The sequence below is a fragment of the Pinus tabuliformis genome, chromosome 8, assembly GCF_031772625.1.
Source record: "Pinus tabuliformis cultivar Carrire ecotype Pingquan chromosome 8, CPIR1, whole genome shotgun sequence".
Lineage (NCBI taxonomy): Eukaryota > Viridiplantae > Streptophyta > Pinopsida > Pinales > Pinaceae > Pinus > Pinus tabuliformis.
The window spans coordinates 1,008,473,763-1,008,617,941 of NC_142294.1; the positions used below are offsets into that span (position 1 = coordinate 1,008,473,763).

The window sequence follows — 144,179 nt, forward strand, 5'->3', positions numbered from 1 at the left end:
ATATATAATAATTATTAAATAATTTAAATAAATTATCCTTTTAATCTAACCATTAACCCTAACCTTCACCTTAATAACCGAATATTTTAACCTTAATCATAGAATATATATATTTATATATTTGTTAATAAATAAGATAAATATATAAGTACATCTTTAACCTTAAAATTATCTTAACTAACTCCCATAAAAATAAACTAACCATTGAATTATTATTGAATAAAAATACTAGTCATCTTATGAATTTAATCAAAATATATATATGTAGAATACCTATAATAATTATTTAATAAATTGAATAAAATAAATAAATAAATAAATTATCAAACCAACCATTAAAATTACTAATCCTACCTTTATAACCTATTATATATATATATATATATATATATATATATATATATATATAGATATTTTAATTTATATTAAATAAATAGATTCCCTTTTTATAACCAACCTTTTTACCTAATTCTACTTATTTCCTTTAGAAAAATAATAATAATAATAATAATATCATTAAAATAGTAAATAAGAATTTGACCTGGGTCCTAAGGTCAAATTTAGCCGTTGGAGTCTCTGCTAAAACTATTTATCATGCTAAGCTGGATCTGTTTCTTCAACTTGTCCTGACGATGAACCACACTAGTTGGTTCGAAACACGTCGACAAATGTTATTCTATGTGATTTTCGCCGAAGAATCTTTCTTAACTTGATATGGATCACAGAAGCCTGAACTCTATTAATGAATTTCTTTCTTAACCTTCTTCTTCCAACATGTATTTAACAAAAAAATTATATTCCCACAATGAAGACAATGATGGAAACCAAAACATTAATTCTCCATGTGTTAACATTGGCAACTAGGGACAAACTCCATGTGGATCAGCTCATTTATGGCAGCTGATATTTTTATTGGATCCCTCTCATCGAGAGGTGTAGGATTGATCTAAACATCATCTGATTCCGATAAGTATCTATGGAGATATGAATTTATTTTGATTATGGAATTATTATCAAGCCGGCTAGCAACTTGAGCAGGCTCAGAAGCCCAATAGATGTGTCTATTCATCATCCATGTTTTAGTATAAATTGGTGAGGACTTGAAGTCATTTTACACATACATTCTTGAAGTGATCTCCTCTCCACGTCTTGGGTTTTTGGAGAAGGAGAGAACAAAAAGAATACATTGGGCCAAGTATTACGCACTAGCTTGCCCTAGCCTATATGCAGATGATGCCCTGGACTACACGCTATTCAAGAAGCCCTAACACATCTGAACGCAGCCGTTGTAATATAGATACCTAGCTATAGTTACGCACAGCATTTCATATGTTGTAATGGGACAGCAATATATACGCATCATATGCTGTAATGGGATAGCAATATATACGCATCATACACTCTAATGGGATAGCAATATATACGCACAGCATGGAGAATATGTTGTCATGAATACAGACAACGTGATGCCTGGAACGGCCATGGTCATAAATTCATAACACGCAGATCATTCAACGTGATGCCCTAATTTGGATCCGTTGTCATATAGAATCATTACACGCAGTTCATAAGTGATGCTTGGAACAGCCGCAGTCATACAGTCATAACACGTAGTTAATAAAGGGTCTATATGCAGTTATGAAGATACCCTTACACGCAGTTCATATATATATATATACGTTGTTCAATACGTTTTGTATGAGTTCATATATACACTGGCAATGACTATGTATACGCACAATAAAGATACATATACGTAGCAAATGGAAATATATATATATATACATAGAAATATACATGTTATAGTACCGCAGTAAGGGAAGACAGTCATGATATACGCATAGCATGGAGATACATTATCATGTCATCTAAACGCAGACCTGTAATAGATTCATATGCATGGAGAGCACCACATACGTTGTCAATATATGCAGCTAGAACTCTCCTATGTTCTGGGCCAAAGCATATTTTGGCATACGTATAGATCAGTATATATATGTGTATTGATATGAGCTCCTGCTAGCTCGTATATCCTCAGCAATGATTCTTGGTTATAACATCAGAACTCAAAGATGAAATCCTAATCTCGTTAAGGATGAGCCTTTCAAACGTTTTCACAAGCCTATTGATAGCATGAGGTAGTCTAGATGGACAGCATGTAAACCTTTGAGTATTGTAGGTGACAGCGCGACACATAAGACAGCCTTAAGGCTTGAAGGGTTGTTAGCAAGGCTAGAAGTTGCAGTCATAAAGGGCAGCATGATAATGAATGAGATCATGGACATGGGCAGTGTCATGATGGATGCGATCATGAGCATGAGCATCATAATGATGCATGAGCATGGGCAGCATCATGACAGATCAGATCATGGGAAACATGATGCATGGGCAGCATGATGTATGAGATCATAGGACATCATGATGATGCATGATGCAACATGATGGTGCTACACGGTAAGGTGCAGCAAATGGACGAGATGTAGCACTATGATAGGTGAAGAAGTCACCTTAGAGAATCAGTTGAAGCAACATGTCTTCAACTGATCTCATATAGATATAGAAAGTCAAAGTGTTGACTTCTGTTGTAAATTTACTATCTCTCTCTCTTTCTCTGTTGAACTTTGAAGAACATAAAATAAGAATTGATCAAGGGTTTCCCCACATTGTGGGGTTTGTCCCTGGCTAGCACCACATCTTGTATCCTCTTGCCTTGGCTTGTCTTCTGTGATTTATATTTATGTTTTATCTGCAGTTTAATTTAATGTGATGTGATTGCTAACTGTGAAAATTTAAATAAATTTCTCTAGCATAGAACATAACTAAAATTAACATGGAATCAGAGCAAAGGTGAAGACAATGCCCAAGCAAGAGTGAAAGAGCAATCATCGAAGACATCTGGGACAGGACAAAAGGATCAATGGGTTCCACATCTCTCTTCTAAGTTCACAAAGGGTGAAGTCGAAGCAGAGCATATTATCAAAATGGCGTAGTGGAAGTTTCTGATGGCCCATCTAAAGATCACTTCATTGGGAAGTTCAGATCTAAGGGTGGAATGAAAGGCAGATGCCTTGGTTGCAATAAGTTCGGCCATTATGCAAAGGAGTGTCTGAATGGCAGAGACACATCTCTTGATGAAGATAACAATCATTTCAGGGATAGATCAAAGGAATGACTAGTAATGCAGGTCATCAAGGAAATGGACGACTCTTCAAAGAAAGCAAGGAAACCAAGGATCACTTTTATGTACCTAATCGCAAGAAGAACCTGGTGTCCATCTCGGAAATGGAAGTTTAAGGTCACGCGGTGGCACTCATCTATGGAAAGGTACGTGTTTGAAAATATATTTTTCAAAGATGTTTTAGAGTTTAGGGTTGTATCAAGTCCACTGGGGACCATGACCATTGACTCAGCACCAGAGGTCTGTGAGTCAGATGGTGACCGAGATGCCTGAATTCAAAAAGAGCATGAAGGTACATGTCTAAGATGTACCGAAGGAAAATCTTACAAGGGGACCATTCCACTCATATAGTAGGTCCACGGATTTGGAACAACCCGTGGAGTTTGATATTCATGAACAGGGAATCTCATGTATACATGTGGAAGAAAGCCCTCTATGGCTTGAAGCAAAACACCCTTGGCGTAGTAAGAGAGGACTAATAGTTGTTTGATGAAGTTGAGATTAACGAGGAGTGAAACCAATCCAAACCATTACCCAAAGGTTGCGGATGATAGACCTCTCATATGGCACCTTATGCAAACGAACTATTTTTGACAAGTGCAGACCGTCTCATTTGCAGAAGTAAGAGGGAGTTGGATTCCAGACATATGTTTTTTAGTTAGCATGGTGAGCTCATAATTGGTTGAGCCTCACTGGATTAATGCCAAGAATCTTCTGAGATATCTTTGGGGCACAATCTCTCATGGATTGAGATACACTTCCGAAAATATGACAACTGCGTGATTATTCGAATGTTGACTAGGCAGGCAGTGTGGAGGATCACTGGAGCACTTTTCAGTGCTAGTTCTCTTTGGATTATGCTTCGATATCATGGATGAGCAGGAAACAGAAGTCGGTTGTTATAAGTACCGCCGAGACCGGATACATAACTACGAGTATAACCTCGTATGAAGTTGACTGGTTGTGGAAACTCTTCAGTGAGTAAACATGATGAATACCACTGCGATTCTCTGTGACAACCAGAGGTGGGATTCGATTATTGAGGAATCCCGTATTCAATGATTACTCCAGTGGATAGACATCAGATACTGCCTTATCTGGGATATGGTAAGTCGATGAGCAAGGAGTCTCCATCGCACTGAAATGATGTACAAGTCGCTACACTTTGTCAGAGCCCTGGGGAAAGATCAAATTTGCAATTTTCCCGAACGACTTGGAGTTGTCGAGAGACCCTTGTAAAAGGGTCCTGCATGTTGCATACATTGAGCTCTGGGAGCTCTGGGGGCTTACGGTTCTTATTGGAGTAACATACGACAACAGGGTGACTCACCCTCCCCTGGTGGTGCGCATTGGAACAAGATGATTCGCTCTCCTATGAATAAGATGATTCACTCTCTTGTGGGGTAAGATGATTCGCTCTCTTGTGGGATAGGTTGATTCAGTCTCCTGTGTAGCAGGATGATTAGTTCTCCTGTGAGGTATGGATGATGTGTTCTCCATGACGATATTGTAGTAAGATGATTAGTTCTCTTGTGAGGTCTGGATGATGTGTTCTCCATGACGATTATGTAGAAGGATGATTAGCTCTCCTTTGAGGCCTGGATGATGTGCTCTCCATGGCGATTGTGTGGTAGGATGATTAGTTCTCCTGTGAGGATAGGATTGATTAAGTTCTCCTGTCAAGGCATCCTACCCATGCAGTCTGGGACTCATGGGAAGTACCTCTCATCTAAGAAATGAGCAGGGAAATGAGGATAGGGACCATAGTAGTATTGATGGATGCATCGTTGTATCTACCATACTCCCTATGATAGGATGACCTTCATTGATCTGGGATCAATGCTACTGGTCTGAGACCAGTGGTAGGAGTTGTATCTACTATGATGCTAACTTCAGGTCGATTGAGATTGGTCTAGGACCAGTGATACATACTCTGAGACTGACTTCGGGTCAGTGGAGGAATGGTCTGGGACCAGTGGTAAGAGTGGTGCCCACTATGACGTTGACTTTGGGTCGATTGAGACTGGTCTAGGACCAGTGGTACGCACTCTGAGATTGACTTTGGGTCAGTGGAGAATGGTATGAGACATTCTTGATCAATTCTTCTTCTTCATAGTTCAGCAAAGCTAAGTTGAGCAGAGCAGAGCCAACAGAGCTGAGCATAGCAAAGTAGAATCCAGCAAAGCCAGTAGAGCTGAGAAGAGCAGAGCCAGCAAAGTTGATCTGAGCAGAGCAGAGCTAGCAGAGCAGATCAGAGCCAGCAGAGCTAGCAAAGCTGAGAAAAGTAGAACAGAGCCAGCAGAGTGAGCAAAGCTGAGCAGAGCAGAGCCAGTAGAGTTGAGCAAAGTTGAGCAGAGCTGGGCAGAGTAGTGCAGGGCACTCATGGCAGAGGTAGTACAGCCGGACATATGGATCAGCAGATGGAGTTCTCCCTAGTTGAGAGGGAGTGTTAAAATTGGCAACTAGGGCCAAACTCCATGTGGGTCAGCTTATTTATGGCAGCTTACTATCTCTCTCTCTTTCTTTGCTGAACTTTGAAGAACATAAAAGAAAAATTGATCAAGGGTTTCCCCACATTGTGGGGTTTGTCCCTGGCTAGCGCCACATCTTGTGTCCTCTTGTCTTGGCTTGTCTTCTACTGTTTATATTTATGTTCTATCTGCAGTTTACTTGAATGCTGATGTGATTGCTAACTGTGAAAATTTAAATAAATTGCTCTAGCATAGAACATACCTAAAATTAACACCATGTGACCAACCCTATCAAATATTGGCCCTTAACATTTTGATGTTAAACTAAAACAAGTGAGATCTCTTTGAAAAAGAATGTAATGTATTGTAGAAATGGATTGATCTAGAATAGGGAGTATATGAAAGGTAATTTCCATATCATATTTGAGCTATGTTTTATATTTGTTATCCAAATTTCTTCCATAATTCTAATGATAGGCTTCAAAATATAATTTTGTAATTGATATTCTTCCACACACACAACAATTTTCCTTTATAATTTTAAACAATAATTCAAAGATGTTTTTTATTATACTTCTTTGATATCATTCTCTGCTTCTTGTAACTCATCTTCAACAAGATTTATCTTCATCAATTCGTGGTATGATTATCTCTCATGACCAGCTAAGGAATCATCAACCATATCATGTATTGCTTATGTACCAACCATTTTCTCAATGTGCTTCTCCTTTCCTATTTGTTTTAGTTTGAATGCTTCAAGGCAATCTATCCTTCAGATCATTTTGTTAATGAAGATCGATAACCCTTTGTAGCATAAAAATTTATGTTGAAGCACAAAGACTGATAGCTTGTAGATTTAATTGTTAAAAATACACGAGGTATTTTAATAATAATTTATTAATATATATATAATGTATAAGATGATATAAGATGATTTAAATGTTATAATGAGGCCCTATTTTTATTCCCCAACAAGTGACTTTTCGTGAATGGGCGTGTCTTTTAGACATGCATGTTCACTTAATTAATGACTTATTTAACCTAAACAATATTTAATTATTTGATATTTACTTTTATTTTATTTATTTAATTGTTATGAATATTCATAACATAGCCCCTTCCTTCGGAAGCTTTGTCCTCAAAGCTTTAACGTTGGGGTTTTCTTCACTTAGTGTATGTCATCTTGATGTATGTAACCTCACCTTCCTCTAATCAGTGATATTCCTTTGGAAATTTTTTTTTTTCAAGTCTAATTTTTTTTTCTCTATATTTTTTATTTTTATTTTTTATAAATCTATAATACTTTTTTTATAACTTCAATATTTTTAATATAATAATATATATATATATATATATATATATATATATATTATAACTTCTATTTTTTTAATATAATAATTAAATATATATATATAATATAATAATTAAATATATATATAGATAGATATATTTCTGATTTTTTTGAAGTACTGATTTTTTTTATTTTTTAATATGATTTAATTATATAGTTGTAAACTATATATATTACAATTATATAATTATATAATGTAAAATATAATTATATAATTAAAATTTATATAATTTAATGTTTTCATAATTAACTTTATTATATTAAAAGTTATCGATGAATTTGCACTGCTTCAGACCCATTTCGGAGCAGTGAGGGTTTCGTGTTTTGTTCCCTGGGACTGGATTTCGTTCCACATTCTTCTGATACTTATAATACTTTCATTCTGCGGATAAACACAAGGGATAAACACAAGGGATAGATTCGGTCGTTATTCTTTTTTTGTGAACTTGAAGCTCACGAGGGTTGATTGCGAACAGAAAGTTTGTGATTCTGATAAAGTCGGCGTCAGGCTGTTGCAACTTGAGGAGTGGGAGCGTAAGTAAGTATGGTGGAAGGGCGTGACGGAAAGAATTGACAGAGAAAAGCTTTTCCCACTAAACAGAGCAATTTGGGCAGCAGTGAGAGCAGCGAGCAGCGAACAGTGAGCAGTATGAGCAGTGAACAGTGAGCAGAGAAATTTGGGCAGCAGTAAGAGCAGCGAGTAGCAAACAGTGAGCAGTGTGAAAGCAGGGAGTTTTACGCAACGGAAGCATTGAGCAGCAAGCAAGGGTAATTTTAGGGGCAAATGTTCGCCCTTTGGCGAAATTAAGGGGTTTTAAATTTTTAGTGGGCGAATATTTTGTATCATAGTACATTTTTACAAATCACCTCAAATAGCCCACCTTATTTTAAGGGAGAGGGTAAAAAAGGTAAATTTAGCCCTTGAAATTAAGACTTACAACCTTCCATTCGCCCATTTTCAAGAATAGGTTTTATTTAAGCGAATCCTATGGGCCAAATACCATATTTATAAAAGAGGTATGGTAAATTAATAAAAATATAAATAAATGAGAGGTATGGTAAATAAATAAAACATTTTTTATATTTACTCCATAAGTCACCTTATATACATGTAAGGGTGTAAACAAATAAAAATATAAGTAAAGTGGAGGTATGGTAAATAAATAAAACGTCTTTTTATACTTACTCAAAAGGTATGGTAAATAAATAAAAATATAAATAAACTATACGTATCGTAAATAAATAAAACCTCTTTTTATATTTAGTCCATAACCCTTGTTCTATTTATGAACACTCAAGAAAGAGGTTTTATTTAAGTGAATCCTATGGGCCAAATACCATATTTGTAGAAGAGGTATGGTAAATTAATAAAAATATAAATAAATGAGAGGTATGGTAAACAAATAAAACATTTTTTTATATTTACTCCATAAGTCATATCATATTTACGAACACTCAAAAAATGGGTTATATTTAGGTGAAACCTATGGCCAAAATACTATGGGACAAATACCATGGACTAGATTGTTATTAATACCATGCAAAAAACCATTATTAACCCTAATATTAGAATTAATAAAAATAAAAATGGCACATGGTATTGACCCATGGTATTCACCAAAATGGCACATGGTATTGACCCATGGTATTTACCTGGAATGTAGCCTATTTAAATGGGGGAATTAAACCAGCATGTAGCCTATGCTAAGATTCACTACGACTTTACAAAGTTTTATTATTTAGTGAAAGACTCGCCAAGATCTTACAAGATTTTATAATTGAGTAAAATATTCGCCATGCCTGGTGAGAGATTCGCCAAAAAACTATATATACATATTATATTATTGATAAAATCGCCTTCCATTTTTCCTGTATACCATGTAGATTCGCCCATTTATTATATTTATAAATTTAGGGGGGGTTCTTAAAATTTTCCCTGGCAGCAAGCAAGCAACAACAAATGCATTCAAACATGACAAAGGAACCAGAAATTTCAGAACATGTGGAGACAAATGATTTAGGACAAGTGAAAATTGCATCATCCGCCAAAGCTGGGAAGTGGGTTTGGGTCAATGCCAAACAATATCGAGGCATTTTAAAATGAAGAATAGCTCGTCTAAAATGGGAGCAAACAAGGAAGAAACTCCCTCGCAAAAAGCACCCAAACAAGTCCCCTCCACAAGCACGTGGCAACAAGAAGCCCAAAGGAAAAACCATTGATGATTTTGCCTTATATAGTCCCACATCCACACCTCTCACCTGGTCATCTGATCTTTATGTGAAAGAATTGTTAAATGCAAAACAAAGGTTGGAGGTTTTAGAAGCTAAAGGGCAGGAAAGAGATCATAAAATTCATATAATAACGGTTGAGAACAAGGCAATAGCAGAAAGCAATAAAATTTTAGAAGAACAAGTGGCATTGCTACAGGAAGCTCTCCTGATAGGGAAGACAGAATGGCAACGCATGAAGGCGGATGTGCAAAATGTAAAGAAATCTGTAGTGGAAAGTACAGAGGTGGTGAATGTGAAATCATCCCAGGATAAAGGGAAAATGATTGTCCAAATAAACAACCATGAAGAGAACGCAAGAGAAGAAATGAAAGAAGATTCCACCAAAGTTTCCAAAACTTGGGCTCAAGTTATTAGTAATTATGCTAATAAGGTTGACAACATGCAAGATAGTGAAGGCAAGGAAAGACAAAATAGGGCAGTAAACATAATTATTAAAGGGGTGAAAGATTATGGAAAAAATGAATGTACTCTTGACCTTGCAAGAGACTTCTTGAAAGACAAGTTGCTATGGCAAGGACAAATATACCAAGCATGGAGGGTGGGTAAGTTTAACAGGGAGAGAGCCAGGCCCATAAAAGTCATTATGCCTAGCTCACGTGATAAATATATTATTCTAAGCAAGAAGCATCTCTTGAGGGGTTCTCGTTTTTTCCTAGAAGAAGATTTAACTGTAAAACAACAGGAGGAAAGAAGAGAGGAAATTTTAAAGGTTAGGGCAGCAAGAGATGAAGGAAAGAGAGCATGGATTTATAAAGGCAAAGCTTTGATAACGCAATTTGGACCTCCTTCCAAAACAGAGCAGCAAGATGGTAATAAAGAAGAGGCAACAAACTCTTCAACGGGAAATCAGAAAGCAAGGTCAGTACGGGAAAACAGGGACAAAGACTCAAATGTGAGTCTTGCACGTCAAAATAAATAGCAATCAAGTCATACCCAGGTTTCCTTGAGATTAGTTTGTTGGAACTGCAGAGGTTACCCATGGAGACGAGGACCTGGGTTAGGGCCTATTGCGGAAAATAGAGACATAATTTGCCTCATAGAAACACATGAGCATGAAGGGTGCAAGACACCTTTGTTTGAAGGATACTGGAAGATGGCAGTGTGGAACAAGGCAGCAGAGAATGGCAAAGGGCACGGGGGTATCATGGTTTTAGTAAGGGAGAAAGAAGGTCGTCTCATTCAGTTAGAAAAAGAAGACTCAAATAAGCAATTCATTTGGTTCAAAATATCAGAAAATGGAAACCACATCAGAATTGCAGCATGCTATTTTGTGCCACAGGTTTCAAAAATCTACAAAGGTAGAGGGCTTGACCACAAAGATCCATTTGCAGCTTTAAAAGCGGATATTGCAACATATTCTCAGCTAGGTGAAGTCCTTATAGTGGGTGATTTCAATGCTAGGACTGCAAGTGAGCAAGCTAGCATTCTTTGTTGTAAAGATGATTGTGACCCTATTTGGCTTACAGAAGAAAGTAATCATCAGTGGGAAATAATTTCAGAGGACAAGGGCTGCAATCTCTTTGGTGAACAATTGCTTACTCTATGTGGGGCCTTTGATTTAGTCATTTGTAATGGCTTGACTAGATGGGCAAAGTCCGGTAATTTCACTTGCAATACCTACAATGGAGCAAGTGTGGTAGATTATGTAATTTGCTCGCATGGTTTGTGTGAGAAAATGGACGAAGTTCTGGTTGGAGATCAACTGTGGGATTTGAAATCAGATCACAAGCCAATTTATTTATGTTTCTCTTGGATTGGAAAGAAACAATTAGAGTCAAAAATTCAGCATGTCCAACAAAATCTCCCACAAGGCAGAATTCTTTGACCCCAGAAAATTGTAATACCTTCAAAATGACGTTAGAGAGGCTCTTTGAGAAGGAGAAAATTACAATTCACAGCCTTCATAGTCATGAATTAACACATTTAATTCAATGCGCACTTGCAAAGTGCAAAAGAACAAAAATTAAGAAGTCTGAAACAAATTTCTTTCCGGTTAATGCTTGGTTTGACGAGGAATGCAAAAAGGCAAGGAGAATCTGGAAAGAGTCAAACAAGGACAACATAAAGTTCAAATCTTACAAACATTTATTAAGCAAGAAAAAGGCTGATTTCATGGTTTCAAGGAGGGAAGAACTAATCTTCCTTAGGAAAAATAATCCCAAATTATTTTGGAAGGAGCTCCAACCGAAAAAGATACAAATTGGAAATAATATTACAGCTTCTAAATGGTTTGACTATGCAAGACAACTCTATGAGCAGGTTCCCAAGGTTGACCCTCCCCCCTTGGTCAACACGGATACTAAACTCTTCACGGTACAAGAGGTAGAGATGGGTATCAAAAAGTTGGGTGTTGGAAAAGCAAAAGACTTAGCTGAACTCCAAGCAGAATATCTAAAGTGGGGCTCAAAGATCCTTGCACCTCACATTACAAAAATCTTCAACAACATCATACAACAAGGGCTCCCCACAGATTGGACAACTAGTCTGGCAATACCTCTTTTCAAGAGCGGTGACATCAATAATCCCTCCAATTATAGGACCATCATGATAAACCCTTTGTTTGCAAAGCTATTTGGAAGCATGCTAGAAAACAAAATTAGCAAGTGGGCAGAAGAAAGAAATAAGCGTGCTAAAGGGCAAGCAGGTTTTAGACCTAAGCATTCAACAGTTGATCATTGCATAACTTTAAGGCACATCATTGAAAAATTTTGGGAGAATAAGGAAGAAGTCTTTTGTTGCTTTGTTGATTTCAGAAAAGCATTTGACTCGGTTCCTAGGGATAAACTTTGGCAAAGAATGGAGAAACTTGGGGTTCATAAACATTTGAGAGCAACTGTGCATAGGCTGTATGAAGAGGTGAAAGTCAAAATTAGAACTTCGGCAGGCATTTCTGAAAGTTTTAGAAGCGATATCGGGGTCAAGCAAGGTTGCCCACTGTCTCCTACCCTTTTTGGTTTATATATCAACAAGCTTGAGGAGTGGTTAAATTCGCAAGGGGGTGATGGTATCTATTTGTGCAAGTTTGTTATTCTTTTGTATGCAGATGACCTTATTCTGATTGCTAAATCGGCGCTTGGTTTGCAAGAGCACTTACTATCCCTTGAGCATTTTTGTAGAAGTGTGGGGATGCAAGTCAATATCAGCAAAATGAAAGTAGTGGTCTTCTCTAAGAAAAGAAAACATAACCAACATAAGTTCTACTTTGAAGGCAACATTCTGGAAGAAGTTGCGGAATACAAATACCTCGGAGTTGACTTCAACAAAAATCTAAGCTGGAATGGTTGTAGAAAGAAAAGAACTTTGGGGGGTTGGAAAGCATTTTATGCTTTTCAAAATAGGTGTAGAGAGGCAGAGTTATGGGACTGGAAGACCACTCAAACTCTTTTTCGGCTTCTAGTGATTCCAGTGATTCTATATGGTTGTGAACTGTGGGCTAGCAGTACTTCCGACATGCAGTGGAGACAAATTGAGAAAATTCAGAAGCGTTTGATTACAAACAAATTTAAGATTAAAAGTGCAGTGCCTTATGATATCTTGTTAAGTGAAACAGGGGCTGCTCCTATTGAAGCAATTGCTATGGTGCGAGTCATAAGTTATTTAAAAAAAATTGAGCAAATGGAAGAGGGTAGATGGCCTAAGGTTGTCTTTAATGATAGATTGTGCAAGAGCAAAAAAACTTGGATGCAACAAAATAACAAATGGTTTAGTAAATGGGATATTTGCTTGAACGCGTGCCCCATAAACAGCAAAGAGATAAAAGCTTTTGTTATGGAAAAGTTCCACAAACGTACTTGGGAGAAGGAGCTAGGAAGAAAGAAAAATTACTATATTGAAGTGTTTAATCCCACTCATAATCATCAACCAAAAGCATACATAGAGGCCAATATCTCTTGGAGAGCTAAAATTCTTATTGCTCAGTTAAGGACTAATTCTCATCAACTCCGTTGTGAAATAGGGCGCTGGAAAAGGCCAAAGGAAGTGTGGGAGGAAAGGGTATGCATTTTTTGTTCTTCCGGAAAAGTGGAAATAGAAAACATTTCATTTTAGAATGTGAGGCCTTCAAAGACAACAGGGAAAGTTATGCAGATACGCTGGCAGCTAGCTCTTGGTATAATCTATTTAACGAGGGGTTTGTCGAGAAGACGGGAGCATTTATTGTGAAGCTTCACAAAAAAAGGGCCGAATACATCAAGCAGATGAAAAAGCAATCTGTCCCATAGGCTATCTTTAGCCTCGTGGACATTAAAATAATTTCTTTCTTTCTTCTTTCTTCTATAGTTTTCTGGCCGAACACGACTGTACAAAACTTTTGAACTAGGTTGACCAGGCACTAATACAATGACGGATTGGACAGTGGCTAGCACGACGAGCGATTAAAGGCAGTTGTCTTATTCAGCCCTTGCTGACAGGGATAACTCGGACAGGTAGTCGCGGCAGGAGGCGGGAGGCGGCCACGAATTCGCTGGAATGCCAACGTCGCTGCAGTGTGTTTATTCCGACATCGGGCATGTAATGTGAACAGGTGATGGAATAATAATAGCCCACGGGCATGGACGTCCTACTTGTATATACCAAAGTTCCGTCCAGATCTAACACCAGTGTTTTCTTGTTTGGATTTCTACCTCCCATCGCAGGTAAAATGCACCGCCATTCGTCCGATGTAGAGTTTGCAAGTTGCAAACAGAAGGACAGGATTTTGAAGATTGTTGTGTCCTTAAAGTCCTCTCCTTCCCACGTATTTACTGGAATGGCGTTTTGTTGTTGCAGATGATATGATGATGATCGGTCGTCAATAAATATAACATTTTTGAGATCCCTTCCCAGCACTGACAGGTCTTTCACCTCGTCAGGGACTCCATCAACATGGTTGCAATGCTTACTTGACAGGCGGTGGGTTGGCGGAATTATATTCAACTCTGTATCAATGTGAATGTTGTTTGTGGCAGGCAATGTGTCCAACAGCCTCTCCACCACAGCGTTTGCATATTCTTTGGATGCAGCGGTGAACAATACAATTTCGTACAATCCTGTGCCGCCCAAATGCTGCAACAATTGGTCGACCCCTGGCCTCTTCAACACGTAATATGAAGGTCTGTCACGTCCCTCAAAGGTGTTGGAGTAATGATAGCCGACGGGCATCTGGTAGCGGAAAATGGGGCAAGAGTTGTGCCATGCCAGCCACCGGACGATACAGTCAAAATGGCAGAAGTGCTGACATGGCTTCTCACTTGCTAGCTCTCCTACCTAAAATTCCTCCAGGCATACCTTGCAATTGGCAGATAAGTGCTCTCGTGAAACGATAAAGGTGGGCATCGCTTCTATTGTAGTTGCAGAATTTGGTCGTGCGTTGCAACTGTTTCTTTGGATTTCATTCGTAACAAGAGTTTGAAAAATGTCTGCTTTATCATAGCCAAGGCTGGTCCTTGATAAATATTCATCATTATCTATTCTGTGACTTGTCAAATGTGCTTTTTCCTTGGTAAATTTGGCAAGGTGTGTATCACTAAGATATGCATTATCCATAATACTCACTAAACCAACATCTTGACTTACGCTGGCAACTTCATTAACTTAATTTACCTCTTGTTTAATTTCAGAGCCAGAGATTGGTTGACCTCAAGTAATTACAACTTCTAAAGGTGAATCATCCTTTTGAACATCTCCCTAGAATTCATTTTTGTCAATCCTTTCAGCGATTTTGGCTCCTTCTTCAAGCTGACTTTTGATATCTATATCAACTTCTTTTTCTTCTTCCACATTTTCCTCTTCATCATCATCAATGTCTACTTTAGCATCTTCCTCATTGTTATGATATTGTTCCTCTTCTTGTTCATCAAGATAATCTTCTTCTTCTGCTTCACTTTGTTTTGTTTCTTCACTATCACTATTCTCTTCCTTATTATCGATTTCCTTTTGACATGCTTTAATTTCTGCAAATGATTGTTCTAATCGCTGAAATGCTTTTTGAATATTAAACTGTTCAATGTAATCAGAATGTGAACGTAATGGCACATTGTGCGACGAACTACGTTCAAAGGCTCGCATGATTATATCGTATGCCATGGCTCTAATTGCTCTAATACCATTGTAGCATAAAAACTATGGCTGAAGCAAGAAAAATTGATAGCTTGTAAATTTAATTGTTAAAAATACACAAGAGGTATTTTAATAATAATTTATTAATATATATAAAATGTATAAGATGATATAAGATGATTTGAATGTTACAATGAGGCCCTGCTTTTATACTTCAGCAAGTGACTTTTCATGAATGGGCATATCTTTTAGACATCCCTGTTCACTTAATTAATGATTTATTTAACCTAACTAATATTTAATTATGTAATATTTATTTTTATTTTATTTATTTAGTTGTTATGAATTATATTCATATGGTTAAGAAAGAGATAAGAAGGAATCAGATCTTTGTCACAGTTCGGATGTTTCTATAGTTTCGGTGGGCAGTCTCAATAAATCATAGTGCACACTTCGAATCACAGTGTAGACTTCAGATGGGTAAGAACAGTGAAGGATAGAACTTTGTATATCCCTGTAGTCTTCAGATAAGTAGGAGCAGAATTAAGTCCTGAAACATATCACTGAGATTTCGGTATTAAGGCTACAAGGTTATATCCAATTATTTGATTTCTATATTGGTGTTTTGCAAACACTTTCCTTCTTTACCCTTTTTTATATTTTCACATCACATGTATTCACTTATTTGCTCGTGTTTTCTATCACACTCGCCTGTTCTTGTCTCAAACTTTAGATGTCGGGGACTATTCATCATGCATCTCAATGTGTGATTTTTACATTAATTTTGATTTGGATTGAAAATGACCTTATTCAATTTCAAGGTGGTCCTTTCTGCAATTTAATAACTAGTTGTTATCCTTTAATGACTCAAGCAACTTTTTATGACTTAAACAAGTTATTGCATCAAATAAATGTTGTTATTGATTGATTTAAGATTTGTAATCATGCAATTCTTAATGTATTTACATTGTTACTCCATGTGTGTTGCGTTAAACAACAAATTGCAAGTATGATTTCAACATATCAAAACTAGACACAAAATATCATCAACATCCAAAAAAATAACCACCATCCACAAGCGCAATTGCCTTTATACCCCTTATTCTAATTTCAAGCTAGACCCCCTTATTTTGATTTCAAGCTAGGTCTAGAACTAAGACGTAGAAAATTTGATTTTACCATAAGCATCCTTCGTATCCTAATAATACCCAATACATTTACAAGCGATCAATGATATTCATTGTTGAAAAGTGTAACTAGGTTCGGTCTTCATAATGACATGTAATTGTGATGATGTAATAAAAGGAAATAAAATTATTTCTGTAAGCCTTGCTTCATAGGTTCCATGAGCAAGTGATTTTATTTTAGATTGCTCCCATTGAGAGCCTTAGGATTTGTCATTAAAAATTAATGTCATGTATGAAGAGATCTTCTTGAGCATATGTAAATAAATATGAATCAACAAAATGTCTAAGAAAGCCCTCAAATAACAAGCACAAACTCTCTTCTTCAAGCCAGTCTTGAATCAAAGAAAATAACTCATGTTGACTCACTCCAGGAGGCACATCCATTCGGATGGTAAGGTCGGCTTAATATATGGTCGAACAATTATATATAGGAGGTTAGGCTCCTCGTAAAATAATAGTGAATAGAATTCGGATCACTCTAATATTTTCACATAAAAATTACAGTGAGAAGTTCAGTAATTCGGATGGGTAACAAAAGTTTGGAGTTCAAACTTCCTTCTGAAGTTTCAGTGATAATGAAGAGAAGAAAATTTGGTGATATCTTTGTCTTCATATGGTTAAGAAAGAGCTAAGAAGGAATCAGATCTTTGTCACAGTTTGGATGTTTCTATAGTTTCGGTGGGCAGTCTCAATCACAGTGTAGACTTCAAATGGGTAAGAACAGTGAAGGACATAACTTCGTATATCCTTGTAGTCTTCAGATAAGTAGGAGCAGAATTAAGTCCTAAAACATATCACTGAGATTTATGTATTAAGGCTACAAGGTCATACCTATCTGAAGTGAAGAGATCAGTTTGGATTGATAGTAAAGAAGGAAGAGTTTTGGTCTCACAACAAAGAAGATCATCAACAAGTGGCAAGGTCTCTGTACTATCACAGAGAAGATCAAATCTAGAAGAAGAACAAAGAATAAGGCTAACTGTCAAGATGGTTTGTGTCTTGTCTTGGAAGGGCCATTAGGTCAAGGGTCTTGGTCTTGGTATTCGTCAATTGGAATCTTTATAAGAAGAATTTGTGTGGGCTTTCCTCTCAAAGAGAGAGAGGTTTTGGCCCTAGCTCATGCCTACATGTTGTGTCTCTTGTCTATTTATGTTCATGCATTGGTTACTGTTTTTTGAAGATGAACACTAATAATCTAACATGACGAAGATACTAATCTAAAGAAGTAAAAATCATTCACAGGCAGTCACTAATGAAAGAGAAATCCCCTAATGCTAATGCCCTAGATTTCTCAACATGGTATCGGAGCTAAGGTGTTGAAGTCAAAGGAATGGCATCTAATCAAAGAGACATTCAAGGATCAAGTTTCAAGAAAGGCATCAAAGCAAGTTGAAGGTTATCAAATCAAAAGATCAATATCTACATTGAAGAATCAAACCCTAGATCGAAAAAGAAGTCTACAACAACAAGAGCTTTTGTTTCTATAGTTATCATCAAAAGGCCACAAAGACCCTCATCAAGTTGTCTACAAGGCAAGATAGCTCGAAGGACTTTAAATATGAAGATCACATCATCTTGGAGAAAGTCAAAACCCTATAAGCATCTCTGATCTACAATACAGGAGAAGTGGAATTATATTAAAGGCAAGAAGGCATTGTCACCATTTTCAAGGTTATAAAGCAAGTAATGATCCTCCCCTTGCCCTAGAAGAAGTTCATCCGAGGAAGCAGTAAATCATACTCATCAAAAGGAGCAACCTTTTCTATTTAAGAAAGGATTTTTCATTTGGAAGAAGATCATCCAAGAGGGAGCACAAATATATCTTCTTCAACCATCACCAAAGCGACCAAGTAGAAGAGTTCATCTTCACTTGTCAAGTATCTTTCGCTCTTTAATTAAATTTAGTAAAATGACTTCAAGGAGATTTATAAGTTGGTTGGGTCATCAAAATTCCTTGCATGAAATAGGAGGATAGACATAGTCCTTTGAGAAGCTAAAGTCATTGAAAATATCAAAAGGTCTCCTCTGAATTCATGGAAAGGGATACTTATGAAGGATCCCCTCACATAGCAATATTGGAGACAGCAAAGAGATGCAAATGATAAACTCATTCTCTGAAGATACGATAAAGGCGGTCACATGACTTAGATCTAATCTACACAGGATTAAAGGTATCAAAGGATGAAGGATATCTTCATAACATCTCAACTACGAGATATGGGAGAAATAAGAAGATAATCATCATTGATCTACAATGCACTAGTTGATGAACAAGGTAACATATATCCATTAGGATAAGAAAGTTACCTCATTCAACAACTTGTGATTTCTATAGAAGAAGACAAGTTGAGGGCAAAAGTGTTGAAGGATCAAATGAAAGGATTCAGACACTTTGTCGAAAGGAAAGAAGAACATAGCTAAGTTTCTTTGCTATGAACATTACAAGAAAGATTGTCCTTAGCTTAAGAAGGGCAATAACAATAAGGATAGAGAAGAAGTCTATTTTACCGAAAAAGTGATGGAAGTTAAAAGAAGGAAGTCCACGGAAGAAAAACATTAGAAGCAAGAGCTCGTGACATCACCATAGGGAAACATGAAGGACCGTTGGAACAAAATCTATAATAGTCAACTTTGAAGAATATAGGTCATAGTGACCTCATTGGAAGAAGTCATCCAAGACAAGTCTCATCATACATCAGTTTAAAAGGGAAACATCTGCTGAATAAGGATATGCGAGATGGAATCATCATTGGAGGATTCACCGATCTAGAGAGGAAGCAAGTGTTCCATCAGGGACTTCAACTTGTGGAGTTCATGGGATGATGGTATGATGACATGAGAGATGAAGCAGATCAAGGGGTTGAAGATCTTTTCAATCAAGGAAGCTTTTGAAAAGAAGCCTAGATGACCTAAAGATAAAATGAGGTATATATGCTTGTATTTAATATTATAAAGTCATGTCATATGGTTGCAGGTATCAAGGATCACTACTTCTATTTTGAAGAAGCATGATCAAAGGAAAGGAATCTCATCCTATGAAAGAATGTCGGAAGGCATGAGTCACACTAGATGATATCAACATAATATGTCCTCATATGAAGTATGAGGTGGTTGACTATGATTGAGGAACTTTGATTGGAAGCCCCTGGGAATGAAGTGTGTGAAAAAATAGGAAAAGATCGTGATAATATGCAACGAATGTAGAAGGCATTCAACATCTGAAGTCCAATAAGATTTGACTAGAAAATCTCCCTGAAGAATGTAAAGACTCTAATGGAAGTCGGGAAAAGATAGAGACCCTTCACATTGAATATATGTGGGAGATGTGTCAATCTGTATGCAATATGTTGATACTTAGAGGAATATGTCATGGTGAAAGATCATCACAAAGGTAAATCTGAATTGAGTGTTCAATGATTATTTTTGAACTAACATCTGGTTGGGTTTATGTAGGACTGTCAAAGGGAATATCTGTGAATGAATTCCAAGTAGACCATATAGAAGGATGTAATGTCCTTCCGGAAATATGGCATGAAAGCATAATGACATGAAGCAAAGCCAGATCAAAATCTGATGGATCACTTTCTGATAAGTTAAGGACATGACTAACTCATGGATAAAAGTGATGGATGATATGTGCCATATATATATAGAAGTTCCCAAAAGTTGAAGACTCCTTAAAGAAAGTCATGACATCTAAGAAAGGATCTCTTCATGCAGTTGATTGGTTTAGGATCTCAACATGAAGAGTTGTTATAGGTCCCTGGTTAAGAGGGAGCCTGAGAAGAAGTTTATTCCTTGGAAGAAACTCGGAAATTCTTAAGTCGGAATCTTAGGTACATTACTCTTTGATAGGAATGAGTACATTACTTTAATGGAATAAGACCTCCTGGTATAATAAGGAGCGATATGCATGTTGTTATGTGCTTCACCTGAGAAGACAGAATGGAGGATTGTGTAATGAGATAGGGAATCCCATGAAAGAGTAGTCATGGAGGATCGATGTTCTTTTGGGGACTGGGGATTCCAAGAAAAGAACAGTCCTTATGGAGCATATCCTTAGAGAATCCGGGTGGGGTATGTTCTAAGAGAGACAATAATGAGTATGTCTATAAATCATTGGTCTCGCCAGCATTGGGCTCAATATCTTGTGGAGAGATGGAGTTGTTAGTCAAGGCCTTGCTATATAACAATGTTGGTTGATATGATGCTATACAAATGAGTTACAAATCTGAATTCTTCTTATGAGAAATTCTTCAATTTGAGAATGACCAAGTACCATTACAAATACCTCCCTAGTTAAGAGGGAGTGTTGAAAATTGTAACTAGGTTCAGTCTTCATAATGACATGTAATTGTGATGATGTAATAAAGGAAATAAAATTATTTTTGTAAGCCTTGCTTCATGGGTTTCATGAGAAAGTGATTTTATTTTAGATGGCTCCCATTGAGAACCTTAGGATTTGTCATTAACAGTTAATGTCATGTTTGAAGAGCTCTTCTTGAGCATAAGTAAATAAGTCAATAAAATGTCTAAGAAGCCCTCCAACAACAAGCACAAACTCTCCTCTTCAAGTCGGCCTTGAATCAGAGAAAATAACTCATGTCAGCTCACTCAAGGAGACACATCCATTCAGATGGGAAGGTCAGCTTAATATATGGTCGAACAACTATATATAGGGGCTAGGCTTCTAGCAGAAAAACAGTGAATAGACTTAATCGATTTGAGATTTTCTCATAATAATTATAGTGAGAAGTTCAGTAATTCGGATGGGTAACAAAAATTTGGAGTTCGGACTTCCTTCTGAAATTTCAATGATAAAGGAGAGAAGACAATTTGGTGATATATCTATTTGTGTATGGTTAAGAAAGAGATAAGAAGGAATCATATCTTTGTCACAGTTCAGACAGTTCGGATGTTTCTACAGTTTTGGTGGGCAGTCTCAATAAATCACAGTGCACACTTCGGGTCACCGTGTAGACTTTGGATGGGTAAGACCACTAAAGGACAGAAATTTGTATATCCATGTAGTCTTTAAATATGTAGGAGTAGAACTAAGTCATGAAACATTTCACTGAGATTTTGGTATTAAGGCTACAAGGTCATACCTATTTGAAGTGTAGAGATCAATTCGGATTGACAGTAAAGAAGGAAGAGTCTCGGTCTCACAACGAAGAAGATCATCAGCATGTGGCAAGGTCTCGGTACTATCACAAAGAAGATCACAGCTAGAAGAATATCAAAGAAGAAGGTTGAATGTCAAGAGAGTTTGTGTCTTGTCTTAGAAGGGCTATTAGGTCAAGGGTCTTGGTATTCGTCAATTAGAATCTCTATAAGAAGAATTTGTGCAAGTTTTCCTCTCAAAGAGAGAGGTTTTTCCCCTCGCTCATGCCTACATATTTTGTCTCTTGTCTATTTATGTTCATGCATTGATTATTGTTTGATGAAGAAGAGCACTGATAATCTGACATGAAGAAGATACTAATCTAAAGAAGTAAAAAGCATTCACAAGCAGTCAGTGATGAAAGAGAAATCCCCTAATGCTAATGCCCTAGATTTCTCAACATTCATAACATAGTAAATATTATCCCTTTCGCAAAACAATCTATCACCAATTACAATCCTTAGTATTTCATCAAAATGATTTGGCAAACCCAAAAGCCATTTTACCAACTTTGAAAAAAACGTGACTACTCAATTTTGTTTCTTGGTACAGAATTGCCCACTCTAATACTAATATCGATTGCAATCAATACTCAAAACCTCCTTTATTTTGTGGGGAGATAAACTTGTACTATAAACAAATATTGTTGTTTTCACCTTAAAGCATTTCCTATAAAAATACCAAAACAAAAAACAAACTAATTAAAAAATCCATTTCACAAACATGTAGATCTGAAGACTCGGCAATACCTTTTCTCTTTTTACAATGGATACATAGACATGGGCAATTTCTATTTATTTCTCCTTTGCATATACTTCACAAGAACATTTGAATGGACTTTGGACAATTTTTTACACTCAAATCAGTGGTAGGTCATTTGTGGAGCAAAGTTATGGAAAGTAGGGATTGATTGTGCGGAATCATTCAACAATGAGAATGGGCCAAAAAGCAAAATTAGCCCTTCCAAAGCCGTACAAATCAAAAAAATATTGGGCATGATCAGTGAATAGATCATTGTTGCAATTTTGTGCCTTTGGTTGCCTTTCACATTGGACGTTGACTATTGGTGGATGAAAACTCCTTCAGATGGCATCCGGCAAGTGGGTTCCCTTGCTAACAACATAACTGAAAAGAATGGAATTTTTGTTGCAAAGCCAAAATTGAATCATTTGATTGTGCAAATTGGATCACTAATTTTGATCGGATTGTCGTGCAAATCTCATTGACCAACTTCTCATACATTATTTCCCGCACCATGGGTTGTATTTTTTGGTGTTTTTCTACATATGGGGGATCATGTTTGAGCGCCCAAAGATCTGGGATGGTTTTGGTTGTCCTAGTGTCTATGATATAAAATATGGCCTTCTTGTACGTCCATTGAAATATCTAGGTAAATGATCCCAAAAATATTTTATATCTTAGACATCCTGCAACCCTAATTACACACATGGGATTTTAGTCCACTCCACCATCACAAGAGCTCAACCTATTTTAAGCAAATTTCTTGATCTAGATCATTGAATGAATGAATTCAGCTTGTTGACCAAAGATCTTGATTTCATTTTTTCCAGGGTCATAGTTCATATAGGTAGGTAATTCACATCAGGTTGGTTGTCGTAGGGGCAATGTGGGTATATCCTTGTGGAACAAGATTTAATGGGCAATAAAGGATCAAGAGATTCACATTTCAAAAGATAGGATACCATTCTTGACATTAGATCAATCAACCAAAGAGGGAGAGAGCACTTCCCAGCTTCATGTACTGGCCATGGATGATAGCAGGTCATAGAAAGCTATTGTAAGAACTTCTACTACAAAGTGACCACGATGAATAGTGAGAGAAGGGATCTTGACTCTCTAGGATTAGTAGACACTCAAACATCATAAATGACCTTCAAATGAATATGATAATCACATACTAATTTATTCCAAGCATCTCCAATGCATAAATAAAAAACAAGATATTCTCTTTCTTTTTTGCTATATATATCCCACATACAATTAAATATTATCCAAAGATATATAATAAAACAATCTTACTTCAATTTAAAAAAGAAAAAATGAAATAACTATGACCTCCCTATTGCCATTCTACATCCAAAAGGTTGTGGATCTACATTTTGTTGGTATAGGTGATGTGGCTTTTCACTCATGGCACTACAATATCAAACCTCCCATGGAGCATTACCATGGTGTTGTCATGCCCTTGATTCCATGAATCACTTCCATGTATAAGATACCAAGCCCTTAAGACTAAAGAGTTCTAACTCAGCGTTAAAAAATAGAACACAAAACAACAAGAGACGAATTTGGCGAAAAACTAAATGGGATTCATGAGCAAGTGATTTTATTTTAGATGGCTACCATTGAGAGCCTTAGGATTTGTCATTAAGAATTAATATCATGTAAGAAGAGCTCTTCCTGAGCATATGTAAACATATATGAGTCAATAAAATGTGTAAGAAAGCCCTCCAACGACAAGCACAAACTCTCATCTTCAAGTCGGCCTTGAATCAGAGAAAATAACTCATGTCATCTCACTCAAGGAGACATCCATTTGGATGGTAAGGTCAGTTTAATATATGGTTGAACAACTATATATAGGAGGCTAGGCTCCTCGCAGAAAAATAGTGAATAGACTTCAAATTGCTCTGAGATTTTCTCATAATAATTATAGTGAGAAGTCCAGTAATTCGAATGGGTAACGTAAGTTTGGAGCTCAAACTTCCTTCTGAAATTTCAGCGATAAAGGAGAGAAGACAATTCGGTGACATCTCTGTCTTTGTATGGTTAAGAAAGAGATAAGAAGGAACCAGAGCTTTGTCACAGTTCAGATGTTTCTACAGTTTCACTGGGCAGTCTCAATAAATCACAATGCACACTTCGGATCATAGTGTAGACTTTGGATAGGTAAGAACAATGAAGGACAAAACTTTATATATCCATGTATTCTTTAGATAAGTAGGAGCAGAATTAAGTGTTGAAACATATCACTGAGGTTTCAATATTAAGGCTACAAGGTCATACCTATCTGAAGTGCAGAGATCAGTTCGGATTGATAGTAAAGAAGGAAGAGTCTCGGTCTCACTGCGAAAAATATCATCAGCTTGTGGCAAGGTCTCGGTGCTATCACAGAGAAGATCAAAGCTAGAAGAAGATCAAAGAAGAATGATGATTGTCAAGAGAGTTGGCTATTAGGTCAAGGGTCTTGGTCTTGGTATTCGTCAATTGGAATCTCTATAAGAAGAATTTGTGCAGGTTTTCCTCTCAAAGAGTGAGATGTTTTTCCCATAACTCATGCCTACATATTGTGTCCCTTATTTATTTATGTTCATAAATTGGTTATTGTTTGACGAAGAAGAACACTAATAATCTGGCATGAAGAAGATACTAATCTAAAGTAAAAAGCCTTCCCAAGCAATCACTAATGAAAGAGAAATCCCCTAATGCTAATGCCTTGGATTTCTCAACATTCATAACATAGTAAATATGATCCCTTTCGCAAAACAATATATCAACAAGTACAATCCTTAGTGTTTCATCAAAATGATTTGGCAAACCCAAAAACCATTTTACCAACTTTGAAAAAAAATGTGGCCTCTCAATTTTGTTTCTTGGTACAGAATTGCCCACTATAAGACTAATATCAATTGCAATCAATCCTCAAAACCACCTTTATTTTGTGGGGAGATCAACTTGTACTATAAACAAATATTGTTGTTTGTGCCTCAAATCATTTCCTATAAAAATACCAAAACAAAAAACAACTAGGTTAAAAATCCATTTCACAAACATGTAGATACCTTTTCTTTTTTTTACAATGGACAAAAGAAAAGCAAAAAACAAACTAATTAAAAAATCCATTTCACAAACATGTAGATCTGAAGACTTGGAAATACCTCTTCTTTTTTTACAATGGATACATGGACATGGGCAATTTTTATTTGTTTCTACTTCTTGCATATACTTCACAAGAAGATTTGAATGGACTTTGGACATTTTTTTACACTCAAATCAGTGGTAGCTCGTTTGGGGAGCAAAGCTATGTAAAGTGAGGAGTTGATAGTGCGGAATCATTCGACAATGAGAATGGGCCAAAAAGCAAAGTTGGCCCTTCCAAAGCCTTACAGATCAAAAAAATAATGGGCATGATCAGTGAATAGATCATTGTTGCAGATTTGTGCCTTTGGTTGCCTCGCACATTGGACGTTGGCTATTGGTGGATGAAAACTCCTTCAGATGACACTTGGCAAGTGGGTTCCCTCGCTGACAACATAACTGAAAAGCATGGAATTTTTGTTGCACAGCCAAAATTGAATCATTTGATTGTGCAAATTGGATCACTAATTTTGATCGGATTGCCGTGCAAATCTCATTGACCAACTTCTCATACCTTATTTCCAGCACCATGGGTTGTATTTTTTGGTGTTTTTCTACATATGGGGGATCATGTTTGAGCACCCAAAGATCTGGGATGGATTTGGTTGTCCTGGTGTCTATGATATAAAATATGGCCTTGCTGTAAGTCCATTGAAATATCTAGGTAAATGATCCCAAAAATATTTTATATCTTAGACATCATGCAACCCTAATTACACACACGCGATTTTAGTCCACTCCACCATCACAAGAGCTCAACCTATTTTAATCAAATTTCTTGATCTAGATCACTCTATGAATGAATTCAGCTTGTTGGCCAAAGATCTTGAATTTATTTTTTCCAGGGTCATAGTTCATATAGGTAGGTAGTTCATATCAGGTTGTTTGTCGTAGGGGCAGTGTGGGTATATCCTCGTGGAACAAGATTTAATGGGCAATAAAGGATCAGGAGATTCACATTTCAAAAGATAGGTTACCATTCTTGACATTAGATCAATCAACCAAAGAGGGAGAGAGCACTTCCCCGCTTCATGTACTGGCCATGGATGATAGCAAGTCATAGAAAGCTATTGTAAGAACTTCTATTACAAAGTAACCACGGTGGATAACGGGAGAAGGGCTCTTGAGTCTCTAGGATTAGTAGACAATCAAACACCGTAAATGACCTTCAAATGAATATGATAAATCACATACTACTTTATTCCAAGAATCTCCAATGCATAAATAAAAAACAAGATATTCTCTTTCTTTTTTGCTATATATCCTACATACAACGAAATATTATCCAAAGATATATAGTAAAACAATCTTACTTCAATTTAAAAAAGAAAAAATGAAATAACTGTGACCGCCTTATTGCCATTCTGCATCCAAAAGGTTGTGGAGCTACATTTTGTTGGTATAGGTGGTGTGACTTCTCACTCATGGGGCTACAATATCAAACCTCTCATGGAGCATTACCATGGTGTGTCATGCCCTTGATTCCATGAATCACTACCATGGATGAGCTACCAAGCCCTTAAGACTAAAGAGTTCTAACACCACGTTAAAAAATATAACACAAAACAACAGAGATGAATTTGGCGAAAAACTAAATGTATTCCTCATGATATCAATTTATAGTGCATGTATCTGACCAGCTCTAGATATAGATCTGAATGGCAACTCATCAATGGATAATGACAAGACCTCATTAGCAGAAACAGAAAAAGCACAACTCATCAGGTGATCTCGGACTTTCTCATTGTCTAGGGACTCACAATCCTAACACTTAGCAGAAACAGAAAAAACATGACTCCTCAAAATCATAATGAATTTACATGGAGACAGGCCATCTTTATAGAACTCAATATTGCTGTTAACGGAGAAAATTCTATGACATCATACTCTGGTTGTAAAAATACAAGCCATTTGTGAGAACCTAGAAAACCAATATCATCATCAAATAAACTAATAGCTATTGCTCCAAATATTCAGAAATTAATTCCTTACATATTATTTGGGATATCTGTTACACTAATTTTAAATATTTACAAAGTAGTTTATCCATTATGATACCTATAATACCAACATAAAAGATATTATCTACACCTTGCAAAATTTGCATATGCATGTACATGATACTGGCTCCCAGCTATTCTTTCTAGCAAATCTTGTTGCCATTGAATATTTACAGGAGACAGTTTATGGGAAACTATTTAGCTACTGGGCAACGAAGCTAGTCTTGTACAAATAAGATTGCAAAAGCTAAACGGCTGTGATTCTTGAACTCCTATATATTGTGATACAAAGATGCAGTAAATGTCACACCCATGGATGCTGCAAAAAGTGTCACTATACCAGCTGGATTACTTTCTCTCTTTACAAAGCATCTTTCCCCTGCTGAGATAAGTTAAAGTCGTCAACTGCTATTGAAGCATTAGATGTATTTCTAAGACAATGAATAATGAAACTGATAGTTCTTTAGCATTTTTATACATGCAAACAATGCTAGGCACAAAAATAATGATGATGAAGTCTCACCTGCCCAAACCATGACTCCTACAGAAGTTCCAAGGCCTAGAATATAAGCATCAATACCTGTCCGACTGTTGATGCACAATAGCAGTTATCTTATTTGTGAAGGTAATCAGAAGTCATGAGCCAACCAAAAGATAGTAGTTTAATCAATAAAAGTTTCATGGGGAAAAATTTCCTTACATACATCATGTTTGTTGGAAATGTATCTTTTAAAAACAATATGGGTTTACCTAGTAAATTCAAAGTTGTAACAACTATAATATAAAGAATATGCAGGAAGGTCATGACTCATAAAACAATACAGAAAATGAATAATGATCAAGATTCCTATTGACTTGTGCAGTTAAAGCCTTTAAAATAACAAAAGATCATTATAAATAAATTTTGTAGCTTCAAAACATAAGTTTCCAGAATTTGTGAGTTCATGGTGTATGAATATATGGATCCTGAAATTCCAAATGGAAACACATTTGGCATGCATAGAAACCACATATTATGAATCCTTGTACCATGTCTAACACTTTTCCTTGTGGAAAACTCTATACAATGTTTAACCATAGACATCAGCCAATTCGCCTTAATGTTTAGACAATCTTAATCATCTGCATCAGATAAGATAAACATATTGGCTGTTCATACCAAAGTATCCTGTTACGTTAATCTGAGAATATATCTGAAATATTGAGAAATCATTCAACACTGAAATGCAGAATTTCCCAGACAGATATCTGCATTGGATGTAACCCACTTCCAAAGCTACTTCAAAATCACATTCATATAATATATTTTGTCCCTCTTTTGTTTTCACATTATTGATGGATGGGTTGATAATTTTTTTGAGGGCATTCTGGTTACAAGAATGACCCAGTTGGTTGATACATATTACATACACTCCTGGATAAACTTAATCTTCACTCTTCAGTTAATCTAGTTTAACTGTTGCTTCATTTTATGTTTCGATATTCTTGGGATCGTATTAAATGATTGGATTTTATTATATGATATGAACTTTAATAATAAATGATGCAATGAAATACTATATTTTATGTGTTCACATGATGAAATTGATTATATTATATAAAACTACTGATGGTTTGTCAAGTACAACAGAAAGAGCCACAGGTGCATATGGACTCCAAATTGAGTCAAGATATGTAGACTGTTAACCTCATAATCCTGAAGTTTATTTAGTAATTTAGTTAACCACTTTTCCTAGAGTAATAAAGTTATTCTAGATGTATTATTTCTAGAATAATAAAGTTAATTTTATAACTCTTGTATTCCCTAAAAGATAGATAGGCCTTGTCACAGCCTTGTCATAGTGATTATTCTCGAGTTGTTGATCAAGGACACTATTCTCGAGTTGTTGATCAAGGACACTATCACATTGAGATGAAGCTAGAAAGGTTACATATGTGCTAATGCCTCTCACCCCATTGTGTAAGGTTAATAAAAATATCTGTCTGAGGACACTTTGCTAAATTTATCCTGGACCCAAGAAGGGGTCAGGTTGTTTATAAGTAACATGTGTATGTCATAAGACCCCTTTCAAAATAACTTTATTATCTTAAAATAATAATAGTTTCACTTTTTTTTTATAATAATAAATTGGTCCCTTTTTTTATATACCTAATTACTCCCTTGATAACTTTTAATGTCACCCCACTTAATATAAAAGTCACACTTAATATAAACTTTTATGATGTCACCACACTTAATAAATATGTCAAATGACACTTAATAAATATAAAGGTCAAATGACACGGTTCACAATACTTTTTAAGTGAAAAGTAATATTATCTTTCACGTAAGAGCTTTTGTATTCCTGTTTTTTCTTTAACTTTTAAAATACCATGGGCTATTACCATGGGTTGTTTTTAAAACCTCCACGTAAGAGCTTTTGTATCCTTGTTTTTTCTTTAACTTATTTTGTATTCCTGTTTTTTCTTTAACTTTTAAAATACCATGGGCTATTACCATGGGTTGTTTTTAAAACCTCCACGTAAGAGCTTTTGTATCCTTGTTTTTTCTTTAACTTATAAAATACCATGGGCTATTACCATGGGTTGTTTTTAAAACCACGGGCTTCTCCACGTAAAAAGTTTTAAATATACTTGGTATGAGATTTTGTATCCGTTTTGTTTTTTCTTTTACTTTTTTTTGTCTTCTTTTTTTTATTTTATTTACTTATATTTTTTTTGGTTAATTTTTTTTTATGGCCAAAGGCCTAGAAAAACAGAGAAAATGAGAACTCCCAAATTCTGAGCAAAATGCTTCAATTGTATAGCAACAAGGTTGACGAATTTCAATAGCCAAGAACCTGGATAGGAGAACGAGCTCTGTGCACCGGTTAAGCAACCCAGAGGACCGAACTACTCGAATTTCTACAGCCAAGGACCTGGATAGGAGAACGAGCTCTATGCACAGATTAAGCAACCTAGAGGACACCTAGAGGACCGAACTACTCTGATACCAAATGAATCGAACAAAGTTCCTTCTACAAATTAATTACTCCAAAAGACTTAGAATATCAAGATATCCATTTAGGATATAAATATTATATTAAATAAAATGAATAAGAATGAATAATTTACAAATGAGAACGAGAGGCTTGCTTATATACCAAGAAAGTGAAAGTGTCTCTTCACGAAGAGTCATGTCTCATTTAGACATGCCTCTTCAACATAATTACTAGTTTAACTAATCATTGTTTATGATTATTATTGTTTACAATCATTTTACATTATTTATATATATTTTATTCGTTACAAATATCCAATTAGATATTTTTGAAATTGTTAATTGTGCATGGAGGGGATGTGTCCGGTCTGAGTATTACACATTTAGTAATTAAAAAATTGGCATTTTTGCATGACATTGACAAGTGGCATGACCCTCAAAGGCTATATAAGAGAGAATTGTACTTGAGAGCTCATATCTTGATCCCTAATGCTGGATGGTTGTCTTAATGCTGACATTTTTCATGGTAAACTACTTGAAAGTTTGGTGTCAAGAATTGTGCCTTAATCATGGAGGTGTGGTACCTCATATGCTTTAGAGGAGGTAGACATTCCTTTTTGCTAGTATTATACTCTCTTCATGCAACCCATTCCAAATTCAGGGGTTCCCCGGAAAGAAAAGTAGTGTGGTTGACCAATAAGTTTCTTGCAGCTAGCAACTTTTTGAGCTTGAGGCAAGTTATCATGGTTATCATGGTGAAATTTCGAGTTCAATTACTAGAGGGAAGCAACCTTCATGTTAAAATAAGGCATACAAAAAAATTTTCATACTTATTTGGGCCTCCTAAATTTCTGTAGCTTTTCATTCATCTCCACTGTTAGATATTAATACCCAACTACTAATTTAATAAATATTCTGAAATGAAAGAACTGAAAATTGAACTTCCAAATACATCTATTAAATATGCTGAGTATTCTAACTGAACAATAGCAGCAGAAATAAACTCTGAAGACACGAACATTAACACATCACAGAAATTTACCCTGGAAACCTCAACTGGAGCAAACCTGCAATCTGCCAATGGTTTTATTAGCTTCAGCAAATTAGATTTCTTCAGAAAATGACTACAAGGGATGACCTCCCTTTTCGACAGAAAACTGCCTAAAATAGCTCTCCAACAAGTTACAAACTCCTCACTCAACCTCAGCCTGCCTGAAGCAGTGCTGTACGGATTCCTGGCTGAGTCATACAGCCATGTTGTATGGCCTGGTTACACTAGCTCTGCATGCTGGTGAGGTCGCGATGCTGGCTGAATATGAACCAGGCCATCTAGCCCTCCTTTCTCCATAGTTTTAAAAACCGGAACCGGGTTTCAAACCAGTTGCCTATCTAACTGTGATTCTAATCGGAACCGGATTGAACTGGATTCAATAAACCAGAATTGGAAAAAATACATAACTTAATCAATTTTAATGAAAAAAAAAATATTTTTAAGATTACAAACCATGATTCCAAACTATTAGAGACAAAATATGAAAAGTTTTCTCATCTATATACCATGTAAAGGTGCATATATCAAAATGGCACCGAGTGCAATACATATCAATGATATCATTGACAAAATACATAACCAATGAGGCTCTAAATGGCCTCCTATGTCCAAAAACAATGTTACAACTTGAGCTACTAGGCCACTAACCTACTACAAATCACTGATCAACATGATCACTCATCAAACTCATCACCGCTACTACACATGGGATCATCACCAGGAGCTACATAAACACCATCTAGCTCAGAGTTTGAGGACCCCTCAAACTCCTCTCCAGCCTCAATAGCAGTACTAGTAGTAGTATGAGCAATAACACTAGGCCTAGCAGAACTAAAAGCACGAGTTCGCCAAGTTGCACGGCTATTCCCTCACAAGTCACCATGTGCCATGCTTGGTCTTGTTGGTTCACTTCCTTCAGCTATTCGTTCAACTCCCAGTTTTGTATTGGGATCTACACCCCCAACTCCACTAAACAACTCCAAACTAGCTCCAAGATGACAAAGAACCTCCAAACTTCTTGTTTTTGCTCCAAAACTCAATGTTGGTACAAAACTATCCAAGCTCTCATATGCACGCAAACACTAAAAATCAAATGTGTGAGGCAAGTAGGAGCTTAGGCGTTTTTTTATAAGGTTAGGGGAGCATATTTAGAAGGGAAGCTACCATGGTTTGCTAAAAACCACCTGGGAATCCCATCAACATGTCCCACCATGTGGCTTCCTAACCAGCCAGTTTTTTACAAAAATCGGTCAGTCAGGTACCAAATCAGTCGAACCAGCCGATTTGGTACCTAGTCAATCTTAATCAACCAACCAATCAGATTTGTTAGGCCAGTTTGACCAATTTTCAGTTCGACCGGACCATTTTTTAAAACTAGGCCTTTCTCTTCCTCAATGTGTTGAATTGAACTCTCAATAGCTGAAAACCCTAGTTGCTCTAATGTTGAGCTAAAACCACCAAGTCATCTAGTGCATAATGAACCAAATATGCGCCCTTTTGCTCCTCTAAAGTTGATTTGGGCCCCTCATCTCCATGAATGGATGAGATTAGATCTCAATGGATGATTGAGATCACTTCAATTTTTGACAATAGGAAAATTAAAATTTTCCTACGTCAAAATAATGAGATAAAGCGTAAACTATGCCATTGCCCCACTTGTGGGTCACCCTACTAAATTTAGAGCACATCTAAATCTAGTCGAACCCTTCCTCCTCTAACTCCATTCAACACTTCCTCTTACAGAGGAAGGTGTTATGTACTACACCTAGTTTATCTCTGAAGTAGACAAATCTAACCCTTACTAATGCCTTGGCCATAATATATATTGTCTGCTCCTCTAGAAGCACGTACTAGACTCTGAATTTAACCCTCTGTAAACAATCACTAATATGGTGGTACCAGATCTCGATGTGGTTGGAGCGATCATGAAACACCGAATCCTCAGAGAGTTTAATGCAACTATGATTGTCATAGTGTATGATTGTGGACTCCAACTTCTAACTGGAGAAACCAACAAGTAGTTTCCACAATCAAATGGCTCCGCAAGCTGCCAAGCTGGCAGCCATATACTCAACCTCGACTGAGCTCGATGCCAATGATCTTTGCTTCTTGTTGAACCAAGAAACAGCTATTGACCCAACATTGAAGGTACAACTTGAAGTGCTCTCCCTGCCTGTTGTACCCCTTGCCCAGTCTACATATGTGATGCCCTAAAGCCTAACACCATCAACCTGCCTGTACAACAACCCATAATTTGTTGTGCCCCTGAGATACCTCAACACGTGCTTGGCAGCAACACAATGCACTTTGGTCAGCTCAACCATGAACTGTCTCAACTAGTTAACTGCGAAGCAAATGTCGAGTCGTGTTCACCAAATACATCAATGACCCAATAAGTTGCCTGTAAAGTGTGGCATCAACTCGCTTAGTTGTAGTAGCATCCACCTTCCTCTCGTTTGTGGCTATAGGTGTGGTCATGGCCCATGGGCCTACAATACAAAATGTGGAACCTTTTGAGAATCTTCAGCGTGTACTTGCCTTGTTCCACGAAAATCTCCCTATCACCCTACCATACCTATAGCCCAAGGAAATAGTGCATTAGCCCTAAGTCCTTCATCTCAAACTCCCTTGCAAGATCCTTCTTGCAATCCTGGATCACGCTATCTGCTCCTATCAATATCAAGTCATCCACGTACAACACTAGGATGGGCAGAAGACCTCCTACCATAATGTAGTATGGGTTGGGATCTGCCTCACTCTTAGTGAAGCCCAATCCTAGAAGGTAGTTGTCTATCTGAGCATGCCATGCCCTCAATCCCTGCTTGAGCCCATAAAGAGCTCTCTTCAGCATGCAAACATGTGTGTCTCTACTGAAGCTCTCAAACCCCTCAGGTTGCTCAACATATATCTCTTCCTCGACGACTTTATTAAGGAAGGCAGTCTTTACGTCCATTTGGTGGATCTTCCACCTCATTTGCGCTACAATTGCTAATATGGTCCTAATGGACAAGTATCGGGCCACCGGTGCAAACGTCTCATTATAGTCTATCCCCTCCACCTTAGAGAACCCTTTGGCCATGAAAATCTAGCCTTGCACTTCTCCACACCCCCATCAGTTGCATGCTTGATCTTATACACCCAATGTGAACCAACCACTGATTTGCCAACCAGTCTTGGCACTATCTCCCAGACATTGTTTATCATGATGGAGGAATTCTCCTCCACCACGGAATCTTGCCATACTCTTGTTGAGAGGTTTTCTCTTTGTAACAAGGACGCTCTGAGTCTATCAACTCAACCATCAGTGTTATGTACCCTATATATCTTTGTGTTTATTTACTTTGTCTGAATGTGGAGTTGGGGTCTCCAACTCTCTTTTGAGCCTCCCTAATCAACTAATCTGCCCACTTGGCTTGTCCTCTCCCTGCACTAGGAGTCACTAGCTCAGTGGGCCACACTTGCTCTACTCCTCTTGTTCATGCACTTTATCCGCATTTGTGTGTTGCTTGGCCTACCCAATAACTGGTTGTGATTGTTGAGAAATCAATGCATGTAGATATTAGGGTTTGATTCCTCTTTTCTTGATAATTACTTGCGATGTGTGTTGGCTTCTTTTACTTCTTTATCATGTTGTCTTTCATCAAGCAAATTACTAAATCAAAAGTGCACAAAGATCACCAGAACAAGAAACATAAGACGTAGGCACTCAGCCAGGGCAAAACCCCTATGACGGGGAAAACACAGTCAAGTTCTTCCTCTAGTAGATTCAAATCAAGATGAGACAATCCAAGACCCTTTTGACCTAGATAAATATCTCCTCCAATCACCAAGCCAGCCCTTCCTTCAAGTAGACAAACTCTACCAAAATCACCAAGTGTCAACGCCTCAAATATTGCTTCAATCCCCCAACAACAGAATTTCGGACCTGCAATTACTGCAAATGCCCATAAACCCTAAAAATCTCACACGTGAGAGAGAGAGAGAGATGCTCCAAACTTCAATTTTGCTTTCTCCTTGGATTAGGTCTTCTTATCTTTGAATTCACTCTTCTTCTTGTCTCTTTCTCTTGCAGATCGAACTTTGTGTGAATGCTCCTCCAAATGAGTCGAACTATCTCTATTTATATTGCTTCCACAGGGTCGAATTCCCTTCAACTGGGGCGACTTCTCCAGAACAAGACCGACTTGGTTAGGAGGGGTAAAATGACTATTTTTTACTCAAAATAAATTTCTTTACATGATACAAAAGCCCAAGAAGGATCTAATAAATGTGACAGTGACTCTTATGACTCAAGACAAAACCTAGAAGCTTTTAGTGGAGGCTATTACCTCGAAAATAAATAAAAGAGCATGAAACCCATGCTTCAAAAATAATTTTTCTTTTACAATAAAATTAATTTTTCTTTCTTTTGACAAATACATTACATCATGACTTAAATACAATTATGAAGACCAACACTAGTTACATTCTTCAACACTCCCTCTTAACCAGGGAGGTACTCATAATAATACACACATAGGTACAAGGATGTACTCAAAAAGATATGTTCTAGGAAGAGTCATAGCATACGCAATGCTAAAGATTAGATACTTGACCAAGGTATCTAACCGATTGGGACTAAGGTGTTATCCAAGCTTCAAATCTAACACCAACCCACAGGGATTTGGGTATCGTATCCAAGGTCGGAGCTCCACAAGACCAACAATACCCTCCCTCTTCAAGATCTGGACATCATAACAAGCCATTCAGATGTCCTCCCAAGCATCATACAAGCACGCAGCCCAAGATGCTTCATCTCTCCCTATCTACTAAATCAGAGACATTTATCAATGTGCCAACTTCTCAAGAAGAGATCAACACATCCACCAATCTGAGCATGCTCCTAAAACTAACTTCTTGTTGGTAAGAGATTTTGTCAACACATCAACTACTTGTTCATCTGTTGGCACATATTATAGCTTCACAACCCCACCCATTATTCAAACTTCTACAATATATGTTCTTGTATGCTAGCAAAAATTCAGAGGTCTTCAATTATTCTGATGCTTCTTAGGTCATCACAATTTCCAAACATATTTTCACGAAAGCATTCTTCTTCAATTTCTCTAGCAACACCAAACACAACCTTAGCACTTCTTCAAAAACATCCAAGTCTCGTTTTGCAACTTCATTAATCACGAATAACCATCTGTAGTGCTTTAGCCTGTTTCCGATTTTCATTCTTTCTTCATAGTCTTCATTATAGTTGTCCCAACATGTCCTCCCTCTCAACTGGGGAGATACACACCTTCTTTATCAAAGTTTCTTCTTGCACAGAGATAAATCTATTAATAACTCAGCCATACAAGCTCTATCATATCATCAAAGAACTTCAATTTTCCAGAACATCATTCCTTCTATCCTCACTTCGCAACAATGTCATCAACAATGTATACTTCAAGATTCTCACGGCACCCTCTTTCCATCATGCTCAATCATCATTATCAAGTTATCAACAAGTGTGAGGTAGGTAAGCATTTTCAACACCTTAAAGACTGTATTTGCAAATCTTCAACAACAAGTTCAACCAAGCACAAATATAGATCATGAAGATATAATGGAAGCATAATAAATCAAGATATCGAACATAAACCTAGTTAGGTTTTCAATCAACAACGGTTACACTTTTCAAGCTAGACTTTCACAGCAATCTATGTTAGGGTTTTGTCACAAACCCTAGATTCTTTTACCAAAAATTAAACTTTAGATATTAGTTATTAAATTCAATCTCAGCGAAAACATTTCACATCTAGGGTTTCATTATCATGCCCTAGAACCTCATATAAAATGTCTACTAGGGTTTTTGTCGTAAACTTTAGATACAAACATCAAAACTTCAAGGTTAGATATTCAGCAATTTTGGCTAGGGTTTCAATCATACGAAAGTACATACACCTAGGATTTCATCCTTAGGAATTTACATTGACTATTGCAAGGGTTTTGTCATAAACCCTAATTCACCGAACCCTAAAAATCTAGGGTTTCATCATATAACTTAGATATTAACAACAAACCCTAAAAAGTTAGGGTTTTATGTCAACAAACAATAAACATCAAGAGATTAGGATTTCATTATATGTTCTAGACTTTATCAACAAACCCTAAGTAAGCTAGGGTTTCATCAAAACATCACCAAACCCTAAACATCAAAAGGCTAGGGTTTTCATAGTGAACCCTAAAGATTGGGGTTTTAATAAAAGTGAACAAAAAATAGATAGAATTGTTCAAAAATAGATAGAATGATTTCTCTTATACTTGATAACTGCTATTGATGTCTTTTTACATTTTCTTACTTATTAGTCTTCTCTTATTATTATGTTGTTCTTATCATCAAATAGCTACCAAAACAAAAGATCAATAGTACACCAGAACACAAGATATAGGCTACAAGCCAGGGCCAAAGCCTCTCCACTTGAGAGGAAAACCCACAAATCTCTTCTCTTCTTATAGATTCTTCAATTGATGAATTCCAAGACCTTTAGACCAAGATGAATACGCTTCCAAAACCAAGTCTAACCTTCTTGATGATGTGCTTCCTTTGTCCAAGTCAAACCCAGTCAAATATTTTCCAGCAGTACAACTTCGACCCCCAGCTACAGAATTTTGGCCTCTACTGTAGGTCTTAAATTTTCAACCCCTCCAGCAACTACTGCCTTCACACGTGTGAGTTGATTTAGAGCTTCTAGGGCTTCTTTTGACCTTAGCTTGAGATTCTCCTTCCTCTAGGGCTTGAGGATGACCTAATGAGCCTTCCTTCGAACTTCTTCAAATTCGATCTTGCAACAGCAAGACCCTAGCCTCCTTTCCTTCACATGTGTGAAAAGAGAGAAATACCCAAACACTTGTCTTCATCTTCCTTCCTTCTTCGCTAGTCTTCTTCTTCACCTTCTTCGCTTGAGAGATGAGAGGATGAATGATGATGTTAGGAGGGTCAAGTTCCCTCCTATATATAAGCCTCCAAGGTGGATGAAATACAATAGATTAGGTCGACTTCTTAGTTGCCAGGTTGACTTGGTCTTAAAGAGTTTCTTGACACATTAAAATACATAAACTATTCCTTGTACAAGTTACAATGTGCCCAATGGGGTCTTCCTCATATGACAACGACTCTTTTGACTTCTTGACCCTAGGACAATCCATAGAAGCACTCAATGGGTGCTTGACCTCTAAAATAAGACTTTTGAGCATGAAACCCATGCTTCCAAAAATAACAATAATAATAATAATATGCATGTATATATATGTATTGTAACATTGAAAGGAATATAATGAAAAATCAATCTAGTAGTCCCGTTTTTGGGATCCAGGGGAAAATCTCTGTGTATATCCATTTTATGTTTTATGTTGTCACCATTGTTTATTTTATGTTTTTAGAATTTGTATGTAGGTCAATTCTATACAGGGTTAAAGCCTACATATTTCACCAACCTGAAGGAGAAAGAAACAAAGTTCTACATAGAATTTGGGGACAATGGCAACTACAAGGCAACTAGAGTTTCCACTGTCAAGTTACAGAGGCAGTTTGTTAAACCTTTGATAGTGGAAGATGTGTTGTATGTTCCAAGAATGACAAAAAATATGATTTCTATAGCAACCTTGAAAGATAAGGGTTATATTGTGACCTTTAAGGATGGTAAGGTATACATTCGGCCCAAAGATTCTAGGACAACCAAGGTGGTAGGAGTTGGAAAAGGTAACCTATTCATACTTTAGTTCGAGTCTGCACAAGCATTGGTAAGTTCCAGCCAGGAGTTGGGCGAGTTGCTACACAGGAAGATGGCTCATTTGCGCCATGGAGCACTCAATGTGCTCAAGGAGATTGTGACAGGACTGCAATAGTTCAAGGTCAAGCAACATGATGTGTGTAAGGGTTACGCATTGGGCAAGTATGCCAAGACCACCTTTCCGAGAAGTGATACTAGGGCCAAGGATATTTTGGACCTAATTCACTCAAATGTGTGTGGACCCATGTCAACGGTGTCCTTAAGCGGATCCCACTATTATATGACCTTCATAGATGACTTCTCGGGGAAAACCTTGATATACTTCATGAAGAAGAAGGACGAGATATTCTATCAGTCTAAATATTTTAAAGCCCTTGTAGAAAACCAAACCGAGAGAAAGATGATAACACTCAGATCTGACAATGGAGGCAAGTAAACCTCAAATGCCTTCATGGACTTCTATGTGCATGAGGGTATCAGAAAAGAGATGACAGTTACATACAATCCTTGATAGAATGGGGTTGCAAAGTAAAAGAATATGGCTATTATTGGAGCAACCAAGGCTATGCTACATGACTAGGAGTTGCCTATGTTTTCATGGGCATAGGCTTGCAACATTGTTGTTCATTTGCAAAACTAAAGTCCATATAAAGCGTTGGGCAAGTTGACACCTGAAGATGCTTTCACAAGAAAGAAACTAGATTTGTCACACATTTGCATCTTTGGTTGTTTAATACACAACCATATTCCTTCATAAAAGAGGACCAAGTTATAACCTACTGTGGAGAAGAGAATTCTTGTGGAGTACGGTGAGACCTCAAAAGCCTATAGGATTTACATTCTGGCACTTAGGAAATAGTGTTACGCAGGGATGTGAATTTTGAGCAATAGAGGGCTCTCAAGATGTTTTTCAGCACAGATTTACTCTACAATGGAGGTTCAAGAGCATGAGACATTGAAGACATAAATAGTACAAACAACTCGAGGTACCATGACACAGTCGTGAGTAGAATGAGCAAGTCGTGCAGGAGAAGAACGAGGAGCAGAGGGTTCCTCTCTCTCAGGCTCAAACTTCCAACATAGGGAGGAAGAAGGCCAAGTGGGCAGAGCCAATGCTGAGAGATGCTCAGGAGTACTTGGGTACTCCTAAATATTCAACAAACTGAGCAGGGCACCACAGGATATTCAGGCTATATGGCATTGATGAGTGAGCTCATTAAGGTCGGGCCTTCTAACTTCTAGGAAGCATCCGAGCATCAAGTGTGGATGGATGCTATGGCAGAAGAGTACTCTTCCATCATGAAGAACAATGTCTAGGATGTTGTGCCACAACTAGAGGGAAAATCTATGGTTGACTCTAGATGGGTCTACACGATTAAGCACACTGCAGATGGTATTATGGAAATGTTCAAGGCCCAATTTGTGGCTAAGAGGTTTTCACAAAAGAAGGGATTGACTATGATGAGACCTTCGCCCCGGTGGCTAGATACTCATCCATTAGGGCAATGATTTCTATTGTAGCACAGTTGGGTTGGAGGATTCACCAAAAGGATGTAAAGGCAACCTTCCTCAATGGTGTGGTTTGAAGTGCATGGCAGGGATTCCCATGTATGCAGATTGAAGAGAGCATATGGACTCAAGCAGGTTCCCGAGGCATAGTATGCCAAGATTGACAGCTACTTGTAGGGCATGGGCTTCACCAAGAGTGAGGCAGACCCAAACCTATATTACATTCAGGTCAAGGGTAAGCCTCTCATTTTGGTGTTCTATGTGGATGACTTATTTCTCACAGGTTGCGAGAAGCTCATAGCAGAATGCAAGAGGGAACTAGCAACAGAGTTCAACATGAAGGATTTGGGGTTGATGCAATATTTTTTGGATTTGAGATATCGCGGAGAGATGGAGAGATCTTCCCTAGAAAAGGAATTCCACAATTGACACTTGGAATTCCACTTACAAATTAATTACAAAAGAATATTACAATACACTTGTACCCATATAAAAGCCAAAATTGGGTAGAGCCAACTAGACGGCCTAATAAGACAAAGTCAAGCTTGAGTTTGGGGAAACTCCAACTTAGCGACTCTGACTCGTAGATTCTTAGTCACATGTTGGTGCCAAGCTTTGTACTGTGCGATGGCTTCCCCAAACTGTGCGATGGGATCAGGGTAATAGCGGACTCTAGCCTCCATGGCATCTGGGTACACTGATTTGGAACTAGTCTAAATTTTCTTCTTTAGCAGGAGCATCATAATATTGATTTGGACAGGGCCACCAATGTACTTCTGCATGTTCTTGTTTACTTCAAGATCTTCCTTGGTAGTGATCTGTCTAAACCAGTCCAAGTATTCTTCAACCTCCTGCCTGACTTGATTCCTGTGTTTGGCTTCAGTGAGTGAGCCAACTGATGGGATCTTGTGCAATTTCACCAAGAAATCCACATTGTTGTACAATCGTGCATATGAGGCTTGAATATTGGCAATGAACGAGGCAAGTTGTTTGTTTCTCTGAATGATCATCCACACTTGCGCTTTCTCCAACTCTGCTTATTGCCTTGTTTTCTTCGCCAATTCGGGCGGTGCCCCTTTGTATTGCATTGACCATTCATGCATGGCAGTGATGGTTGTATGGACAGCCTTAAGAGTTTTGGCATTATCCTTACACTTTTGTTGGATGGCGTGCAAGTGGACAACTGCCTTATGCATAACGACAACTTCTTCATACAAGCTCCGCATAGATTCTCCCAATGTCGATACTTCACCAAGTATGGTTGCCTTAAGTTCTTCCACATAAGCTTGCATTGGAGCTGCGTTCTAAACCTATGCTCGGAGTTGTTCAACTTCTTGCCTTGCACCCTGCAAGTTCCTTGCCAACTGTTTGTTCTCGACCACCAGATAATTTGTGTTTGACTTTGGAACACCTACACAAACCAAGTTGGTTGCAGCACCTGGATTTCTTTTGGTGTTTGTCACAATCACCCTTTCTCTAATGAATGCAGGAGATGCGAGGTCATCCGGAAAATGTTTCTTCCTCGCTTGTACAATCTTTTTTTTGAAGCTTGTCATAAGTCAAATTGTACGTGTCCATGACCAGACCATCATCAAGAGGAACAATTTCCTCTTCCTCGCTTGGACTTTTCTCTACTGGAGGATGGGGAGACTGAATGGTGACCTGTTGTGTACTTGGCATCAAATCAACATCTTGGTTCTACGGCTCCAGTTCCACCTCCATGTCTTGGATCTCGATCAACTCCTCAATCTCTTGAGCGAGCTCCTTGTCCTACATCTGTTTTCTCTCCTCCTCTAGCTGTTAGTTTTGTTCTTGTTCTTCGACTTGTCCTTGTGCAGCTTCTTCCTCTTCTACTCTTCGTATTTCTTCTTCTTCCTGCTTCTGTCTTTCTTCCTCCAATCTCTTCTACTCTTGTTCTTCCCTTTACTTTTGTTCTGCTTCATGCATCCTCTGTTTCCTCTTCTTCTCTATTGTTATGGCTGCTTTAAGTATGAATGCATATGCTTTCATCTTGCGGCTTCACTCTCCCCCTAGACTGTGCACAACTTTCCTCTTACACTTCCCGTGCACTAGGTTGCGCCTTACCACTGGTGCTGTCTCTAGAGTGACTTCTTTCTGCAGAGTAACCTGTGATGTTCCAACGACGCTGACTAGTTCGCGGGACTTGGAGGCATTATAACAATTCTTTAATGCTTCCTCCTCAAGTTTGTGAAAGGTCCCACTTAGCCACTGATAATGAATCCTCACACAATGGTCTTTGCAAACATTCCTTGGATCATATGGGTTGAAGTCCAAACAACCAAATGCGAATTTCTCTATTGCCTTGCCTTCAGTGTCTGCAACTTTGAAATTCTTGATTTCGTACAATCTGATCTACATAGCAAGAGCGGGCCAAGGTGCTTTCGTACAATCTGTTCTACAACCCTGTGGAGAGATGGTACGCAACTTCTTGCCCGACTAATTTATCAGTGGCATAACTTGGTAAGAGATGCGGAGACTTTTATCTGTCGAACACTCTGAGGAAAGTGCCATCTAGCGATGCAAACCAATCTGCTATCTCCAACTCTACTTCCATTGCCGCACATGACATGAAAGGTGGCTCTTCCTCAAAGATCAACTTGTACAATGGGATGAAGAAGTGATCAATCAGCTTTTCCATTACTCCTCTATGGTTGCACTCCAAAAGCAGCTTGCAGTAAATATGCACGGCAGACTCTCTTGGTGTCCAAGTCCAATTCATGCCAGGGAATGCATTGTGAGCGCAAATTACATCCAGTAGATAGGAAGACATGTAAAATCTAGCTTGCTTGCCCTTGGGAGGACTAAGGGCATTAGCTACATGGATCCTCAGCTGTTGAGCCAACAAGTATGACCAATTGAATGGTCTTCCTTCGTTCACAACCTGGTTCAATAAGAATGCCCACCCTTTAGGGAAGGTCTCAGTGCTCTGCTGACCATAGATTTTGCAACATAGAATTATCAAGAGCTGATAGGCCCTCCTGAGAGATTTTGTCTTGTAGGTGTTGGTGGGTGTCTAATGGAACTTTGTTGGCTCTTTCACCAGCTTTTGACAATGTCCTTTGTGCTCAAGTAGTTGGTGGCAGCATAGAAGTAAGAATCCATGAGCGATTTTGGCTCCAGCAAATGATACATGAGATGATAATCTGGTGCCAGAAAAGAAGCAAGCCTTTGTCCACTGCATTGTTCAGAGTCATAGTCTTGGAATCTATGTGAGAAATTATCCAGCTGAAACATCTGTACATGGGAAAGTCGATACCTACGTGCAACCTTGTGTAACCCTGACTTTTGGACATTGATATACACCTGTTGGTCCTCAAGATCCGCTTTGAAGCTTCTTGCTGAGAAAGCTTCATTTACTTTGTGCCATGTGATGTCTGATTCTTTTTCTATGAACAGTTGAGTATCTGCGAAAACTGGTAAGTTCATTGGAGTACTCTCAACTGCCTCCCTAGTGCTGCTTTCAGTGGTGTCCTTTGAAGCAGATCTATTTGGTGCCATGATGACAGTGACTAATGAAGAGAAGTGCTCAACAATTGCAATACCTGTAGGAGGAAAATGCACTCATGGAAAAGATAAATTAGCTTTAGCAAATTGACTCACAAAGCAAGATCACAGCAGCAATCACTAAACTAACAAGGAAAATTGCGCAATTCTTGAGGTGAAGGAGGGAGATTGGTTGCCTAAACTGTGCATTGTGCAGTCTTAGCAGCCAATGGAGCAACTTGAGGCTAGAGATTGTGCAATGCGCAGTCTCAGCCTGGGCAAACTGAGGTGGAAATTGCGCATTACGCAGTCTCAATTGCCAAGGGGCAGGCTTGAGCCCTGGAACTACACATTGTGGAGTTGGGCTAGCCACGTAATGAGCATTGCGTAGTTTCAGAGGTCAAACAACAACTTGAGCCTTTGACTTGCGCAATGCTCAGCTAGACAAGGCAACTATTGGCCAAGGGAAGGGTAGATATGTCTAGAAAGAGTGGGAAACAGGCAAATCTGAGTGATGGTGCAAGTTTGAGTGCAGATCTAACTAAGGATAGATGGATCAGTGCAAATCAAGTACAGAAGATCAACCTACAAAATGAAAAACAAACATGCATGGAGAGTCGCCGAAATGGCGACCACTAATGGGCAAAAACAAGAAAACTAATGCAACACTTGTAAAAGGCAAACAATGGACCGAACCAACACTTGTACAAGCTAATATAGGTTAAAACACCAACAACAATGAAAAGAAACAAGTAAAACAACACTCACAGAAGCGAAACGGCGAAGGCAACAGAAAAAAGCAACAAAAGCAAAACTCACCTGGAAAAGTACCACAAACTCCACCGAAAGCTCCTTGATCTCCTTGGGAAGGCTAGAGCTCCAAGATCAAATGTACAAATAAGCTCTAGGGGCGTCCATTATATAGATTTAGATTGATTAGAGTTTATGACGTGCATGCCTAAAAACAAGGAAAAAATAACACTTGGCAGACTTCCAAAAATAGCAAATTGTGTCATCCTTCGGGAAACTAATTATGACTCACTATTTTCTAGGAATGCTTTTTGCTTTTTCAGGAAAACCAACCATTGACACTACCAAGGAAGATTGTGTAGTTCACAAGGACTGGTCAACTTCTTGGCTCAGTGCATTGTGCATTTTTTAAGTTGAAGAGATGCTTTGCGCAGTTTCTAGGCTCAAGGTTATGCTGCCATCTAAGATTGCACAGTTTCTGAGCTCAAGGCAGACATTCCTATCTAGATTGTGCAATTCCAATCATCAAGGTTGGCCTGCCTTCTAGGATTGCACAGTGTCTAGAGGCAAGCCCAACAATGTTGCAAAGGTCAAGTCAAGAGTTGGCTTGTGTCTGAAAGATATCAAACCAGGATCAATGCATCACAAGCAAAGCAAGACAAGTCTTGATCACAACACGAATACTTGATGACAGTGAAAGATAAAGCTCCTGTGGACAGAAGGGAGGCTCCAAAATCAAAGCATGGGAAACATTTTGGAGGGTGGTTGTAGTAGCTACAACGTATCTATAAACCAAGCACCCTCACGAATGGTGCTCCCAGAAAAATGAGAGATAAGAGAAAACTCTTTGTCGAATTTCCTTGTGAAATCATCCTCGTCGATTGTAGCTAGAGCAAGCATCTCTATTAGAAAATCAGAAAGATTTTCTTTATGTTGATAATTACCTGTGATATTCTTATGTTTTCTTATGTTCCCCTTGTAACTTTAGTTCATCAAGCAATTACCAAAATAATAGTACAAAGATCACAGACACCAGATGTAGGCGGAAAGCCAAGGAAAAACCCCTATCTAAGAGAAAACCCAATCAACAACTCTTCCTTAATAATTTCACAAGATGATCCAAGACTTCTTCACTTAGAGACAGAGTTCCTCCACACCAAGTCATCCCTTTCTTCCTTCTATAGATGATAACCTTTTCAACAACAACTTCAACCTAGCAGCAACAACTCACAACAACAACAGAACTTCGACCTAGCAATAGCCCAGCAAAATCTTTGACCCAGCAATTAGCCCAGCAAAATATTCGACCTAGCAGTTAGCCCAACAAAACTTCGACCCAGTAGAATATTTGACCTTCCAGAAGTAACCCAACAAATCCACATGTGTGAGAGAGATGTTACAAAAATTAGACTTTCCAGCAATTCTTCTCCTTCTTCTGCAACTTCACACTTTTCCTGCTCTTTCTCTTGGACATCGAACTTGTGAGTGAGTGTCCCCCAATTGAATCGAACTGTTCCAATATATAAGCTTCTGGTGAGGTCGAATTACCTTGTTTGAGGCCGACTCGATCACCTTGAGGCTAACTTGGTGTGAAGGTGGCAAATAACTTGACTCAATAATAATTATTTTTATAGGATTCAAAAGCCCAAGAAGGGTCTCTTTAAATGGGCAATGACTCTAATGACTCAGTATATATCCTAGAAGTCCACAATGGGGACTTTGACCTATAAAATGATGACCCAAGCATGAAACCCATGCTTTAATAAGTCATTGTAATAATAATAATACATTATTTTTCATTATTTCACTCAAATATAAATATGAACACCGAACCTAGTTACATTCTTCAACACTCCCTCTTAACTAGGTAGGTATCCATAATTTGCACATGTATATACAAGTACAAGGAAGATCTCAAAACACATGGACCATGAAGAGTTTAGGCACTTATGGTGCCACAGACAAGATTCTCGACCAAGGAAATCTATCCAAGTGGGACTAAGATGGACTAAAGCTTTCAGCCTCTCTAGGTACAATTAGGCTTACTTGCTAACCATCAACCCAAGGAAATAGGTGTGTAATGCTATGTCAGAGCTCTATCACCAACGCCACCCTCCCTACTACTTCGGGAACTAGACATCAACACATATGTCGGCCAAATGTCCTCCCAGGAATTTTACACACACAATGCCTCAACACATCAAATCTCTCTCCTGATCAAACGGATCAGTGACAACGAGCATGCTTCCAAAACTTCGAGAGATTTACCTGAACAACCCCAATCAGCAACAAACTTTCAAATACATAAGTAAACACAAACCTTCGGGGTCTTCAAACATCTTGATGCTACCTCACAATCCATCACAATTGGACATCGAGGCTTCCCAAACAAATCTTGACAAAGGTTTCCTCAATCATTCAGCGTCCTTTCCTCCTTCATATGCAGCAACCAAATCCATCTTTCCGTCTTTCAGCAGCACCTCAATATGCATTCTCCAATTTCTTCAAGGTATCCATCATGACTATAATATGCCCTCCCTCTCAACTGGGGAGATGTCCTTCTTTCTTTTATTTAGGGTCCCTCTTAACATAGGGAGATCAACTTTTTCTACAATATCAAAATCTTTCATGGCTTCCATCCTTCTTGATCATCATCATTCATATAACTTCCTTCATCATGCTTATCAAATCAACTTTACTTACGAATATCTTCAGCATCTTGAAGATTATGTACCTACACAACTTAGACAGTGAGTACAACCAAATACATATATAGAAGCATGATGTTAACTATATCAGAATCATATAATAATGGAAGCATTAGCCTTTAGACATCAAATACCTTAACTTAGTTAGGTTTATAATCAACGAAGGCACATACTCTTATACTTCAACTACTTGCTAGGGTTTTGTCGTAAACCCTAGATTTCATCATCAAGACTTCGAGCAACTCAATCAAGACAACAATCTTTATTATATCTAGGGTCTCAATATTTCTTCCTCAGATATGACATACTCTACCATAATATATTGCAAACCCTAGAAGCAATTCAAACAAGTATAGTTCTACAATGCATCCAACAAATTTAGAGTTCATATGTGAGGCTTCTACTAAGATTTAATGCAAACCCTAGATTTCATTTTCGAGACATTTAGATGTCAACAATCAAAATCAATCACAACACAATCTAAGGTTTCAACTAAATGACCAACTTCTACTAGGGTTTGTAGTGAACCCTAGATTTTATTATCATAATGGAAGCACTATCACCATATCCTAAAATATTCAAACTTCTACTAGGACTTAGTTACAAACCCTAGAACTTATCAACAAGCAGGTTGGCACATATATCTAGAATTTCATAATCATGCACAAGCATATCACAACAATATCCATTAGGTAAAACCCAAGACACAAATATTAATACATTTAAAGTCAGGCATATAACAATCTTTGATTGGACTAGGGTTTTGATCAAACGGACAAACATATACCTAGGGTTTTATTCTCAATACATAAGAGTTTTACTTATAGACCCTAATTTACCAAAACCTCAAGGTCTAGGAGCACATTACCGTGCAACCCTAAAGGACTAGGGTTTCCATACCAATACTAAGACTCCAAACATGACATTACCATCAAAACCCAAACATCAAACGAATAGCATTTTCTAGATTTCATCAGTAACCCTAAGTAAACTAGAGTTTTTCACATTAGCATTGACATACCCTTAGGTTAGGGTTTTACAAACAACAACCTATTAGGGTTCCACAAACATAATGATTTTTAAATGGGTAGATTCAATCTAATGATTAATCTCCCAAACAAGAATCTTTATGATTCAAAGGTCCTAGACATAACACTAACACTAGTTAGTAATGTAAAGCAAATTTCTTAGAATGAATGAATATACATTTATCATGAAGAGAAACAGAACTTATAGTCTAAGACATACCTTTGAGTTAGACAAACCTTATAGGACATCAATAGAACTTCTTTGCTTTGTCTTGTGAGGTCTTCTTCATAGCCCTTGAGCATGTTAGCAATATTTTCCTAAACAAGGAAAATATAAAAGGAAATGTTATTAGCATATAGTGTAAACACATCTAGGTAGGAAAAGGAAAACCAAATATAAAAGATAATACAAGGAGTAGGATACTTATCTTTGAAAAATGGTGAGGGCTCCCTCTTAATCCAATATCGAGGGATACCTATAACTTTAACAAAACAATTCAACAATGTTTTTCCAAAGCATGTTAAACCTATAAGTGCTAAAAAACAAAAATACAAAACAATTCAAAAACTTATAGTAGAAGGACTTAATAGTATAAGTCCTTTATTTTCGATTCTTCAATCTTGTGCTTCTTTGGAGATCCTTCTTCGGCAACATTTTGATCCCTATTCCTCTTTCTATTTCTCAGATTCTCAGGACAACCGCTTTTATAGTGACTCATCTTGTGACAATTGTAGCATTCAATTTTGACTAGGTCTATCTTCCTTCTAAGCCCTTTAGACTTCTTGAATGATCCTTTTTTCTTGTAATGAGCAGAATAGGCATTGAAACTTTCTCCTCTTCATTCTCTTTGTTGCTTACTAGAGAAATTATGACTTCTTGACTACATGCATTCCATAGTTGTTCGAACGTAGGGGTTTCTTTCCAACCATTGAGACATGATGACAAGGCAGTCCAAGATGTTGGTAATCCTAGAAGTGCAGTGATTACAAGCTCATTTTCAAGTACTATCTCATCAATTGCTTGGAGTTCATCTCTGATTCTAGCTATTCTCACAAAGAAGTATGCATGGTGTCTTCTTTTGTCATCTTTATAGATCTTAGTTCATTCTCAAGACTTGTTATTTGACCAAGATTCTCGATAGTGAATAATTTTGATAATGTCTCATACATTTCTTGAGCAAGATCTATGTTGGATAAACATGTAATGAGGTTATCCTTTATTCCATCCACCATTAGTGTCATGGCCAATATTTTTGTTTCCCTAAACTTTTCCTCTTCTGCATCACTTGACTCATTAGTAGGCTTCTTTACTTTTCCTTTGACTAAATCCAATACTTTATTCTTCTCGAGGATGAGGTTTATTCTTCTCTTCCATGCATTGTAATTTGATGCTCCTTCTAATTTGTTTTCTCCCTTCATTGAGTTAGACGTTGCCCTTGAAAATGGTAGGCTTGACTTCTTATATCACTCTTTTGATGAGCCTTATTCAAACTTCTTATTCTCCTCTTAATAGATCTTCAAGCTATGTGTTTCCTCCTTCTTCACCTTAGCTCTGATACCATATTAGAAAATCAGAAAGGCAAAAATATTTTCTTTATGTTGATAATTACTTGTGATATTCTTATGTTTTCTTATGTTCCTCTTTTATCTTTAGTTCATCAAGCAATTACCAAAACAATAGCACAAAGATCATAGACACCAGATGTAGGCGAACAGCCAGGGAAAAACCCCTATCTAGGGGAAAACCCAATCAACAACTCTTCCTTAATAATTTCACGAGATGATCCAAGACTTCTTGACCTAGACACAGACTTCCTCCACACCAAGTCAGCCCTTTCTTCCTTCTATAGATGATAACCTTTTCAACAACAACTTTGACCTAGCAGCAACAAAACTTCGACCCAGCAGTAACCCAGTAAAATCTTCAATCCAGCAGTGAGCCCGGAAAAATCTTCGACCCAACAGTTAGCCCAACAAAACTTCGACCCGGTATAATCTTCGACCTTCCAGAAGTAACCCAACAAATCCACACATATGAGAGAGATGTTCCAGAAATTCGACTTTCCAGCAATTCTTCTCCTTCTGCAACTTCGCACTTTTTTTGCTCTTTCTCTTGGATATCGAACTCGTGAGTGAGTGTCCCCCAAATGAATCAAACTGCTCCAATATATAGGCTTCCAGTGTGGTCGAATTCCCTTGTTTAAGGCCAATCTGATCTCCTTGAGGCCGACTTGGTGTAGAGGTGACAAATAACTTATTTGACTCATTAATAATTCTTTTTACATGATTCAAAAGCCCAAGAAGGGTCTCTTTAAATGGACAATGACTCTAATGACTCAATATAAATCCTAGAAACCCATGCTTTAATAAGTCATTGTAATAATAATAATAAAAAATTCATTCTTTGACTCAAATATAAATATGGAGACCAAACCTAGTTACATTCTTCAACAATCTCAAGCTTCTTCTCTTTCCCTCCTTTCTTCATTTGCAGACACATGCTTTCATAATGACCAAACTCATCACATTCAAAGCATTTCACTTTGTTGAAATCCTTCTTCTTGTTGCCAATGTTGAAATTCCCTTTGCCCTTCTTTAACTTACTAGCGAGGGCAACATTCTCGCCATCAAAACTCTTTTGTTAAAGACCCTCATCCTGAAGTTCCTCCTGGATGAAATCATCGCACAACTTGTTCCAATCTGGAAGTGTTTCCCGTGACACTACTCCTTTGATGAATGGCTTCCACTGCTCTAAGGAGCAATGTTGCAAACATCAGCATCGGGATAAAATCGACAAAGGTCCAAAAAACAAAACAAAAAAAATAGTAAAAATCGAGAAAATATCGGTGAAAGTCGACAAACATGGGCAAAATTAAAATACCATAAAAATATCTTTAAAAATCAGCAAACATTGGTTGGGCCAAAAAATCGTGATTTCGAGATAAAATCGAGATGTTATCAAGATGTTCACAACACTGTAGAGAAGCTTTTCAGTGCAGTCCTTACCAACTTTGGTTTTCGCACTGTCTCCCCTACAAATCCAAGCTCATCACAAACTTGTTGAATCCTAGTAAGACAAGAAGTCACATTCTCCGAACCTGACATCTTGATTTCCTGAAGCTTCTCTCTCAATACCATCTTCCAATTTTCGTTCTTGTTCTGAAACAACGCTTTCAAAGCTTCCCACATGTCCCAAGCAGTGTTTTTTCTAGTAAGATAAGGTATCAAATGATCCTTGACTCCATCAAGAATGATCAACCTAGCCTTTGCATCTGCTTCATTATACAAAGCCAAAGATGTCGCATCAATTGGTGCTTTGATTTGGGTGTTGGCATAATCCCACAAGTCATTCACTGGCAACACTAGCTTAATTCTTTCCTTCCATGAATTTTAGTTGGATATTCCTTCCAATTGGTCCTCAAACCTCAAGCCAGAAACCAGTTTCTCTATTGGATTCTTACCCAAAAATCCAAGAGACCAGTTGTCCTCCTTCAACAACAAAGCAACTTAGCTCCCTCTTAAAGTTGCCACTTGTGCACAATTCTGACCCAACTGCTCTTCAATATAGCTCTTATCCCATGTTAGAACTCCATGCACCCCTAGGTCTGGTCCATGTTTTAGCTACAAAATACAAACGCACTAAAAATGCCTAACTTTAAAAACAACTTTTGCACAACTAAATATACCAGAAATTAGATCAATGCACAAGACACAAAATTTATGCCCAAAATTGATTTCTTATAATTCCATTAATAAGAGAATCCACAAGGCTCCCGTGCTAGGGATAGTAGCCCTTTACAATCACCTCACAAATGCCCAAATACAAAGCAAGTACTTACAATTGTTTAGCTCCATATAAATTGTTGTTCCAACATGTAACCATTGTTGTTCCTTTAGCAGCTTCAACAACAAACCTTCACAAGTCTAGTTGCCTAACTAGCAACTTTTGCAAACTTTTTCCAACGATTGTCCAAACTTTGTTGCCCACCTAGCAGGCTTATTGACCCCAACAACAATCTGCCCACCTAATCGTTCCATGGTCTACCTTTCAAGCCTCAACCTATTCCTTTAGCCCCCTTGTTGTAGCAACTCCACAGGGACACAACCCTTTCCTTCTTGTTGCAACCTCTTTGTCTCACCTTCCGCCAACCTTCTCTCGTTGTGACCAGTCAAGACAAGCCTGTGGCCAACTGTTTGCACCCTTGGCTTGCCTCTTCAAGCCCTCGACCTCCCTTTTTAAGCCTCCTTTGGCATGTAGACTTCTCCTTAGGCCAGCAGTCAGCCCTTAGGACCTACAACCTACTTCTTCCTGCCTAAAACCTCCTTTCCTTAGGCCACAGATTTCCCTACACTGCTCTTACTCACCTTGGCCAACTTGCTTAAGCCCACAGCGATACAATTCACAATATTTGGCCCTTCCTAGCCTCTTGTTCCTATGGCTAGGTCTCTTCTAGCCCTCCCACTTGCAAACAAAAACACGGCCACCTCTTACCTTCTAGACAGGAGACGAACAAGATCATCTGATATGATATCTAAAGGGAATTTTTGCAAGTCACTTGGATCAACCCTCAAGGCAAGTTACATCCAAAGATGGCCTTCTACACTAAGCACTTCATGGATCTAAGGGATGGACTCATTGTTTGGCCCCATTACACACAATGTCAATGGGTGCCCATTATTCATATTCCCTTGGGCCAATTGAAAGTGGAGTCTCATAAACTTAGAGTGGAGATGGATCGCCAAATTGACCAAGCAAACAAGATTTTCTTGGCATGCCACCTTAGAGAGGTTGACACTGATGATCCAAAATGGATTTTGGATAAACTCCTAAGTCTAAGTGTTCCTCACAGAGGAAAATGAAAGTCCAAGGAAGTTCTTGAAAATAGCCCCATTGCAGAGATCGTTTCATTCTGAATCTACTGCAACTTCAATGGGCAAAAATGGACTTAGGATGCAGAAGTTATCGCAGAAAGAAGATGCTCTTTGTTCTTTAGAAAAAAAGGCAAAATCCCCTAAAATGGGCAAAAAACCCTTATAAAGGGAAATCGCATCGGAGAAGGTCCAAGAGCGAACTTAAGCAGAAAGGGGAAGAGTCCCCTGATTGCCGATCCCCAACATATCGAGTCGGAGGCAGGGTGGTGCATATAACATGAGGAAAGGACCTAGGTCGATGTGACATTGCAATGGTCGATCGACGGATCGACATCGGCGATGGCATAAGACAAGGGACGGACCCCCGGGGCTATGCGATGAGCGACTGCGATATATCGCATCGCAACGTCGCATCGCGACGATAAAAAGGGCGATAATACATGCACATGCGATCATCGGACCCGATGGGTTTTATAAACCCAGCTTCATAATGTTTGAGTTCCGTCGTAAAGGGATTTTCTGTGTATTGGCGCATTTCGGCATAAAAACCGAAATACAAAGGAAAAAGCGAATGCGCAGAGCAGCTGAGGGAGTCTTTGGAGTCACTTGGAGGTCAAGCAAAAGCCAGAGAGCTGAAAGTTGCAGACAGCCAAAGTTAGACCCAGAAAGCCGAGAGCTTCAAAGCCAAGGGATAAGATGGTGTTCTGAACCCATTGTGTTCTATGTAAACCAGTGAAGTTAAGCGTAGAGCTTGTAAAACAACTTAGACCATAATCCCAGAGAGCCTAGTTGAGTTGACTAGAGCTCAAGGAGATATAGCCCAAGAGTTTTGGGTGAACTCCATATTAAATTGTTGTTTTGTGCGTGTTTTATTGCTGCATTGTATCTACTGTTTTATTTGATGTTATATGTTTTATATCAGCTCAAGCAAATAAATTTAAAATACACAAACAGTTTAAAAACAAACACAAGCATACACCTTATTTTCCAGCACATATTTAATTTCGCATTGGTTAATCATATAGACTTGGGAATATTTAAGCTTTGGAAGTGGGAGTGGTGCTTGTAAGTTAGACAAGAAGCATAAGTGCCCCATTTTCAGATCAGGTGGTATCAGAACCTGAGATTGATTAACCTCACCTTCAAAAGAAGGTTATATCAGAATGCTTGATTGACAGAGCTAAGATTGTTTGTCTGAAAGGTGTTTAAACAGTCAGAGGTTGATTGTATGCTTGTTTGCAGACTGACTATTTTCTGAGTTTGCAGAGGTGAAGGGAAAGCTATTGATAGCTCAGTCCAGGAAGGACAAGAAGGAAGAAGGGCTGAAGGCATTCTTCTATCCCAAAGGACCTCAAGGCAATCCTTGAAGCGCAAGAGGTTTGCTACAAAAGGTTGTTGAATAATCTCTTTATTAACCTTGTTTGAAGTTCTTTTGTTTATTTGCATAATGACAACTTCTACAAGTGTATCCTCAAATTCCTCCTTCATCACAAGATTCTTTGATGGAGACATGAAGCAAGACTTGTTCATCATGATGGACAAGGTGAGAGAAATGTATGAGGATGGATGGAAGAGCAGTTGAATTCCGTGGAGGAAGAGAAGCAAATGCTTTTTGACAAATTGCAGGAAATGGAGAGGCAACTTCAAACTGCAAATATGAACTTGAAGAAGATGCATGAGTTGGAGTCCCAGCGCTTTGTTGCCAAAGAAGCCTTGGTCTTCAAATTCCAATTTGTCTTCAAATTCTTCTAAGAATGCATATTGGTTCTTTGAAAAACATACTAGAGGCATAGGTTCCAAGCTAAAGTCCAAGATGGGCTATGAAGGAAAAGGCTTGGGCAAGGATGCACAAGGTATTGTTGAGCCAATAGTGGTTGAGGAAAGGCCTAAGTATTTGGATCTTGACTATGGACAGTCTTATGGAGAGAGTTCCGAAGCTGCCATGAAGGCCATTGAAACAGTTCCAAGAAGGAGTTTCATTTCATGTCCTCTACCTTAGAAGTGTGGAGATTATATTCAGGAGGAATGCAACAGCTTGAAACATCATTTGCAAGATGCAGGTGTTCAGAAGCACACACTTTAACCAGAGAGTTGTGGAAACTCTGAAAGCATTGAAGAGATTGATGGTGTTCCAAATGGAGCTACTTCTTCATTCAATTCACCTCCTCATGAAGGTAAAAGAGGTGAAAGAGAAAGGTATAAATTTGGTTCTACACATATCCATTTTGGTTTTGCAAAGCATGATAAATTTCCACATAGATATTGGAAAAAAATTGCATGTTCCTTTTGTGGTTTGGATAACCACCATGTTTCTAGATGTTGGAAGAGAATGGCCACATATAGGAAAATTTTGAAGGAAAAGAAGCAAAAAGCCAAAGGTCCATTAGACAAGGCAAATCATGATATCAAGAGAATGCACATGTGTTGCACATACTGCCATAAGCAATGGCATCTTGCTGAAAGGTGTTGGCCTCTGAATCCAGCAATGCTTCCACAAAAGCTAAACAAGGTGGAAAGAGAAGATGGTAGAAATGGAAAGGAAGATCCCATGAATAATGTGCCTCAGGATGATTCACATGTTGATGATGATGTGCAGACAGAGGAAGGACCTTTAAATGGATTGATAAGAAATGGTTGGAGTTCCTATCCAATTAAGATTGCATGTCTATTGATGCATCTATTTGCATTTCTGTGTTAATGGAATGCAAGTTGCAGGTTTCTACCAAGAAGGTGAATGGAAAAATTGAGCAAGGGGCTCACTTCGTTGCTGCAACATTATATTTCATTTCAGCTTCAAAAGTACAGTGTGCTTAAGTGAAAGTTGAAAGGATGAAATGCATGCATGAGCATGAGATGCATGAATACAAGGATGTTGATGTTTTCCTTGTATTTGAACATGTATGTGTAATTAACTTGAAGGGCTGATTGTTTTAAACATGCATGCAATGTTGACTTGGGAGAAGTTAACTTGGTCTCCAAGATGGAGATAATCATGAAGTGTTTCATCTTTTGAAAAAAGAGTTCTAATGGTCTTTTTTTCCCTACATGCTTGACTTGAAGGGTCATTTGTTTTAAGGGCACATTTTGTGGGCTTGTTGTCTAGTCCATCATTTGTATGCAGAGTTTGTCAAACAGGTACAAATGAAAGTTTTGTGGAGCAGGTGTACTTCACATTTGTTTGAGCCACCTTGGATCAATGATCAAGGCAGAGAAATTCAAACTACCTTCTATGACCATCTCAGCAGGAATTCTGCAGGAAGGCAAGGAGAAAGACAATTCTTCCCAAGAGGACCAGCATATCCAGGAAGGAAAGTGGTCAAAGGCTTTGGTTCAGAGGCACTATGCAAAGCAAATGTATGGAGGCTGAAAGAAGAGGGTGTTGTTACTCTCATTTACTGTTCAGATCAGTGTATCAGTCTTTTGGAGACCAAAAGTTCTTTAGTGGGAAGGCGTGATCCAAAATGGATTTTGGATAGACTCCTAAGTCTAAGTGTTCCTCACAGAGGAAAATGAAAGTCCAAGGAAGTTCCTGGAAATAGCCCCATTGCAAAGATCGTCTCATTCTGAATCTACAGCAACTTCAATGGACAAAAATGGACTTAGGATGCAGAAGTTATCGCAGAAAGAAGATGCTCTTTGTTCTTTAGAAAAAGAGGCAAAATCCCCTAAAATGGGCAAAAAACCCTTATAAAGGGAAATCGCATCGAAGAGGGTCCAAGAGCGGACTTAAGCGGAAAGGGGAAGAGACCCCCGATTGCTGATCCCTGACATATCGGGTCGGAGGCAGGTTGGTGCATATAACATGAGGAAAGGACCCGGGCCGATGCGACATTGCGATCGCCGATCGGCGGATCGGCATCGGCGATGGCATAAGACAAGGGACAGACCCCTGGGGCTATGCGACGAGCGATTGCGATATATCGCATCGCAATGTCGCATCGCGGCGATAAAAAGGGCGATAATACATGCACATGCAATCGCTGGACCCGATGGGTTTTATAAACCCGGCTTCATAATGTTTGAGTTCCGCCGTAAAGGGATTTTCTGTGTATTGGCGCATTTCGGCATAAAAACCAAAATACAAAGGAAAAAGCGAATGCGCAGAGCAGCTGAGGGAGTCTTTGGAGTCACTTGGAGGTCAAGTGAAAAGCCAGAGAGCTGAAAGTTGCAGAAAGCCAAAGCTAGAGCCAAAAAACCGTGAGCTTCAGAGCCAGGGGATAAGATGGTGTTCTGAACCCATTGTGTTCTGTGTAAAGCAGTGGATTTAAGCGTGGAGCTTGTAAAAGAACTTGGACCATAATCCCAGAGAGCCTAGTTGAGTTGACTAGAACTCAGGGAGATGTAGCCCAAGAGTTTTGGGTGAACTCCATATTAAATTGTTGTTCTGTGTGTGTTTTATTGCTGCATTGTATCTACTGTTTTATTTGTTGTTATATGTTTTATATCAGTTCAAGCAAATAAATTTAAAATACACAAACAGTTTAAAAACAAACACAAGCATACACCTTATTTTCAAGCACATATTTAATTCCGGATTGGTTAATCATATAGACTTTGGGAATATTTAGGCTTTGGAAGTGGAAGAAGTGCTTGTAAGTTAGACAAGAAGCCTAAGTGCCCCATTTTCAGATCAACTGAGGAGCATTTCATTTTCTAATACCTGTTTACTACAATATCCGAAGGCTATTCCACTGTCTTCTCAAGGTGCCAAGGACGTTCAAACTTTGACCAATTTCTTCAGGTACTACAACCAAAGATGTCTGGCCTTACTTGTAGGAGGCCCTCCAACTTTGCTCCCTCATCCTCCAACGAAATCCACATCCTCAACCAATGTCCACTCAATCAATCATTTCCTATTTTGACGACGCTCCCATACACTATGGACACTAAGAGGCAAACCCCAAATAAGTGTGGACTTGGAGACCTCCACTTCTAGAAGAGCCCAACAACATTGCCAGTCATAGTACCATACTAGTAATCAAATGATTATTATCCAGGTCATAGTGAAAATCCCTTTTTTCCAAGTAGCAACACATTATTCAGTACAACTCTTGGGGTTTCCCCAAACAAAAATCTATTTTGAGATTCCTACATTTAGCAAACTTGGTTCCAATGGACCATAATAGGCTTATACCATTAGTATCGCAAAGTCTAGACCCATTCTCTTTGTACATCGCTCTCTAGGATAGGCTCTCCATCTTTGGAGTTAGCTTTTCAAGATGTAGACTAGATTCGCACTTTACTTTCTGCTTCTTGCATTTTACAAGAGTTGCTTTAATGCTCCCACTTTCTATTGACATTATTGTACCCAATAGTCCCATTGACCCTTAGTCGCCATTTGTTACAATATAAAAATATCTTATCCTTGTTAATATTATCTTATCTCACCTTCAAGTGCTCTCAAGCTCACCTACGAAGTTTCTCTAGGAGTTTCAACTATACAACTTCTCTTACCTTCACACAAACAAGGGTGTTGTTCCTCCCCTTTATCAACTGAACTCGAGAATTCAGGGTTTCCCACAAAGACTCCGCTTCTAGCTTGAATAATTACCTATTGGGAGACAATTTCATCTTGCTTGTTCTTAAGATATAGGATTTCTATGTGAGGAGGATCTCCTAGAGGTAAAGAATTTCTTAATCCTTGGTATTGATGGAACTCTTAGACTAGCAACTCAATATTTTGGAACTCAATAGAAATGGAAACTCTATGCTTTAGCATCTCGATACTCTATTTGAAAGGAGAAATTTGACGACCCAATGCTTTGGCAACTTGATGGATAAAAATAGCAATTTTTAGGCTCAATGTTTTCGCGGCTCAATGAGTCAGACTAGTGACTTGATGGATCAAAATGGCGGCTCAATGGATCAAAATGGTGGCTTAATGTATCAAAATGGCAATGACTCGATGGATCAAAAAGGTGGAAACTACTCAATGGGTATTAAAATGGCAGTGGCTTGATAATTGTTAGCGTTATCCTCCAATTCAAGACCTACTAGCAATGGCTTGAAGTTTCCATCAATCGATGCTTTGGTTACTTGATGGATCAGACATAAATCAACACCTGCCTTGAAAATAAAGAATGTTGACTCGAAGAAGCTGTCAACTCAAGCAAAATTAGTGAGCATTGAAATGAAAGTTGGGTGAAGGATCCTAGCTCTTCAAGAGGTAGGGACAACATTTACAACTAGACTTCTAAGTTAGAAAAGAAGATGGAAGATTCTTCGAAAAGCTTTCACTATGTTTCTTTATTCCATGAAGAATGACTAAAAAAATTATCAAAAGCCAAAGTTTTGATCAAAGATTAGGTGTTGGTGGAGGTAAAATGACATCTAAAGAATCGGATAGGAGATTAGGGCATTTGAACTTTATACGCAACCAAGAAGATTAATGTGCTTTCATATGATCTACTCAAAGCAATTCACAAATCTAATTTTCATAATGTGGATTTCAAGTTGGAAACAATGAAATTCAATTTAGAAATCAAATTGTTAAGCTTTGTATTGGAAAAGAGACGCTTAAACATCAAGGGAAGAATACCACCCTAGCCTAGAAACATTAAATGTACTTATGGCCAAGAGTCCTTACGGTCTATCTGCAATTTTTCCATGATGGCAAGCTAAGATAACCTTCTAAGGAAGATGTTGGTTTTCTATTAAATATCATCCTAAATTGTTATCAAATTCTACTAGCAAAGTAGTAATATTGAAAAATGTATAAACTGAGGGGGAAAAACTTCATTTTTTATAATTTTAGTAATATTTAATATGTAAGGTTGGGGTTGCTTGAGGCTAGATTTGTCCAAGAATCAACATCCCACTAAGATTTGGTCAATAAACATATCTTGGACAACTTCACATTTATGTCAATTTAGTGTACATAAGAATTGAGAGTGGGAATAGGTCAACAAACATATCTTGGACAACTTCACATTTATGTCAATTTAGTATACATGAGAATTGAGAGTGGGACTAACATAATTTGAATACAACTACTTTGATAGGTGGGGATCAGCAATGAATTTAACTCTACATTTCTTGTCCTTTATATAGGATACATTTTGGTACTCCTACTTTGTATCTACATCATTGTACGCAGCAATCCCATTGACCTACTTTTGTGGCCATTTGTTGGACATTAATATAATTATCTTACCTTATCTTGAACAAAACCTCCCAAGGAACAAAATCAAAAGCATTCCAAAAGTCTACAAAGAAGCAATAATTTTTGAAGAGCGATGTCTCGCCTCCTTAATGATGGCCTAGAGTGTAAAGAGGCGGAATCGTGTAATGAACAGAACTTGCATACTTGCTTAAATAGTCCATAAAACTTGGAATTATAGTAGAAGCCATTTATGGGAATAATAATGTATATATAAATTGTATTGAACGAATGATATGTTAGATTACAAGGAAGGCCCTATTTATATACGAGGCAAGGTACTCCTTCACGAATAGTCATGTCCTTTAGGACATGTCTCTTCAGTATACTAATTATTTGCTAATTATTAATTATATATTATGTTCGTAACAATTCCTTCCCCTTTAGAAAAACTTTGTCCTCAAAACTTATTGATGGAAACACTTGATATCTTTTTCTTGTCTCATAATGTCTTCTCGATTTCTCAATTCTTGAAATTGTCATCTTCGATGATACAAAATGATATGAACTTTTGAATGTGGTACAAAATTCTCGAATTGTACAATGATCTAACCATCCCAAATCAATCTTCTGTGCAATCTTGCGATTATTGGATACCTCAGATGAATTGTTATCGTAAGAATAAATTGTTTTTTTATCAACATTTTTAGGAACATAAGTTTGTTGTTTTCGTCCTATATGATGTTGATATGTTGACTGGTTAAGCTATCTTATTTTATGATGAGGATGTCTATAAGATATTTTAATAGCATGTTTTTCCCTTGTCATGCTCGTGGTGATTTCCTTATTTACTTCAAGTATTGATGTTGTTGAGTTGATTATGGAATCTTCCCATTTACTTCAAGTATTGATGTTGTTGAGTTGATTATGGAATCTTCACTTGGGATTTCCATAGTTTGTATTGTAGCATTGAACTATGTTTTGACTTCAATTAGATTGGCATCTTTCTGAGTCATAAGATTAATGGGATCTGTTTTTATTCTCTTTTCCTCAACTTGGACAGTTTTACTTGAAGCCTTTGATGCTTCTGTCTAAATAAATTGTTCTATTATGTTTTCCAATGACTGCTTCCTAGCCTTGGCTTTCTTGACTTGTGCAAGTAATTTTCGACAATGATCTTTTAAGTAAGAGATTTCTTTGTTTTTATCAGAGATAATTTCATGAAATTCCTTCTACATCCTTGATATTATTTTTTATCCTCTTGAAGTATCAATTTTGAAATATCTTTAAAGTCTTCTAATGAAAGTATTATTGGTAATGACTTCATTGTCATGTCCTGGAATGTCATCATTTTATTTTAAAAGAGAAACATCAAAAAAAAAATCATGTTAAACATGAACATACCTAATTCTTTAAACCAAGGTAAACCGAGCATTATGTCAATCTCTTCATTAAACATAGTTACAACACTGAATTGAGATATAGTCCAACTCTTCCACTAGTAGATTCAAATCAAGATGAGATCAAGACCCTTTAGACCTAGACAAAGACCTCCTCCAATCACCAAGTTAGCCCTTCATTCCTATAGATGACCCCTACCAAAGTCACCAAGTGCCAGCTTCTTAATTGCAGCTTCAATCCAGAATTTTGGCCCCCAGATACAGATTTTCGGCCCTCAACTAAAAAAATTTCAAACCTACAGTAGATTTAGAATTTCAACCCCAGCTACAGCCTAGAAACTTCGCACGTGTGAGAGAGAGATTGCCCAAGAACTCAATTTATGTCTTCCCAAATTCTTGCTTCCTTCTTCTACAACTTTGCTCTTCTTTTTTGCTTCTTTCTCTTGTAGATCGAACTTGTTGAGTGAGTGCTACAAATGAGTCGAACTATCTTTATATATAGCCTTTATGTTGGGTCGAATAGCCCTAATCCAGGCTGACTTCAAGAGGGCAAGGCCGACTTGGTGTGGAGGTGATAAATGACTCTTTTTTACTCAAAATTTATTTTTTTTACATGATGCAAAAGCCCAAGAAGGGTCTAATAAAAATGACAATGACTTTATTGACTCAAGACAAAACCTAAAAGCCTTCAATGGAGGCTTTGACCTAGAAATCATTGACCCAAGCATGAAACCCATGCTTTAATAAGTCAATTTCTTTAATAACAAAATTTATTTTAACAAACACAATTATGAAGACCAACACTAGTTACATTCTTCAACACTCGCTCCTAACTAGGGAGGTATTCATAATTACATAGATATATAGGTACATGGAAGATCTCATAATGATATGAACTATGAAGAGTTCTAGCACACGCAGTGCTACAAATTAGATACTTGACCAGGGTACTCTAATCGGGTGAAACTAAGGTGTACTCAAGCTTTAGCCTCTCTAGGCACCATCATGCTTTTAAGCTCTAACACCAACCCAGGGATCTAGGTTTGTATTCAAGGTTTGAGCTCCATGACCAACGCCACCCTCCCTACTTCAAGATCTAGACGTCAACGCACAAGTCGGCCAGATGTCCTTTGAAGCACCTTGTTGCCCCGAGATGCTTCATCTCTCCCTATCAACTAAATTTATAACATCAACAAATCCAAGCATGCTTCTGAAATATCCAAACTTCTTATTCGAAAGAGATTTCATCAACACCTCAACTACTTGTTCATTCATCAGTATATATTGTATCTTAACGACCTCATCTTGTACAAAACTTCTAATGTAATGCTACTTATTATTGATATGCTCTATCTTGGCATGAAATGCGGGGTCTTCAGACATCTTGATGTTGCTTTGATTATCACAATTTACCACAATAGAATCCAGTGGCCTTCCAAACAAATCTGACAACAGTTTTCTTAACCAAACTGCTTTTTTCCCACTTCACATGTAGCAACATATTCGACTTAAACACTACTTAGCGCAACAGGATCTTGTTTTCTACTCATCCATGAAATCATTGCAAATCCCAAACTAAAACAGCCACCGGTAGTGCTTCTTCCATCAGTCTCATTGCCACCCCAATCAGAAGCAGTACAACTTGTTAACTAAACTTCCTTTCCATCATACTTCAACCAATGATGAATTATTCCACGAAGGTATCTCAAGATATGCTTGGCAACTATATATAGGTCATGACGAGGCTCCAACTTAAATTGACTAAGAACATTTACAGCAAAGCATATGTCACATCTAGTATTTACCAAGTACATCAAAGAGCCCACCAACTTATGATAGCTTGTAGGATCGATGAGACTAGAGTCGAAGCTTCTCAACTTCTTGAGATTGTGATCATGGGAGTAGGCATAGGCTAGAATCCATTATATCGAACATTTGTAACATCTTGATTATGTGCTTACCTTCACCAAGATATATCTCACTGGGTTTTTGCCAAACTTCCAAACCCAAGTAATTGTGCATGAGTCCCAAATCTTTCATTTCAAATTTGGTTGCCAGCATTTTCTATTCTAGGATTCTACGCTCCACAATTGTAATAAATCAATTATACACATATAGTAATATAATGACTAGTTCATTCTTCACTATCTTGATGCAGAGGTTTGGACCGCCATAACTTTTGATGAACCCAATCCTTAAGAGATATGCATTCATTCTTGCATACTAAACCCTAGGAGCTTGCTTCGAGCCATACAAAGCTTTTTTCAATCTACAAACATGAGCATCCCTACTCTTTATCTCAAAGTCTTCCAATTGTTCAATATATACTTCTTCATCAATGGTTCCATTTAGAAATGTTGTTTTGACATCCATTTGATGGATATTCCATCCCATAGTAGCAAGTAGCAAAACCAAAGATCTAATAGTCGTATATCTGGAGTAGGAGCAAATGTTTCATCATAAGTTATTCCAACTTTTTGAGAGAAACCCCTTGCAACAAATATGGCTTTGTATTTGTCTATGCTTCCATCAATGACATGTTTGATTTTGTAAATCTATTTGAAAGTGACAACAGATTTGTCACTAGGTCTAGGAACGATTTCCCAAACCCCATTCCTCATTATAGATTGATATTCTTCCTGCATTGCTTTCTTCCATTCTTCTTGATGAGTGGGTTCTTCAAAGATAGATTGATATTCTTCCTGCATTGCTTTCTTCCATTCTTCTTGATGAGTGGCTTCTTCAAAGGTAGTTGGTTTTGCTTTGATTAACTTTGTCATGTATGTTGCATATCCTGAGTATCTTTTTGGTCTTTTGCTTTCTCTGAAAAATCCTTTAGTTGCTCCATGTCCTTCGACATCTTCAAGTGTAGCTTTTAACCAATTTGACCTCTTCTTTGTTTCGGGAATGATTATAGGTTGAATAGGCTCACTTGGTCCTTCTTCTTCTTCTTCGTTTTCTTTTGTAGGTGTCTTGTCATGTTGCTCTTCTTCTTCAAATAGAGGTACATCTTCTTAATCGGATTTGATTGGTATACCATTGGATCTTTTGTAGGCATGGTATTCATCAAATATAACATCCTTGCTAACTTCGATTTGTCTTCCTTCCTTGACGTAGATTCTATAAGCCTTTGATGAAAAGCTATAACCAACGAAGATAACTTTTATACTTGTAGAGTCTAACTTCTTCGTTTGTCTTTTGGAACATGAATGTATGTGGGACACCCAAAGATTCGAAGATGGTCTACACATGGCTTCTTCCTGATGAATGCTTCTTCCGGTGTCATATTATCAAGGATTTTATGAGGACTTCTATTTTGTATGTATACTGTTATCATGGTTGCTTCTCCCCATAATAATTTCGGTAGATCTTGATCAAATATCATAGTTCTTATGCATTGTTCAATGGTTCTATTCTTCCTTTCCGCTATTCTTCCTTTCCGCTACTCCATTACGTTCGAGGTTGTAGGGAACAATGAACTCCCTCTTAATACTTGTCTCTTTTCAATATGCAGTAAGTTCTTTTGAAGTGTATTTCCCTCCATTCTCGGATCTTAAAGTCTTTATCTTTCTTTTAGTTAATGTCTCAACTTCATATCTAAATTCCTTGAAATTTTCACATACTTTGTCCTTTGTCTTGAAAAGATAGAGCCATGTCTTTTTAGAGTGATCATCAATGAAGGTCACATAGTAAAGATGGCCTCCAAGAGATTTATTAGACATGGACCCACCCACATCAGAATGAATGAGGTCTAACATCTCCTTAGAGCAGATGGTGTTATAACTCTATATAGTCTTCCTTCACAAACTCCAATAACTTTTGCCTGTTCAATACTTGAATACCTTCCCCAAACCAAAACTTTATCGTCTACAAAAGCAACCTTGTCTCCTTTATCTTCTAAACAAGAAATGGAAAGTAAATTTCAAGCCTAGAACTTGGAGGATGTTGTTGAGGTGTAGCTTTGCTCCACTTTCCAGCTTCAATGATGTAGATCCAAGGCCCTTGACTGCATAATTGTTGTTGTCTCCTAGCTCCACTACATGTGATGATGATTCTCTTGATAGAGTATGAAGTTGTCCACTTTCTCCTGTCATATGTCTTGAGGCTCCACTATCAATGATCCATGCATTATCATCATCAAGTGTACCTGTAAGTGCAGCCAAGAATCCTTCACTCTTGACTCTCCTAGATAGATTGTAGATGATCCTTCCAATCTAACTTCTTGCAATTTTCATGATATTGAGTCCCATCTTCAAATAACTTGCCATAGAGGGAGTAACCTTTCCTTCCAAGATTGCTTTTCTTTTCTTCAAATGATAGCCAACAAAGTGATCTTCAACTAGTCCTTCTTTCACCTTAGCTCTGAAACCATGTTGAGAAATCAATGCTTATGGTTTGATTCCTCTTTCTTGATAATTACTTGTGATCTATGTTGGTGTCTTTTACTTATTTATTAGTTTATCTTTCATCAAGCAATTACCAAATAAATGTATATGAAGACCACAAGAACAAGGGACACAAGATGTCGGCACTCATCCAAGGCAAAACCCCTCCAAGGGGAAAACCCATTCCAACTCTTCCACTGTAGAAAATTTATGATCTGCAAACTTAACCTAGTTTACAAGTTTGCATGTGTTTGTTTAGGCCCAACCCACATGTTTTGTCACACTGATATAAATTTTAGAACGCATTCATTGCAAACATTAAAAGAGTACTTCTACTATTTTTCACTTTCCTATTAGCTGAAAATTAACACATAATTTTGGCAAGCATTCACACATATGAGACACTTATTTTTTGTCAATTTGACCCTCGAAAAACCCCACAGCCTCTTGGGGAAAACTGGTCTTCAAAGGAGGATTTTATTGCTTGAGAAATTTAGACTAAATACATAAAATAAACACAGTACTTATCTCTCTTTTTAGCTGTAGCATTAAATGCAAATTCTAGAAATTTGTGCCCACTGTAATTTTTGTGTTTTCAGCTGTAGCATTAAATGCGAATTCTAGAAATTTGTGCCCATTGTAATTTTCAGATTTTCACAAAATTTTATGCCCGAAATTCCTGCATTTTCTCACAACCTAGCTCCTCAAAAAATTGTGCCCATAATCTGCATCGAAAACAACATTGAAGTGTGCCTCATTTTCTGTGCAAAAGATTGATTGTACCTTCTTGAAATTCGTGCCAAACAATTGCTAAATCTTGCCTCGAAAATCATGCTGCCTATAGGTGACAGTCCTGAAATTTGTGCCTCAAATTTCAGTCCAAACCAACGTTGTTCCCCTTTGAAATTCCTGTTGGTTTCCTCCTCAATTTTCGTGCCCCAATTTCTATGTTGTTCTCCTCCTCGAAATTCATGCAACCTCTCTCCTCGAGTTTCATGTTGCAAATACAGCTCCCTCCTAGAAATTCGAGCCCTCCCTTCTCTGCTCCAATTTCCCATCCTTCATGAAGTTTCTTCTCTCATGTCTTCTCTTCATATTCTCTCTCTCAAGTGTGAAGTGAAGAATGAGATCTCTTTTTCCTCTTTTGTCTCCTTGGAAAAGATTGAATCCCTAAACCTAGGATCCAATGGCTGAGATTTAATCTCCAAATCTCAGGATGTGTGGTTGAAATCAATTATCCCAAATGACCCCCCTTACACATTGGCACCATTACTTAAAAGTCTCTTAGTACCTTTTTCAAGTTGCATACCTTTTTCTATTTTTCTCATAAAGTGATTTTTTCACTCACTTTAATATTAGAAAAGTACACTATGTACTTTACACATAAAGTCCGTCTAAAACTACAAGTGACTTTAATATTAGAAAAGTATACAATGTACTTTACACATAAAATCACTTTATAGAGTACAAGTGACTTTAATATTAGAAAAATACATGGTACAACACTTCTAAGTACTTTTTCCACCCATGACATTAATATAACTCATAAATGTCACCAAAACAAAAGTAATTAATTTGTTCACTAGGCTAAAAGGGATAGATGCTTAGTAACACCTCTCCTTGGTACTATTTCCAACACTCCCTCTTACCGAGGAAGGTGTTGCTCACCACTCCCATCCTGTCTCTGAAGAAAACATGCTTGCCTCTTGGCAAAGACTTGGTGAGAATGTCTACTACCTACTCATAAGTGGATATATACTCAAGCTTCACTGCTCCTCGCTAAACCCAGTTCCTGATGAAGTGGTATTTGATCTCTATATGCTTTGACCGATCGTGAAATACTGGATTCTCAGAGAGTTTAATACATTTTTTATTATCACAATAAATCGTAGTTGGTCTCAATATCTCACCAAATAAACCATGAAGCATCTTGCGAAGTCATAATACCTTGCACCCTACCTAACTAGATGCCATATACTCTGCCTTTGCACTACTCAATGCCACTGACTTTTGTTTCTTGCTGAACCATGACACAACTGTCAAGCCCAATGAGAAACAACATCCGGAAGTACTCTTCCAGTCACCGACACTGCCAGCCCAATTTGAGTCTGTGCAACCAATCAATCTAACTCCATCACATAGTCCAAACCATGATCCATTGTGCCCTATAAGTACCTCAACAGATGTTTTGCAGCCACCCAGTGTACTCTCCTAGGCTCCATCATAAACTGACTCAATGTGTTGACTACAAAACAAATATTTGGTCTAGTGTTGACCAGATACATCAATGAACCGATCAGCTAACGATACAAATCGAGATCCACCAACTCGGAATCAGAATCATGCAGCGTCTTCTAGTTGGTGATCATAGGAGTAGCCATAGGCCTGCAACCATCCATATGGAATCTCCTCAAGATATCACCTGCATACCTGCCCTAGCCCACAAAGATGTGCCCATCCTCTTGCCAAACCTCCAACCCCAAAAAGTAATGCATCAACGCCATATCAGTCATATCAAACTCTGAAGTAAGATCTCTCTTGCAGTGTTGGATGAGACTATCCTCCCCTATAATAAACAAGTCATCCACATATAGTACCAGAATGAGTGGATCGTCACCTACCAAAATAAAGTATAGGTTTGGATCTGCATCACTCTTCTAGAAACCCATCTACTGCAAGTAGGCATCTATCCTCTCGTACCATGCCCTCGATACCTGCTCCAGTACATACAAGGCTTTCTTCAGCCTACAAACATGATACTCCCTCCCATGCAACTCAAAGTCCTCAAGCTGCTCAATGTACACCTACTCCTATATAACACCATTGAGAAAGGTAGTCTTCACATCCATCTGGTGAATCCTCCAACCCATCTCAGTTGTTATAGATATCACTACTCTAATGGAAGTATAACGAGCAACGGTGCAAAGGTCTCCTCATAGTCAACTCCCTCTACCTATGAGAACCCCCACGCCACAAACTGAGCTTTGAACTCCTCCACGCTACCATTCACAGCATGTTTGATCTTGTAGAGCCACCTGGAAGTCACAATTGGCTTCCCATCAGGACGTGGCACTACCTCTCAAACATCATTCTTCATGATAGAGGCATACTCCACCATGGCATCCCTCCAGATCTACTGTCTAGCGGCCTCCTCAAAACTAGTTGGTTCTATCTCCACAACATCTGCCAAAAAGCCAACCATCCTCTCTGGTGGTTTTCTCTCCCTCACTGACCACCTGGGTCTCCCCACTGCCTCTCGAGCCTCCTTAAGGGTCTCACGAAGCCATCTTGGCTTCATCTTCCCTACAGCAGTCTCCTGTGGTGGTATGGGAAAATCCTAATTTGGTGTCTCTCCCCCAGGCGAGGAATGCTCTGAAATAACCAATGGAGATCCTGAACTCTAAGATACTATGCCTGATGAACCTACATGAGGCGATCCGGTACCAAGCAAAACTGTGCTTTGTGAACCGGTCACCCCTGAAGAAGGTGAACCACCTGATACTGATGTACCACCTAATGCACCTGAAACCTGTAGTGTGGCCCCCTACTGAAGACCCTGCTACTCTACCTGATCAACCTCTCAAGAGATCCTCAAAGCGCTCTCCTCAAATGTCCCACCTCTCCTCCAACCAGGAAAGTGTTCTCTGGCCACCAAGACATGGATGAAGCCATCCCACTTCTTGGTGAACCCGTCTAAGGCAATCCTAACCAACTACTCCTCTAGAACAGCCTCTCTAATGGCAACTAACTCATCCTTCACCTGTGAGACTCTGGTGAGGAAAGAAGTGACACTGTCAGTCTTGGTCATCTTGGTGTTGTGTAGTTTTTGTCTCAACACCATCTTCCTATTCTCATTAGAACTCTGGTGCAAAGAGACCAAGGACTCCCACATATGATATGCATATCTCATCCCTGAAACATGAGGGAATAAATAGTCCTTGATGGCATCTAGAAGGATCCTCTTTGTCTTCACATTCTTCTTGTTGAACTCCACCAACTGAGTTGGATCAGTGGGTGCTTGCACCACTGCTTCAACAACATCTGACACTTCCAACTCCTCCAGTAAAAGCATAATCCTCTCCTTCCGTGGGCCAAAGTTTTCAGCCCACATCAATCTGTCCTCTACTCTCAACCCAATAGCCATGACCCCACAACCAACAAAATAAAGCAAATCTGGAAGCTAGGACCTTCCTCCCTAAGAACTGCTGAACTTTTTGGGTTTCTGGCAAAGCTTCAAAGATATTGGTTCATTATTTGAAGACTTTAGATGTTTGTTGCCCTCTTTTTCAGCTCACATAAATTTGAGTTTTAGGCCTCAACTTAGCTCTCATATCATGTAGAAAATTTATGATCTACACCCTTAACCCAGTTTACAAGTTTGCATGTGTTTGTTTAGGCCCAACCCACATGTTTTGTCATGCTGATATAAATTTCAGCATGCATTCATTGCAAAACATTCAAAGAGTGCTTCTACTATTTTTCACTTTTCTATTAGTTGAAAATTAACACATAAATTTGGAAAACATTAGACAATTATTTTTGGTCAAGTTGACCCTAGAAAAACCCCACAACCTCTTGGGAAAAACCAATCTTCAAAGGAGGATTTTATTGCTAGAGAAATTTAGTCTAAATACATAAAATAAACACAATACTTATCTCCCTTTTCAGTTGTAGCCTTAAATGCAAATTCTGAAATTTGTGCCCACTGTAATTTTCAGATTTTCACAAAATCTCATGCCGAGATTTTCTGCATTTTCTCACAGCCCAGCCCCCCGAAAATTGTGCTCAGAATCTACCTCAAAAATAGCATTGAAGTCTGCCTCGTTTTTTGTGCAAAACACTGACTATACCTCCTCGAAACTCATGCCAAATACTTGTGCGTTGAAGTCTGCGTCATTTTCTATGCAAAACACTGATTATACCTCCTCGAAACTCATGCCAAATAGTTGTTGAAACTTGCCTCAAAAATCACGTTGCTTGTAGGTGACAGTCCCGGAATTTGTACCTCAAATTTTAGGCCAAACCAGCATTGTTCCTATTTGAGGTTCATGTTAGTTTGTTCCTCGATTTTTGCACATTCTCCTCCTCGAAATTTGTGCAACATCTCTCCTCGATTTTCATGCTGCAAGTATAGCTCCCTCCTAGAAATTCGAACCCTCTTTTCTCTGCTACAATTTCTCCTCCTTCATGAAGTTTCTCTTCTCATGTGTTCTCCTCATGCTCTCTCTCAAGTGTGGAGTGAAGAATGAGATCCATTTTTCCTCGTTTGTCTCCTTGGAAAAGATTGAATCCCTAAACCTAAGATCCAATGGTTGAGATTTAATCTCCAAACCTCAAGATGTGTGATTGAGATCAATTCTCCCAAATGACCTCCCTCACACATTAGTCCCATCACTTAAAAGTTTCCTAGTACCTTTTTCAAGTTGTGTACATTTTTCTATTTTTCTCATAAAGTGATTTTTCAACTCACTTTAATATTAGAAAAGCACACTATGTACTTTACACATATTGTCACTTTAAAAAGTACAAGGAACTTTAATATTAGAAAAAGTACATGGTACAACACTTCTAAGTACTTTTTCCACCCATGACATTAATATAACTCATAAATGTCGCCAAGAAAAAAGTAATTAATGTGTTCACTAGGCTAAAAGGGATAAATGCCTAGTAACACCTCTCCTTGGTATTATTTCCAACATCCACTAGTAGATTGAAATCAAGATGAGACAATCCCCAACCCTTTAGGCCAAGACAAAGACCTCCTCCAATCACCAAGTCGGCCCTTCATTCCTGTAGATGACCCCTGTCAAAGCCTCCAAGTGTCAACTTCTCAATCGCAACTTCAATCAAGAATTTCAGCCTCCAACTACAAATTTTCGGCCCCCAGCTACATAATTTCAGCCCCAGCTATAGCCCAATAACATCACACCTGTGAGACAGAGATTGTCGAAGAACTCGATTTAGGTCTTCCCAACTTCTTCCTTCCTTCTACAACTAAGCTCATTTTTCTACTTCTTTCTCTTGTAGAACAAACTTGTTGAGTGTTACAAATGAGTCGAACTATCTTTATATATAGCCTTTTTGTTGGGTCGAATAACCCTAATCCTGGTTAACTTCATGAGGACAAGGCCGACTTGGTGTGAAGATGACAAATGACTATTTTGACTCCAAAATAATTCTACAAAAGCCCAAGAAGGGTCTAATAAAAATGACAATGACTCTATTGACTCAAGACAAAACCTAGAAGCCTTCAATGGAGGCTTTGACCTAGAAATCATTGACCCAAGCATGAAACCCATGCTTTAATAAGTCAATTTCTTTAATAATAAAATTTCTTTTGACATATACAATTATGAAGACCTACACTAGTTACATTCTTCAACAATGAGATCATGCCATCTTTATAAAAATCTTCCTACCGTCATTTTTTACTTGCCCTTTATAGCTTGAATTGGAAACTTGAGTTGAATTTTCGAAATATATATATATATATATGCACCCCTTTTTCTAAAACCACTTTTTGAGTTATTTAAACTCTTTAGATATTTTACTTGATATTCCTTGATAATCCTTTATATGTATCGAATTTTTAAATGCCCCTTTCTCAATTAAAATATATAACTCTCTTATATATATACCCCCTTTTTATGATATTATGATTAAATAACTTAATATTCTCCTGTACCTTGTACTTTGTGTTAAATTTTCCTTGAAACTATGCAACTACTTAGATGAATAACTTAAAATAGGGCAACTAAAGATTGAAACCAAATTTACTTTCACCAAGATACAGAGTGTTTTAACAATCATTAAGCAGTGGAAAAAAAAAACAAAAGAGATAAAAACACATGCACACAAATTGACATGCTTATTTACCCAAGAAACCCAAATGGGAAAACCTGCTTTCTTTGTTGTGGTATTTTATTGATTGTTCTTGAGCAATTGGACTATTACAATTCACATTGCTTCCTGCAACTAGCAATTTGTCTTTGCGAACACACTTGTTCTCCTGTTGAATAGCCTTCACTTGCCCTTGTATTCTTGATCCCTGCTCCTTTTTCCTAGTGCACTAGGAGCTCCTAATTCCTAACGCGCCTGGGCTCCTAAATCCTAGTGCACTTGTGGTTCCTATTTCTTAGTGCACAAGCCTCCTAAATTTGTGCGCACTTGCTCCTCAAGAATACACACTCCACAATCAAAGATGATCTCACAAACTTGTAAATTACATGCCTTCGTCCTCCTATTTATAGATAAAATTCGAGCATGCAAGAAGGCCTAGTTCAATTTAGAAGTTCAAGTTTTGATTGCAAGTTAACTGAGAGTTCTACTTGTCCTTTCTCCAATCAACACTTGGAGTCTTAACTCGTTCTCTCTCCAATCAACACTGGAGACTAACTTGTTCTAATTGAACTTGTAACTACCACCTTGTACTGTAGTCAAACTGAAGCTCCAACACTATGCATGCAACCTTGATGACCATTCCAGTAGACTAGAAATCAACTCATCGAAATTGAAATTTATCTCATGAACTCGCATCCATGCAAGAGAAAGACTACTGTGTGGTCTTCACTGGCTAAGACACAAGCCAGAAGGTCTTCACTCGCTACATTTTCAACACTCGCTCTTCGCAAGGAAAGGATTTTGTACAACTCCCAACTTCTCTCTGAAATACATGAAACTGCCTCTTGACAATGCCTAGGTCAAGATATCTACTATCTGCTCCTTTGTTGGAATGTACGGTAGCTTCACTATCCCTTTTTACACACAATCCTTGAGATGATTAAACTTGATCTCAATACGCTTGGAGCGATCATGAAACACTAGATTCTCAGAGAGCTTAATGCAACTCTAATTGTCAAATTGTATCACAATGGTCTCCATCCCCTACTTGAAAAGTCCCACAAGCAACTTCCTCATCTAGATAGCTTTGCACACTACCAAACTTGCAACCATGTACTCGGCCTCTGTTGAACAAGTGCAACTGATCTTTGCTTCCTATTGAACCAAGAAACAATTGTTGACCCAATGTTGAAGACGCAACCTGAAGTACTCTTCCAATCTGTGGAGCTCCCTGCCCAATCTACATCTATGAAGCCCTCAAGTTTCACTCCATCAACCTGTTTGTACCATAATCCATAATTTGTTGTGCCTCCGAGATATCTCAAAACATGCTTCGCAGCAACCCAGTGAACTCTGGTCGGACCCATCATGAACTGACTTGGTTCACCCAAAACATATGTCAGGTCATGTGTTAAATAAGTACATCAATGACCCCACAAGTTGCTTGTATAATGTAGCATATACTCACTCTACTCTGCTAACATCTACCTTCCTCTAGTTTGTGACTAGAGGGGTTGTCATGGGCCTGCAACCGTGCATGTGAGACCTCCTGAGGATCTTTGTAGTGTACTTCCCTTACCCCATGAAAATCTCACTAACACCCTGCCAAACCTTTAATCCAAGGAAATCGTGCATAAGCCCCATATCTTTCATCTCAAAGTCCCTTGCAAGGTCTACCTTGCAATCCTGAATCAAATTGTCTGCTCCAAGCAATATAAGATCGTCAACACTGAGCACTAGAATGAGGAAAAGCCCTCCAATCGTGGTGTAGTACAAGTTGGCATTCTTTGCACACTTAGTGAAGCCCAATCCTCGAATGTAGTTGTCAATACGAGTGTACCACACTCTTGGTGCCTACTTGAGCCCATTAAGAGCTCTCTTTAGCAAACAGACATGAGTGTCTATGCTGAAAGTCTCGAATCCTTCTGGTTGCTCCATATATATCTCCTCAACCACTTCGTTGAGGAATGTTGTCTTCATGTCCATCTGGTGGATCTTCCACCCCATATGGGCTGCAAGTGCCAAAATAGTCCTGATGGATGAATAAACGAGCCACTGGGGCAAATGTCTCAAACTCTTATAACAGTCGATGCCCTCAACCTACGAGAAGCCCTTGGCCACAAACCTGACCCTGTACTTCTCCACACTTCCATCTGTTGCATGCTTCACTTTATACACCCAGCGTGACCCTACAATTGATTTTTCCTCTGGTTGTGGCACAATCTCCCGGACATCGTTCTTCATGATGGAGGAAAATGCATCCACCATCGCATCTCGCCAAACCTGCTGAGAGGTTGCCTCTTCATAACAAGAAGGCTCTATATCCAACAACTCGGCCATCAGTGCCATATATCTAGTGTACTTCTGTTGTTGCTTGCTCTGCCTGAACATAGAGTTAGGAGTCTCAACTCGCTCCTAGGCCTCTCGGCCCACTTAGCTCTCTTCCTCCCTATGTTGGGATTCACTGACTAGCTGCCTCGACTCGTCATGGTCTCTCCTCCTCATCCTGTACTGAGTCCTAGTCATCTTGTCGTGCGGCCCACTTGTCACGTGGTTAAGATTCAATCTGTGATCCTAGATGAGGCTCTTGCTTGAGAGCAAGTAGCTCCTCCTAGGTACCCCAACCTGCTCTCGCTCCAAGGACTTTGTCAAAGCTTGGTCCTCCTCAAACCTCACGTCTTGCTTGATAATTGTCTTCTCGAGTGATGGTAGATACACCCAATATGCCTAAGATGTCTCACTATAACCCACAAAAATTCCTTTTTCAACTATTGGCTCCAGCTTCTCCTGCTCTGTTTAGACACATGGCAATAAGCTTTGGTGCCAAAGATGTCAAAGTGAGAAACATCAAGCTTCTTTCCTATGAAAGTCTCCTCTAATGTAACTCGTCCAAGCACCCTAAGTGGACTCCTATTCTACAAAAGAACTACATTGTTACATTTCTTTGCCCATGAGAAGTCCCTTATCATGCAACATGGCCTTGGCCGCTCCACCTATGATGCAGTTCTTCCTCTCAGCCACCCCATTCTATGACGATTATGGGGTGTTGTCAACTCTCTCCTAATGCCCTCCTTGGCACACACATCCCTGAAAGCATTGGAGACATATTCCCTGCCATTATCACTCCTTAATGCCTTGATCTTCTTCCTAAACTGGTTTTCTACCAAGGCCTTAAATTCCATGAACTTGGTGAAGTCCCCCTCCTTCATAAAGAAGATCCATGTTTTTCGAGAATAATCATCTATTAAAGTGATATAGTACCAGTGTCTCATAAGTGATGGAGAAGAGAAGGACCCACATACGTCTAAATGTGCCAGCACCAAAATCCCTTTGCCTTTGTTGTCTCGGCTCTGGAAAGATGATTTGGCATACTTGCAAGTGTGCACCCCCTACACACATCATGTTGGTCAAATGCACATTGTGGTATTCTTGTGGCTATTTGTTGAAGGATCTTTAGCACCCCATGATGCAAATTCCCCATGCGTCTGTGCCAAAGTTCCCCCACATCTCTGCTCTGCGCACTCCTTGCCTTGCTACTCAAGGTTGTGCATGACTCAACCGGTAACTTGTACAAATTCTTCATCCTCAAGGTTCTCCTTCAAGGCCAAAACATAGAGGACATCCCTGAGATGGAGAGAGCTACCAAACTCCCTCTAAAAGCTGACAGTACCAACTCCCCTAGTCGAGTACTTGTCATCATCTCCTAGCTCAATATGAAACTGCATGCCCTCCTCCTTCAGCTGGTTGAAATACTCCTTGTTCCCAATCATGTGGAAGGATGCTCTAGAATCTATATACCATACGTTGTTGGCTACTGAGCTTGCCATGCAAGCTAAAATGGAGAAATCTTTCTCGAACAGGGAAGAAAACCCATCTACCTCAGTTGATGCAGCCACATGGTCCTTATTGGACTCCTTCCGATGAGGACACTTAGTACCATAGTGCCCGAACTAGTGGCAATGGAAGCACTTGTTCTTGCTCAGATCTTTCTTCTTCTCGCCCTTCTGACTGGACTCAGCCTTTCCTTAGCCCTTCTTGCCCTTGGCTTTACTACCTTTGCCTGTCAGGGCAAAATTCTCCTCATCCTCTTCACTAATCTTCCAGCTCTCGTCCCTCTCTAGATTTCTTCTTGGAAGCAGTCTGACCACAACCTTTCCTAGCTAGGAATATTCTCTCTGTCATTGACGGCAACTTGGAAATTCTCCCATATCTTATGAAGTCCTAGTAGTGCAAGACTCACAAGGCCCGCATCTACCACAGTCTCACCCACTCCAGCTAGCTCATCCTGAACTTGGGTAAACTTGGAAGGGTATGTAATGATGGGCTCTCCTTTACTCATCTGGATATCTCTTAGCTTATCCTTCAAAGTAATCTCCCTGACATCACTATAACCTTGATACAGATCTAAGATTGCTTTCCACATCTCATGTGTTGTCTTCTTCCCATGGAGACGAGGGATAATGTGGTCTTTGACCCCCTCGAGAATGGTCCTCTTGGCCTTCATGTCATTCTTGTTATGATGGATGAAATATCAGGCATCTTGAGGTGCAGCTATTTGAGTCCTCACAAATTCTAACACCCCAAATATCTTCCAACACTGCTAAGATTCGCTCCTTCCATGAGTAGAAGTTAGAGGCTCCCTCTAAACAGTGATCTGCCATTATTAGTACTTGGAACCATAGTTTTAAAAACCGGCGGAAAAAACCGGTAACCGGCCTAACCGGCCGGTTGGAGGCCTGGCCGGTCCGAACCGGCCCATCTAACCCGGTTTGCACCCTCATTCGCCCAAAAAACGGCCCTAACCGGTAAAAACCGGCCGGTTTAGGGCGGAACCGACCGGTTTATAGCTAACCGGCCGGTTTATGGACAGGCCGCCGGTTAAAAGAAAAAGCGCAGCGGTTTTTGGTTTTAGGGGTGGTTTAGGGGTTTTGGGGGGCAGGGAAAGGTGTTTTCCCTCCAAAAACACCCTCACACTTGCTATAAGACACCCCTCTCACTCTCATTTGTCTCACACAACTGATTTGGAGTGTTTGTGAGTGTTTGTGAGTTTGTTTGTGAGCTTGGAGAGTGTGGAGTTTTTGCTGAAGTAGTCATCTTGGAGTTGGAGTTGGAGCTATTTTGGAGATAGTGTGTAGCTGTCAGTGGAGTTGCCATCTTCAAGAGGAGGCTAAGGGAGCTAGTTTGCATTTCCAGGTAAGGATTTGCACTTGATAATTCCTCATTTGAGTCTGCTGTCCATGAATTTTTTTTTAATGTGTTATACTTATAAACTTCTCACTTCTATGATCTATCATGTATGCTATAAACTCTCTAGCTCTATGCTATCAAATTTTGTAGCTTGAGCCTTGCATGTGCATTTGTTTTCCTACATTTATCTTTGGTTTTCCATTTTGCTTAGCTGCAATTTTTTTTTAAATGGCAGATTTCTTTGCAAATTGTTATTATTTCAAGCAAACATGGCTCCAAAAGGAAAGGACAGTGCATGGGTTCATTGTGATGTAATTGAGGGAAAAATGATATGCAAATTATGCCATAAATCTATTGGAGGTGGGGGTATTCTTAGGTTGAAACAACACTTGGCTGGGGTAAGAGGCCAAGTAAAGCCATGTGATGCACCAAAAGAACTGTTAGGTCCTATTAGGGCAGAATACATTGCCAAGCTTGAAAAATTTTATGAGGATAAGGCTAGGGAGAAGGCCATTCAAGATGAAATTGCAAGGAAGAGGGAATTAATGGAAGCCATGAATCTTATGAAAGAAAGTGGGTATGATGATTATGAGATTCAAGACTCCACTTCTATCCCTTCCACCAATGACCCCTTTCACTATGTTCATCCTTCTGTTGGAGTTGGCCAACCATCAAAAGGAACAAAGAGACCAAACATCCAAAGTTATTTCTCATCTTCTGCCAACATTGCCTCTTCTAAATCTAATCCCACTTCCTCCCAGCCAAGTTCTCAACCCACTTTGGATCAACATTGGAAAAAACAATGCAAAGAAACTTCTCACCAATACATTGCTAGATGGTGGTATGATTCAGATATCCCATTTAATGCTGCTCGCTCACCTTATTACCAAGCTATGTGGGACTCTGTTATAGCTGCAGGAAAGGGCTTCAAAGGCCCTAGTATGCATGACTTGAGGGGAGCTCTTTTGCAAAAAGAGATATCTTCCATTGATGAGTATTTGGCTGAGTTTAGAGAGTCATGGGTCAAAACAGGTTGTTCCATTATGTCAGATGGATGGACCGATGGAAAGAACCGCACTATCATTAATTTCCTTGTTTCTTGCCCTCAAGGAACCATGTTTTTGAAATCAGTTGATGCATCTGATAGGGTAAAGGATGCAAGCCTTCTATTTGAGCTTTTGGATAACATTATTCAGGAAGTTGGGGAGCAGCATGTTGTGCAGGTCATCACTGATAATGCCTCAAACTATGTTCTTGCTGGAAAGATGCTTGAGGCCAAATATAAGACCATATTTTGGACTCCATGTGCTGCACATTGCATAGACCTCATGCTTGAGGATATAGGCAAAGTGGAGTGGGTAAAAAACACTGTAGAGCATGCCAAGTGCATTACAAAATACATTTACAACCACTCATGGGTATTGAGCCTAATGAGGAAACACACTGGAGGCAAAGAGCTTGTTAGGCCTGCAATTACGAGATTTGCAACTCACTTCCTCACGTTGCAATGTCTCAATGGTCAACATAGAAACTTGCAGAAAATGTTTTCCTCTGAAGAATGGTCTGAATCTCGGTGGGCTCGTAGACCAGATGGAAAAGACACCAAAAAGAAAGTGTTAGACACTTATTTTTGGAAAAGGTCTGTAGAGCTTGTGAAAATTACCGAGCCCCTTGTTAAGGTGCTAAGGTTGGTGGATGGGGAAAGATTGGCCATGGGCTACATTTATGAAGCTATGGATCAGGCAAAGGAGCAGATACGGGCAGCTTACAATGACAGGTTAGCTAAATATGGCCGTATATGGGAGATCATTGATAACAGATGGAACAATCAACTCCATCGTCCTATACATGCAGCCGGGTATTTTTTGAACCCAAGGTATCACTATAAAAATCGGCTAGGAGATCAGCATGATGGGGAGGTCAGAGCTGGATTGATTGATTGCTTGGAGCGCATGGTCCCTAACCATGTAGACCAGTTGGAAATACATAGACAGCTTACTATTTTCAATCAAGCAAGTGGTACTTTTGGCAAAAACTTGGCAAAGATGGCAAGAGATGTGGACCAACCAGGTAAGCAATTACAATTTCCATTTTGTTTTTCATTTCAAGTTAAAATTGTTTACGTTCTTTACAATTCAAATTATAAACTAAGTTACTAATTATTGTCTTTTTCTTTGCAGCGCATTGGTGGGAGTCATTTGGTGGCCAGTGTCCTCAATTGCAAAGGTTTGCAATTAGAGTCCTCAGTCAAACTTGCAGTGCTTCAGGTTGTGAGCGCAATTGGTCTGTTTTTGAGCGCATACACACGAAGAAGAGAAACCGTTTGGAACAAAAACAGTTAAATGATCTTGTTTTTGTGCAATACAACCTTCGACTAAGGAGGAACCAAATGATGAGCAAATCACCTGATCTAGATCCCATTGTGTTGGACGATATTGATCCAACATCAGAATGGGTGGAGGAGACTGAAGATCCTGTGTTTGAGGCTGATTTTGATATCGACATGGCTTTAGCGGAGGATGAGGCAGATTATGTGGCGGCATCAGAACCAGGATCAGTAGCGGCATCAAGGAAAGGCAAGGAACCAATGGAAGGCACTAGTCGTGCAGGTCGAAAAACTCGTGCTTCCATTAGGTCCACTTCTATTGTCATTGGTGGCATTGATACTGATGTTGCAGATGAGGCAGAGGCATCCTCAGACTCTGAACCAGATGATGTCTATGTAGCTCCTGATGATGATCCTGTGTCTAGTAGTGGTGATGGACTTGATGATTGATCATGTGTACACTGTAGACTTGTAGTAGGCCAATGGCCTCATAGCTTGCAGCATTGTTTTTGGACTTTATAGGCCATTTAGAGCCTCATTTCTTATGTATTTTGCTATTTTGTCGATGATATGTATTGCACTCGGTGCCATTTTGATATATTCACCTTTGCATGGTATATAAATGAGCAAACTTTGCATATTTTGTCTCTATTGGCTTGGAATCATGGTTTTACATCTTAAAAATAGTTTTGTTTCATTAAAAATTAATTATTTAATGTATTTTTTAAAAACCGGTTCGTTTAGACCAAACCAGTCCCGGTTAGACCGGTTCCGGTCGGTAAACCGGTTCATTAGGTGGACCGGTCCGGTCACCGATTCCGGTTTTAAAAACACTGCTTGGAACACCATACTGCTTATCCAAAGAACTCCTCTTCAAAACTCTAGCGCTAACCTTCAACTTGCATTGCGCTCTTCACTGACTGATCAATTTGGTGTTGGTCTTTATGTTGAAACTCTACAAGTACTTAGATGAATAACTGAAAACAAGCCAACCGGAAACTGAAACCAAATTTACTTTCACCAAGATACAGAGTTTCTTAACAATCATTAAGCAGCAGAATAAAAACACCAAAGATAAAACACATGCACAGAAATTGACACACTTGTTTACCCAAGAAACCCAAATGGGAAACCTTGCTTTCTTTTTTGTGGTATTTTATTGATTGTTCTTGAGCAATTGGATCTATTACAATTCACGTTGCTTCCCTGTCTTTGAGAACACACTTGTTCTCCTGCTGAATAGCCTTGACTTGCCCTTGCAATCCTGATCCCAACTCCCACAATCCTTGCACACCTACTCTTATTTCCTAGTGCACTAGGAGTTCCTATTTCCTAGCACACCTAAGCTCCTAAATCCTAGCACACCTGTGGCTCCTATTTCTTAGCGCACAAGCCTCCTAAATCTGTGCACACATGCTACTCAAGAATACGCACTCCACAATCAAAGACGATCTCACAAACCTGTATATTATGTGCCTTCATCCTCCTCTTTATAGATCAAATTTGAGCATGCAAAAGGCCCAATTCAATTTAGAATTTCAAGTTCTAATTGCAAGTTAACTGAGAGTTCTACTCGTCCTTTCCCCAATCAACACTTGGAGTCTTAACTTGTTCTCTCTCCAATCAACACTGGAGACTTACTCGTTCTAACTAAACTTGTAACTGCCACCTTGTCCTATAGTCAAACTGAAGACGACTCCACGTAATTGAAGCTCCAATACTACGCATGCAACATTGATGAACATTCCAGTGAATTGGAAGTCAACTCATCGAAATTGAAGTCTATCTCATGAACTCGCATCCATGCTGAGAGAAAGACTAATGTGTGGTCTTCACTAGCTAAGGCACAAGCGAAAAGACCTTCACTCTCTACATTTTCAACACTTTGTACTATAATAAAAAGTAATTTCCACAAATTTCAGAGAAAAAAAAAAGACTTTTTATGAAATACCTTTCTTATAATCTTTTCTCAAAGGATCCTTAACTACCTTTTTTAGTTCATATAACGTGTATCCTATGTTTCGGCGCTTAAGCTTTTTAATCTACCCAACAATAACGTGTGTCATATGTTTTGCTATTGTTTTAATTGTCTTATCCCCACACCTTCCACAATGGCACCGCTCGAAGATGTCCACAATGATGGGAAGGCAATTTCTATAGAATGACTCGCGGTGATTTTCAGGTCTGTTTTAACTCCATGTGTTTTCCACTTCTCAATTTATGATGAAGCCATGATTAATAAAATTGACCAGGAGTCGTGATGTTTGAACTTGGGTTACGGCCCCTCTTCGAATTCAATTATTCCCTACGTCTCGAAATCTATACAACAAATCTGTACAGTTTGGCAGCGCAAGCAGGTCGATGACAAAGTAGACAGAGGTGGCAATTGCAGTTGAAGGTATGCCAAATGTAAATGGCATAAGTTGTACGATTTGGCCGCTCAAGCAGGCCCAATGGTACGCTGGATGACTAAAGGAAATCGCGGGAGGAACGACAAACAACTCAGGGCTAAACCACTGGAGGCAATGACCACTACATGAAAAGCGTACAACAATGTAGGTTACAGCGACTTGCTACAAAATATGGCAGCAATGGGCGAATTTTGTTGGTCGGCAGTGGTGGATTGTGCTAAAGCGGCTTGTACAGAGGCACTCACTGTTTTGGTCAACCATGACAACAATGGAGAAGTCGGTTGCAAATGATTGTGGCAGTTGTGTGGTGTTGTGGCCACAAACGTTTCTTTTTTTTGTTTTATGGTTTTAATATATTATTTTTATTTTTTATTTTTGCACTAGGAGGTACTCTATAGCCTAGTATGGGGGCAATGTTGTAATGGCGTAAATGTTTGTAAACATCTACATGTCGGCTCAATTAAAAAATTAAAAATAACAATAAAAAGTTAAAAGTAATATAGAGCGCAATATGGGGGAGATGTTGTAGTGTCCGTAAATGAGTGTAAACATTTCAATGTTGACTCAATTAATAATAAAAAGTTAAATGTAATAAAAATAATAAATTTCAATCTGTTATATTGTAATTTTGTTTTTATTAAATAGAATTACAAACAATTGTTTAAATAAAAGATAATCATAATATACATCTCACATTAAAATATAGAACATATAAATAGTAGCTATAAATTATGATCCATTTTACCATATAAATTAAAATGAATGTTTCAAGGCAGCTTAGCCCATGCTGCCCAAGTTAGAAATTATGCTCTACAAAAAACTGTATAAAAAATTATAACCTACATTGGTCAATGCCAAATTAATATTGGTCAACAAGCAAATCGAATCCTATACGTTTTGGAAAGGAGCTAATAAATTGTGATGTGAAGTGGATAAATTAGTTGAGTGCTCAAGAACAAGGACTTGCATAAATTTTGGTGGGTAGTAACCACTAGTAAGTCTACACATTTATAGTTTTACTCCGACATAAGTGCCGAGGAAAAAAATATATATTGGGAAGTTACTCCTGATAAATATACTTATTTGCATCGTATTTCTATCATTTTTTATGCAAAGAATTGCTTAAATCATGGTGGGAAGTGATTGATGGTAAATATGTTATTTACTTGAGTATGAGCTATTTTCAAGGAGGATTGAGAACTGGCTTTGGTTTTGGTTGATCCAGACCCAAATTGGTGACAACAGCTACAAAGAAGGGAGGGCAAAAAAAGAAAAAATCATCCCTTCTTGTCATCCATAATTTCCTCTTTTTTGTTGTTCTTTTTTCCAATTTTTTGTGGCATATGCTCAGATGCTCATGGTTTATTTTAGCTCTGATTTGCATATTTCTGCTCAATAGTGTAATGGCTTGCTTCTTTCGTGCTTTTCAACATAAGTGTGATTTTTATTGAGCCGAGAGGCTGATTCTATAGCTTAGCATGAGGGGATGTGTAAGTTTGTCCCTCCGTTTGTTCCCCTTTAAAATAAAAATTATTTCTAAATAGAAAAATAATATCAGCTATAATAAAAAAAATGAATATGTTGTAAAGTAATTAGAAGTAAAAAATAAATTGTGAGTAAGATGTTTAAATATTATACTTTTTAAAAATATTTCAACAAGAAACTTAAATAAACTATTTGAAGATCTATGTTGACTAGTTTATGTCGATATCAACTTCATATATCTATATATAGAAAAAAAATTGTTAAAATAAAATATTTTAATGTTGTCTATAAAAAAATATTCAATGTCGGTTATCAATAAAATATTTTAATACGAATTAATATTCACAGAAACTTAAAAAATATTAACAATAAAAAACCATTTTAATTTGTGTGATAAAATGTCTCGATGTACATGTTATTAAAATGTTTTAATGTCAATTACATATCATTTTCAAAAAATTATGTATATATCATGAAAAAATTAAGTTATTATGGTTAAAACGTTTATTTGGTCATATATATACTCTATTTAGCATTCACAAATACAATTTAAACAATGAAAAATAACACATTGTAGTTTGCACTCTAAATAAGTTTGCATGTGAAGAAATTTGATCTCTCTCGGCTCATGTTAGAGCTGTACTTAAGATGGATCTATGCTGGTTTCTATTAATATAAGTTACAGGCTTTTTCTGCAGGAAAGAAAGAAATAAATGAGTTATTTTCAAGGATTTTATTTTTTTATTAAAAAATCACTACAAAAATATCTAAAAATCATGCATGAATATTGGAATCATATCCATAAGTTATGGCATAAAATATGGGATGCAGTTATCCACATGCCATTATGTTATGCAAAGGCTACAATAAGACCTTCAAGTTATGATCCAATCAAATGTTTGAAAAGTGGTTTTTTAATAATGTTGAAAATTAGATATTTATTTTTCGAAGTTAAACATTATAAGTTGCATTGGTCAATGCCAAAATAATAATGGTCAACAAGCAAAGTGATTGCTAGAGTCACCCGGATGCAGGATTTAATCCCCGGAGTTAATATGATAAGACGGAGCGGCAGCGGACGGGGTGGCCACATGGCCCCTGCAACTTCCCCCATGCCACCTTGACTAGCATTCATGACACCTCGCAGGAGCCATTTAATGCCTGCACAGGCCGAGGCAGCGCCATTACCCACGTAACAATGGAGCTCTCCACAGGCGAGAGAGTCGAATGTTCGCACCATCACAGGCCGCAAATGTTGGTTGTTCAGCTGTATTGATCTGGGTAATGGCTTCCACCATTCCCACACCAACCTTTGCAATCTTGCTTATGACCTCAATCCCTCTGTAAACTCCTTGCATAGCTCCTCTGTCCATTCCTCCACTGTACCTGCTGATACTCTCCCTGTTCCCATCCCCACCATGGTTCGCCATCGTATGCGCAGCCGAAGAGGGGGCACGCGAGGCAGCAGCTCTCGTTCCCCTGCTCTGCCAAGCTCTGATTCAGCCTCCCCTGCCTCCTCTGCCGATAATCCCAACCCGCACAGTTTCGCGGGCCGGTACCCAGACACGCGAAGTGGCAGAGGCAGAGCCTGGCTCCATAGCTCAGGTCGTGGAGATGCAGCAGTTCGCACTGTAACCTTTCCCCTACCTCTGCATCCTGCTCCTCACACCACGCAGTTCCACTTCCATAGCTCACTGAACTGCCCTGTTATCGTGGCCACTGTCTCAATTACCATCACGGAAGAAACCGAGCCCCATGTTCCTCTAGATGATCCTCCTGAGGAGGTGAACAGAGCTGGCCTGAGCAACATGAGCCAGAACATCGCTAGTGAACAGGAAGCTGATGAAGGTCGAACAAGAATGCATGGCAAAGCTGTTGCTGGCAGTAAGCACATTGAGACAGGGAAACTTAGTTACACGCAGGCTTTTGGTAGTCACCAAGGAGACACGTCAGGCCCGTGTGCAAGGGCATGCAGCATGGAGAAAGGCCAACAAGCGCAGGGACGTGGCAAGTCAGACAAGGAAGACAACCCGGACAAGTACGCGTGTCCGATTGTGGAGGAGCCAACTCCGGAAGACTAAGGGCCATGTGTCGAGCCAGCCAGGTGGACGTTTGGTCATGTTGTTGGTTCAGTTTATGTTTAGTTTTTACGTGTCTTCAGGTTAAAATTATGATCTAGTTACATTGTCTCAGTAATGCTCTGTTTAAACTCGTTACCCTTGTGTGCGTTATTTTTGGATCTATTTTTGGACCGGTTTCCCCTCTGTTGGGGCAGTCAAAGACAGTTATTATGACTGTGTGATGATTGAGGCTTGGTTCCTCTATGGCCAAGCCTCACTATAATTCCCTTTTTTTGTATCATATTAATAGATTAACCTTACTTAGAAAAAAAAAAGTGATTGCTAGAGTCCTACCTTGGTAGGGACTAATAACGATTCTACAACCATATTTAAATTTAATTAATAAGCACATAATAACTTAATACTTACAATATAACAAGATTCTTAACTTGTAAATAGGCTTTGTTACAATAACATGGGTCAATACTATTAATACCACATGCCCAAAAACCATAACTCATTTCACAATCAAAATATTTATTTTAATTTAATTTTATAACATTTTTTAATTATATATAAAAGAAAAATGTTATAATTACTTTGGAGATATATCTAAACCCTCTACTGCTAAAAATATTTTGTGGCTATTCTATAGAGATTAAATCAAGTTTTTAATAAAATTGAAAATGAGATTACTTTTATATATAGAGACGTGAAATTTATATAATACCAGCCTACATCTGTCTTAACTCCGGATCTACCAAGCGCTAAGGGGGATCAAATATCTTTTCACTCTAAAAGAAGTTTGCACCTCAAGAGATTTGATGCCTCCTATATATATTACTTTTCAAATGTTTTCCTTAATGTGTTGTTGTCCTTTTTAGCGGCCAAAGGCCTAATCTTTTTGATTTGTCATGGACATCAAAACTGGAGAAGCTCCAAAAAAATTGAGAGTGTCACTAAAACCTTACCAAAGGCCTGATAATCAAAAAACACGGCTCTAATACCAATGTAACAAAGAGAATTCACTTGATTAAATAGTCCATAATACTTGGAAAAGGAGAAGAATCCATTTATGGGTGTAATAATGTATATATAAATTGTATTGAACGAATGATGTGTTGGATTACAAGGAAGGCCCTGTTTATATACAAGGCAAGGTACCCCTTCATGAATAGTCATGTCCTTTAGGACATGTCTCTTCAATATACTAATTATTATTAATTATTAATTATATATTATGTTCATAACAAATTGTCTGGTGCTCAGGTCGAAATTTGGCCTATCCTCTTACTTTGAGTTGCATCCTCTCAAGTTCCCTCAAAAACTTCAAATGGAGGATCATGGCATAAAGTTTAGAAAATGTGGCCTACCATGATCATCCTATAGTTGTTGGGATTCATACTAGAGCACAACTTGTGAATTGGGTGAATAATGTGATGTGACCAAGATTGTGGAAAGCATGTGCATATTACAAGGTTGAACAATCCAGCTAGGTGGTTATCCTTATTTTGAAGACCCTGCTTGGAACTCTTCCTCATCCACTACTTTAATAGTATTCATCATCCAAACCAATGTAACATGGTTCAAGATCGAGTTCAGGTTCGACAATGATAGGTTCAGTTTGAGTTCGAATTTTTTTATGAGGTTCGGATGAGGTTCACCATTAGGTTTGTATATATATATATATATATCTATATATATATATATATATATATATATATATAGGATAAAGTAGTAAGAAATCAACATCAGTAAACATCAAAAATGTTATCACGGCCATGGAAATTGTAAGGATAAATTACAATCATGAGTTGTTAACTCGTGACATGAAGTTATGAGTTTTGATCTATGGACTTGGTCAATGGCTATGAGATTCGCTGAACCTCAAAAAAAAATTAAGGTTTGCCAAAATTCGAACTTCAAGGTTAAATTTCGACGAACATTGTGACACAAACCCAAACGACCTCCAATATATCGCGATATGAGAAAAAATGGGAAGAAGGGGAGGCAGACGTAATGCGAATTAAGTGATGTCCAAGGACGTCATATAAGGAAGGAAAGAGTGGTGAAAAAAAGAGGTGTGCCAAAAGTTCTTAGGGGAAGGAATAAGGGAAGCATTCGACTCACGTCTCTGCTAAAAAATGAAGAGGTACTTCTTATGGCAAAGAAAGTAGCCTAGATATATTCAAGAGGCTATTTGGATGATAAATACTAATAAAGCAACAGATGAGGAAGGGCTCCAAGTAGAGCTTTTCAAGCAAGGTCTTCACATTATGGATAGCCACCTAGCCGACCTGTTCAACCATGTGGCCTGCACAAGTTTTCCAAAGTCTTTGTCGCATCACAATATGCACCAAATTCACAAATCGGGCTCTAGTACAAATCCCAACACCTACAAGATGATTATGGTAGGCCATACATTTTCTAAATTTTATGTTATGGTCCCTCCATTTGAAGCCTTCTGGGGAGCTCGAGAGGAGGCAACATAAATCCAAATGATAGGCTGGATTCTTACATAAGTACCAAACCAATGACCACATCCTTACACTCAAAGCCATTATTGAGGAGACACTAAGCTTTGACCTCATCCCCTAGGAGGGTTTGTTCCAGAGACTCAAGGATATTGGTATCTTTAATACCTTATTGGCCACTATCATGTGCCTTTACGAATTGGTTCTTGGTCATCTTTGAATAGCACAAGGGCTATTAGATTTTATGAGTACCATTACGGTCAAACAAGGTTGCCCCATGTCTTCCATATTATTTGGAATCTACATTGACGAGCTAGAGCCCTTGCATGAGCACATCCAATATGGAGATGGTTGCTTTCTTCACAATCTCCTGATCTTTATCTTGTTTTTCACCTGCGATGTGATCATTTTAGCCTCATCCCCCGACAAGTTACAGAGATAGTTGGATGCCCAAGCCTCTTTTGTGACCTTTCACAGTTAATGGTCAACCTAGGTAAAAACTAAGGTCATGATCTTCAACAGGTCAAAGAAGACCCTCATTGATCACCATTTCTGTTTTAGAGGAGAGAAGATTGAGATCACTTGAGCCTATGCTTACTTGGGAATATTATTCATGGGACCTTGCTTTAATCTAAGCCATGCACTTCAACCCCAAGTCAACAAGGATTATGGTTCCCTAGCCTTTCTTGAGAGGTAGTGTTTTGGGAACCATATTCAAGACATCATCCAAGACATTGTTGATTTTTCAAGGAAATTTGATCTTCTAAACTAATAATTAATTTCCAATGATTTCTTTAACCAAGTTTACTTATGTCACAAACATCATTAAGCAATTATACGTAAAAAAATCTCAACAGTAATGCAATAATAACAATAGGATCATGAAGAGACAGCCAAGCACACAGAGACACAAATATTCACCAGGGAAACCCAAACTCAGGAGAAACCCTAGCAATCTTTTCCAAGATAAATTCTTTAGTTCAAGAAATTTACAATTTGAGACTCATAAGTCAAATTAGGTCAAACAGACCACAAAATTCCACAATTCAAACCTTGGTTAGCAACTTGGTCAAACTGTCCATAACAAAGCTTGGTCAACTGCCTCAGAAATGCGGTCAAACTACACATTACAAACTTGGTCAAAGCCTCAGAGACCTAGGTCAAAGCCTTAGAGAACTTGGTCAAACTGACCTTAGAACAACTCGATCAAACAGTAGCCAAAAATTTCAGTCAAAGAGTGGTCAATGTTAGTCAAAATTTTGTCTTCTCCTCTGATGAAAAGAGATTTTGGGGTAAGGCCAAAACCCCTTTTCTTTATAATATCAATCCTAGGACCTATGGGTTATGAGCCCATTACTTATCGGAAGCATTTCATAAGGCCTTAAGCCTTTAACTCGAACCATACAACTTTATCGTATTTCTTTATAAAAACACGGGACCATTCATTTATCGAAATACAAAGGAAACTCCACTTCGAACCCATGGACCAGAGTTCAAAAAGAATACACTGGCACCTATAATTATCGTCGGGTTCGTTCTCGATCTATCGCAATTCCGCTGCGCCACTCGTCTAACTTTCGATAAGCGATCGCTTCGATCTCCGATCACCGATCGGCGCTTTATCGCTATCGGTGTATCAGCATATCGGATATCCACCGCCTCTGCGATTAGCGATAAGCGATTAAGATCATGACCGTTGATCCGAATCTCAATCCGACAGTCCACACTTAATCGCGTGATCACGATCGCACTGATTCAAAGCCCCATTCCAATCAGTCTTACGGACTCGATATGGATATAAGCCACCCTTTACAAGATTTCAAGTCCGGATTTCAAGTCCGGATTTCGAATCCGTTCCATGTTTTCCACTGCTTCTTAGTGTAAACTGGAATTTTAAAAGGGTCGGTTCCGATCTCGCCAAAAGTTTTCCGCCGATGCAATATGAGATCTCTGCTCCACAGTGATTGGATCTGGACTGTTGATCTCTAAGATCCAACCATCGTTGTGCATTCTCACCCGCTTCCTCCTTAACTTAATCTCGCTTGCCTTTTGATGGATTTCTGTGTTAAACACAGTTCTGCCACACTCAATTTAAGCACGCAATATTCATATATATAACATTGTTGGATCGCCATCGATCCTACAGTGATCGATGTTCGATCAACACACTTATAAACGAGATTTTAAGCCCTCAACGCATATAACACAGATAACACGAAAAGGCATTATTATATAACACGCAGACGCATGAAATCAACACTAAACACACACTTTTCTATAATACACGGCATAATTACATTCTAAGGCATTTCAGCCTTAGTAACAAGTTCTCTTCCGACTACATTGTGAATACTTTATTCTCACAATTTTCTGTCTATTCCTCCATCTATTCATTGAACATGCAAGCTCATATATATATATAAGGAAACATTGGATCGGATCACTGGAAGGATCCGATCAATCCTCTCCATGAAAAACTCAACAACTCCCTAATCTCTCTACATGCATACATATGTGGCAGATTACAATTAACAAGTCTCCTCGAGACTTTTATCCATCCCATCATTCTCTGTTTTGAACAGAATTGTCCCCTGTTTTGCTCGATGGTCCACATCTCCTCCTTCTCCGCTTTGGATTCCTCCTTTAATTAAGGGGGGAGTCAGATGCTCCTGCATCAGACTCCCAAGGCACAAAAATTTATGACCTCCTAGTCATATGCTTCTCCTTATCTTTAGCAATTCTACCCACTTCTCAGTGGAACTGCCTTCATGATCTTCTGTGAGCTGCAACCAACCTCTACAGTAACAGTCTTCCTTTGCTACATGATACCTCACCAAGCCCTCCTCACTCGGTCTTTTGGCATCCTTCTGGTTCTCTTCTCTGGAACCAATTGAGCACACCTTGCTCTAGGTTGCTGCAAATCTTCTCACCTTCCGTTGCCGCTATCTACACGACAGTAAGATCATAACTCTCCAGCTTTATCAACTGTACCTCTTCTCCTTCTGCTTGTACTCTTCCTCCTCGCAGGAAATCCTTTCCCTTCTTTTGCACGCAGAATCTTCTTCTGCTCTGATACCACTTGATGAAAAGAGATTTTGGGGTAAGGCCAAAACCCCTTTTCTTTATAATATCGATCCTGGGAGCTATGGGTTATGAGCCCATTACTTATCAGAAGCGTTTCATAAGGCCTTAAGCCTTTAACTTGGACCATACAACTTTATCGGATTTCTTTATAAAAACCCGGAACCATTCATTTATCGAAATACACAGGAAAAAAAAGGAAACCCTGCTTCGAACCCATGGGCCGGACTTCAAAAAGAATACACCGACACCTATAATTATCGTCAAGTCCGTTCTCGGTCTATCGCAAGTCTGCTACGCCACTCCTTCGACTTCCAAAAGGGATCGCTCCGATCTTCGATCGTCGATCGGCGCTTTATCACTATCGGTGTATTGCCATATCGCATATCCACTGCCTCTGCGATTAGCAATAAGCGATTAAGATTGCGACCGTCAATCCGAATCTCGATCCGGTAGTCCACACTTATTTGCGTGATCGCGATCGCACTGATTCAAAGGCCCGTTTCAATCAGTCTTACGGACCCGATATGGATATAAGCCACCCTTTATAAGATTTCAAGTCCGGATTTCTAATCCGTTCTATGTTTTCCGCTACTTCTTAGTGTAAACTAGAATTTTAAAAGGGCCAGTTCCGATCTCGCCAAAAGGTTTCCGCTGATGCGATATGAGATCTCTGCTCCACAACGATTGGATATGGACCGTTGACCTCTGAGATCCAACGATCGTTGTGCATTCTCACCCGCCTCCTCCTTAACTTCATCTTGCTTGCCTTTTGATGGATTTCTGTGTTAAACACAGTTCTGCCACACTCAATTTAAGCACGCGATATTCATATATATAACATCGTTGGATCGCCATTGATCCTATAGTGATCGATTGTCGATCAACACACTTATAAACGAGATTTTAAGCCCTCAACACATATAACGCAAATAACACGAAAACGCATTATTATATAACACACAGGCACATGAAATCAACACTAAACACACTTTTCTATAATACACGCACAATTACAGTCTAAAGCATTTTAGCCTTAGTAACAGGTTCTCTTCTGACTACATTGTGAATACTTTATTCTCACAATTTTCTGTCTATTCCTCCATCTATTCATTGAACACGCAGGCTCATATATATATATATATATATAAGGAAACATTGGATCGGATCACTGGAAGGATCGATCAATCCTCTCCATGAAACACTCAACAACTCCATAATCTCTCTACATGCATACGTATGTGGCAGATTACATTTAATAAGTCTCCTCGAGACTTTTATCCATTCCATCATTTACTCTGTTTTGAACATAATTTTACCTTGTTTTGCTCGATGGTCCACATCTCCTTCTCCACTTTGGATTCCTCCTTTAATTAAGGGGGGGTCAGATGCTCCTGCATCATCCTCTCTCTCCTTCGCACGTGTGAATAGAGAACAGATGATTTGTTGATCCGAAATTATGCCAAAACAAAGAAGGTTGAATGGTTATATATATAATGATCAAAGGGGGTTGGCTTTGACCAAGGGTCACACCCATTCATATGGTGGGCCCGACCTGCGTTTCTAGAGCCTACATAAGAACAAAATAATATTCTTCTTTCTCTTAATTTGCTTGACTTGAATACCGACGCAGCTACCAAAAATCTACACTCCCTCTTAGCTAGGGAGGTATTCAACTTTGACTTTATCAGATGTCCTCTTTGTTGAACAATTTCTCCATCCAAAAAAAAGATTGAATGAGCTAGTTATGTTAATGTCAATGTTGCATTAATCGTTATCGGGATTAAATCGGCGCGGGGAAAAATCGGAAAAAATCGGGAAAAAGTCATTTGGTACAAAAATATTCATTTTTTTCATTTTTTTTTCAATTTTTTTAATATCTAAACCATCTACAACATAAAATAAATACATTGACACATAAATATGATAAAAAACTAATATATAAGATGTTTAATATCATTTCTAGCGCTAAAATCACACATAACATTGAATCATGTCCTGAATAGTAAGTCCTGACTTCTGAGTCCCAACTCAGCCTCAAAATATCAACAAAAAATATGATAATGTATCTCATCATGTCATAATGTCATATACAATAAAATGAAAGTCTAATCCTATTTATTTCCTCTGCCCCTCTTACGAGAAAATGCCACAGCTTTCCCTTTCCCTCTAGATGTAGATGTTGGTGCCCATGCTGGTGGAGAAGGCAGTGGAGTCTGATGTGCTCTAGAAGCTGAAGAACTAGTGGCAATGGTAGCCCAGGCAGGCGGTGTCACCTCCTCCTCCTGTTCCTCCTCCTCCCCCTCCTCCTCCTCCTCCACCTGCTCCTCCTCCTCCCCCTCCACTACATCCTGCACTAACCAATCATCAGCAGAATCCATGAGAGGCCTCTCGACCTCAACCCTCCATGCAGTAGTGGTGTCAATCCCATCCAATGAGATGGCATCCACATCAGGTGTCTTCTCAAGTTGCCTCACCCACAATCGAAGATTGTAGTAGACATCGACCATGTCATTAAGTCGCTGGGACTCCAACCTGTACAAAGATCATGAAATAATAATTAAAAATTATCAACAAAAAAATATTGTTTAATGAATTCAAAAATTTATTTGGAAATTTGCAATATTTTAAATGTTTAAGTGTTAACCTGTTACGCTTCTTGTTGTGTATTTTTTCAAATACACTCCAGTTGCGCTCACATCCTGAGGAGCTGCATGTTTTGCTGAGGATGCGAATGGCAAGCTTTTGCAGAAGGGGTACCCTACCACCATACATTTTCCACCATGCATCTACAACAAAATTACAAATAAAATTTTAAATAAACATAAGAAAAAAATGGAATTTGAAGAGACAATGAAATTTGAAACAAAGTTACAAACTAAAAAATACCTGGCATTTTAATCGTCCTATCAGTGATAGCCATCTCAAAGCCAAATATGCCACCTGCCATCCTATATGTCTCAATTTGTTTAGAGATCTCTATTCGTTGTTTTGGAAATCGCACCATCTTCTAGACACGGGATAAGAATCCATCCATGATCTCAGCATCAAAATCAAACCCACATGCATAAGAAAATTCAAGGTTCAGGAAAAGCCCAGCAGCATGAATGGGACGATGGAGTGTGTTGTTTCATCGCTCATCAATCACTCCCCATAGAAGGAGTTGTTTTTGAAACCCATCATCTCCCTTATCATCATAGTAGGCCCAAATGGCTTCTTTGGCCCTGTCCATGGCTTCATACAAATAGCCCATTGCGGGCTTCTCACCATCAACCAACCGAAGAACCTTTACTAAAGGTTCGGTAACGACGCACACCTCCTGCACTCCCACCCAAAAGTCTTCCTGGTATGAAACTAGTCTGCATACGGCCTCTCCTTGGCTCATTGGCAAAGCACGCCACTCCCCTGAAAGAAACATTCTCTTCACATCCCACATAGAAATCAAGAGGGATTGAAGAGATATGAAACTGGTGGCAAACTGTGTAATGGCAGGGCGCACCAACTCTTTGTTGTTAGTGAATCTTCTCATCAAGTTAAGCACAGATGTATGATTATATATAAATTTTGTAATTCTTTTAGATGAGTCAACAATATCTTTGACAAAAGGAATTTTCCCTATGTCCTCTAACATCAAATCAATACAATGGGCAGCACAAGGTGTCCAAAATAAAGTAGGATGCCTATCCATAAGCATCCTACCAGCAGCAACATAATTTGCAGCATTGTCCGTTATGACTTGGACAACATGTTGTTCACCCACCTCCAAAATAAACACATCCAGCAAATCGCATAAATTTCTTGCATCTTTGATTTGTGCAGATGCATCCTTGGGACAACTAACCAAGAAGTTTATAAGGGTTCTCCCCTTTTGGTCAGTCCAACCATCTGACATAACAGTGCATCATGTTTGTGCCCATGATGCCCTAAAATCCTCAAATCTTTGGGTGCAGTCACGCTTTTCATTTTGAAGAATCCGGCCTCTGAAATCATGATAAGAAGGGATTTTGTACCCCGGGCCAACACTGGCAATAGCATCAACAGTAGGTTGGAAAAATGGATTATTCCTTACAATGTTGAAAGGAACATCACTCCAGAGGAGAAATTTTGCCAACAACTTGTCAGCTTGTTCTTTCTCAATTCTTTTTAGCATTGAACCGATAGATGGTTGTGAACCAGGTGTGATTCAAGGAACAAAAATGATGATGCAGCTACCGGATTGGCTGATGCTGTAGTAGAACCAGTGCCACTTGGCCCACTTCCTTTAGCTGACCTTTTTAGTTGCCTTTTGAGTTCTTCTTTGGCCTCTCTATTCTGCTCTAAAGTTTCTAATGCTCTCATGGCTCTTTGGATAAGTTCATGAGTTGTATTTGTACAAGGCTCCACATCATGTCCAGGGATTTTTGCAAGGTGAAACTTCAACCTGTACACCCCCCCCGGACATAGGGTGGCCACACAACTTGCAACTCAAGTTTATTCTATCATTCAGAGCATCAGGTACACCATATTCCCAGAAAGGATCCAATTTCCTTGGCATGTTTGTTTTTGAATTTTGAAGTTGCAAACTTGAAGTCTTGAATGGTGTTTTGGTGCAATTGTGAACCTATGCGAAAATAAGGATTAGGATTACAATTTAGCATTTACAAAATTACAAGTTACAAATTTACAAATTACAATTTAGTATTTTAATTTTTAATTTTTACATTGATGATTGTACAATGAAAATCCAAGTTACCCATAAGCCAACCTAAAACAACCATTCCAAAGTTCAAAGTTTCAAACACAAATTACCCAACCATTCCAAACCCAAGTTACCCAACCAAATGGCAAAAACAATGAAAAAACATAAACAATGTTAAAAAAAAAAAAAAAAAATGGTTCTCATAGTCATACCAAGTTACCCAACCCAAAACAATGAAGAAATACAAAAAAATCTTTAAAAGCAATGAAAACAAAAGAAAAATGGTGCCCATACCAAGTTTCCCAACCAAAAACAATGAAAAACATACAAAAACAATGTTTTTAAACAATGAAAACAAAAAAAAATTAATCCTCATACCGTTTCTATGGAGAAATCGGTGGTCTCCTCTTGATTTTCTCCTCTAAGCACTTAGATTTGGCTAAAACCCTCTTCAGCTTCGTCTCCAAGAGCTCCTCCTCCCTCCGCGCGCGACTATCCAAATGAGCACATGAAAAACCCAAAAAAACGTTATAAAACCACGCTGTCGCGACCCCCGGCAATTTTTTCTTAAAAAACCGCAATTTTTTCATAAAATCGCGATTTTTTCAATAAAAATCGGCAAAAAAAATACCGGCGATTTTTTCCTTTATTTATCACGATTTTCACAACACTGGTTAATGTATCCATCCACTTCATGTTCTAATCTAGAACCATGTGGAAAGCATCCTACATCAGCGTCATGCAAAGGGATCTAGTTACCGACTAGTCAAATCCCCTTTGCAAATAGATCTAGTCACCCACTAGCCAAAAAACTTTTGGCAATATGATCAGAACCTTCTGACCGAGGTCAACAAGACTAGTCCTGGGTCACCAGCTCAACAAGTCAACACTTGGAGCAAGGCCAATACCTTTAACTGAAAAAAATGGTGAAACCCTGGGCCAATTACCATTCATGCATGCGAACTAAATGGTAAAACACTTGCCCAATGCTAAAGGCACTCACTCTACCCACTAGCCAAGTAACTCTTGGAAATGTGGTCAAAACCTTCTAACTGGGGGTGCACTCTAGGCCCCGATGCTCTCTGGCCAATCTCCCTAGCCACATTACATGGCTCCTGGTCAATACCCTTGAGCTAGGGACAATATCTGACCTTTGATGCTACAAAATCAACATTGCCTCTAACTAAGGAAGTATTCTCAACCACTCCAAGCTTGTCCTTGAAGTAAACAACTTCATCCTTGGACAGAGGCTTTGCGAGAATGTCAGCAACCTGCTCGTCAGTAGAAATGTATTGGAGCCTCACTGCTCCCTTTTATACCATGTCTTGGTACTTGATCTCAATATGCTTCAACATGTCATCACGATCGTCTCCAACACTTGGTTAAACAATTGTGTGAGCAGCTTTCAGAGCCACGTTGCTTCATAACACGCAAAACTAGCTACAATATACTCAGCCTCTATAATGTTGAGTGCAACAAATGTTAGGTTCCTACTCGTCCAAGATATCATAGCAGAACCCAAACCAAGGCAACATCCTGATGTGCTCTCCCTGGTTTTCGCACTCTCTGCTCAATCTAAATCTGTATATCCCTCCAATTGTGCTTCATCATTTCAATTCATATCCAATTGTATCATGTCGGTACCTCAACACATGTTGTGTTGCATGCCTTAGCTCAACCATAAACTAATCGGCTTCCTTCACTGGATGCATCACCACAACTGCTTTCTAGTCGCCCTGATTGGGTGGTCCCTCTTAAACAAATCCTATTGTGGCAATCCTAGTTGCTCCTCTGTCATTGTTGCTTCCTAGTCACTGAAGCATATCTGTTGTCTGGCATGGTCCACTCATAGAAGGCATATTGCTCTTAGAGATCTCCTGTCTCTAAGCATCTAGTCTGATAATCTTGCAATCCATCATCTGAAGGATCTCAATAGTATACTTCCCTTGACCAAGGAAGTAATGCATCAAATCTAGATCCTTCATCTCGAACTCAGAGGTCAACTCCCTTTGACACTAAAGCAGGGCTTGACTACTCCCTCTATCACGGAAGCAAATCCTCCTGCCATTGTTGCTCCCTCTATCACGTGAGTTTTGCTTCCATCAGAAACAAGTCATATCATAAAAACATCAACCAAGACTCAACAGATATCCATCAATCCAAGAATACCATTCTCAAGACTCGTACAAAGCCTTCTTCAGTCTGCAAGCAAGGGATTCCCTCCCACGTACCTCAAAGCCCTGAGGTAGCTCTATGTACACTTCTTCCTCAAACACTCGATCAAAGAAAACGGTCTTTACATCCATCTAATGTAATCTCCAATCCATAACAGATGTAATAGAAATAATAATTCTAATAAAGTGTACCTGGCAACTGGAGGAAATGTCACTTAATGGTCCTCTCCCTCTTTTTGGTAGAACCCTCTTGCCATGAATCTACCATATGCTTGATCTTGTAAATCCACTCAGAGGTCACCATTGACTTCCCTTCAGGTCTCAGCACAATTTCCTCCATCATGGCATCCTTCAAACTTGTTGGCATGTCTGCTCCCTCTAAACTAGGGAGCTTTTCTGGTCATCTGGAACGGTTCTAGATGTCAACACAATTTCTCCCTCTCGGACACAAATCACTCTAACTAAGTTTATGCTTGAACCTGGGATAAATTCTCTTGCCACAACTTTGCTTCGTTCTTCCTTATGCTTCCATCTGCTACCAGGGCCTTGGCAGTCTTCACAATGTACCTACAAACCTCATTAGGAGGTCATGGAACAATTATAACCAACCAAAAGATATAAAGACAAGAGGCTGACTAAAAATAATAATAATCAAGGAAAAAGGATATGAAGTACTTATGTTTTGATATGAGGATTGTAGGGAATTGTCAACTCTCTCTTGATCCTCGCCTTCTTGCAAAAATCATTGAAATTCATCTACAAACTCATCAAGCTAGAAATTGCTATCCTCGTCCTCATCATCAGCTACTAATGCATGTAGCTTTCCTTTCCTTTGCATGAATTGTATGAGCTAGGGTTTCATCCTCGAGTTATCCAGCCACACCAAAGGCCCAATTGCAAGCCAAGTCATTTCCATGCAATTAAGAAGATGAAGCAAGTACAAATTCCACTAGCAAACAGCACTTTAAGTCTCATTCTAGGGTTTCACAACTCTGGGACTTTCTCATCCAATACTTTTAGTCTTTTAGGGTTTACAAACCCTAAATCTTCCAAATTTTATCGACACTCTTTGCAAGTCCAATAAACTTGTCATGTGCAAATTTACCATCTCAAATCTTTGAAGAATATTTACCACCTGTGAATCTGAGAGAAGATGAAGACACTTGTCAATGCCATGAAGAGTTCTTCAATTAAAGTGGAAGGACTTGTTTGAATCCGGCATTTCAGTAAGGTCTGAGCATTGCTCATTGCCCTTAAAACATGTAAATATCTTCATCCTTCTCTTCTTCTGATTCATTATCCTACTCTTTAATTTCCGTCTCTTTTGCTATAGCATAATCTGATAAAGGCTCTCACTCATAGAGAAAGGCTCTCGCTCATAGAGAAAGGGAAGTCATAACACTTGAGCTATGAGCCTTTCTTGGAATATCTGGTAGTCCTAAGATTTGTAAGCCCTAGGTAAATCTTGAAGGATATGAATAAGAAAACCCTAGGGTTTGTGGTCAAAACCCTAGAGCTAGACCCAAAGCATTGAAAGCTGATGATTCTGCTAAATAAAGAAACTCTAAGGAAACGAAAGCACCTCACAGTAATGGTTGATGATGAGAACGAAGATGATGAGTTTGCAAATGGATTTTGCAAAGAAAGCAAGGACCAAGAGGGAGCTATCAACTCCCTGCAAACGTCAATGATAAATACTTCATATCTTTCTTCCTTGATTGTTATCATTCTTTTCTTTTACCTCTTGAATTTGTATCATGCTTGGTTATAATTGTTTCTTCCATGACCTCCTAATGAGGGTTGCAAGTACATTGTGAAGGTTTCCATGGCCCTAGCAGCAGATCAAAGCATTGGAAGAACAAAGCAAAAGTTTGTGGCAAGAGGATTCTCCTAGGATTAGTGATTTGTGTATCAAAGGGAGAACTTGTACTAAAGTCATGCCTGATGACCCGGAAGAACTTCAAGTTCAAAGGAAGCAAGCAGACCAACAAGTTTGAAGGACATTAGTGTCAAGATTTGTAGAGATTGAGTAATGACTTCAAAGTGGATTTACAAGATCAAGCTGGTAGCATAAAAAAGTAGAAAGCGAGGATTCTCCCTGGAAGAGGGAGAGGACTATGAGAAGACATCCATCCGCTTTAGTTGTAGTTCTTGGCAAGTTGAGAAACAGGGTACCTTAAGGATTGTTTGATTAGGCACAATCGTAATGATCAATGCACATGGTACCACTACATATGGGTCAATGTACAATAGGGAGCAGTGAGGCTCCAATGCATTTCTATGGATGAGTTCCAATGCATTTCTATGGACAAGCAGGTTCTTGACGTTCTCACTAAGCCTTTGTCCCAAGATGACGTTTGTCCACTACAGGGACAAGCTTGCAGTAGTTGAGAATGCTTCACTAGGTTAGAGGGAGTGTTGATGTTCTAGCATCAAGGAGCAGAGATTCTCCCTTGGTCAAGCGTATTGACCAGGTCATGAGTAGTGACCGAGAGCCATGTAATGTGGCTAGGGAGATAGGCCCAGTGAACATCAAGACCCTGAGTGCTCCCTCGATCAAGGGTTACCTTATCATATTGTCAAGGGTTACTTGGCTAGTGGGTTGAGTGAGTGCCTCATAGCATCGGGCAAGTATTTTTATTATTCAATGACATGTGACTACATGTGTGAATGGCAAATGGGCCCACGGTTTTACAATGGGTCAAGGGGTACCTGACATGACTCCAAGTGACGACTTGGTAAATTGGTGATCCAAGGACTAGTCTTGTGCTAGGGGGTACCTGACTAGCTAAAGGGTATTAGGCTTATGGATGACTAGATCCCTTGCAAACGATATGTGACTAGTGGGTAGCTAGATCCTTTGCATGATGTTGATGTTGAATGCTTTCCACATGCACTAGATGGATTCATCAACATAGTTAAGCTCATTCAATCTTTTCTTGGGATAGAGAAATTTTTATTCAACAAGAGAACATCTGAGAAAGTCATTATATATACCTCCCTAGCTAAGAGGGAGTGTTGAATTTGTATAGCTGCAGTCGGTATTCTTCCTATACAAATCATTTAAAATTTAATTTAATTTTCCCTCCAAAAGCAAGTCAGCTCCTCCACAAGTTCAAGTTTAGCTCAGCCAAACAGTCACACCACTTGGGCACCTTCCATCATTATAAAAATGCCATTCGACATCATCCTTTGGGCATAATTCAGATCGTAAGAAGGGCAAATCTAAGGCATGATATCTAAGGCAGAAAGAGGACAAATATAAGGCAGAATAAGAGGGCCAAAATTCTAGGCAACAAACCGAAGTTTCGAGCAAAAGGCCGAAATTTCAAGATGGATTTACCTCTGTTTGACCTAGGTTTGGTTACTGGTCAGTTTGACTTTATTTTTTACTAGAAAGGTCTAATTATATCTCTTGATGAATTGAATAATTTCTCTAAGAAAAGGTTGTTAGGTTTTTCCCTGGTTAGGGTTTCCAAGGATAACTGTGTCTATTCAGTTTGGTTCTCTCTTCTTGATCCTACTGTCATTATTATTTATTGTTAAGATTTTCTATGTATAATTGCTTAATGATAAATGTGATACATGAAGAATTAATGATTGATAAATCATTGGAAGTAATTATCAGTCTAGGAAATCATGAAAAATCAACACGTGGAACCCATTTTTTATGGACGAGCTTTTTGGACCACTTCAACATTAAGACTAGTAATTCTACATGGGGCCCTAGCTTATGCATGAGCTTCCAGGACAACTTCAACATTGCAGTCAATACTCATCCATGGGACCCAAGTTTATGGTTGTACTTCTTGGACTATGTACTTTATGGATGTACTCAAGTTTATGCATTGCAGCTAACCCTCATACACGGGACCCTAATTCCCCATACTACTTTTGCATTGCAATCAGCACCCATACAAGGGACCCTACTCTATGGTTGTATTAGTATGTCCTCACTACAAGCATTAAGTGCAATGTTTTCTAAAGGTGGGGTGGAATGTCTGGATCCTTCCTAAGGGTGCAATGGGGCAGCTAAAGGGCCCACTAGAGTAATAATAGTGCAATTATTGTAGCCATTCAATGTAAAGTGGGTTAGGATCATAATGTTTGTTTTTGTTAAATAAATCCCTCTAGTACTTAGCATGCAATAAATGTAATGTGGCCTTATAAGAGAGTCCATTAGATAGTTGTGGGTGGTTATGATTAGGGTTCATATATAACTATAAATAAGGATGGAGTCCTCATCCTAGAGCATGTACTGAAGTATTTTCATTGGAGCTTAGCTCATTAAGATGTCACCCTACCTTAGGAGGCAAGAGAACGAAAGTGGTTTTCTTCTATAAAAGGATAACTATACGGTATTGTCCTACCATTAAGGATGTTTTGATAATGAAGTGTGAACATTTCTATATATCATTTATTGTGATTCAATTTAAGTGTTAAGTATCATAACATTGCATCTTTTATCATTTCTTCATACAAAGTTGTGCTACACACACAAACTAATTAAATGTTATATTAAAATGTTAAAATAGGCAACTAGGGCCAAACTACACATGGGTCATCTTATTTATGACAGCTGATATTTTTATTAGATTCCTCTCTCGGAGAGGCGTAGGATTGATCTAAAGATCATCTAATTCTGACATGTACAAATGAAGATATGAATTTATTTATATTATGGACAAATTGTCAAGGTCGGCCAGCGAGCAAAACAAGCACACAAGCCCCCATATCATCCTCAACGTTGCATATAAAAAGAAGGATGATCATCTCATCACACATATCTCTCTCTCCTCTTGTGATCGGGCACACTATCCAAGGCAGTCTTCTCTCTCTCCACACATGTGAACTAGGGTTTTTGTTTGTTGCGTTGACCAGCATTGACCGAGTTGCTAGGAGGTTGTTTGACTACGTTGACCTGTTTGACTTCAGTTTGGGTGAGGAATCTCTGTCTAAGCAGGCCACAATTCTGGGCATGAAAATCGAGAGTTTTGACTAGCACTGACTGTGGTTAGGGTTGATTGCAAGTTGATTGTTTGACCAGACTTTGATTGGGCAGAATTCGATTGTTTTGAGGGTTGTTTCATCTTGCTGTTTGGACGTCGAAGTTTATTGAAGTTGATCGAATCTTTGAGGGTCAAATCTGCCCCGTTGACTAGTGTTGACTTTTCTGGTTAGGGCTATTTTGTTGTTGTTACAAATTATCAAAATTTGTAAATTGTACTGACTCTCTTTGCTGAACTATTGAAGACTAAAAGAAGATTTGGTCAAGGGTTTCCACACATTGGGGTTTATCCCTGGTTGGTGCCACATCTTGTGTTCTCTTGTCTTGGCTTGTCTTCTACTGTTTATGTTTATGTTCTATCAGCATTTTACTTACATGTTCATGTGATTGCTAAACTGAAATTGATATTGGGCTCATAAAGAAATTGAAGTAAAATTGTTCTAAAGCATAGAGCATATCGTTGTTGCCTAAAATTAACATGGTATCAGAGTTGAGGTGAAGACAAAGCCCAAGCAAGACTGAAAGAGCAATCACCAAAGACAGTTGGACAAGGACAAAAGACTCAATGGGTTCCTCATCCTACTTCCCGACTGAAGACAAGCTCCATGATAAATCTGATAGAAAAGGAGACAAACTTGGAGAACATCCTAGGAGGCGACGCCACCTATCCCATGAAGGGAGTAGGGAATGTTACCCTTCAATTGAATCAAGGTAACATTATTCATTTGCAAGAAGTATTATATGTACCCGATCTCAAGAAGAACCTGGTGTCCATTTCAGCAATGGAAGATAAAGGATTCAAGGTGGCTTTTATCGATGGAAAGGTACGTGTTTGGAAAAGAAATTTCAAGGATGCTTTTACTCTTGGGTTCAGGGTTGACAGTTTGTATCAAGTTGGAGGAAGTCCATTGGGAGCCATGTCTTGCGACACATCTCTACAATCTGAACTATGGCACTGGAGGTTCACCCATCTTCATTATAAGGCCCTACCTGATGTGAGACAGATGGTGATAGGTATGCCCGAGTTCAAAGTAGAGCATGAAGGTGTATGTCCGAGATGTGCCAAAGGAAAACTTACAGGGTGACCATTCCCCTCAAGTAATAGCAAGACCACAGACATATTGCAATTGATCTACTCCGACATATCTAGTATGATACCCGTTTACTCCTTGGGAGGATACTTATATTATCTCACCTTTGTGAATGATTATTCTCGCAAGACCTAGATCTACTTCTTGAAGGAGAAGGATGAAGTGTTCCCCTGGTTCCAACATTTCAAAGCCTTGATCGAAAACCAATCCGAGAAGAAAATCAAAATATTGAGGACTGATAATGGGACCGAATATGAATCCAATGAATTCCAAGATTATTACAGAGAAGTTGACATTAAGAAGGAGACTACAATGCCATACACTCCCAAGCAGAATGGTGTGCCTGAAAGGAAGAATCGCTCTATTGTAGAAGTTGTTTGTGCCATGCTTCATGACGAAGGCCTTCTGAAGTTTCTATGGGGTGAAGCTACAAATACCGTCGTGTATGTTCAAAACCGATGCCCTCATCAAGCATTGAACTCCAAGACTCCCGAAGAAATGTTCACTGGTAAGAAACCCAATGTCTCTCATTTTAGAGTATTTGGAAGCCCTGTATATTTTCATGTGCTGAAAGAGAAAATAAGCAAATTGGGTGCATCTGGGAAGAAAGGAATCTTTGTGGTCTATAGTGAAAAAGGGATATAGAATTTATGTGGCTGGTCAAAAGGAAGTTGAGATAAGTCATGATGCCACCTTCGATGAAGATATGGCCCTCAGGAAGATCAACAACCTTCCTATCCTAAGGAAGGACAATGAAGTTGACACAAAAAATCAGGGTGAAAAAGAGGACGAAACGATGCCTAATGTTGATGAACCTATGGATCCTATTGATCCACTCCCTCATGAGCCTTCCTCCTCCAAGAGGAGACCCTCATGGCTTAGGGAGACTCTCGAAGACGCTAAGAGGTACATTGCACCAAGGGGGACTTTCTGTGAAAGCAAGAAGCCGAACAGGTACCAAGGATATTTGACCACCATGAGCACTATCATTCAAAATGAGCCTTCATCATTCGAAGAAACCATGAAGCAACAAGTATGGAAGGATGTTATGAATGAAGAATATGAGTCAATTATGAAGAATGATGTCTGGGATGTGGTCCCTAGACCCCAAGAAAAATCAGTTGTCACTTCTAAGGGGCTCAACAAAATCAAGCATGGAGCTGATGGAAGTGCAGAAAAGTGCTTTGTTGCTCGAGGCTTCTCTCAAAAGGAATGTGTAGATTACGATGAGATATTTGCACCTGTTGCCCGATACACCACCATCCGCTCGATCATAGCCCTTACTGCCTCGCAAAGATGGAACCTACATCAAATGGATGTCAAGACCGCCTTCTTGCATGGTTCAATCAAAGAGGAAGTTTATGTGGAACAACCCGAGGGGTTTGAAGTTCATGATCGTGAATCCTATGTATGCAGGTTGAAGAAAGCTCTCTATGGATTGAAGCAAGCACCCCGGGCTTCGTATGAGAGGATCAATAGCTATCTGATGAAGCTGGGATTCACTAGAAGTGAAGTCGATCTGAACCTTTACTTAAGGTTGAAAATGATAAACCTCTCATTCTGGTACCTTATGTGGACGACCTCTTTCTGACAGGTGCAGACCCTCTCATTCACAAATGTAAGAGGGAGTTGGCTTCTGAATTTGAGATGCAGGACCTAGGACCAATGCACTATTTCCTAGGGTTGGAGGTCGGGCAAAAACCAAGTGAAATTTTCCTCTGTCAAGGAAAATATGTTGTGAAGATATTGGAAACATTTGGGATGGTGGACTGCAAGCCTGTGACTACTCCGATGGAACTTAATTTTAAGAAGTTATGTGGTAGTGTTGTTGAACCTTAATTGGGAAATGCTTCTGAGTATCATCAACTCATAGGAGCACTGATGTTCTTGGTGAACTCCCGTCTGAACATATGGTTTGTAGTTAACACATTGAACCAATACATGGTTGAGCCTCATCATATACATTGGATTGCCGCCAAGAATCTTCTGAGATATCTTCGGGGCACAATCACTCATGGACTAAGATACACTGCCGGAAATGTGAGGTTGCATGGTTATTCTAATGTTGATTGGGCTGGCAGTGTGGTGGATCGCAAGAGCACTTCTGGATGTTGTTTTTATTTGGGTTCTACTTCGATATCCTGGATGAGCAAGAAGCAGAAATCAGTTGCTTTGAGCACCACCCAGGCCGAATACATAGCTGCTAGTATGGGCCTCCTGTCAAGTTGTCTGGTTGAGGAAGCTCTTCAGTGAGTTGTTTGGACATGTGTTGGATACCACTGTGATCTTCTGCGACAACCAGAGTGGGATTCAATTATCAGAGAATCCCATGTTTCATGATTGCTCCAAGCATATAGATATCAGGTACCACTTTATCCGGGATATGGTACAATGAGGAGCAATAAGGCTCCATCACATTGGGACTGATGAGCAGGTCGTCAATATTCTGACAAAGCCCCTGGGGAAGGTCAAATTCTTGGCCTTCCGAGAACGACTTGGAGTCGTGGAGAGACCCTCTTATGAGGGTCCTATATGAGATGGACATTGAGCTCTGGGAGCTCCGGGGGGCTTGGGGTACTTCTTGGAGCGGTGAGCAACCATAGGGTGAGTGGTTCAGCCTTCCCCTAGTGGTTTGTTGTGTACAAGGTGAGTGGTTCATCCTTCCCCTGTGATACCCCTTGGCGACATGTGAGCAAGACGAGTGGTTCATCCTTCTCTTGTCGAGACATCCTACCCATGCAGTTTGGGACTCATGGGAAGTACCTCTCATCTGGCCAATGAGTAGGGAAATGAGGATAGGGACCATAGTACTACCGATGGACATATTGTGTACTACCATACTCCCTATGCTAGGATGTCCGATATTGATCTAGGATCAATGGAAACGGACTTCAGGTCAGTAAGAGTGGTATGAGACACTCTCTTTTGATTGGGACTGACTTCAGGCTAGTAGAGAATGGTATGATACATTCTCAATCACTTCTTCTTCTTCATAGTTCAGTAGATTAGAGCAAAGCAGTGCATGGATGGCAGAGATGGTACAGATTGGTAGATGGATTAACAGGTGGAGTTCTCCCTAACTGAGAGGGAGTGTTAAAATTGGCAACTAGGACCAAACTCCACATGGGTCATCTTATTTATGACAGCTGATATTTTTATTAGATTCCTCTCTCGGAGAGGTGTAGGATTGATTTTAAGATCATCTGATTCTGACATGTACAAATGAATTATGGACAAATTGTCAAGGTTGGCCAGCAAGAAAAACAAGCACACAAGCCCCCAATTCATCCGCAACATTGCATATAAAAAGGAGACCTCAAGGCATTTTTACCATCATCTCATCACACATATCTCTCTCTCCTCTTGTGATTGGGCACACTATCTGAGGTAGCCTTCTCTCTCTCCACACGTGTGAACTAGGGTTTCTATTTGCTATGTTGACCATCGTTGACTGAGCTGTTGGGAGGTTGTTTGACTACGTTGACTTGATGTGTTGACATGTTTTGACTTCGGTTTGGGTGAGGAATCTCTGTTTAAGCAGGCCGAAATTCTGGGCATGCAAATCAAGGAGTTTTGACCAGCGTTGACTATGATTAGGGCTAACCGCAAGTTGACTGTTTGAGCAGACTTTGACTAGGCAGAATTTGATTGTTTTGAGGGTTGTTTCATCTTGTTGTTTGGAGGCCGAAGTTGACTGAAGTTGACCGAATTGACTTTTCTGGTTAGGGCGCTTTTGCTGCTGTTATAAATTATCAAAATTTGTAAATTGTACTATCTCTCTCTGCTAAACTGTTGAAAACTAAAAGAAGATTTGATCAAGGGTTCCCCAAATTGGGGTTTGTCCCTGGCTGGTGCCACATCTTGTGTCCTCTTGTCTTGGCTTGCCTTCTACTGTTTATGTTTATGTTCTATCAGCATTTTACTTACATGTTTATGTGATTGCTAAACTGAAATTGATATTGGGCTCATAAAGAAATTGAAGTAAAATTGCTCTAAAGCATAGAACATACCATTGTTGCCTAAAATTAACATAAAACTAATAAAGTGCTATAGTAATTATGGACATTAGAAACTCTAAGTAAATAATGAAACAAGAGCTAGTAGGATCTTTGATGTGTTCATCAATGACATTCCTCTATAGCACTACGATGGCTCCTCCATAGGTTAGAAACCATCTTCCCCAACTAGTCCCATGGTAAAAAAAGGCTCCTTAGGTTTGAGATGTTGCAATGCAATGCATATTTTATCGTTTCTTCATGGCGATTTGTGCTACACACACATACTAATTAAATGTTATACTAAAACCAATTAAGTGTTATAGTAATTATGGGCATTAAAAGCTCTAAGTAAACAATGAAACAAGAGATAACAGGGTCTCCCATGTGTTCGTCGTTGACCTTCCTCTATAGCACTACTATGGTTCATCCATAGGTTAGAAACCATCTTCCCAACTAGTCCCATGGTAAAGAAAAACTCCTTAGGTTTGAGATGTTGTAATGCATGACTTCTAACACCAAAATTAACTAATTATTACATGATTAAAATTCATATGGTGTGATAATGAACATCAGAAGCTTCAATGAACAATCAAACAAAAGACAAAATCACTTCTAAATTTCTAACTGCCAAGTGGTCCACATTGATGGGTTCTTACATGAGTTCATCATATACCTTACTCAGCATAGCACTACTATGACTCATCCATGGACCATAGTTGTCATCTTCCTTAACTAGTCCCACACTAAAGGTGTATAGATATCCAAGAACAATTGCTTCAAAGAGTACCATGTCAACGCAATTTGATCAGTTAGTCCTCGTATGCCCATTAAGTTTTAATTACGCAAGAAGAAATCAATCCTACATAAGAAGTTGAATTCTTAAATTCAACTAGTACCTATTCATTACAGCACCATCACTTGTAATGATTAAAGGCTAACTTTTCGCCCTCTAGGTGCTTCTCACCTTCACACTATCTTAACTATAGTTACTACTCAACTTGTGGTGCACCTAAGAGCAATCAAATATTGATTACTTTTAAGTATTGGTTCGTCACCATAATCTAGTCTAATTATTTTTGTCCTATGTTAGACATGTTTGAGCACCATCATCACGATCTACTTATATTAATCTATGCTAGATTTGCTTTCAGTTATATTGATATAATTGTCTTCCACATGCACATTCCAACATCTTTGTCGGTTTTTCACTGTTATCCATACACTTACACTTTCTTCCTTCTCACATCATATTGTAGGTGATGTGAATGAATAAAGAAAGGCCTACCAACAGAGAAGTCGAAAGCATCCACTTAACTCGAAAGCAAACTCAAAGAACGAATCACGAATAAAAGGGTCCAAATAAAAGCGAGGCAAATCATGCAAACCATGTTTGGAATGGAAAACAGGCACCAGATACAGAAAGGAAAGGAGTAAGACTTACTTGCTTAGCCGAATTGCTGCTAGCACGAGGAGACAGAAGAGTCCGCAACCCGTTCGCAAGAAGTCGTTGTTCGTATTGCCATCCTTAACCCAGACAGCAATACAATACCCCAAATTAAAAGCTGCAAACGCCAGAGTCAATAGAGGTAGTAGAAATATGTGCTCTTCTTCGCCATCACCTTCATCATCTCCTCCACCACCTCCGTCACTGCCATCGTCACCGCCATCGCTACCCTTACCACCTCCTGCTGGCCCGCCTGTGCTCTCTCTAATCTTTTCCCCAAAACCATTCAACATACTGGCGGCCCAGGGGCTATACCTGATTTCAGAGCTTGGTCTAAGACTTAAACTTCCTGGTTCTCTTTCCAAAGGACTGCCTGGGAAGGGGCAATCATCATCCCGAAAGCAAACAACACAAGACGGATGTGCCAATAATTTCCCAAGGCCTAACCCTAACCCTGCAATATCGACGTTAGGATTCAAGCCGTGGTTAATCACATCCCATGTGGATCGGTATAGAAAAGATCGCAATGCCATACTAGAGAAACTAGGGTTTGCAAAATGGGTATGGACATTTCCGCGCCACCAGTAAATGCTTCCACTGCTATACTGAGCCATTGTTGTCACTAACTTATCGTCAAGTCGAGACAGACGTTTTATCTCATGGTGTGATATTTAGATTGTGGAGGATCTAACCGCACCAGACATGTATGTATTATATTATGTTACCATATATATATATGTACATCTTCCAATGGCATGTCCGGAGATTGTGGGATACCTGTTCAAACACAGCTCTTCGAATATAGAGTATAATTATTGCAATGTCCCCTTGCCTTTGTCGCTTCTCATATCTGTGCTGTGCTGTGCTGCTCAAAGCAAATCGGAGCAGAGGAGACTGAATAAAACCATTGCCCTTGGATTGCAAATTGTGATGAATTAATATTTACTGTTCCAAACGCAGAGGCAAAGTTTCTTCTTCCCTAACCAACTTACCTAATGTGTCATGTCATATAGGTGTTTGGCATTTCATCACCACCACCCAATTTGGTGACTTCATTACAAGAAGCTGAATTTAATATCGTATCATTGGCCCCTCCCGTCGCCGTGTAGGGATCAGTTTACGGAAGTGGATGGGTCAAACTCCATTCCTCTTCATTTATTCTTAATTTTATTTTCATTTTCAATATCATCCTACCGTATTTGTGTTCTTATTTTTATTTTCATTTTCAATATCATCTCACCGTATTTGTGTGTTTCGTTATAGTTTGATCTCGGATTTATTTAGGTGAATTAAGTTCATGGTGTGACTATTTGTCATTATATCGTTATTATTAAAAATTATATTTAGAAGGTGCATGTCACGTTTAAAAGAGGGCAATAGCTTTGCAAAACCTTAGTTTTTTTACAAACCCTAACTAATGCGGCAAATTTATCTATCCTTAGACACCCTTCATAGGGCTAATGTAGATGAAGGAAGTGGAAACATCTCCTATAGTAAGGTAGTCTTGTAAGGAACTCGCTAAAATGGAGGACAAAAGATCAATTTAAATTCACTATGCCGAGCCAATAAAAATACCAAGAAGTTGCCTACCTAAGCAATTGTTGATCCGAAGTTTGAGGTGAACTCAAACTGGATGGTAAATTTATCTAATATATGTGCAACCATGCATTCACTGGTAAGTTTATGGGGATATATCCAACTAAAAAAACCCTTACCTGTCAGGTTTACAACAAATGGAAGCCCAAGGACTAGATAAAACTAGAATTGGGATCAAAGGGCTTCTTTACCATTGTTTTTTCAAGTCGAGAGGACTGAAACTAGTTTTTGAGAATGGCTCGTACTTTTTAAACTCTACAAGACTATACCTACAGTTTTGGATGAAGCGTTTTGTCCTGGACAAAGAAGACTTCACTAGGGAACCTATGTGGATTTGTATGTATTCACTGTCATGTGAGTTCTGGGATGAGGAGATATTAGCAAGTATTAGGAATGTGTTAGGGCACTATGTTAAGATATTTGAGCCAACTAGGAAAGCAAAATATATCTCTTATACATGAATATGTGTTTACATGAATATTTCAAAGCCTTTATGAGAATCAATAAAGTTGTACTTTCAAGGTGACATGTGGAAGTAGACACTCGACTATTAGCACATTTCTTTTATATGTCAACGGTGCCATGAATACAACCACATATATTGTAGTTGCTCCCTAGTAGCCCTGAATACTAACTTCGATCCCTTTAAGGCAAGAGATGAGGATGGGATCACGGTAGTCGAGAGAAACCATAGAAACCCTTAATCCTCGCATACAACCAAGAATCCTCAAATGCAAAAAGGGGTCGACAAAAGGGTCAACCCAAAACAAATACAAGTCACTGGAAAACTTATAAGCCTTTGACCCAACGGTGACTAAAACGAGTAAGAGGAAATGAAAGATTCTACAAGGCGTCCCTCCTCGTTGACTTAGCCCCAAACAACGCCATCTATAGATGTCCAGGAGCCGCAGCATGTGCATGTGCAACCCTTGACACATGTGATCGTTAACACCACAAATCAATTACGTTTCCCTCTCTTTTTCCTTCATGCGACACCTAAGGGCTTAGAAAAATTCACTCACCAAGTGGAGGATATAGATCTAGACTCACTAAATCTCCTTGAATTGGCAAAGGCATGGAAAGGAAAAGACCCCTTCACTCTACTAGAGCACCAAGTTTGCCTCATGGGAAAATCATATCTAAAATACAGACTTGTAGCAACGAAATCCAAATCGAATGCAGCAGACAGTGGGTCACTGGGCATTTAGTCATAATTGTTTTTAGCTTTAGTTCAGCCACATAAAGAGGAAAGGAAGAGGGGCCAAAGAACCAATTTGCAATTATTAGATGAGATCGGAGGGACAATAGTTAATTCAGGGCGAGTTAGGGTTATCCTTGAGGTTTTTTTATGGTCTAATAAATCTTAGTCATGAAATTTATCTCATGGAATGTGAGGGGCTTGAATAGTAAGAGGAAACAAAGCTTCCTCATAGAGACGTGGCATGTAAAACAACCTTTAATCATGATGATCGAAGAAACCAAACTACCAAGTGAAACCCTCTCTGACATCATCAACAAATTGGGGAAGAATTGCCAGGTACTCGCAACAAATGCTCAGGGATACTCCTGAGGTATGACTATCTTATGGAACAAGCAGGATATTTGAGTCACAAGCATGTTTGCTTCATTCCACATAATGACTACTCGATTTCAGTTTATAGATACAAGGAAGTACTGCCACATTTTAAATGTCTACGACCCAAATATTCCACAAGATAGAGCCCTATTCTTGTCGGCAATAATCAACACAAGCAAAGCATTAGGCCCATCCTCATGGATAACAGGGGGAGATTTCAACGTCATTAATTCATTCAAGGAAAAAAGGGGGGGAGTTAGGCATATGGACATAGAGGCTAATATGTTTCAGGAGATAAACGAAGATAATTTGGTGGAGATAGAAACCAAGAATGGGATTTTTACTTGGAATAATATGAGGGGAGGTCAGCGTCAAGTTGCCTCTAAATTAGATAAGTTTCTCCTCTCTGAGAACATCCTAAGTTGAGATATATTCATAGAGGCAACCATAACTGCTAGCCACATGTTGGATCACTGGGTTAAAGCTTGGACAAAGACTTCAAATCCAAATCACAAAACTATTGCTTCATATTTGAGAATTTCTTGCTCCATCACCCGGATTTCCTCTTAATGTCCAACAATGGTGGGAGGAACTTGTTATAGACATTTTTGGGCACTGCAACCCCAATCATACATGTCCATAAACCAAGGGCTCCTAAGTCCCTAAAAGTGTTGCTTCACACCCTAAAGGAACAAGGTCAGCTGATTACATCATCTCCTAGAAGTTCTCCACAGAAAACTGCTCAGAACTGGTCAAAGCTAGACCATACAGACTGCCCAGTGCAGAGGGTGTGATGCATCTCACCTGATCAGTGTAAAAGGAGCGATGCATACTAGAAATTCCTTCTGTAGGGTGCGATGGGCGAGAGTAGACAAATGGCAGAGATAGTTTGCCAGGTGGATCGTCATGGAATCTTCCAGAAACTTCTCCTGTGACGCTTGCCTCTCTGAATTCGCCCAGGGATGAGTAAGAGATCATCAATATCCAAGTGGAATCAATAACTATCAGAGAGAGGACACTAATCAAAATCCCAGAAGCTGACTCACCCCCTGCAATCATCTATATATGGATCCCTCATCCCAGAGATCCAGAGGCTGGAATTTTGTATCTTGTAAGGAAGTGTTGTTGGTTTCTTGGTGGAATATCATAGTGTTGGTTGATCTAAGCTTTTCATGAGGTGAAGAAGGGCTTTCATGCTAGGAGGATGACGTTGGGTCAGAGCAATTGGTTGTAATGCTCTTTGCTATTCTTGATATTAATAAAGCTATTCAAGTTTTCCTCCACATTCTTGTATGTTTGATGATATATGAATTTATGTGGTCAATATGTATCTGGTCCTATATTGTTTATGATTGTAGATCTCTGTTCTTCGATAGTATTATGCTGCTTTGATTCCAGAGGTGCTTTTTAAAGCTAGATAGAGGAAGGAAAAGCGGCAAGGATCTGTCTGAAGGGAGAGGAACTGAGCAAGGAACCAAGCACAAGACTGAGGTTGGTGTCCTTTGTTCCCCTCTTATCTACTTCTCATAAAGGAAAGTGAAAGTAGTTTTAGTTTGTTTGTTTCTAAGATAGCTACCAGTCTTAGTGGGACTAGCAACTCCGAGTGGACACTAGATTCCCCGATAACAAAATGGCGACTCCACTGGGAAGCGAATAGATTGTTTGCTTGTTTATATTTGTTTGTTTTATAAACTTACAGACGGAGCCTGAAGTCAAGCCAACTAGCCTTCGAACTGCATTTGCTATGCAAGTGCAAAGTAGATCAATGTTGCTTCAGTCTATCTCCGGGTTTTGTTTCTAAACTGAACAATCGATTTGCAAACATTCTAATTGCCCTAGTGGTGGCTCTAGTAACCTCCTTAGATCAACCCCTGTGATTTATATTTACTGAACATCACTTGCTCCGCCTAAATCCCTGAACTGAGTTGCAAACTGTGACCAAAGACCAAGTAAAAGTCTCGCACTGGTACCATCGCACCCTCTCTTCAAGGAAGTTTGTATGCATCACACCTCCCGTGTGCAGTAGGTGAGATGCATACTGATTTCCCTGTGTAACATGTGCGATGGTCAGAAAAGGCTAATTTTGCCTTCAGAGTTTGGTTTTTCTTCATTCTCTTCACCTCTATTCAGGAGTTTTGTTGCCTGTGATCAGTAAACCACTGTGGAAACCCCCTTCCTTTCCATCATTCCGCCTCCATAGTACAAATAATTGTGAATGTTTTTATGTATTGTGCGCCATTTACAGTTCTCTTTTACAAAAAAGTAGCATAATTGAACTGTCGTCTTTTGATTTGAAAGTGTCTCAAGTGTCGTTTTCAATCAAAGAAAAGAATTCTATTGTTCTTGATGGTCGATTATATAGTTACTCTTGTATTTGATTTGAATTAGTAGTTTTTCAAGTGTCGAAAGCAGTTTTCAATTCAAAATAGCAAAGTGTCGTCATTATCTTCCTTTCGTTTTTGAAGAGAAATTTGTTAGTATTGTCGCTTTGAAAAGATAATTCAGATTTGTACTTAGCATTCTTCTTGTCATTCACACATTAAGAAAGCTGAAAACAAATACATGCATGTGCATTTGCATTTAGACTGCTTGTTGGTTTGATTTAGGACAGTGCATCTAGTGTGTGCTCTCTGCTCTATGTTGAAAGAATATCATCTCTCTTTCTTTAGTAGCTAGGATTTTCATTTCAAAAAGAAGATTAAACGATTTTTTATCATCTTAGATTGAATTTTAGGAATTGTATATCTACATCACGCGGTGAACCTGAAAGGCAAATTTCTTAAGAAAGACCAACTGTAAAATAAATTTAATGAACATAAAAATGCTTTGGAACCTAACACACAACATCTAGAAGTCTAGGCTAGAGATGTATTCCGGCGTCATAAAGCCTGGTAACTGTCACTTTCACTGTTGGTTGGGTGATTCCTTCTCTTTGAGACGACAAGTGCCGATACAGACTTGTGCTCCCACGTACCGTCGAGTATATATTGGGAGACCACAATAGGCTATATCCTTTATCCATAGGAAGTCGTGTCTGTCGCCCTATCGATCGCAATGCACTGAACATAGCATTCGAGAAGATTGACTACCGTATCGTAAAAAGTATTCTGCAGTTTTGCGATTGGTTTGGTAATCCCTATGTCTAGAGTTCCAGAGTAGTCTCTTTCATTCCTTTTCAAACTCCTTAAAATAAAAGGTCCATCTGAGTACTTGTCACTTCAGGCTCATTAAAAATCGAAGGCGACTAGAGTCATCTTTTGTTTTTTATCGACTCTTAAAAATTGAAAAACAATTTGTGTCAAAGTGTCTAAAATTTATTTTAAATCAGAATAATATCACCATTCCCGCGTTGGTCTTAGGTTGAGAAAAATGGAGTCCACCAACCAAGGATTTCCCCTTGGAGGAAATCTTAGTCCTTTCTCTTATTGGGGAGATGTTGGTGCACCTCATATGGCCACATTGTCACTTCCAGGATTGATGATTGGCTTGCCAATATGGCTCTTCTCGACCTCCGTTGTTCAGAACACCATGATTCCTGAACAATCGAATCGGCAACTAGATGATACTAAAGTTACCCCCCAACCTTCTACTTCATCCGATTCTCCCTCTCCTCCTTCCTCTTCGCTTGATGAAGCTGGTAAAGACAAAAATCAAGTAACTAAGAAGGAGAAGAAAGAGAAGAGGAAGAAGGAGCCAAAGGCAAAAAGGGGTAACTGGGCATCGTCTAATGAAAATCCACACACTACACCGTCCAAGCCTAAATCTCCATGTGTCATTTGCAAAGGAGACCACTATCATCGAGATTGTCCTTGCATCCCTCAGATCTTAAGGGACTGGTCTCCTCGTTTGCACAATCCGGTGTCATCAACCTCTGAAGATCATGTTGAAAGTACACCATCAACTAGTGAAAGCGAAGCATTTGGACAGAAAAGGAAATGTAAATTTCCTTGTAAATTGTGTGAAGGCGATCATGTCGTCCACCGTTGTCCCTTCCTAGATGAAGCTAAAAGAGTCTTGGATAACCATCCTGCTTCACCACTACGACTTCCTCCTAGATACAAGAAACTCTTGCCGAGTCCATCACTAGTTGAAAATCCGACTGACACGCCATTATGGTCGGTTGAAGCATCTATCATTGAAGATAAACCCGCTGAATCCATACCAGATGAAAGTCAAAAGGTTGAGGTGGAAGTCGACCCAGTCTTGTCTTCGGAAGGTCCATCTTTAGATGATACAATCACCGAAGAGAATGAGAATGACACCGTTCAAATTCTTTTCGTAAACACAGACTCTGATGAACATGGGGGCAATCTACTCGTTCCTTTACCACAGGAAGGAAGTTCGTCAGAGTCATATCCGACCGTCTATTCGGTCCCACCTCCAAGCAACCTAGTTGTTTCCTTCGATTGGAATCTACTAGGCAGACCCCGTTTATCGGCTAATGTACCATTCCGAATCATTGTACAAGCTTACAAAATGATCATGGTCGGTACCATCATAGATGAAGGGGCTTCTGTGAGTATCCTTTCCTTAACTGCTTGGGAAGTGCTTATTTCACCATCGCTTCTGCCTGATATGAGAAATCTGACAGGCTTCGAAAAAGGAACCAGTCGACCGTTAGGGATCCTTCCCAATGTTCCCATAACGTTGAGAAGGAAAACCGTTTATATGAACATAATGGTAGTCCAAGGACCTCTAGATTATAATCTACTCCTTGGGCGCGACTATATTTATAGCATGGGAGCCATTGTCTCCTCACTCTTTAGAGTAATGTGTTTTCCGCATGAAGGCCGAGTGGTCCAGCTCGTAGACCAGCTTTCGTTCCCCGGCTCACACATATCTAATAGTCAAATGCCATCCCTAAATGGTCTTTTCACGCAAGGAATGTCTCATCAATCTCCAGTCTGTCCACCTGAAGAGCGCGAGTAATTCGGGAGGACATGACTAAAACCCAGGGGGCATGCACCCTGGTCTGTTTCGGCAGGAAAACCTTGGGTATAGGGTAGGTTTCCGCGGAGGATATATGACTAGTCTGACACACCTGTCCGTTTAGGAAAATGGGATTAGACTGGAATAAGATTCCCTCGTCAAAGTTATGTGAGTGGAGGCGACCGTGCCACTCACCTTTGTCTATTTCGGTAGACATCGCCAAGGAAGTGTTTTGTCTACAACGTGGATGGAGCAATCTTGCAAATGCGAGAGCTTTCATATGGTAACCTGGAAACTCTACTTCGCTATGCCTGGGGGCATGCAAACCTTTTTGCCTGAAAGTAAAGAGCGACCATTTATTTTCTTAGTTTGTAGTTTCTCAACCCTTTAAACTCGTAGGATTGGTCGTTCCTAGCTTGCATAATGAAAGGATCCGGAGCAAAGTTTCGAATGGTGCAAGCTCCCTAAAAATTGAACCTATCGATGAGACATCCTTATTTTACGATTGGCACAAGCATTTTTTATGCGAAGTTCAAGCTTGTTAAAAATTAAACCTTAGCAATGAGCAAATGTTCCCCCAGAGTTTAAGCTCATTAAAAAATGAACCAATCCCCGGTAAATAACCATTGTGAATGCATTATCATCAGTTTTTGAGCCCTGGTCGTGTTCTTACCATCACCTCCACTCTGTTTTAGCCGATCATTCACCTCAATTTGATTGTTTACCCCTTTTGAGGAACAACTGCGAAGAGTGATCCTATGAGCCATCCTTGTGACACTGTTGTGATTGGAAAATTCCAAGCCTTACCTGGAATCAGCTGCTACCTGAAATTGTCACTCGTTCCTCAAAAAATGAGTCTCCTTTAAGCTCTTTTCATCTGACTCGTAAAATATGAAAAGGTTGCCGAGAATTTGGCCTCTCCAGCTCGTTAAAGCTACCAGGAGTGCTATCCCTCCTCTAGATTTTAATCTTTTTGGACCTGAGGGATTATTACACAAAAAGATCAAGCGCTTGTTTTGTTCGGCTCGTTAAAATTACTGAAAATTCATCCCTTTCGTATTATTTTATACTTTTTTCGGACTTAAGGGATTATATGATGAAAAAGGATTATTAGAGTTTCCTTTACGTCCCTTTCAGACTCTCTAAAATTGAAAAGGACCGAGTTATCTTTGTCGTTAAACTCGTTAAAACCAAATAGCGACAAACTTGTCCATATAGACAAGAACGAGTTTCATTGTCGTTAGGCTCATTAAAACATAGCGACGGGTTTGCCCAAAGGGAAAATTATAGAACAAGCATATGTTATCCTCCTCAAGCTTGATAAAAATAAAGAGGTACTGGTTAGCAATGACTGGGGAAAAATTGGGAAGAAAACTTGAAGAAACTTTATTGGTAGTAAGTCGCTCTTGAACATGACACTTTCACTCCACATTTGAGTCAGGTTGGGTTATTTCGTTCATCGGTCATATCACCATTGGTCCATTGCACCATCCATATTTGGGGTTAATGTTACCAATCCATGTCAGTGTTGCCAGTATGTTCAAGAGAAGTCGCTCAGAGAATTCACCCGTGTCTCGTCCACTGCAATACATTCACGCTCCATTCTTTCATGACCGCCACCCTGAACCCTGTATCATCAGATCATTTTCACCTCCGAAATCATTTACTCTGTTCCGTGTCGTAGATGTGGGATTCATTAACGCCCTCCTACGACGGGTCACTTCTTATCGACATCAACTCATTATCCAAGAAGTCGACTTAGGAACAACCCTTTCAGTACTTTGAAGCTTGCATGCCTCAATGGCAAGTTTCTCACTTCTGGCAACAGGTTTACATCAATGGCCTTCGACCGAAAGATTTTTCGTGGTGTTCGACGCCAAGTCCCTTTTTCACACCACGCGAATTGTACTGTAGTACCTTGAGGGTCATCATCATTATCGGTGATTCCTCTCGCGCCTGTTAACATCTTACATCATTGGCTGGCAATCAGGCGATGTCTTTCCATGTTCGACTCCAGAACATATTTCACATGGATCGACTTGTACTCTGAGTGAAGATTGGACGAGTTTGAAGACCCCGAATCTAGTTTCATCCATCCGGGCTGCGATATATTCGAGAAAATAAAGACATCAAATGTACATCATTGCTGCACAGGTGATCATCTGAATCAAAGGATGATGGCTCTATCAGAATCATCAGTCTGCCACACAGACGGTTGTCACCTCAGCATGGGAATGCCTGCCTCAGCTAGATCATGAAAAATATTATGAAGATAATGTATTGTATTGTATCTTATTACAGGTCGCCTTCCAGCTCGGAAAAACTTCGGATCCTCATGATAAAGCATTTCACCCGACATCAAAAGATTAACGACCTCATGCTTTAGGGGGAAACTGTTATAGACATTTTTGGGCACTGCAACCCCAATCATTCATTTCCATAAACCAAGGGCTCCTAAGTCCCTAAAATTGTTGCTTCACACCCTAAAGGAACAAGGTCAGCTGATTACATCATCTCCCAGAAGTTCTCCACAGGAAACTGCTCAGAACTGGTCAAAGCTGGACCATACAAACTGCCTAGTGCAGAGGGTGCGATGCATCTCACCTGATCAGTGTAAAAGGTGCGATGCATACTGGAAAGCCCTTCTGTAGGGTGTGATGGGTGAGAGTAGACAAATGGCAGAGACAGTTTGCAAGGTGGATCGTCATGGAATCTTCCAAAATCTTCTCCTGTGACACTTGCCTCTCTGAATTCGCCCAGGGATGTGTAAGAGATCATAAATATCCAAGTGTAATCAAGAACTATCAGAGAGAGGACACTAATCAAAATCCCAGAAGATGACTCACCCCCTTGCAATCATCTATATATGGATCCCTTATCCCAGAGATCCAGAGGCTGGAATTTTGTATCTTGTAAGGAAGTGTTGTTGGTTTCTTGGTGGAATATCATAGTGTTGGGTGATCTAAGCTTTTCATGAGGTGAAGAAGGGCTTTCATGCTAGGACGATGATGCTGGGTCAGAACAATTGGTTGTAATCCTCCTTTCTATTCTTGATATTAATAAATCTATTCAAGTTTTCCTCCGCATTCTTGTATGTTTGATGATATATGCATTTGTGTGGTCAATATATATCTGGTCCTATATTGTTTATGATCGTAGATCTCTGTTCTTCGATAGTATTATGCTGCTTTGATTCCACAGGTGCTCTTTGAAGCTGGATAGATGAAGGAAAAGCGGAAACGATCTGTCAGAAGGGAGAGGAACCGAGCAAGGAACCAAGCACAAGACTGAGGTTGGTGTCCTTTGTTCCCCTCTTATCTACTTCTCATAAAGGAAAGCGAAAGTAGTTATAGTTTGTTTGTTTCTAAGATAGCTACCAGTCTTAGTGGGACTAGCAGCTCCGAGTGGACACTAGATTTCCCGATAACAGAACTAGATGGCATAAGAGGCTTAACAATATTTGGGCTCCATAAGAAACTAAAGCACATTAAGTGGAGGTTGAGGGGGTGGAACAAGGGAGGGTTTTGCAATATCTTGGAAGAGAAGAAGAAACTTGAGCAAAGAATGGAGGAAATCCAGTAGGAGGCGATATTATTTGGTAGATCAAAAAGCATGATCAAGGCTTAAGCAGAGACCCTACAAGAGATAGAGGAGAGAAGAAAGCAAGAAGAGATTTTATGGTGACAAAAGGCCTAGATCCAATGGCTTCGAGGGGGGGAAAGGAATACCATTTTTTTTCACAAGTCTATGTTGAACCACAGGCACCACAACCAAATCTCCTCACTGTTAGACCCAAATGGCAAGAAAATAAAGACCCTTCAAGAGATAATACAAGAGTTGATTCAATTGCATCATAATATCTTGACCAAAACCAGGGGTGACGGAGGTAGGGTGATTCAAAATATATCTAGGCACATTCATAAGCTAATTACAACAGAGCATAACCGAGTGTTGGTGAGGAAGATTGAGTACGAGGAGGTGGAAGCAATGGTCATGGTGATGCCTCGCAACAAAGCTTGAGGACTATATGGATTCACTACAGAGTTCTTCCAAGCCTATTGGCCAATGTTCAGGGAAGAGGTGTGGCAAGCAGTTGAGGAGTCTCAACAGTCTAGAATGATCCGCAAAGCCTTATATACCAAATTCCTTAACTTAATCCCCAATAAAAGGCATGGTTTTGATTCAAAAGCATTACTTTTGGGAGATAAAAATGAACAGACGAAATTATTCTAGTGTAATGTCCGGAAACAACTTCCAAAATTGGGAAAGCAAGCTGATCTAGAATGGTTAAGACAACAAATGGCATCCCAGTGGAGAGTAGTGATGGTGAATTACTAGAGGAAGGGAAAACTATAACATACTTGGTGTAAAAGGATTATGTCGGACAACTGACGGCCTAAGTCGCATAAGATGGCGTGGCAACAATTCTAAAGTAATTTACAAAAACGGAGGATCCCCGTGACCAAACTAGAGGGCAAACTTCGGTGGGGGTATTAGTCTAGAGGCACCTTTTTAGTGAATGAAGCATATTGTTTAGAAGTGGGATATCAAGACATACACAAAGGAGGTTCTTTGGGTTAAAATCTAGAAATAAAAGTTATGGAAAAAAATCTTCATTTTCCTTTAGCTCCTGCTTAAGAATAAACTGCTAATGTGGGAGAATATCCAAAAGAAAAACTACAAAAGACCCTCTAGGTGTCACTTGTGTCTAATACATTTAGAAGACCTAGAACATTTGATTAATTATTGCAGTTTCTCTATGGGGCTATGGAATAAATTATTAGATCACCTTTTTAGATTAGATAAAGATCCAATGCTTGTATCTAATACCATAATCAAATGGAGATCCCAAGCCTTCTCCAATCAAGTCATCAATCATATTTGGATATTGTTATTTATATTTGTATCGTGGGGAATTGGAAGGAACACAACAAATTTTTTTTTAAAGGGAAATCTATCTCCTTGGACTCCATGTGGTGCTCCATAGTTAAGCAAATTAAGGAATCAATTCTAGTTATGGCTCGGACCACTCAGGACTAGCAAACAACCAACCATGAAGTAGGGCTTTTAAAGGAATGGTTCCCCTCTCCACCCAAGGGGATCCATCCCTATCCTCCCCCTTCTTGCACGACTTCTAGTCCTACTAACTCACAGCACCGCCCCCACCTGTTACACAACATTTTGTCACTGTCCTTGTACTCCCCTTTCCTTGATCCTAGAGGACCTCTACAGTGAACCTCACATGCTTTACCTTCATGAAAAAACTCCCATTGTGTCCCTCTTCATGAGCAAATCAAATCCCTTTTGCACCATTTCCCTTGAAACTTTTGTTTTTCCCAGTTTATAAGACCGGCGCTAATGGCCTTTGTCTCCCCCGCGTTGATGTGCAGAGATTAGCACTATCCCTAGCGCTGACCAGAGCGACTACGCTGTGTTCCAATCATGTCGGTCCTATTATGGAATTTTTTTTGAATTAAGAGTCGAAGCTTCCAGCTCTAGAAGCTTCATAACGAAAGTCCGGTAAATGGTTTGGCCGAATGGGGTCAAGGATGACAGTTTGGGCTCGTTTCCCCTATAATGATGAAACTACCTCAAGGGATAAGACCTTCTCCATGAGAAGTGGATCCATCTCTCATCCATTCATCATATATAAACCTCCCTTCTTCCCAAGCACAAGCTAGTGTTAATGTTGGTGTGCTAGTAAACAACAAGCTATTCATAGTTGTAGCTATCTAGTTGTGTGAGGGAGAAGTGTGATTTGGTTTGGAGTGAAGCCTAAAGGGGAGAGCCTTAAAACTATTTGTTAGGAAACCAACTCATAAAAAGATAGAAAAGATAGATCAACGCCTTAGAATTCAGCCTCTTCGAGGGGGCAACCTTCTTGAAATTACACAAATGAACAATTCTTGGATGTTACAAATGACAAGACCTCCTTTCTATATATAGGAGTCTAAGGGATCATAATATAATTAGAGCCGATATAACAATAATAATGTAAGGGCACAATAATAAGAATAGTGGGCTTCTAAGGGGCACAATAATAACAATATGGGGACTACATGGGCACAACAATATAATAAGGAGGTTGTACTAATAACAATAAGGGGTTACACTAGTAGTATAGGGACCTGACATGCCCCTCTCCCTCAAAAAGTGTTGTCCTCAACGCTTGAGTAGTTCTTGATGCTTATGTATAAATTCTTGTCCTCCCATGTGGAATCTTCAGCGGGTAAGTTCTTCCACTTGATGAGATACTCTGAAATTGATCTATTTCATAGTTGTTGATTTCTCAGTTCTGTGACTGCTTCAAGTTCCAATATGATTTTTCCTTCCTTGTCAAGTTCTCGCAATACTGTTTGAACTGGAATCTTCTACAACTTTTGAATGAGTTCCCACTCCTTTGGGCATATGGATATCTGTAAGGCCTGATGTTTGGAGGAACACTTCTTGGAATCAAATGAATAGCATGATCATGATCACGAATAGGTGGGAGGCCTTTGGGAGTCTCAAATACCTTGGAATGATTGTCCAAAACGTTTTGGAGATCTGGAGAAATACATGATTTTGATGTGGGATCCTCTAGTGAACATAATTGTGCAATTACGCCCCGTTGTTCTTTGTTTAGAAGCTTTTTCATGCCGTTAGAGTTGATTATATTTCTCGGTTTCCCTTCAATACCCCTCAATTCAACTTCCTTTCCTTCTCAAAAAAATTTCAAGAAACGTTCTTGAAAATTAAAAGCTATTGTACCCAAATATTGTAGCCATTAGACTCCTAGTAAAACACCAGTACCATTATAGCCATTAGACTCCAAGTAAAACAACAGTACCACCCATTGGAATGGAAAGAATTGGGCTATTCAATACATATTCTCCCATGGATAGCTTGATATTATGGCACGTTCCAGAGAAATTTATGGTTCCTCCACTTGCAACCATCACTTGACACTCTGGTGCTCGATATAGGAAGCAATTCAATTCCTTGGCTATCTTACAATGAATAAAATTATGGGTACTACCCAAATAAATCAACATTATTACCTTTTTCTTCTTGATATGTCCTTCTATCTTGATAGTTTGAGGAGTGGTAATTTCTTCCAATGCATTACAAGATATGGTCGGATTCATTTCTTGATGCTCGATGTGATCTTTCACTTGACCATTTTTCTTCTCGATGTCTCCTTCTATATTGATAGTTTGAGGAATGGTAATTCCGGCCAATGCATTACAAGATATGGTCGGATTCATTTCTTCTTTCTCGATGTGATCTTTCACTTCTTGAACCTTTTTCTTCTTGATATGTCCTTCTATCTTGAGAGTTTGAGGAGTGGTAATTATTTCCAATGCTTTACATGATATGGTCGGATTCATTTATTCCTTCTCTTGGGTGGGTTCTTAATGTATATCCTCTTTTTTTGATGTTTCCTAATCCTTTTCTTCCTCCTCTTCATAATCTATGTAAAATAATTTCTTCTCAGCACACTTATGACCTTTAGTGTATTTGTTATCACAATTGTAACAAAGCCCTTTTTCTCTTTTTTCTTCCAATTGTTGTGGTGTAAACCTTGTAGATTGTGGAAGGATAGGAGAAAAAACACTTCCATAATTATAGCCATGAGTGGTGGGATTCCTTGTTTCCATAATTTCGCTTTCAATTTTTCTTGCCAACCTGAATGCCTTCTCCAATGAATCAGGTTCCCAAAGACGAACCTCATGTTGAATGTTATCCTTTAAAGTCCCTATGAAGACATCAACCATTTTCTTATCTCGAATATCATTTACCCTTATATTCAATTTTTGGAAGTCCTCAATGTGCTATGCCATTAAACCCTTTTGTTTGAGATTTATCAATTGGCTAAAGAAGGTGTTTCTCGTTGTATCCTCATAATGTGCTATCATTTCCTTCGTGAAAATTGACCACGTGACAAGTGGTTTATGAGAAAAAAGTCCTTTATACCATAAAAATTGATTCAGTTCTAAATAATTAGATGCAATATGCACCTTTTGTAACAGTGGTACACCATGTAGATCAAAATATTTCTCCCTCTGTAGTATCCAATTTGTCGGATCCTTGCCATCAAACTTCCTCATCTCACTTTTTCTTGATTTTAGGAGCTCGATCTTGAAATGACTATAACTCTGTACTTTCGGATCTTTAAGTTCTGAAATTTTGATCTGTAATATCCCTCTGAGTCCTCTTACTAACTCCGCAATTCTGATCGCAATTGGATTCTTGAAGAAAGATTTATTCCCAATCTCCCACAATGACCTAATTATAGACTAGTTTAGTAGAGAGAACTTGTACGACATTCCATGTGTCACTGTTTCAACCTTATATTTTGAAAATTATACCCAATCAAAATAAATTCTGTCCTCTTTCTGTAACTTCTTACGAAATTTCAATTTGATGCTCAAAGAGAAAGTTATGATGATTTTCCCAAGGTCGCCTGTTTAGGATGTAATTCGGGAGTCTGTAAAACCCCTAAATTCCTCAGATCATATATCCAAAAATATTTCGAGACAAGATCTGAAATTCAGACCCAAGGTTCAGACCAAATTTTTTTCAAATGGTTTTTTTTAGGTTCTGAAACTTCGTAGAGAAAAATTTATAGCAAAAATTCCACGATGACCTGTTTTAGATGAAATTCGAGAGCTTGCAAAAACCCTAACTTCCTCAGATCATATATCTTAAAATATAGCGAGACATGATCTGAAATTCGGACCCGAGGTTCAGCGAGATTTTGTATCAAATGGGTCTTTTTGTAGCTTCTGAAACGTCTCAGAAAAACGTTATAGCGAAAATTCCACGATGACCTGTTTGGAGCAGCGAAACCCTAGAATCCAAAGCTCTGATACCAAATGTTAGGAAACGAGCTCAAAAAAAGATAGAAAAGATAGATCAACGCCTTATAATTCAGCCTCTTCAAGGGGGAAACCTCCTTTACATTACATAAATGAACAATTCTTGGATGTTACAAATGACAAGGTCTCATTTCTATATATAGGAGTATAAGGGGTCATAATATAATCAGAGCCAACATAACAATAATAATATGGGGACTACATGGGCACAACAATATAATAAGGGGGTTGTACTAATAACAATAAGGGGTTACACTAGTAAGATAGGGACCTAAAGCTATTGTTTATTGAGGCCATCATGGAATGCTAACAAAAGTGTGTAGGAACCTGGTCTTGTTAGAGGAGAACCGCAACGTCAAGACAATGGTTGTAATCTCTTCTTGATATCAATAAATATGCAACTATCGATTGATTTCCTACATGATTTTTCATCTTACATATTCATGGCTTAATGTTTCTAGACTTGTTAAGTAGGTTGAATTACAATTTGTCTATTATCACAGTTGTTGTTTGTTGTTGTTTACTTGTTTCAGGTGTTTGAAGAAGGAAGCTAGAAATAGTTGGAGCGAGCAAGCAAGGACATCATCAAACGAGATAAGTGTACTAAGAGGTAGGCCCTCTTAATTGGTTCTAACCTAAAGAAATCTTCCATTGAATGTATCTGTTGTGGCTAGAGCCATTATCGGGTTAGAGGAATGCTTTGGTGTTCGCACTTATAATTTTACTTCGCCACAAATTGGCGACTCCGCTAGGGAACCAATCCTTTTGTTTGTCTTGGATTTCATGATTTCGTGTGAACTTTCCTAGTTCCACTTTTTCCCTTTGGTTATGTTTCTTTTCTCCTGCTTACTGGCCTAAGTTCGAAATTCATAGTAGCAGATCTGGTCTCTGTTTCAATTTTTATTTTTATTTTTTTTTGTTCTTGGCTCCCTCGATCAGCGCGCTTAATCTGCTGACAGTTGCGCTGATCAGTGCAATATGCTGAGAAATAGTCGCGTCGACTAGCCTCTGGCACTTGTTGTCAATTTGGAAACTGCGTTGATGCCTGTAAGTGAAGATTAGGGTTTGACCCCAATCTTGGCCAATGTGTTATGCTCTTATGATCTTGACCCCGTAAGCCTTTTGGACCGTTTTCTCCTTGACTAGAAAGTTGCTTTTCATTTGGTCTTGTTTGCTTGTTGCCTTATCATCTTTCTGCTTGATTGCTTGAGTCATTGGGTGGTCATTGACACTAGGGCATCTATATTGTCGTCCATTCAGCTATTTCTGAATTCAATGAGTCGGGTTGTAGGTGTACTTACTCCTTTCATTTTGTTTTCGGTCTTTTTATGACTTTGACTTCTATTACACAAGTTTGGAAAGTTTTCGTTTGCTTGTCTAAACATTTCTTTTCTAGCATGGATCATGTTGCTGGTCTTATTGTTGGTAAAGTCAGTATTTCATTAGTCTGAATGAGCCTCTCTTTTCATGTTTTCATCTGCTTGAAGAGCTTATTGTCTTGAAAACTTTTTCATTGAAGAATTGTATGTGAAAAGTTTATTTCGTTGTTTCATGAAAAAGTATGAAATTCTAGTTTGTTGCATCATTGTGCTACATTAGCTCACATCACTAAAAAACTAGAATTGCATTGGCATTTGGAAAATGAAAATAACTCTTTTGCTTTTGAAAGGACTATTAGATATGTGCTTGTAAGGAAATTAGGAATTGGAATGCATTTTTCATTAGTTTATTTTTCGAAAAAGTAAGGTAGTGAAAGATCATTTCACTTTCAGTTGCTTGGTTGTTTACATTTGATTGAGTAGTTTCTACCCTCTCTAGTGTAGGCATTTCATCGAATTGAAAGGGTCTTGTCTCATCTAGTTTCATTTAAGGTTTTCGAGTTGTATCGCTGAGACTTGAAAACTTAAACATAACTCAAGATAAACTTTGAAATGAATTCAATTAACCTAAGGTGCATTTGACATTTAACAATCATATATAGAAGGTCTAGGCTAGAGACGTGTTCCAACGTCTTTAAACCTAGCAATTGTCGTTAGCTTTGGCATTAGACAACGCTAGTACGGATTTGTGCTCACGGTACCATCAAGTATATAACGGGAGACCCCTCTAGGTTGAAATCCTTTATCCTTAGGAAGCCGAGTCAACCACCTTGCAAACGTGATACACCGAACACAACATTCAGGGAGATTGCCTACTCATACTTCTCAGTTCATCGGGAGGTATTCTGTAGTTCACACTTTCCTGGTAATCTTGTTTACCTAGATCATGTAGAGCATTAAACTTAAAATATCGTTCGAGCACTTGTCCTTTCGAGCTCGTTTCCAATCGAAATCAATAGAGTCATCTTTGTTTCTTTCTCGACTCTTAATAAATGAAAGAGCACCAGCCTTTTATGCGTCTTAATAATTGATTGCCCACGATCCGAAAACACCCTGTTAGTCTTTTCTGAGACCAAATCATGAGTTTCCCTTCAAGAAAATTTTAAAGCCTTGAAGTTAATTTTCTGTCGACAAATATAAGGTCATCGTGGATGAACCATCTAGTTCACTGAGTTCGTCTTCCTCTCTTACGTCTGAAATATTGTCTGAGGAGTCATTTCCTGAGTTACCAGAGTCACTCAAGGACCAAGGTGTTGAACTCAGAATTGTTCTGAGCATTCAACCTTTGTCATCTCATCTTCCGCTTACTTTCGATACTGGGTCATCTACTGATCTTGGAATGGAATCTCCGGACAATCCCGTTCAAACTCTCAAGAAGTCATCGACCACTGATGGTCAGCTTGGACTGGTTATCTACCCTCTAAATCCTCTGTTTGACCCTGTTGTGATATCATCGCAGTGTCCTTATAGTCCGTACAACTAGCCGGGTGTTCCCTTGGAACTATCTCCTCATACTTCTTCGGTCATTCGTTATCGTTTCTTTCTAGACATGGAACCCGAAGGCGATGCTCCAGTCACCTTTCTGGAAGAGTCCGAAGTTTCTACTCCACACATTGTTGAGGAGGAAGAGTTGCCTTTTCCTCCCGAGAGTTTCCCCTATTTAAGGGGTATTACCGCCAATTTTCCACCCAACTATGTGTCTTTGGCACAATTGGTTTTAGGTACACATAGTGCCTCGTCACTTTACCATAACCCTGTTTGGGCGTCAAGCGCCATGCCTACTTCAGGTCCGTTCATTGCGAACATGACTTCCCAACAGGCTGTTACCTCAGTCCCGGTGCAACCCACCATTCCAAATACCCTTGTATCGTCAATCCCAGTTACCCGTCAGGCACAATCGACAGTTTCGAAGAATGTCTCTATCAGTTCCTCCATCCCTCTAGTCAGTGGTCAGGTTGTGCCACTGCCTGGGGGGAAAAACCTGAATGTTTCTATGGTGTCAGGTGCCACCAATGTGAGTGGCTCACAAGCTCACATGCTTGGTATGAACCAACCTTCTTCTGGTATTATTCACAACCCTGCTGATCCTACTGGATCAAGCAATGTCCAGTACCAACAGGTTCAGAATCCCGTTGGTCTGTCTGGATCAAGCAATGTCCACTACCAACAGGTTCAGAATCCCATTGGTCCGTCTGGATCAAGCAATGTTCAGTATCAACAACCCTATGGGGCTTAGGTCCAATACCAAACTCCTTACGTTCCATATGGTTCTCAAGGAATGGTTAATCAAGCTTACACCCTCCAATCTGGGTAGTACATTCAACCTCACTATGGCCAGTTTCAGTTCGGAAATTTCTCGGGCACTCTTCAAGTACCCTTGCAACAACAAGGACAACCTCTACAACAACAAAGGCAACCGTTGTTACTGCAAGGGCAACCTTTGTTGCAACAAGGGCTCTCCGCGCAACTACAAGGGCAAATGATCCCACAGCAAGGTCAACTACAACAACCACAAGGTCAACCCTTGCAATCAGTTGCAGCAAACCGTGCAACAGTAGATGCAATATGCTCTGCACACCTCCCAGCCCATGTCCTCGCAGGGCCAACCTCTGCAGCCTCAGGGACAAATTTTGCAACCACAAGGTCAACCCTTGCAACAACAAAACCAACCAGGGCAACAACAACCCTTGTATACATATCAGTGGGGTCAATCCTTGCAAGGGAAGGGTAAAGGTCAAGTCCTGCAACAGTAGGCTCAAAATCTTAATGTCCTAGGTCAACAAGTCTAGAATCCTACTGGCCAAGGGCATCAGGTGCAAAACCTTAACGCCCTAGGTCACCAGGTTCAAAATCCTTTTGGTAAAGGGAAATAGGTACAAAATCCCTATGTCCAATGGCAACAAGTGTATCAACCTTATGCCCAGGGACAACAGGTCAAAAATCCTCTTGTTCAGGGGCAACAGGTTCATCACCCATATGTTCAAGGACAACAAGTCCAATATCCATATGTACAAGGTCAACAAGCTCAACAGCCTTTTAACTCGTATGTTGCTTATCAACAACCTATGACCGGACAGTTCCAAGGTATTCAAGGTCAAAATCCTCCCTATGGTCAAGGTAATCCACAATGGGGGCAGCCTCAGATGCCATATGGCCAAAATCCCCCACTCTGGGGCCAAAATCCTTACCAGCAGGAATGGGATCCTTCGTTCGGACCCGCTTATCGACCTCTCATGTCTTTTAACACCCAATTGTCATTCTTAGCTACACTCGAATTGCGAGATGTATCTCGCCTTACGAATGATCCCATCCTTCATTCGCCATATTGGCCTCCGATGTTGTCCAATATACCAAGCAATTATCCAAAGTTCGATGGGAAAGCTAAAGAAAATCCTCAGGCCCATGTGATGACATATCACCTCTGGTGCTTGTCGAACTCGTACGTTGACAATTCCATTCGTCTCTGTCTTTTCCAACGAACCCTCACAGGCGCTGCAGCCAAGTGGTACATCAAGCTACCTCAAAGTACTTACCATGACTTTAACTCTTTAGCCATGGCTTTCCTCACGCATTTTCAGTTGTTGGTTCGTTATGAAACTGGCACCTATTTGCTCACATCGCTTAAGCAAGATACTGTGACACACATCTCTGATCACATCCATGAATGGAGATGTAGATGTCGCCTGATCAAATTTGAGATTGTTGATCAGTTGCTCACTAAATGGTTCACCAAATCATTCGTGGCCCCAATTTCTTGCGATATAGCTATGGGTGGATGCGTCACTGAAGAGCAAGCCATCACTCGTGCCCAGTACTTGGATCTAGTTTACTCTTAGTCTGGCACTTTGTATGAGTTTTTACCCGATGCTCCGTGGCCATTATCCGATCCTGTAACATCAAAGTCACAGGTTATACTTCCCATTGATGGAGTTATTGGTTCAGTATCCGAGACCCCTGCTAAATCTTCTTCCAAACAAAAGTCGGTCTCAAATGTTGTTCCTAATAGTTTGTCCCAGAATCCACCTGGCCCTAGCAAAACCTCAGAGGTCCACGCTGCCCAGTCCACCACACTGGACAAATCCTCGAAAAGAAAGAAGAAAGGCAAAGGCAAGGGTAAAGTCAATGCCCCAAAGCAGGGTCCTCCCAAATCGTCTGCTGGCGAATCTTCGCAACGGAAACCTAAGTATCCTTGCGTCATTTGCGAGGAAGATCACTACACTAAGGATTGTCCCTGAAAATCCGAAGTTAGTCACTTGCTCAAAGGGAACCCCATTGTCCTCAAAGAGTCATTTCCATCTCAGCAGACCCAAATGGTAGACCAACCCCAATTTGCTTCCTCTAGATCTCAAGTTTTCATGATGAGTACGCTTATTAATGTGGCTACCAGATCGAAAGATTATCAAACTCCTGCTTTGACAACTGGGAAAGAGAAAGAAGCAGCACCTTCTTCTTCTACCCTGAGTTCTGGCCCTCTTCATATTGAGCACCCTAACCCTGATTCCACTATACAGAGACACTCTCGAGGTGTGTTGTGGAAATCCTCGTATAATCCCAATGCCCGAGCCACTCAACACTACAATATTGTTGAGGATTTGGCTCAGGTGTCGTCAGCCATGTCGACTCTTGAGGTGCTCTAAAGTTTCGCATCATAGCAGAAACACTTGCTGTCATCTATCGGGGGCATCGATCCCACCGATTCCAATCTGATATGTTTTGATCTAGAGAACCATGTTCCGCGTCTCCCTCGTCAGATTGCCTTTATCATTCAAGTAATCATCAATGAGAAGACCATCCACTGGACTGTCATCAATGAAGGTGCTTCCACCTGCATCATGTCGACCGCATGTTGGAAGGCTATTGGTTCTCCTGCTTTTAACCAATCTCCGAACACTTTGGAAGCTTTCGATGGGCGCGATTCGCGACCCTTCGGTGTCTTACCTAACCTTGCCATCACTTTGGAAAGCAATACAGTGCAAGTCGACGTAGAAATTGTTGACGCCAATCTCAATTATAATCTTCTACTCGGTTGAAGTTGTACCCATGCCATGCAAGTCGTGGCCTCCTCTTTATTTCGCGTGATTCATTTTCCCCATCATAGGAAGATTGTCACTATCGACCAACTGTATTTCTTTGTGTCTTCCTCCTTAGATGGCAATGTTCTGTACATCAAGCACACTGGTGCTCCCTATGAGAGTGTGGGGGCAGGTCTTTTCAATTATCCTGCCTTAATGGGAATTTTTCCACTCCCACCTCCTCATGTTGTCTTTGTTAACATGATCTCGGTCAAATTTGATCCTTGGGTCATACCTTCACCAGATCTTCTTGGTACCTGAGGCGAGGTTATGCTTCTTAGTCCCGCTGAAGTCAATTACATGGAAATTGTTCCGGCTTCGAGTTCTGCATCCTCTGATCCTTTTATGTCAAATACCTCTCTCGATACGTACTCTCAATCCCCATGGCTTGGCACTTTGGAATCGCGTGATTGCTTAACAGAGACCTTCCTTGCTGATGAAGGTATTACGGAAGTCATGTCTCTTAAGGAACCACCTTGGATCAATACTCATCATCACTCCTCGTTCCTGCCTCATCCAGTGATCATGTCTACCGTTTTCGAAGAGTCCTCTTCTCTGTTTCTGCTATCGATCGTCACTCGCGAAATATGGTCAGAGGGAAATTTGGGTAATATTACCCAAACAATGTCGATTGACCTTTCTATGAAACCTGGTATCGTTGAACACATTCATATTGGGGTATCTTGTTCTCCGGATGAGATCAAGACATATACTCATCTATTTCGGGAATTCTATGATGTGTTTGCGTGGTCCTATGAAGAAATGCCCGACATTGATCCTAGCATTATAGTGCACGAAATACCAACTTATTTGCACATGAAGCCTATTCGCCAACGGCTTTGCCCGGTGCACCCTAGGAAGGTCGCCGCTATTGAGAGTGAAGGTTAAAAACTTCTCAAAAATGAGTTCATCTATCCCATCCCCCTTACAGGCTGGGTGTCCAATATTGTCCCAATGACTAAAAACAGGGCACCATTCGCATTTGCGTTGATTATCGAGATCTCAATCGTGCATGTCCTAAAGATAACTGTCCTACTCCCTTCATTGATCAAATCATTGATGAATGTGCCAGGAGCGAGATATTTTCCTTTATGGATGGCTTTTCTAGTTACAACCAGATCAACATCACACTGATTGATCAAGAAAAGACAACTTTTATCTGTCCGTGGGGTACGTTCGCGTACAAAAAGCTTCCTTTCGACCTCAAAAATGCTGGGGCTACGTTTCAGCGGGAAATATCCTATGTGTTTCATGATATTCGAAACATTGTCCAGCCTTACTTGGATGACCTTCCTGCTTATTCTCGTAGGTGCCAAGATCATCCAGACAATCTTCGGTAGATTTTTCTATGCTGTAGACACTGTAACATTCGGTTAAACCCGCACAAATGTGTTTCCTACACACAATTTGGACGACTCCACGGCTTCATCATTTCTAAGGATGATATTCGCCTTGATCCACTAAAATTCGAGGCCATTGTAAATTTAGCCCCTCCATATTCACTGCACTAACTCCAGAGCCTGTAAGGAAAGGCCAACTTTCTCTGTCGTTTTATACCCAATTATGTCGGGTTAGGCACAAGATTTACCCGGTTGCTAAAACAAGGAACGCCTTTGTATGGGACGAGGTGGCCCAAAAATATTTTGATGATCTAAAGGTCTTCCTCGTAAATTCTCCTCTGTTGCACCCATCAGATTATTATCGAGATTACTTCCTTTACCTAGCCATGACCCTTAGCACCATTTCTATGGTCTTGGTCGAAGATGACGACGAAGGAAACAAACATGTGATCTAATACCTTAGTCAAAATCTCCTTGACACTGAAACGCGTTATGTACATGTCGAGAAGTTGGCTTTGGTTGTCATCCAGGTTGTTCAACGCTTTCGGCACTATATCCTTCTACGCATGACTACAGTGATTTCTGAATGCAACTCCATGACCTATATCCTGACGTGTCAATTGCTGGGGGGGAATATTCTAAATGGATCGTGATCCTGTAAGAATTTGATTTGGTATTTACTACTGCCAAATCTAAGAAGTCACTCGTTTTCACTGATTGATTTGTTCCCTTCCCTTTAAGTCTCTTCCTTCCCATGCAGATGAATAACTTCCGGATGAGACCCTTTTTTTTATTAGCACCCTTGATCCATGGTACGGTGATATCATCGTGTATCTCTAGACATCCACGTTCCGATCTGCGTTGACTAAGGATGATCGCTGAAGGATTCGACATCACTCCCTACCCTACCGTATTATTGGTGATACTTTATACCGTGTTGGTGTTGATTCAGTTCTTCGTCGATGCCTTACAATCGAGGAAGTTGAAAGAGTTCTCAATGGTTGCCACTCCGGGGCCTGTGGTAGTCATATGTCTGGTTACGCCACCACTCAAAAAATCCTTCGCGCTAGTTATTTATGGCCATCTATCTTCAAGGACTGCATTCTTATTGTTTGCAAGTGTCACGAATGCCAAATTTACCAACGTAAGATGCGTGCCCCACCCGCTCACCTACACCCCGTCATTACTGTTGGTCCTTTTTCTAAATGGGGCATGGATTATATGACATGTAACCCTTGTTCGGCCGGGGGGATGCCTATATTATCGTCGTTGAGGATTATTTCACCAAATCGGCCAAAGCGATGCCTACATACTCTGCAAACGGTAAGATGGTGGCTCAATTCCTTTTCAACCATGTTATTTCCAGGCTCAGCGTACCTCAAGCCATTGTCACAGACCATGGCTCCCATTTCAAATATTACATGATGGCTGAGTTGACATTTGCATTGGGCTTGCGCCATGATGGCTCGACCCCATATTACCCTTAGGCCAATGGCCAAGTTGAGTCCGTGAACAAAGTCTTAGTCACAATGCTTCAACGTACTATTGGGATGCACAAGTCAAATTGGCATCTCATGCTCTTTTCAGCTCTGTGGGCCTACCGAACCTCAACTAAAGATGCAACTGGTTTCACACCATTCCAGTTGGTCTATGGTCTGGAAGCAACATTTCTAATCGAATGCGAGATTCCTTCACTCAAGTTAGTTGTTGAACTCCTCCCCGAAACGTCACCTCAAGAGGAACGCCTCTTATATTTAGAACGAGTGGACGAGACTCACCGTCTTGCCTTCTTAGTCATCGAAGCACAAAAGAAATGGGTCAAATCCCATTTCGATCAGTCGGTCTCCCCTCGCACATTCTCTGAGGGTGATTTGGTCTTACTATATGACCAAGCTAATGATAAGCTGGGGGCAGGCAAGTTCGAACCCATGTGGCATGGGCCCTACATTGTGAAACACATTTTACAGAAAGGAGCCTATGAGATTATTGATTATGAAGGAAATCCTCTCGATAAGCCTCGAAATGGGCTTTACCTCAAGAAGTATTATGCTTAGGTCATCTTGCATGGTTACTTGTGTACATTAGTGTGTCATTCATTTTTGTGCAGTGTGGTTTTGTGTGTTAGTTTTCAAACAAATTTCCTGTTTACTATGCTTTTCTTGCTTTGTAGATGTCTGTGACTCCCCACATTGGTTTCGCTGATGGTGCTTGTCGTAGTACCCAGAACCTATCATCTGCGACATGGGCTATTTATGACCCTAACGGTGAGTTGATTGACCTTCAAGGTATCTATCTAGGTCGCACAACTAACAACATTGTTGAATACAGTGCGGTCATCGAATTGTTGTCAGAAGCCACTGCTCTTGACATTAGAGAGTTGGTTGTCAACCTAGATTCACAACTTGTTGTCTTTCAAATCAACCGGAAATATTCCATCAGAAACCCTCAAATATTAAGAATGTATCTCTGTATCTGTCTATTGGAAAGACATTTTGATTATATTACATATCATCATATTCCTAGATGCATGAATACATTGACAGATTCATTAGCTAATCATGTGTTGTATAGACATTTACGAAACATGTGAAAAGATAAAACAAACCATTTGTACCATAGTAGACAAGAAAATACAACATAGATATATATATATATATATATATATATATATATATATATATATATATATATATATATATATATTTATATATATGGTGATATGTTTGATACATGAGAACCCCAAAAAATAATATGTGTGTCAAAAATAACATCGACGGCTTGCAAGCCTCATATATCCGTGGCACGCAGGCCACAAAAAATGTAATTGTTGGACCTAGGAACTAATCAACATGGTGATCGTGGTACCATGACATAGCTCGTTTAACACGAGTTAGCAATCAGTGGATTCGATCCAAGACTCCCACCATGTGTCTCTGGTATTGACGAGGAATGTCTCCTACCCAAGCATACTCTGGGATTCCACGAGTCAACCACTCAAGGTTCCTCACGATCTTCTCCTCGTTGTCACTCCCTTCCTGATAAGGAACAACAACATCAGTAGGGCGGGGGACGCGCTTGGCTATTAGGGACATCCCCGCAGGCTGCTTCGGTCCAACGTCTGCATTAACAAGAGAAATGTTATAAGCATATATATACCAAAAACAATTAAAAAAAATATCAAAATTAAAATGTTGATTTTTTACCTTCATCATTAAAATCCTCTCCATTGGTAAGGGCATGTTCGGATCGCCACGGATGTCGATGCCATTGTATGGCCAATCCTCCACGACGATTTTCTATCGTCATAGCCATGAAAAGAATGCAGGTCTGTATGACATGTGCTGACCCCCAGTGATCATGGGCATCAAATGACTCCAACGGGCCATCCGCAAATCGCGTGGCACATGAGGATCTACCTCAGTTAGTTGATACTAGAACTGTGGTACCCGTTCCAAGAAGAAGATCACAAGCACAGATCCGAAGCAAAATTGCTTCAGATTCTCCACCTTAGCTTTGGACAGCTGACACTTTATGTTGATCTTCATGGCCTCTGCCCAATTGAAGATCGTAGGTGTTGTGCAGTTAATAGCATATAGGAACTTCGACTTGTTGGTCTCATGTTTCGCCTGGGACCCCGCCACTCTATTGATGGTCAACAGAAGCACTCTCAGTGTCAGATCCCGAACACTGGAAATCTCAATCTTCCCACTCTTGGATTTTAGGGCCTCAGGACCGTGTTCAGTAGGTAATGAAGATATGATTGCCCCAATCAGTCATGACCCGTACAAGTTTACTAGTTCCCCTCTTCGGGACAGTCCAGTGATGAAGTATATATCTGAAGTTTCCAACTCCAGCTCCTGGTCACCAATGACAAATATCTCTCGATTAATGTCCCAAAGACTAATCAGGTATCGAAGCAAATCGAGTTGGGCAGGCATCCCTAGCGTGAGAAAGAATTTGAGGAGCCCGCAAGCCCTCAAAGCTTCCAGGAAATTTGGGTCTTTCATTTCCTGGGTGTCAACATCCTCATGTTCCCGTTCTTTCCAGTCCACCATTTTTAGCCGTTTTTTCCCGCAAAAGCCATTAATTTGAGTCAACAATCATGTTGGCCCATAAAATTTGAGTTTTAACGATGATTTTTTGGGGAAATATGGTTTTTCCCTATTCACGGCATCGACGCGCTTATTTTAAAAATAGTCGCACTGACCGCGTGACTAGATTTATTAATCATCCTCTACCAGTGCGATTCCGTGCCCGAAAGTCACGTCGATCGAGGGTGAAGAAGTTTTTGAGAAATGAAGGACATGAAAATAGAGCTCGGGGCTTTGGCTTTTACCTGTAACTAGCGGCTCGACGATTGACCTCCTGGATCTCTCGGAATCTGCTCTGGAACAATTAGGGCAAAAGTGAGTAAAAGGTTTTCACAGCAAGGTAAAATGGTAAATGGTAAAAATATATTTACTTTTCTCCTTTTTATTCATTTTTCATAAGAATATCAGGTTTTTGTAAATATTTCAACCTATTTTTCCTCAAGAACTACACAATACACTTTACCTTTTTGCGTAGTGACAGGTGATGGATGTTTGATGACGGTGACCAGTGACATTCCAGCTCTTTTCTTGGCTCGTTAAGCTTATATGAAAAGATTGTCGAGTATTTTTCCCTTTTGACTCGTAAAAGAAAATAAAATGGGGGTCCGATTTCAAGCTCTTTTCCGACTCTTTAAATGCGAAAAGATGGCTGAGCCCTTTTCGTTTCGATCTCGTTAACAGAGGTGAAACGTCATGTGCCCAATATAAGTTTAGCCCATTTTTGGGCTGGGAGGCACTATTTATGAAAAAGGTACTCCTTGACTGAAATGGTCAAGCGGTTCTCTCAAGTATCATTTTCTACCTTTTTGGGCTCGAGAGACACAAATGTACAAAAATGGACCATCTGGAGTTTTCTTTTATGTGTCTTTTTCAAACTCTCTAAACATGAAAAATATACCGAGTTACACCTTTGTCGGACTCGTTAAACTATTAAACGACATTGGATTTGTCACCATGACAAACATGAGCTTCCCCTTCCTAGGGCTCATTAAACTTACTAGGTCGGATTAGTCCGAAGGATGAACTTACAGTGCAAGCATATGCTATCCCCTTTAAGCTTGCGATTAAAAAATAATTGGGGTACCTGCCAGAAATGGTGGGGGGGAATTTGGAAATCTATCAATTGTGTCAGCAGCTCACTCTTGAACATGACACTTTTTCCTTCGTGTTGGGTTGGGATATCCTCCTTTGTATCGTTGAACTTCCTGGGTTTAGGCTATTCATTTTCACCTTCCATTTAATCTCTGCCACGACATCATGACCATTGATCCCATGGATCCAAAAGTTGCGAAACTTCCAGTTGTGTCGATCGCCCAAAATCATTTTGCATCCATTCGTCTCGTGTCGATGATGTGGGATACCTTATGGCCCTCCTTCGACACGGTAGCCTTTCGTCAACTTCAACTCATTATTGGGAAGTTGACAAAGAGACTCCCTTCCAATACCTTAGAGCTTGCATGCCCTAGTTGCAAGTTCTTAACAGTCAACAACAAGTTCACATCATTGGCTTTCGATCGAGTGATTTCACGGGTGTTCAACTTTAGTTCCTCTATTCACATTCCATGGATTGCGTTGATAGTACCTTGAGGACCATTATCATTATTAGTGGTTTCTCTCGCACTTGTTAACAATTTACATCATTGACTAGTAATCAAGCGACTTTCTCACATGTTCGACGTCAACACATCTATTCACATGTTAGAATTTGTACTTTGATCGGGTTGTGTTGGAGAGCAAGACCTTGAACTCAGATCACAAAAGTCCAGGTTGCGAAGTGATGTGACATGGTCATGTTGATATGCATGTCTCTTTCAGATGGATGGCTGCGATCATACCATGAGTTATCAGATGTGATCCTTCTCATTATTGAATGGCTACGACCATACCTTGGTTTCATTATGATCCTCTTTGACGGATGGCTACACCCATACCTAGATCCATTTACATGATCATTCTCTGGATGGCTGCGTCCATGCCATGATTTATGTATCATTTGATAAAGTTCCCAGTTATGTATATATATCTGTACTTGCTTGCAGGTTTTGCGACGGTAGACTACGGTTCCCCACAATGATTCATAAAGCATTTCATCTCTCACTCTAGCTTGACCTTCATGCTTTAGGGGGCATCTGTTACACATCATTTTGTCATTGTCCCTGTACTCCTTGTTCCTTGATCCTAGAGGACCTCTACAGTGAACCCCGCATGCTTTTCCTTCATGAAGAAACTCCCATTGTGTCCATCTTCATGAGCAGATCAATTCCCTGTTGCACCATTTCCCCTGAAACTTCTGTTTTGCCTAGTTTACAAGATCGGTGCTACTGGCCTTTGTCTCCCCCGCGCCAATGTGCAAAGATTCTGTTTTGTCCAGTTTACAAGATCGGCGCTAGTGGCCTTTGTCTCCCCCACGTCAATGTGCAGAGATTAGCACTATCCATAGTGCCGACCGGAGCGACTAAGCTGTATTCCAATCACACTAGTCCTGTTATGGAAAGTTTTTAAATTAAGAGCTGAAGCTTCCAGCTCTAGAAGCTTTGTAATGGAAGTCTGGCAAATGGTTTGGCCGGATGGGGTCAAGGATGTCAGTTCGGGCTCCTTTCCCCTATAATGATGGAACTACCTCAAGGGATAAGATCTTCTCCCATGAGAAGTGGATCCATCTCCCTTCCATTCATCCTATATAAACCTCCCTTCTTCCTAAGCACAAGCTAGTGTTAATGTTGGTGTGCTAGTCCTATTTTGGTTTAGAGTAAACAACAAGATATTCATAGTTGTAGCTATCTAGTTGTGTGAGGGAGAAGTGTGATTTGGTTTGGAGTGAAGCCTAAAGGAAAGAGCCTTAAAACTATTGTTGATTGAGGCCATCATGGAATGCTAGCAGAAGTGCGTGGGAACCTGGTCTTGTCAGAGGATAAGCGCAACATCAAGACAATGGTTGTAATCTCTTCTTGATATCAATATATATGCAACTGTCGATTGATTTCCTACATGATTTGTCATCTTACATATTCATGGCTTAATGTTTCTTGACTTGTTAAGTAGGTTGAATTACAATTTGTCTATTATCACGGTTGTTGTTTACTTGTTTCAGGGATTTGAAGAAGGAAGCGAGAGATAGCTGGAGCGAGCAAGCAAGGACATCGTCAAACGAGATAAGCGTACTAAGAGGTAGGCCCTCTTAATTGGTTCTAACCTAAGGAAATCTTCCATAGAATGTATTTGCTGTGGCTAGACCCATTATCGGGCTAGAGGAATTTGTTTGTGTGTGCACTTATAATTTTACTTCACAACACCACCCCACCACCTTAGTTCCCAAAGCTAAATTTTGATGGTGCTTCAAAAGGAAATTTGGGGCCTATAGGATATGGAGGGATAATCTGTGATTATAGAGGCATGCCTATGTTCATCTACTCTGGAACAATTGGTACAAATAATAACAATGTTGTAGAATTAATGTCTTTGTATGGGTCTAGAATATGCTCAGGTACAGGGCTTTTCCAAGATTGTGGTAGAAGGAGATTCTCAGGTTATAATCAACATGGTTAGGAAACTCCAGAATGGATCCCACATCCATAATGTGTCATCAAGCTAGAAACTAGAGTCCCTTTTGGAATAGATCTTCTCCCTCATTTCTTTGATTCTAGCTCTAGTCCTTGGCCATGTTCAAAGGATTCGTAACAAAATATTTGATCTCCTAGCAAACTATGGATGTCGGGAAACCTCTAAGCGGGTAGCCTCAAAGTGGGATCCATCTATAGCCGCATTTGAAGAAGGCACGTTGGAAATTAGTTCAGAAGCCACACAACCATGGGTAGGGTGACTAATGTGATGGAAGGGGGGAGAGGACGTCGTCAACCCACCTGAAAAATGCACCAGTGGATGTGGTACCCAACCTCAATGATGTTTGATGTAGATCATATGCACCTTCAGTGGTAATTCTATGGGAGTTAATGTTATCGATGACGGGGAAGAGAAGGTAGGTTGCGCGTGGTATGGACCATCAATGCATTCATGTGATGATAAAAGGGGAAATAATGGAAATCAACCTGTTAAATCTCCAATAGGGGAATGTGGGTGGTCAGTTTGCAAGAAGTAATTAGTCTGAGGTGAAGGCTATCCCCCCCTCCTACTAGTGGTTAGAGTGAACTCTTGGGGGAGAAGATTGGAGGAGGCCTGCAAGGTGTTGCCGACTCTTACTCCATTGCTTTGGCCTTTGCAGTGTCTGGTATTCTATTTCAGCTATCATGATTTTGTTGGTCTTTTTCCAAACTAGACTTTAGGCATATGGGAATGACTTTTTCACCCAATTTCTACAGAAAGAGTTAGTTAGGGGGTAAACTATTGTCTCTCATCCCCAAATTTATTATTTTTCCATGTACCTTTCATAAGTCTATTAGTAACTACAGAGTGCAGGGAAGGTTTGTGGGCTTGGTCTAGAGCCGAGTGACAAGGGGGTGCAGGCTGCGTGTCT

The 144,179-nt window shown here is 39.3% G+C and overlaps 2 protein-coding genes across 3 annotated transcripts; both read right to left on the minus strand.

Annotated features, from left to right (window-relative positions):
* Window positions 1–27,495: 27,495 nt before the first annotated feature.
* On the minus strand, window positions 27,496–111,643 carry LOC149238790 (uncharacterized). Of its 2 annotated transcripts, none has more exons than XM_089373191.1 (3): window positions 110,862–111,643; window positions 28,082–28,146; window positions 27,496–27,937 (listed from the first exon to the last, which is right to left on the minus strand). In XM_089373191.1, the coding sequence occupies exons 1-3, from the start codon at window positions 111,476–111,478 to the stop codon at window positions 27,831–27,833; spliced, it is 789 nt and encodes a 262-aa protein (XP_089229317.1). In that variant the 5' UTR covers window positions 111,479–111,643; the 3' UTR covers window positions 27,496–27,830. The 2 variants fall into 2 exon arrangements, with proteins under 2 accessions (XP_089229317.1, XP_089229316.1); XM_089373190.1 differs by having other exon boundaries at window positions 27,496–27,940.
* Window positions 94,455–111,769, minus strand: LOC149238791 (uncharacterized). Its single transcript, XM_089373192.1, has 3 exons — window positions 111,642–111,769; window positions 95,119–95,260; window positions 94,455–95,006 (listed from the first exon to the last, which is right to left on the minus strand). The coding sequence occupies exons 2-3, from the start codon at window positions 95,244–95,246 to the stop codon at window positions 94,586–94,588; spliced, it is 549 nt and encodes a 182-aa protein (XP_089229318.1). The 5' UTR covers window positions 95,247–95,260; window positions 111,642–111,769; the 3' UTR covers window positions 94,455–94,585.
* Window positions 111,770–144,179: the final 32,410 nt, after the last annotated feature.

Excerpts from the sequence above, each read along its gene's own strand:
- LOC149238791 (XM_089373192.1), bottom strand. The coding sequence starts at position 95,246 with ATGTATGGTGGTAGGGTACCCCTTCTGCAAAAGCTTGCCATTCGCATC. Across the intron at positions 95,007-95,118 it reads CACAACAAGAAGCGTAACAG|GTTGGAGTCCCAGCGACTTA; the intron begins GTTAACACTTAA and ends ATCTTTGTACAG.
- LOC149238790 (XM_089373190.1), bottom strand. The coding sequence starts at position 111,478 with ATGGCTCAGTATAGCAGTGGAAGCATTTACTGGTGGCGCGGAAATGTC. Across the intron at positions 28,147-110,861 it reads GCAGCAATTCGGCTAAGCAA|TCGGACAGGTATTGATGCTT; the intron begins GTAAGTCTTACT and ends GTGCATCAACAG. Across the intron at positions 27,941-28,081 it reads AGGAGTCATGGTTTGGGCAG|CAGGGGAAAGATGCTTTGTA; the intron begins GTGAGACTTCAT and ends AACTTATCTCAG.